General features: G+C 33.0%; 2 protein-coding genes and 2 long non-coding RNA genes across 6 annotated transcripts; all 4 read right to left on the reverse strand.

The window, feature by feature from the left end:
• Positions 1-1,662: 1,662 nt before the first annotated feature.
• LOC122522037 (insulin-like growth factor 2 mRNA-binding protein 1) lies at positions 1,663-56,206 on the reverse strand. 2 transcript variants are annotated; one of them, XM_043642825.1, is made up of 8 exons: positions 56,110-56,206; positions 55,400-55,554; positions 5,123-5,305; positions 4,477-4,854; positions 4,118-4,370; positions 3,659-4,012; positions 2,825-3,076; positions 1,663-2,631 (listed from the first exon to the last, which is right to left on the reverse strand). In XM_043642825.1, the coding sequence occupies exons 2-8, from the start codon at positions 55,483-55,485 to the stop codon at positions 2,317-2,319; spliced, it is 1,821 nt and encodes a 606-aa protein (XP_043498760.1). In that variant the 5' UTR covers positions 55,486-55,554; positions 56,110-56,206; the 3' UTR covers positions 1,663-2,316. The 2 variants fall into 2 exon arrangements, with proteins under 2 accessions (XP_043498760.1, XP_043498761.1); XM_043642826.1 differs by lacking the exons at positions 55,400-55,554; positions 56,110-56,206 and adding an exon at positions 15,425-15,637.
• Positions 20,869-21,774, reverse strand: LOC122522039. Of its 2 annotated transcripts, none has more exons than XR_006304978.1 (2): positions 21,351-21,774; positions 20,869-21,226 (listed from the first exon to the last, which is right to left on the reverse strand). It is a non-coding gene; the product is annotated as an uncharacterized LOC122522039 (long non-coding RNA). The 2 variants fall into 2 exon arrangements; XR_006304977.1 differs by having other exon boundaries at positions 21,346-21,774.
• Positions 56,207-56,912: 706 nt separating the features above from the next.
• Positions 56,913-58,948, reverse strand: LOC122522041. Its single transcript, XR_006304979.1, has 2 exons — positions 58,914-58,948; positions 56,913-56,970 (listed from the first exon to the last, which is right to left on the reverse strand). It is a non-coding gene; the product is annotated as an uncharacterized LOC122522041 (long non-coding RNA).
• Positions 58,949-80,377: 21,429 nt separating this feature from the next.
• LOC122522038 (insulin-like growth factor 2 mRNA-binding protein 2) lies at positions 80,378-99,428 on the reverse strand. The gene is made up of 2 exons (XM_043642827.1): positions 99,254-99,428; positions 80,378-80,497 (listed from the first exon to the last, which is right to left on the reverse strand). Exons 1-2 carry the CDS (start codon positions 99,426-99,428, stop codon positions 80,430-80,432), a joined length of 243 nt encoding a protein of 80 aa, XP_043498762.1. The 3' UTR covers positions 80,378-80,429.
• Between the last annotated feature and the right edge of the window lie 29,313 nt (positions 99,429-128,741).

Below are 128,741 nucleotides of genomic sequence, written 5' to 3' on the forward strand. Positions count from 1 at the left end.
TTATATCATTTAACCCTGATTGATCGATTAGTTGAGTACCACCCCTCCCTCCCCACATCGCTAATTTTTCAAGTAGAATAAACGACCTCCCACTCTTTCTGTCCTATCTCCCTCCCACCCCTTCTCCTTTCTTTCTTTTACTAATTAACAGAGAAGACGGGTAATTATCGTAGTTGCTGTTGCAGTTGCAGTTGCAGTTGCAGTCGTTGCTAGTTGCAGTTGTTCTTTTTTTTTTATCATACTTTTTCTTTTCCATATAACTAATTGATTAATGCGATGCGCAAAGATAAAACAAAGACGGTTACCAACGAATAAGAGGAAAAAAAAAATAAAAATAAAAATAAAAATTACAAACGAAACCAAAACTTTTTTACAATGCGAGCATAATTTTTTTTTTTTTTTTATTTTTTCAACACACAACGGGAGCGCGGCGGCGACGGCAGCAGCGGCGGCGGCAACGGCGGCGTTCGCACGAGTCGTTTTGTTTAGAATTTTGGATTAAATGGAGAGTAGGCATGCAAGAAACTAATAATGTAATTTACATAAATATACTAATAGAGAAAAAAAAATCACTCTTAATGTTCTAACGATATAGACACAAAAATCATCTGTTTTGTAACCCCAATTTCAGTATTTTTTTTTTCTTTTTTTCTCAAAATCGCTTTTTCAATTTTATCTTTAAAGGGTTTTTCTCGAAGAAGAAATTATAGAAACGTGGGGAAACCAAATTAGGAGGATTCGAGGGTGCAGCAGGGAGACGGAGGGGTTGACACTCCCATTATTATGGGAGGAGGGAGGGGGTGTAAATGCAAATGACATTGTCAACAAGAATCCATTAATCTATCTGCACTAACCACGAAACATCGCGCGAAAGAGGGTGCTGCAGCAAAAGCACTCTCCTCATCATCATCATAATTGCAATCATCATCATTATCATCATCATCAAACAAACACTACAAACAATTAAACTCCCATTTTTGTTCCCTTATTTCTATGAATTGTTTCTTTCTTCTATTTCTATCTTTTTCCTTTTATTTTTCTTCTCTTTCTTTCTTACTTTCTCACGATTGCTTTCGCATCATTATCATCATCATGATATCATCATCATCATCGTCATCAATCATTATACATCATTATTACAATTACTATCATCATCTTCTCTCTCTATCTCTTTCCATCTTGTGATCATTCTATTTAAAATTATTCGTTTCTTCATTGACAAAGAAAAAGAGAGAGATATTTTATTAATATAATTATTTTATTATGATTATTATATGATTATTATTATCATCATATGTACACCTAAATATTAATTAATCATCTCGTATTAATATTGTTTCCCTGACACCTGCACGTGTTCGTTTGAGGAAACCAAAAATCAAACAAATAGAGAAAAAAAAAGAGCCAAATGGGGGAAAGGACAAAAAAAAACAATAAAAAAACATTAAGCTACCAAATACACACGGTAATCGGTAGGAGAGTTGGCTGTGATTGGCAGGTGGCGAGAGGGGTTGTTAAAAAAAAAAAAAAAGAAAAAAAAAAGGAGTATAATAATAATATTATTGGCTTCCTGGCATTGGAATGATATTTTTTGTTAATTTTTTTTTTGTGGTTTTTTTTTTAATTCTTTTTTTTTATGTTTTTTGGGTAAAGTTATTATATTTTTGGAAAAGAAAAAAAAAAAATAAATTAAGATAAAATGATAATAATATTCGTTGGTATGCCGGGGGTAAATATCTCTGTGCATCGCGCGAGAACTCATGCTGTCTCCTAACCTTAAATCGCATTTTTCTTAAATCATAATTTTCGCCTAATTAATCATTTTTTTAAATCATCTACTACTCTATATGATTACCCGTCTGTCTCTTTCTTCTCTTACTATCATCTCTTATCTTTCTATCATTAAAAAAAAAATTTAATCATCTCCTTTTTAAGTTTTAAACTATTCCTATTTTCATTAATATGCTTATGCTCTCGAAAAAAAGGGGTAAGCGCAATCTCTCCGCGAGAGGGAGGGTTTGTTTTCTCATTTGTAAACAGCTGCCTCTCTCGATGAGAGACCCACCACCCGGGGGAGGAGGCTACAACACCACCCCCCCCGTCGAGCAAAATTCACTGTTTGTTTGTTGGTTAATTTTTGTAAATTTTATAATTGGCTGCTAGAGCCAGCATTCAATTATTGTTTGTTGTATTTGTAGTTGTTGTTGTTGTTGTTGTTGTTGTTAATTGATGTTGTTGTTGATTGTTGGTTATTGTTGTTGCAGTTAATTCTTTTTCCATTCTATTTTTTTGTTTAAATCCCCCATCACATCGAGGTTACTGATTTTGTGGTGATTGCTGAGGTGATGGAGGTTGTTGCTGCGACAACGATTGTTGCGGTTGTTGTTGCTGTGACTGCTGTTGTTGTTGTTGGCTCGATGACGGAGATGACATGCTAGTTTGTGGTTGAGAAGCTGATTGTGGTTGAGTTTGTGGGGTTGTTCCTCCTTGTTGAGATGTGGCACTGCCATCTCGTCGGGAACGGGAACCCCCTTCTTGACTGCTACCACGACCAGCACGTGCAGCTGCACCACCTGCACCTCCTGGTGCTACGGATTGGAGGACCATCGATCTTATCCTTCTTTGGGCAGACTGAAAAAAAGACAAATTTTATTCGAAAAATGCATTGATTGCAACATTGTCTTCCCTTTGTCAGACAACAATTAAGTTCACAGGACACCGATGATCTTTTTCTTTTTCAAATTCTTCAATCCAACTCTCGTGTTAGGTTTAAAACTTATCGACCCGCCCCTATATATAGGGTGGAATGGTAATAAATCCCTACCTGAACTGAAAAGAATGGTCCAGTAATATGAACGGTGGTTTCTTCATCGGCAGAAGGAGGCGTGGCTTGTTGTTCTGATAACTTGATGACGCTTCCAGTTGCACGCTGCAATTCCCTAACGTTTTGCCCACCTTTGCCAATGATTCGGCCTACCTGAGCGCTTGGTACTAAAATTTCTATGGTCAGTCTCACGTCTTCCGTACCAGCGACAAATCCTTCCTCGCGCATCTTTTCAAAGATCAGGTATTGCGCCTGAAAAATATTACAATAACATTAGTAAAATTACACTTAACAGGATCGCATAGATTTATTCAAGTAAAAAAAAAAAAGTAGATCGTAGAAAATAAAACGGTGTCCACGTTGCAGAACAAATTTCAAAAGATGAAACATACTTTTAAAACTGAACTACGCTTCGATGATTCATTTTAAAAATATCGTACATGTGTGTTGAGTATTAGAAAAAAAAAAAAATGTTAAAGGGTTTATACGGAACCGAATGACACAAGTATTATTACAAATGGTGTTAATCAGTACGGGGCCCTTTATATTTGTTTAATCTACCTACTATGTCTAGACCCAATGCTTACGTAAAACAGCACAGGCCCAAATGAGTAGGATAAAACACGAGAGATAAAATGGTGAGGTGAGAAGAAGAAGAACGTAAGAGAACACAACGCGTCATATTTAAAGAGACATTCTACTATTTCCCGAGAAAATAATATCCGACGGTTGGTTTCGAACCGACGATCATGGCATTACCAGACCAACGCCAGTTACGCGAACCCAACGAATGCAACGAATAAGTGAAAGCAACTTAAAGAGTTTACTACTTACTTTCCATTGCGATTCGGGTGATCCAACAATAGTAACTTTTCTTTCTGTTTGTTGATCAGCAGGTTTGTCTTGTTCCAATGGAGCAATTTTAACACTTGCTCCGGAAAATCTGATGATATTTCTAATATGAGATCCCTTAGTGCCAATAATAGCACCTACGCTGCTATTAGGAATGTAAAGGAACGTCGTTTCCTGAGTTTCACTAGAAGGTACGGACGAGGACGGTAAGCTACTTGTGTAGGAATATGGGGTTGGACCAGAACCATAAAGGGCTGTTCCACGCGAGCTATACCCCATACCAGCTGTTGACATCATAGCCATTGGATGCAATCCAGGGAACATCATGGTTTGAGGCTGCACAATTCAATTGGATTTTTTTCATTCAGTCAAGAAATCGATTCGTTGATATTTTTCTTTTGTATATGAAAAAGATTATCAATAAATAAATAAATAACTTACTGCCATGGCTTGCAAATCGTTCTCATAACTCTGGCGCAATTTGCTCGAGATCATTGACTCGGCTTTGCTCATATTATCGATTGTACCCTTGACTGTAATGATACGTTCTAAATTAAAGCTGTTAATATCATTGATACTGCTAACAGTGATCTTAGATTCAGTATCTTGCATGATTCTTTTAATCGTATTACCGCCCTTGCCGATAATACGTCCGATTAAATTATTGTGCGCCAGGATCTTCAACATGATGTCTCTGCGAAACGAACCGAATGATTTTTTTTTTATGAAGAAAATAACAATTCTATGATTACTACACTAATCAATACTTCAGATTTGTTCAATCATTTCATTGAACTTACCCTTTGTTTGTGTTAGCGGCCTCTTGTTGCATGACCTCGAGGATCTTCTTGCATGCATTGGAGCAGTTCTCTGGATTGCCATAAATTGTTATGGCTTTTTCAACGCATCCAACGTTATCTTTTCGATGAACGTCGACCCTTGCTCTAGACGATTGCGTAATATGACGAATCGTGGTCCCCTGTCGTCCGATGATTGCCCCGACCATATCCGACTGCACTAATATGCGCAGCGGGAAATCCGTCTGTCGTCCGGATCCCGGCGCTCCGGAAAATGCAGCGGTGCGCTGGTTACGGGCTCTTCGTCGGGTTTCCGCCGAAGCCATTTCCACCTTTAATGAGTTACCTTCGTACTCATACCCATTGAACTGTGTCACAGCCCTGCGTTTAAATAAAAAACAGGAGATGATAACGATTTGGAACGAGCCCATTTGTCGTTCGGTTTTTATTTCATTAGATTAATATTACATTAACGATTCGTGTTTTGTTCAAAAACTTAAACGAGGAAAATAAATATTTCGACCGTGGAAGATTATCTACAATTGTTTAACACTTTTCATTCGACCGAATTATCGACTGACACGAGTATAAATGATATATAATTAAATAAAATATTATACAAAAAATATATATGCATAGATATACTCACTGCTGTGCCTGTTCTGGGGTTTCATAGTTGACTATATACGACGATGTACCTGGATCCCGCGGAGACACTTTTTCGAGGAGTTGAACCTGTCCGTAGTTCAATAGAATGCTTTCTAAATCTTCTAATCTGACGTTAACTGGAAGATTGCTAACGAGAATTTTATTCGTACTGACACCGCTGCTGCTGAAAAAAGAAAAGGAAAAGAGGAACTATTAGCGTAAGGTACAATGAAAGAAAATTCATTAATAATATGATCGGTTTTGTTAATTTAACGTAAAAAACAACAACGAGAAAAAATACAAAAAAAAAAGAAAAAAAAAGAAACAGTAAAGTTCAATTATTTCGGTAATTAAGCATGGCTTTCAGGTCTGTTCATTTAAGTGCAGCATTTCTCTGTTAGCTCCGTTAAAATTTAATATTCAATTATTGTCGTAAAAAAAAAAACAAATAGTATGATAAATAATATGAGTACTCTAATGACACAAAAAAAAAACTAAACGGTAGAAACATCTCGACGAATGTTTCGGCTTGAACTTCAAAAGTATAACCCACCCCAAAAGTAAAAAGATCGTTTAAATCCACAAAAGAGAGGCAAACGATTGCGAAAAGAAGAAGGTGAAGTGAGGATGAGGAGGAGGATGAGGAGGAGGAGGAGTGAGTGGTGGTGTTGTCTCTAGTAAAAACGAAACGTTAATAGTAGAAGTAAATGGTGGAAGAGGAGGAGGAGGAGGAGGAGTAGAAGGGGAAAGAAGTACAAGAGGATGAGGTCAAAGAAAAAGAAAAAGAAAAAGAAAAAGAAGAAGAAGAAGACGACGAATTAAGAATAAGAATAACACAAGAGAGGAAGAAGAACGAACGAGGGAGTAAAATGCGCGTCATTATGGCGCCTATGAAAGAGTAAAACGGAACAGATAGAAGGAGAGAGATAAAGAACGCCGCAACACTATGATATCTTTATCTTTATCTTTATCTTTCTCTCTCGGTAGAGTAAAATCGAGAGAAAGAGAATCACATGTAGCATATAAACAGCAGGGACGATGGTGGTGGTGATGGTGGTGGTGTTCATGGTGTTGGTAGTCTTCTCTCTTTGTGCGATATGAATGAACCAAACTGCAGAAATAAGGAGTAAAGAAAGAAAGAAATAAATAGAGAAAGAGAGAGGGCTGAGGACTGAGGGTGAGGGCAAGGGGAAGGGAGGAGGAGGGGAGGGAGGAGGACGCCAAGCGGAAAGAACAAAAAGGAGGGTGAAACGGCCCCGAGACTCTCACTTTCGTAGCTATCGATTTTTCAACGCGCCGACCCACTCAGCACGCCGCGAGGGCTTTTGGCTAACCTTGAAGGAAACGCGCCGACGTTGCCTTTGGATCAATCCCTTGGCCCTCACACACTCACTCACTCACTCGCTCACTCCTCCTTCCTTTCTTTCTTTTTCTCAGATTCCCTCCCTTTTCTTCCTATCTTTTTTTTTTCTACTCCATCTACCACTTTCCCTTTCTCTTATCATCCTTTCCCTCTGCTAAAATTATTTTTATTTCTACGATTGTGTGTTAAGCTTTTTCTCTTTTTCTTTTTATATTTATTAAATAGTTGTTATTAAAAAAAAAATAGACATATTGTTAAACGTGATTTATTATTTGTTCTCATTCTCTCAGTACTAAAATTGTTTCTACTATATTTCAAATTATATTTTAATTATATTTTATATTACAATTATTAAATTCAATAGATAATTTCTTGACTAATTTATTTCTATGATTATTTATCAATTAATACAGCAGGAGATATCTGTTTTAGGATCATAGGTATGCAAAAGAGGATTGATCAGTTTCCACTTGAAAATATCCAACTCAGGAAATTAAAGAGAAAGAGTAGAAGATTATAAAATGTGACTATGCGGAAGAGGGAAAAATAAAAGTCTAAAAAAAAAAAAAGAAAAGAAAGAAAGAAAGTAAGAAAAAAAGATTGAAGTTGTTTGGAACCACTCTCTCTCTCTCTCTCTCCTGGAGATTGGATAGAAGTACACCCCTCTCCCCACCCTCCCACCGAAGAGTGCATCGAGTACATCGAACAAAATTCGCAGAGTTCGCTAAATGCCGGCCAAGAGACTCGCGAGTAAGAGGAGAAAACTCTTAAAGGGTAGACAGATATAATAGATAAAAAGCAAAAAAAAAAAAAGAAGAGACGAGAACCAGACTAGACGCGACTAACGACGATGATATACACTTTAAGATAGTGGGAGGGGGGTAAAAGGGGGGAAAGGGGGGGGCTATAGTAGTGCCAAAATCGTTTCATCGAGAGAGATACCAACACCACGCGTCACCGAAATACCAAAAGCATCATGCGGGGAGGGTGGAGGATTGGTTGATGCACCAGAAGTACTACAAACAACAACAACAACAACAACAACTAGAGAAAAAAATCGTGTCGAGTAACGCAATAGAAAATACAAGAGAAACAACGCAAGATGGACAACGGAGAAAAAATTCGTGTCTACCACACCGTAGAAAAAGAACGGCGGTGATGATGGTGGGCCTTGCCAACCACCACCACCACCACCAACCACCAAGGGTTTGTTCGTCGAAGCGAACTTTGCCGCGCGGACACGTGCTACGAGAGTCGTCTGTAAATTAGAGAGAAAGAGAAGAGAGAAGAGAGAGAGAGAGAGAGAGAGAGAGAGGAGAGGAAGCCTTTGTTTCGCGTGCTTTTGGGAATTTTCGGCGGCATTGCTTGCTTGGTGGGAGCCTAGACTGACTACGAGAGTGAGAGTGAGAGTGAGTGAGTGAGAGAGAGAGAGAGAGGTATGGAAGAAAACGAAGGAGGAGACAGAAGGGAAGCTGAAACGAGTAGGGGTTGCCCTGATATCGTCTCCACCCTCCCCTCTCAACCCTCTTTTCCCTCTTGGTAGGATACACGCGCGCCAACTCGGAGGAGGAGGAGGAGGAGAATTTCCACCTCCACGACGATGAATGTCGTAACCCGCAAGCTCGTCCCAACCCTTTCCTTCTACACCACCACCACTACTACTACTACTACCATTACTATTACTACTACTACTACTATTACAACATCCTTCCTCCTCCTCCTCCTCCTCCTCCTTCGTCTCTTGCTACAGTTGTTCGTTCCTTTTCTAATACCGAAACCTCCACTAATCTTACACGAGACTTAACCAGCCGGTTTCTCGCTTGCACGCACGTGTAAACTTCGCCATCATTTCGTTCGTTCACCTTTAACGAAAGCCGCTATTTTTACCTAAAGCCGAACGAAACGGACCTATCAGTGAGAGAAATTGATGATTGCAAGTGTGTAAGTGCGTGCGTGCGTGCACTGCCCGTGTCTGTCTGTCTCTGCGTTTGCGCACGTGTGTTCAACGTTCTTGGATGTGTACCATGTTTCTTCAGAGTAGTAGAATGTATGTTTCATGTTTGTTGGATACGTGTATCAGTGTGTGTGTGTGTAAAAGATAGAGAAAAAGAGAGGGAGAAGCTTTCCAAGCTATGAATACAGGGGTGGAATAGAACGAGGAGGAACCTGACCACAGCAGCTCACCACCGTGGAAGAGCTTTTGATGTAGTAGCCTAAGACGTATCACCAACTATACTCCCCCCCCTCCTCTGTCCCCCTTCTTTCTCACTTTTTTTGGACACTTTCTCTTTCTTTTATTCTCTCTCTCTCTCACTCAGTCATACACTCGTTCCTATTATTCTTCCTTGTTACTCTTATCGTTGTGTTTCTATTCTCCGCTTAGTTTAACTGTGTCCCTTTTTTCTTTCTTTCTTTCTTTCTTTCTCTTTCATTAGTTCGTTTTGTTTTCGGGGAGACTTCTAACGAAGCACCAACACAGTTGGACGGACGTTGCAGCAGCAGCAGCAATGCTTTTCAAACGTTTGGGGGGGTTGCTGGTGTGCAACGTAAACGAAAATATTCGAGGAGGGTTTATACTACTACTGCTACCGTGCTGCACACCATGCTTAATTGCGATGGGAATTGGGATTCGTTATGTGTGGGCAGAAGAATATGCATGGTGAAAAGGAATGAAAGAATGGAAGGAAGAAAGGATAGATGGGAAGATGGTCGAAAGTGGAACACCATCACCATCACCATTGGTGGAACGTGGGTATCAGATAATTAGTACTACCCTTCTTCCTTCCTGTTTCTTTATTTGGAAGTGGGGGTGGTGGTAGTTGGTGAAGCAACAATTTCTTTTTTACTTTTGTTTTTTTTTTTTCTATTATTTTTCATATTCTTTTTGATTCGATTGGAGAGCAAAGTTTTTAATACGACAAGAAGACGAGACGTTAACGATATATTTTCTAACGTCGGGTGTCTCGAAATAACGCTATGACCCAGTTGTTGACGAGTTTTAGTTATAAAGAGAGAGAGAGAGAGAACACGTTTTATTCAGCTTAACGATTCAATATTTTGTTAGTTCAAATAAATACGAATTATTCAATTCAAATAAATGCTAATTGAACAAATACCGAGTACAGATAGAACAAAAAAATATATATGCGTGGATATATTTTTTATACGTACGCATTATTCGTGCAATTCATTATGAAAATAAAATATACAAAATTATCCAACGACACATTAAACAAGTTTTTAATGATTACAAATGATTGCATTGAATTTTTGGGTAACTCTTAATGACGAATGAGGGGGTAGGGGTACGTAAATCGAGTTCTTACGGCCCTGACCGAAAGACAAGAGTGCCAACATATATTTATCTCTCTCTCTCATTCTCTCATTCTCTTTTTCTTTTTCACTCGTTTGAATTGCGCCGTGACGTGCCGGTGGAGTTTGCCGGCGCCAAAATCGATTTTGAAAAGGGAAAGTGACTCGCGCGTGGTAAAACACACTCAAACACCACCCACCAACAACAAAGTAAAGGATTAAAGACAAAGTGCGACACATGGAAGAAAATAATAATAATAATAATAATAATAATAATGAACAAGATATGAACACGTAGTCATTTATTAAAAAACGTATATAAAATTTCAATGAAAAATAAAGAGGAAGGAAGAAATTCATTTAAACGACGAGGCACGAGGGGGGAGAGGAGAAACATTGAAAACAGTGTTGCGTTGGTAGTTACACCTAAATGAATTCACGAACGAAAGAGTATTACTAACACACGTTCACGAGTGTACCACGTGTATACGATTTCATTCGTTCTACTTCGTTGAGATTCGTAATCCGTGAATGGCGCCAAAATGAATTCCCCGACGTGAATAAATTTTTCTTCGCGATGTTTTTTTATTCTGTAAGATTTTGTAATTATCATTTAATTAATTAATATGTGAATATCATTGTTATAATAGTTACATTTGTAATATTATTTAAAATGAAAAAAGTACTTGGATAATTTGAAGATATTTTTTCGAATACCCACCCCCCCCCCCACCTCGTTTCAAATAATATTTATGTGTAATAGAGAAATGAAAGTAGCGTTGGTGTTAGATATGTTTTGAGAGCAATGGACGAAGACACGCGTGCGCACATTAACGAAAAAATTTATGTCAGTTTATCGCAACCCTGACGCCTGAGATAACGCGAAATATCATTAATATTGACATACATACGTAAAATTCTTGCACTGTGTTGAACAAACTATTTGGAACAAATATTTTTCTTCGACACCTTTTTTTTTTTTTCAAACTTAATTACAGTCATTGAGGAACACGTATGTGTATTAATATTATCGGATTAAGCGTTCGAACAATTAAAATTCCACTTAGAACGAAAAATTCTATTAGAATATTTTCAAAAGTGTTAGTTTCCGTTTTATATTTAATACCAAAATGACACTTACGATTATATTTGTATCATCGATGTATTATTCTTGAAATGAAATAATAATAATAATAAAAATGGGAAACGTTTGTAAGGAACGTTCAAATAGTTGGCAAAAGTACGGATAACCGGATAAAGGAAAATGCGGTTTTGATGCGGTTTCTCGATGCGGTCAGGTCAAGATAATACACACGTTGCTTCTATACACTTACACACAGACACACACACACATAGATTTTACAATTTACTTGCTTCTTTCCCCCTTCTTCTTATAGAGTTCTCCTTCACGTAAATGAGAAGGAAAGAAAGAAAGAAAGAAAAGAAACAAGCTGCTTCTCATTAGGCGTTAACGATGAATGAAACGAACCCGCAGGCCGATCAGTGGGGTCCTTGAAAGAATGCAGGGTGGTGGTGGTGGTGGTTGTTATTTTTACGTTTTACATCGTTACGAGTCAGTTCTCGGTTTGAAATAGGAAGTGCACCATAAAAAATGAAAATGGTTTAGTTACTTGATCGAATAAAAATAAAAAAAAAATAAAACAAATTAAGAAGAATGTTCGGTGTTTTATTATAGGGGATGAGCACGGGGTGGGAGGGGGGTGATGACTCGACCTAATTAAGCTACATGTTAATTTTAAATAAATTATATAGATCGAAAGGGGGATTTGAATTTATCGTCGAGTGCATAATATCAGTTTGCTGAATGCAACAATGAATACTGCATTTATTTGTAGTTGTTTTTTTTTCATTTTATTCTTATTATCGTTAACAAATTCTAAATGTATATAATTTTTGATCGTGCGCAACAAGTTGGTTGATATATATATATATATATGTATCATGCGAATGGTATATCATACTTTTATCATTTGATTTTTGGATTGTTTATTTAAGTGCATTTTTCAAATAAAAAATTCGAATGTATTCACGATGTTCTATGCAATATACTATTAGGAATATATCATTATCTATGCACTATTTTCTAACACCTATAACTGTATTATTACTATACATACTATACATAAATGTTCACACTATCATTGGTTCCGATAACTGTATGAAAATTATTCAACAACTTACTAAAGAATCTAAAAATAATAATAATATTGAATTTCCTAATACATTTACTAATACAATTGGTAAAAATATCTGTCTATCGGTATCTCGTACGTGTTAATTCGCTTATAAATTATTTATAATTATTAAACAAAGAGACGAACAAACAGATAATGACAACGGGCATGGTATGAATATTAAAAAATTATATTTCGAATAAATATTAAGCTTGCAAATGATATTGGCATACGAAAAAAATAATACAGATAAAAATTAATAGTGTTTAAGAATTAGAAATAATTTCGTTGAGAAAATTTAACCGCGTGCCAAGTATTGATATTAAAATTAAAATATAGCGACTAAAAGAAATTAGGTACAAAATAAAATAATAAACAAAAAATTAGAATCCTTGAGAACAGATTTGAAATATCATTTGGAACCTAATTGTTAATCATCTCAATGTACAATATACATCAAAGTTATATCTATAAATATTGTTCGAAGAGGAAGGATTGGAATACAACAGTGAGAAACGGCCGATGGTGTTGAGATATTTTTAAGCAACCTTTACGAGGTCATTGCACCTGCTTAACCTGCGTAAACCTGTTTGCTTAAGCGACTTCACGCACGAGCGAGCGAGTTCTTCATAAATCGCATCGAGTATAAGCCGTTCTTATTGTACACATAGGACACAAACACACACACATAGACACATTCGCAAATTACACAAGTAGCATCAATTGTTTTGTACTAGCAAAGAGTAAATGCTATTCTGTAAACGATAAAGTCATCTGAACACTGGGTAGAAGAAACATCTTCCGGTTTATACTTATCATACTTCGAATATATTCGTTGACGGAACAAGAACAAAAATTAAATCCTAAACAAATACAAAAGTATATATGCTAATGTATTTGTGATACGAATTGGGATTCACTTATGATACCAGAGTAGGATTTTATATCACTTTTATCGAATATCAATTTGTAATAAACGATACAAATACAAATTGGGGTTTTTCTCCTCCCCCTCCCCCTCCCCCCACCGCCAATAATAATCCGTTTAAGTTTGCTCGAACTATTCTACACGCTTAGAAGGATTATTTCTTCAAGATGGAGTTTATGTATCTCTGAAGGCAGTGCACGTGGCGCTTTTAGAAGCGCGGGAAGACGCGCGACAGCGATTTCCGGTCGTTTCTTGGAAGAAGAAGAACAAGAAGAAGAAGAAGAAGAAGAAAACGAAGAAAAAGAAGGAAGAACGGGAAAAGGATGGTGGTGGTGACGATGAATCAACACACCCAAAGGAAACTACCAGAAGGAATAATCGACAATTTTCGTGAACAAACTGTTTAAGTATATACTTAGTATATCATAGGAATGACGTAATCATTTCTTATCTTATCTCGTATCTTTCTATTGGTTGAAATAAACGTTGTAGGCCAAAAATAACGGGAGGAGTCCTCATAGTCCCTCGACAAAAGAACCCCCTTTGGTGAATTGTTGTTTACAATATTCAATTTTTAATTGACATTTTATAATCGCGTTATTTCTCACGTTTCAAAACAATTATTTATTTTATCAGATATCGAAGAATAATCCTGAAATAGTTTTATTGCAGGTTCAATCTTTTAAAGAAGAAGAAAAAGATTAATAAAAAAAGGAAGAAGAGAAAAAATAAAAATGAGAATGGGAAGAAAAAAAAGATGGCGCGTATATACGACCGGCGGAGGGTGGTAAGGGGGTGGGGGGGACGGGGATTTCCGTCACCGAACTCGACTCGTAAACGTCGTCGAGCTCTGGTGGTGCTGCTTGCTTCCGCGTATTCGCTGATAATTCTTTTTCTTCTCTTCTTTCCTACCTACGAGTTTTCGCCCACGTTCTCACGTTCCCCGATGTCAACGGCCATAAAGATACGTCAGAGATTACAACACACGGATGCAACGTTGCCTGCATAATAATGCATTTTCAATGGAATCATATAAATTCGATCGAATGTTACAAAAAAAGAAAGAAGAAACAAAACAAACCAATGAAGAAAACGAACGAATGAACGAAGTCTTTTTTTTTCTTTTTTTTCTGTCCAGACAATTTTTGCGAAAAGAAATGTTGATTTTTGAAGAAAAATGATTTATAAGATTATTGCATCACTGCGAGGAGATTTATTTCTTCGATTAAAAAAAATTTAATAACGACTCAGATGATGATTGGGCCCTGTCATAACTGCGAATCTACACGAAAGGAAATTTCACAATACTACACACGAAACTACTACTACTACTATAAAACATACAATTCTACATACTTCTTCTATTCTATACTGTACTATACTATTTCTATGAATTTATAAGTCTGTTGTTTGCTTTTAATTTTGTTACCAAGCAACACGTAATAATTCCACGTTTAATATTAGTGTTCGAAGAATAAGGGGTGTCTCATTGCGTATTAGGTTAGGAAATAAGTAATGGCCGAATTATTTTCCATACAAGATGGAGGCGAGATTTTGAATGCAAGATGGCGCCGAAAATGAATGGATATCAATTATATTCTGTAACAATTTTGGACAAAAAAAAAGCCTGCGAATTATTATTCGATAAAATATTATTATCTATATAATAATATAATAAAATGTTATTATATATATAAATAATACAAATTACTAAATTACTTATCGATTAACCTAAAATATATTATCAACTTGTTCTCTTTATGATTCATTAATATTTCTACTTTTCTTTAACGAAATAGTTTGTTTTCTAACAAACAAAATGACGAAAGATTTGAAACGAGCGCGCGCCGTTTATCGTATCGCAATGCGCCGCCGATTAAACCATCTTTTTATTTCTTTTTCTTTCTCTCTCTCTCTCTCTCTACAAAGATTATGCTGAATCACTCGACAATAACCGTGCTTAGCTCTCCCACGGAAGTTGGTAGTTGTTCTTCACTTAAAGGAGAAAGAGAAAGAGTGATATTATACAAAGACTTGAGAAATATAATTAAGTCTGAAGAAGAGTATCTTACTTATTTTTTAATACCTTGATACCTTTTTTTTTTTTCATATATTATCCTCGATCAAACATATTACAGTCATCGATGATAAAACTAACGAATAACCTATAATATATAATATTATTTTTAGACAAGAATACAAAAAAATATAATTCAATCTAAACAAAAAAAATAGAAAAAAAGGATTACGTTTGTGTTATTAAAAAATTCTTACGAATTAGATCCCCCTCCCTCCTGCAGTATACGGATTCGTTTTAGTTACGACCCTGGGTTTGCGCTGGTGAACAACACGCGCCTATTCCGCCTTTAGGCCTAGAGAGAAACCCATCGCGAGAAGCAACAAGTGTCTCTTAAAGCCAATTGTTAATGGCGAAGGCGGTACACACATTGAACCGATCATCCACATATGCACTCATCATACACACATATATATATGTATACATACGTGTAACGCAATAGGATAAGAAGAAGAAGAAGAAGAAGGAACATGCGAAAAGAAACTGGTGTGTCAGTACGAGCTGTATATATGTGTGTGTATGTGTGTGGTGTGTGTGTAGAGATTTCTAAACGTTCCTTATATTTTCGACAATCCTACCAACCGACAATAACCGAGGGACGACAACGACGTAGAAGATGATACCAGACAACATGGACTATTCCAAAAATAATTTTAGGCTATACGTGAAGCAGAGAAAGAGAGTGAGTGAGTGAGTGAGTGAGTGAGTGAGTGAGTAGACGACGAAAGAGAAGAAGATAACTAAAATACTTCGAAGAAAACCAAGGGCCCCACCTAAAGATCTGGATGAGATATTTTTATACAATCCATACACATACATAGCATACACACACGCACACGCATATGCGACGGCGGCACTAGCAGCAGCACCAGCAGACAAATTATATATACGTCTAGTAATTATTTAAATGTCATTTTAATTTTCCCCCACAGACACAAAATTGCACAAACAATCTTAAATGCTAATAAATTTACAAAATTAATAAAAACAATGTAATGAAACAGATTTATTATTTAATAGGCATGTCATATATATATATATATGTAAAATAGTATGTGTTCTAATTGTTGTCAGTCAACTAGTTACAAAAATAACGAATAATAATGGCGGAACACAGAGTTCTGTTCTCCTCTATTTTTCTCTCTCTTATCCATTTCATCCGATTATTCGTGTTCAAACGAAACTTTGAAAATACTGACCTAAATAGTGTGTCTACGGTATACGCCGATATCTCTTCTCAGAGAGAGAGAGAAAGAGTGAGAAAGAGAACATTGGGCACGCTACGAAGAGAAAGAGAAAGAGAGAGAGAAAGATTAGCACGGAAATCGTCGTCGAAACGTCACCAGCCGACGCCGGTACGTCGCAAAGAGGAGAAAGAAAGAAAGAAAGAAAGAAAGAAAGAGAAAGAGTATTATATATATGTGTTTATATGTTGTATATGTGTGTGTGTGTTTGTGTGCCGACGAGTATGACGTCGTCGTTATTGCCCAGCTTGTTCGATCGAACACGACACACGATTACAACTACTATTGCAACTACAACTACGACACGATGATGATGTGGAAAGCGTGGAAAAGAGAAGAGAGAGTAAAAAAAAATTGTCGCTTCAAAAAAAACCTTTTAACTCTTCGTTCGCAGCCCTTTTTCCTCGCCCGCAACTTTAACCTCCTCCTGCAACTTTAACCTCCTCCTCCAGACCCATGACATCCTTCAATCCTTCAACCAACCCCTCTTCCTTCCTTCTTTTTCTTTTTCTTTATCTCTCTTATCTAACATAAACCACAATCAGATTTACGATATTTCGTTCCCATCTTAAACGCTTTCGAACTGAACTGATTCAACTGAACTGAACTCTACTACTATTGTACACTGTAATATGCTATACTGATCGTGTGCTTCTACTGCTACTGCTAATAAAAATAATAATAATAATAATAAAAAAGAAATAAGATTATATTCTTCATCGCGATGATAAGGAATATAGTACACGACGATAGATTTTTCTTTATCACACCGAAAGATACGGATAAATGTTGTTATCCGTTTTGAAATCTAGTCATGAAGAAAACTAGGAAAAAATGGTGGGGTGGGGTGGGGGGGGAGGCAGATGGATTATACAGCATGTCGTTGGTGGGAGGAGGACAACGTTACGAGACAACCTGCGCCATTTTCCTATCTCTTTCTTTCTCTCTTTCTTCCTTCCTTTCTTTCTTTTTTTCTCCGTTTCTCTTGGCCAAAGCAAGAAGCCGCCATTCGCGAAGAAGAGGAGAAAAAGTAACGAAAGCGGATGTAAACAAGTCGGTGCTGCTTACGCACATTCAACTATACATTTTTATATACGTATACGCGTTATATATGTTTACATATGTGATATGTGTACGTTGTACAAGAGAGAGAGAGAGAGAAATAGTATTCTTATTCCAAAGAGAAAATTGTATGATGAAAAGAGATAGAGAAAGAAAGAAGATACTAAAAGATACTCAAATATATCCATGTACGGAGAGAAAGAGAGAGATGAAAAAAGAAACTATCTCGTGGAGTTAATCTTGGAAGAAAGAAATAAAGGAAAATAAAGAAAGAGAGAGAGAGAGACGATTGAGTTAGCTAGCAGAAGTGAAACGATTTCTTGTACCGTTCAAGATTACGCACGATTCCAGAAGATCGTTGTTCCTGGTGTGGAAGCCAGAAAAAAAGTCAGATAAAAAATCTAAAAAACAATGGCCGACGAGGGACACACACAGAAATATCGTAGTCCTTTTTCTTCTGCAACCACCACCATTACTACACCACCATAACCATCATCACTACTACTACTAACCATTCCTTCAATTTCTTTCTATCATTTTTTGATTGTGGTATCCTCTTTGGTTTTATTCCGCGTTTCTCCGTACGATTTCGAGAAGACCGTCGTTCGTTCGTTCGTTCGTCATCGTCGTCGGGGATATTTTTGTAGCCTGTCTCTTTCTCTTCCCGTGTCTGTGTTTTATGTGTCGGCATATATCTTCCAATGGAAGCTCACATACTTGTCCGGTGACGGTGGTCAGGAGGTGGGCATGTTACACACGTCTGAGAAGATGATGAAGATGAAGAAGATGAAGAAAAAGAAGAAGAAGAAGAAGAAGAATGGGGATGAGGAAAGAAAGAGACGGTTATATTATGGGGGCTACCGATGAAAATCTTTTTATCGGATCCGTACCAATCGCTTTCATTCGTTCTACCTTGGAAGATTTACCGATCGTAACAGTAAGAAACTGTATATAATACTACTAGTAACTGAAGAAAAAGAAAAAGATCAACAAGAAGAAGAAGAAGAAGGGGAAAAGTCATTTCTTAGCACACCTTTCACAAAGTTACCGAAGCAACAACACTTTCTATATAACGTGATTTTTTTTTTTTTACCATGAAGGATTATTTTGTAATATAAACTATTATTAATTACATTGCCTCTAACGGATTATTATTATTTAATATTTTAAATTTTAAATTATTAAATTATTATTAATAATTTAATTATTAATAATTTTTTTAATAATTATTTATTTATTTTATTTAATAATTATTAATAATTTAATTTAAATTTTCAATTATTAAAATTATTATTAATTTTATATAATTGAAACAATTAAATGCATTATTAAATGGTTTTCCTATAATAATAAAAAGAATAAAAATGTAAATAAAATGTACGAGTCCAGATGGGAACTTGATTTTGAATTACAGTTTGAAATTGTACGACCATGATCTTATTTTCTTCTTCTTCTTCTTCTTCTTTTTAGATTACCGTTATCATAAACGTATTCTCGTTGTCGTAAGCATACGAGGATACCAAGCTAAGAAAGCAAAATCGGGATACGAGACGCCAAGGTGTCGGTCGTCGTCCACTTTGAGAAAGGCGTCGGTCGCGCCGACGCCAAAGTTGTAAATGAAAAGAGAAGAAAACAGAACAGAAGAGAAGAGAGAAGAGAGAAGAGAAAACGTCGTCGTTCCAAATTGCCTTCCTCTTCTTTACTTCAACTTGGTCTTCTTCGTTCCTTCATACTTGAAACTGCGCACGCTTAAATTTCAGCTATTTGCGTCTACAAATACATTTATACACACACACACACACTCTCTTCTATCTTTCCTTCATACATTTATTTTATAGCACGATATAAGAACAATTTAGTACGAGCAAATTGATATTAACACACTCGATAAATAATTACAGCGAGATAATAAGAAAAATTGATTTTATACACGTAAGAGGCATGCATCAGGAGGAGGGGGGGGGCAGCAGCAGTCTACTGTATTATTATTATGATTTATGTCTCATTAAATCAACGTTAATAAAATACTATTCATTATATATTTTAGATGTTTATTTTCGAGATACGAAACAATTTTAAACCAAAGTAAACATCATCGATGGTTTTTAATTATTTTTTCTTTTTTTTGGGGCAAATTACGATAATTTATTCGACTTTCGAAACAATTCGTATTTTTATTCTTTCCTTTTCAAATTATCTGCACGTTAAACATTTTGGCGGGACGATTGAAACGAAACGCTTATAATAAATACACCTGAACTACACCTGAAATACCTGGAGATCAAATAAAATTGGTCACGTGCTCATTCCAAAACATGATCGAACGCGTATTAAAAACTCGAAAGATATCAATGGACGAAAAACCCATCATAATGAATATCCCATTCATTAACTTCGCTCGATCGGTCTCGAAAGAAAGAAAGAAAAAATAAATAAATAAATATATGTGAATGAATGAGAAAAAAACGAAAGGAAGGAGAAGAGAAACTGGAAGGAAAGATGACGTAAAAGAATCGCTTTACTGTTTCAACAAATTATTGTTTTCCTTCCAACCGTGATAATAGAAAAATGAACGAGAATTAGAGTGTGAGAAAGAGATACAGAAACGTATAGACAGAGAAGCATAACTAGAAACTAGAAATAGAAACATCGCATGAACACGCAAAGAAGAAGAATTCTTCGAAGATTTCCGCATTCTATCTCTCTCTCTCTCTCTCTCTCTCGTCGTAAATTTTAATATTTATCATACGTGTTCGCGATATACGTAATAATAATTATAAAACTGTAAAAAAAACTTTGATTTAATTTAAACGACGAAGGAGGCGGATAAGGAGGAGATAATAAAAAAAAAAAAAAATACACGCGATTAACGGCTAGCTCTAACATCATGATTTTGTATACTAAATCATTCGTCATCTTTGACCATCCCCCCTCCCCACCACTTAACCTTCTTTTACAAATTGTCGTTAATTTGGATCACCTCGAGATGTTGATTAAATAAAAATAAAATAAAATAAAATAGAAAAATAAATAATAATTGACAAATCTATCTATAATAAAAGAAGAAATTATGTCATAGTTTCGTGCATATTTTTACTGACTCACCTCCACAATCGTAGATAGCGCTATCGCGAGCTTTCCGCGATAAGCAAACAACAGGAGAGGTGTGCTGGAGGAGGAGGAGGAAGGTTCGGTGCGAAGTGTAGGCGGGGGTGGTTGGGGGAGGAGGTTGGTTATAAGCTAGCTATGTTTGCTAGGCTAGGCGAGGCTAGGCTAGGACTCGAACCACGTGTTGTTAGAATCCAAATCAAGTAATAATGACGCCAAACAACGATGATGATGATGATGATGCTGACGATGATGACGATGAGGAAGATGAAAGACGTCTTCTACACACCGATGAGAGAATCGCAATCCTTGCTTGCGATTATACGATTTGAAGAATTGTGCCGGCGGCCGTCAAAGATTGTTTCGAAATCTTTCGTTACTGCTGGGCTGTTAATGCTTGCTATTACTGCTTCGGAAAGTATGGTAGTTTTTCTCCCTTTTTTTTTTTTTTTTTATATTACGCGTTAAACCCCACCACTGCCAATAATAATTCTAATAACACACATACACATACACACACCACCGCGACGACGACGACGACGTTTGTTTGTGTTTGAAAAAAAAAAAAAAAATCTTTGATTTCTTCGTTTTATATTACACTCGCAATCATCTTCGATATCGGATCGTCAGATTATTCTTTTCTCATTTTCTTGTGTTTGTTGTTTTTTTATATACGAAATCTCCCTGCCGGTGGGTGTGGGTAGTCGGTTTCTGTCTCTCGTTATAAAATCATTTACTTTTCTTAACGTTGCGCGCACACACACATATAGGACACACCACACGCACGAGAATAATAATAACAAGATTATTTTCTAACTGTCAAAATTAGAAAATAAAATGAAAATTGTATTATTGATCGAACGAATATATATGAGCAAAAATTAACAGGGGAAATAATAATTAGAGACAAATTAGAAAAATTTTAGTAGAGATACCATACGGTAGGAAGGGGGGCAGCGGGCTGATAGATAATATATCGGCGTTGTGGTTGTTGATTGGTTGGTTGGTTGCTCGATTGTTTCTTGCCAATGTGCGTTAATTTAAAACAAGATTATTAAATAATAATAATAATAATAATAAGATTTAATACGAGAGAAATTAAAAGAGTTTTATAAAAACACCACGGATGCGACGTGACGCGGTAAATAATATTGTGTAGACTCGTGAAATTTTTTTTTGTGTTTTCTCTCCTTATATATATATATACTTCTTGGTCCTGCTTCTTTCTTTTTATATTAATCAAAAATATAATATAATAGTTTAAAAATACGACGAATTAAATGGACGAGGAGAGAGTGAGAGTGAGAAGAAAGAGAGAGAGTAAGATATAATCGCGTTCTTGTGTATATAATATATATATATGTACATATATATATGTATATATATATATATATATAAATGTGGTGGTGGTAAAACCGAGATAAAAAAATGAAAGCGAGAGGTAACTCGTTTAAAACGCAACGTTCTTCACGTCCCGTCACGTACTGCGAGACTCGCTCGAGCGAACCGCTCGTGCGATCTTAGCGCCACACCTCGTACGGCGCCTTAACGCGAAACCTTTATTCACGAAGATTCACGGAAATGTACGAACCAACGTACGAAGGCCCCATTTCCTACCACCACCCTCCTACCTCCCCCACGACGACTCCTCCTCCCACTTCCATTCTCCTCTCGTGCAACTACTACTACACTACTATTACAGTTCTAATATGTTATATTATATAATATAATATATATATATATGTGTGTGTGTATTTCTATCTTCCTTTAACTATTTCTCTTAACTAGAAACTCTACAATCGAAACGTGAATTTTTGAACGATTGTTTTCCCCTATAAATATTATTTTTTAACAAAGGCGATTCTTTGCCTGGGGAATTTTGTTCTTTTTTATATTTTTCTTCTTTTTCTTTTTTTTTTGTTTTTCTTTTTTTTTTTTTAATATCGATCGTTATTTCGTCGTTTTTTTCGTCAATGCATTCTGTATTCTCTCCACCCTCCTCATTCTTTCTATTTCTTTTATTTTTATTTGCTTTCAATTTCTTTCTATAATCTCATATTCTCTTCCTCTCTCCCTCTCTCTTTCTCACCCTCTTTCTCTCTCTATCTCTCTCTATTTTATTTTAATTTTTAATTTTATTTGCTGTCAATTTTCTTTCTATAATTTCATATTCTCTCTTTTTTTAAATATATTTTTTCTTTCCATTGATTCTCTTTCTATTATTCATTCTTCCTCTCTCTCTCTCTCTCCTTCTTTCTCTTTTTATAACAATTCTATATTCACTCTTTTTCTCAACATTTCTTTTTATTATTCGATAATACGAATTAAATATAATAATAATTCGTATAAAAATATATTAGACGAATACATAAAATAAATATATGTAATAACACAATATATGTATATATATATATTAATAACAATAAATTCGTATTCTCCATAAAAGGGGGAGAGAGAATTCTCTCCCTTTTCATTTTCTTTCATTTTTATTCACATTTTTATTCCCATTTTTATTCCCATTTTTATTCGTCACGTTAGCAACATTTTGAAATAAATGTTTCACGTTTCCCCCCCCCCTCTCTCTCTCTCTCTTATTTTCTATCATTATTGCAACACTCCAATAATTTTACTTTTAACTATGCTCAATCGCAAAGTTTAAGGGAGTCGAATGATTATTAAAATGAATCACCGGAAGAGAACAAGCGAAAAGATCAAGCCAGTTATTGCTTGAGACAACAAAGAAGAAAAATAAAAAAATATAGAAGAGAGAGAGAGACAGTGAAACAGAGAGAGAGAGAGAGAGAAATGGTGGGGGTAGGAGGATTCTGATAAATTTATACTTCGACTCATCCTTTCTCGTCTCTCTCTCTCTCTCTCTCTTCTTAAATATTTTGCCTCCAGTTGGAATGGATCAAGGCTAACCAGAATCTTTATTGACGAAATCAACTTCGATCGAAGGAGAAGATAAACGAGGCCAGGGTAGCTAGTTTATGATCTTTCTTTGGATTCTTTTTTTCCTAAATTTATAGAATAAAAAAAAGGAAAAACAAGTATGAAAGTTAAATTAGTTTCGATTCGAAAATACATATATATAAAAAGATTATCTAACCCGGTTACACGAATTTGTAATCGTAATTAATCGAACGTATGTTCTATCATTAATTAAATAAAATATTTTATTACTATATAGATTAATTTTATTTATATTATATTTTATTTATTTAATATATATTATTATATTATATATTATATATTCTTCTTCTAATATAATAAAAAGATAATAAAATAATAAATAAAAAGAAAAACAAATATTAAAGTTAAATTAGTTTTGATTCGAAAATACATATATGTAAAAAGATTATCTAACCCGGTTACACGAATTTGTAATCGTAATTCGAACGTATGTTCTACATTAATTAAATAAACATTTGATTACTATATAGATTAATTTTATTATATTATATTTATTTATTAATATATATTATTATATTAATATATATAAATAATACTAATATATATATATATATAATATATTACGTCTCGTTATCTAAAATAGATATTCTAATTTTGTCATGTTTAATGCAATTAATTAATATTGCAATTTATCTCTCTCTCTCTCTATCTCCTTTTCGTAACTTCGCATAAAAAAATTTCTTATTAATTAATATATTTATTAATAAGTGTCACAAAGAAAATATATATTTTAACATAACAAAATGTATTTATATCACGACTTTTATTTCTTTCTCTAACAGAAGAACAGTCCTGTGTTTCTAACGATTTTTTAAAGAGTTTCAAATCGTCGAATAAAAAAAAAAAAAGGAAAAAAAGGACGAAGAAGAAGGAGCAAAAAAAAAGAAAAGAAAAAAAAGAATATATGGCCCTTTGGGATGCGTCGAGGTTGGTGTAGGGCAGCTGCCTTGACCAGCTGCCACGCGAACACTGCGTACAACACCTCTCTTCTCTCTATGATAGTCACATTGTTTTCTAACTTAACTAACTTCTAACGAAAATTTACTTTCTATTCGTCGTTCTCCTATTTTGAATTATTCCATTTCGTCTAAAGAGAAAAAATTCTTCTACGCGACGTTTGATTTATTATTTTTTTTTCAAATTACTAACAATATTATTCAACGGAATCTTGAAAATTATTTATCTGCAACGTATAATAATGATCACTCGCATTTGAATATTTAAATAAAATATCACGGGAGTTGTTTTTTTTTTTTAATTTAGATTATCGTTTTCTTTTTCTTCCCCCCTAGTCCGTTACGAATTAAAAAATATTTCACCTCGGATACGACTGAAACGCAAACATACCAAATGAAATATTTCAATATTTCATCGAACGCACACATTTTAATATCTAACGTTGGAACATTTATAAAGAAAAAAAAAAGAAATCCCATCGCACTATGGGTAAAAAGTAAAAAATGTTTTCCTAAGCAAAGAACCAACCAACCAACCAACCAACCACCATCATCAACCGCAAGGGTTTTGCTTCCTTTTTTATTTTACTCAAACATTTTTCTATCAACGACGTTATGTCAATCGAAAAAAAAAAAATTATACGTAAGGTCTGATAGGTCTGAACTTTTCTAAAAAAAAAAAAAGAAAGGAAAATTAAAAATTCAAGCTGCCATATTTTCTTTTCGAATGATAAGGTTGGATTCACAGAAGAGTGTGAATGTATGTGTGTCTGTGTATGTGTGTAGTTTCTTGCATTTCTCTCTCTCTCTCTCTCACTCTTGGTGGTTGTTCACACAGTGTTACGGTCTATCACGTTCGGTTCTTTATCGCTGAGGGAAACTAGCGTAAATATATATATGTGTGTGTATGTATGTATGTGGTGAGACGAGAAAGAGAGAAAGATATGGAAAGATAGAAAGAGAGCCGCAAACAGAAACTCTGCCACGGATCGATACAGGATAAACACGATAAAAAGGAGACAAAAAATCGACCGGTACGGCGCACTCACACACTATCTCGCGAAAAAAAAAAGAAAAAGAAAAAGAAAAAAAAAATTACAGGAACACTGATACACACAGGTAGCAGGTGATATGGTAGTAGTAGTGTTGCATGCATGATCAGGAAATTTACTCATTGATCTCTCTATCATACGCTAACATCCTTTTTTCTATTTATAGATTATTTTTCTTTTTCTTTTTTTTTAAATATGTATGTATAATTTTCTAACTAAATGTCTAGCATTACGATCCTTTAGATTTTTATTATAATAATAATTATTATTATTATTGTAATTGGTAAGTTAAGTCTTGGAGCTGATCACTTGGAAAAAATCATTTCATACAATGGTACTTTTATTTTTTAAATACAATTAAAATTATTAACGTAATTGTGCGTTATTTTTTCAAATTAGATTTTTGTAAACATACATCGTTAGTACCCACCCCCGATTATTTTCATTAATATTTTAAATAAATCAATTTTGTTGGATTTAGATAAAGAAAAAAAAATAGAAAAAACTAATCAATAGGAAATAAAATATTTCAATCTGTACAACCAATACACGTGGGTAGTATATAATAATTTGAATGAAATAACGTAGAAAAGAGATAGAAGAGAGAAGGGGTGGGGTGGGGAAGGAGAGGAAGGAAACGCATAACGATGATTCAGAAGTACGTTTTATATTCCGTTGGAGATTCGGTGGGTTTATCGAACGCAATACAACGAAACTTTGTGATAAGTGAAACGTTGACGCCGCCATACTGACGACGTATACATAATACCTAAATAAATCTATATACTACACCATCATCACCATAACCACCACCAATAAGAAAATATATACGTATAATAATTTCTTATTTATTTAACATACGCGTACACGTATTATACTTGTAAAAAAAAACAACAAAAAATACATTATAAAAATTCCCCTTACCCTCCCCCCTTCTCCCTCCTACCTGGGTGGTTGTTACGTGCTTGCATGCGTGCTGCATGCACGCGTACGTGCTTCTTAGAAATTTATTCGTTTGTTAAGGGAGATCTTTCACAATGCATAATGTTCAAGAGTATGGTTATTCGAGACATCACGTCATAAGATATGTGCATAAACGAGCTAGTTTTTTTTTTCTTTTTTCTTTTTTTTTTTTTTCTCACGTATCAGCTTGGCAGACCTCCCAGAAGTCGAGTCCAACTCCTTAACTCGAATCGAATTGGACTAACGACCGATAAGATTTCGTATACCACTACTACTGCTACAATATTTTATCGTTTAAATGATTTAATTTTAATTTCTTTAATTGATAAATCAATATCAATTTTTTTTTTGTTTTTTGTTTTTTTACAAGATAGTAAATTATTTTATAATTTTTCTTTGAACGCTAATTGAAAAAGAGTAGAAGTAATATAATTTAATTATTATTAAAATGATTTTAATATTATACGTGCAGATAAGAAAAATGCATTCCCCCCACCCCTTTCTCGTATAATGTCGGTTTCCTTCCGGCATGTGTCACAGTGTTGTCAGTGCAAGGAAGAAGAAGAGATGCATTCGCATCGATGTGATGCATAATTCCCGAAGAAAGGAATAGACACACGAACTTTCTTGTCTCGAGGAATTACAGGGTGGTGGTGGTGGTGGTGGTGGTGGTGGTGGTGGATCGAGGGGTGAAGGGTTTGTAGAAGCTTCTTGTCACTATAAATTCTTCCCTTTCTCTAATTTATTTATCATCCTACTGTCTAGCACAAAATCTTCTCTTCTCATGAAAAAAAAAAACTTAAATAAAAGTAATTCAATTATCCGCATATTGAACATAGAAAACGGTGTCGATTAAAAATTCAAGAATATCATTTAAATTCGTTTAAATTCATTGTTTTTAGTAAAGTTAAGTAAAGAATGAAACGACAAATAAATGCCATTGTAAATTATCATATAATTATCTCATTCGTCTATTATTTAAAATGTTTCATTTATAACTGCACCCGGAAATAATAAAAAAAAAGGAAGCAAAAACAAAAGAGAAAAGTAAATGTGAAACATAAGAGCTTATTCTTCATTCGAGTAAATATGTATGGGGGGAGGGAGGTAGTAAGGGTGGCGGAAGGGTGGCGGAAGGGTGCTGGAGGATTTCGGAGTATGAAGGGGGGTAGGAATAAAGGACCTAAAGGAAATTTACTGATATTTATGCGAGGGACAGAATTCGTGAGACGCAAAGATTCCACGAAAAGGCGGTAATATGAAACAGTAGTAGTGGTGTTAGTGTGTTGGTAGTGTGTTGGTAGTGGTAGTCCTGTTTCCCCACCGTGAAATATGAAATAATTTCGGATGTACCAAAGACAGAAAAGCAAGCAGGCAAGCAAGCAAGCAAGGAAGGAAGCAACCTGACTGAGTGAGAGTGAGTTGGGCGAATGAACAACAGGGTGGGATGATGGGGGTGGGGTGGGGTGGAAGGGGGTTCTGAGTGCGCCCGCTTATTGCCTTAAATTGCTAATTGGACTCAGGACTAACGGTGTGCCTTTCCACAGTCTATAGTCTGTCTCTCTCTCGCTCTCTTTCCTTCTGTCTTATTTTCACTTTATATTCCTGTCCTCCACAATATCCAACTTCCACCACACCCAACATCAATACTCATACTAGTATAACACTTGTACATAAACTTGTAGGAATACCAACACCGATATATAACAGTACCAATGCTAACAGTAATGTACCCTTAAACATATACCAATACCAATATTAGTAATAGTACTATGCTTTTACTAATACCTATAGCAATACTAGGCCTTTACTATATCAATAACAAAGCTAACATTACTACTATATCTATACCTATTAACCAACACCAATAACAATACCAATACACCAATAGCAAAGTTAGCAATATTATACTTATACCAATCCCAATAATACTAATACACCAATAGCAATGATATACTCATACTAATAATGTATCTAACCTTTATACGTATATACCAACAATACCAATACCACTTGGAACATCTATACCAATACTACAATACTATGCAAATACAAATACAAATCTAAATCCAAATATGAATCCCAGGAGCAACAGCAGCAGCAGCAACAGCAGCAGCAGCAGCCCATCAGAGAACTCTCCCTACGAGTTCCATAGTCCTTCTATCCTTATTCTTGATCCCTTTTCTCTCTTTCGGGATCCTCCCCCCACCCCTCCCACCACGACTTCGACTTTCTCGAAGGCCATTGTCGATTCCAGACCCTCGTTTCCTCCCCCTTCTGCTAGCTAGTACGTTTCCTAAAAGAAGAGCTTCCGAAGGACGAGACTTATGATGCGTGTTCATGTGTATTTACTTATGTATATACATGTGTCTTTGTATGCGTGCGACTAGAGTACGTAAGAGTAATGCACATTCTGTTAAGAGAGAAAGAGAGAGAGAAAGAGAGAGATTAACGCACCCTGACTCTTTTACCCCTCCCATCGATGAATTTTACCCCCATTGTTTTCTCTTCTCTATGAATTTAACGAGATCGAAACTCTCGAATTCTCGTACGCACATTTATACACATACACAGACACGTGCACATACACATACACATACTCGTTCGTCTTATATATCAACGTTGGTGGAATTTTAGTTTCTTATGGGATTTCTTTTTATCCAATGGTTACTGATTAATTAATTCATTATTTGTACGACGGAATTATTGCTACGTTCTTTCGTATTTTAATGATATTAAAAAAAAAAACTTTAAAAAAAAAATAAAATATTATTTTATTACCGACGTGTTGTAATAGAATGAAAAATTTAACGGAAGGGTTGAAATGGTTGAAATATTTTTTCCTACTGTTCTAGCTAGTTTAAGTAAATATCCAGGATATGTTAACATATGTGTATGTGTTTGTGGGGGGTGTGTGTGTGTATACGTACGTCGAACGTGGACTATTGGCAGTAACGGAAAAGACGCAGAAAATATCGGTCCGTATACGGGAGGATCGATAAAAAGAGTTGCGTCCAAGGCGTATAACGGAGGTAAACGCGCAGGACTACGACGACGACGACGACGACGACGAAGACGTGTGTTTGTATGTGTGTGTGTATGTGTGTGTGTGAGTATGTACGTGTATTCACGATATCGTCCTGAGTCCTTTTCCATCGGATTAATAATTAATAATATCGAAGGAAGAAAGAAAAGTAGTATAAGGATGAAGAAAGCAGAATAATAATAATAATAATAATAATAATAATAAAAAACACACGAGGAGGAGACGGATTATAATATATAATAATAAAAAAGAATATGAAATGATAAAAATCTTTTTTTTTTCAGCATACAATTATTAAAATAATAATAATAATAATAATAATATATAATTTTGTTTAGGGGAAAAGATGAAAAATAATGCATAGTATAAAATGTTTAATTTAATATTGCAAGATAATAATTGAATTATATTTAAACGTGAATCATTTAAACAACGTTAAATCAATCCTTGAATATATATATCATGATTATTATTATTGTCTCATTATATTATATTATTATATTATTGTCTCATCATAAAAAAAATAAGATTTTTATCTGCGTTGAAAATAAAATTGATAATCAAAAATTAACGAAGCAAATCGAAACAAAAAGATCCCATTAATCCCTCCACCCAATTCCTACTTTGAAAAAGACACGTGGGAATTAATCACCTAAGGATGAAGAAGAAAAAAAAAAAATAAAGAAAGAAAAAGAAAAAAAAGTGTGGATATCATTTAATGTAAACCAAACTACCCTTGAAAATATTTGACGAGAAGTCTCAAGAAGAAGAAGAAGAAGAAGAAGAAGAAGAACTCTAGAAGAAGAAGAAGAAGAAAAATAAGAAAAATAAGAAAAATAATAGGAATAAGAAAAAGTGAGTCGAGCTCGAGAAGGGGTAGGGGGGAGAGGATCAATGGCGGTCGTTGGAAGGAGCGTTGGCCGGGGGAAGGTTGGGGGGTAAGTGGGCACGGCGCTCCCGCGAAACCCAGGGGTGAAACCCAGGGGAGGTGGTGGAGCCTCAGGTTCAGCTTGACGAGTGGTGGAGGGACGACGATGGCACGACGAGGGGTGGAGAGGGGAGCGAGGGTAAGGCTGAGCAGCTCGAGGGTGAGGTCCGCTAGAGAGGAGGGTAACCTTGACCCGGGGATGAACGACCCTCTCTCTCTCGGAGCGCGTGGCCCCCTTTCTTCCTTCAACCAACCTTCCTCCACCCCCCCCACACCTCATCCCTACTACCAGGTTACCGTCGTTCGAACAACCGGCGTCGCGGTACTCCCACCTCTATTTTCTACCCACCACTGCCACTACCACCACCAAACTTCTTCCGTCTTTCCTTCTCGACCTGCGCACTGGGAACAGGACACCGTACGTTTCTTCCTTCTATTTCTTCACCACCACCACCACCACCACTACTACTACAACTTTTTCTATCCTTACTCGCGCACCGTGTGTTCTTCTGTTTTTTTTTTTGTAATTTTTCTTCTTCGGGGTATGGGGTTTAAGTTTCTTTTGAAATATATCGTTTTTTTTTCTAATAGATACGTAATATTTAAAATAATATATTAAATTATATTTAATTTATTTATATTAATCCCCCGTTTCTTTTCTTTTCTTCTTTTTCTATGATCATCCTTGTTCTTCCAAACTACGCGCACGTTTTCTCTTTCTTCTCACTTTTACCCTCTTTCTATCTCACACGCACGAACACACGAACACATACACATGATTAAATACTCATACGTTCACTGTTTATACATATATGTATTTCTCTCTTTTCTTTTACACAAACACATACACACACATATACACACACACGTATATACATACATAAATATAAAACTACGTCTAGACATTTATTTCCCTTTAACTTTCACCCTCTTCCGCTAGGAACCATTTTTTACTCTCTTCATCCCCCTTACCCCATCGTTTGCTCTCTTTCCCTGCATAACTCCTCCGTTGCACCCCCTCTTTACTCTTCACTTCACTTCACTTCTCTCTCCTTCCCTTCCCATCCTTCTCATCCCTTAGAACTCCTCTTTCTCGAAGGTTTCCTTGCGCATTTTTTTACAACCGACGCGAGTCGAGTAGCAAGGTACCACCCTCCTAACACACGGGGGTGGAAAAGCGAGAGCGAAATTTCAAGGGCAGCCTTCTGCTGCTGCTGCTGTTGCTGCTGCTGCCTATGCCCGATCTTTCTACCCCCGTTGGCTAATCATCAATCAAGAACCAAGGTTACTACTACTACTCACTCACTCACTCTCTTTCTCTCTCTCTTTTTAACTCACTCATTTCTGTGTTTGTACACGCAATGAACTGCGTTGCATTGCGAATAACCCTTTCCCCCCCATTTTTTCTTTTTATTCTTTTCTCTATTCGCAGTAATCAAAAGTAAACAAATTATTCCAACGAATTAACGCGAATTTTCCGTTCATTCGATTGGCTAAAAAAAATTCGATTGGAGGAAAAAAAATCAACGTTAAATTTATCGAACCCTGGATATTCGGAATGAACTGAACGAAGTTGTGCATAGTTGTGGAAAAAAATATAAAATACATAAAAAAAAGAGAAAAAAAAACTATACGTTTGTTATAAGATTAATTGATTTAGATCTATAGTTTTTTTTTTAGATGTATTATAATTGGTTGAAAATTTAAATCCCTAGTGCTGCACGACGAAATAAATGATTTTCATTTGATTTGAAAGAAAAGAAAAAAATAGAAAACAGTATTATTTAATCGACAACACAAAAAGATAAATATATTATAACGAGAATAATAAAAAAATTGACGTTAGAGAGATAAAATCGTCACTTTAACCGGCAAATTAATTATCCGTTCATCCATTCGATAATGAATTTATCATTTTTCTTTGCTATTTCATTTTTTGTTTTGTTTTTTTTTAATCATAAATTCACGGAAGGGTAAATATATTGTCATAGGATGCAGTGTGTCGCCTTTTTAACAAACCTAACCCCCGTCATACCGTGCACAGTTAAAAAAAAGAGAAGAAAAAAAAAAAACAAAGAAAGAAAGGAAGAAAGAAAGAAAGAATGAGATAGAAAAGGTTCAGAAGAACGACGACGAGTAGAAACAAAAATATGAAGTACTCGGTAAAAAGAAAAGAAATCAAAAAAAATAAAAAAAAAAAAAAGAGAAAGGTTTAACGAGGTGAGATATCCTCTTCTTTTGAACGTGACTGTACTACTACAGAAAGAGAAATAGAAAAAGAGAAAAAGAGTGTGTATATGTATGTGTGTGTGAAAGAGGTACATATACGTACGGAAGGTACTCGAAAAAAAAAAAAAAACAAGAAAAAAAAAAAAGAAAAAGTGAATCGAACTTGCGCGGAGGGTTAAGCTCGAAGGCTACATTTAATCTCAAAGGGAGAATGATAGCGGAAAGGCCACGATTGAAAGAATTTGTTTGCCCTGCCATAATAAAAGAGGGCTTCATTTTGAAAGACACGCCCGATGCTTTTATATATATATATGTATATATATCCTTTTTCTCTTCTATTTCTACTTTTACTTCAACTACCACCCCCACCCACTAACTCGTTCTTTTTACTAACCACCCAACTCTTACTCTCTTACCATCACTTTCGATTTTATATCATTATTATATGATTTTTAAAATATTTTCCCTTTTATTCTCTCTCTCTCTCTCTCTTTGCATTTCATTTTATTCGATAGCATTGACATCTTGGAATTAATTAAGAAATATACACGAAATAAAAATAAAATAAAGTAAAATAATATGACAGACATTGTTTCACCGGAAAAATGTTTGTACTATACTCAGGATTCACGTGTGTTAAGTTAATTTCATGTTTTTACCCTGATTTTTATCACATTATTTTTTTAAAAATATATATATATGTATAATTATATATATAATTCACCGAAAATACAGGTACATTAAAAAGTTACTATTAAAAATCGACAATTAATTTATCACAATTTAACGAGTATTACGATTTCTTTTTTTTGACTATAAACCGACTAGAATTTATCATTACATTCCTAATTGGTATTATCTGGTTAAATTTAGGACTGAGGGTTGGTTGTTGTTCGATGAAAGAAGGAATGAACGGAACGAATGAACCACGTGTTGTATTATTATTATTATTATATATTTAAAAAAAAAAGAAAATACTATTGATGAAACAAGGAATGAACGGAACGAATGAACCACGTGTGTGTGTGTGTAAATGTATATATATAAAATAAGATTAGATTAGATTATACTAGAAAATAATAGACAGTAGAAGAGAATTGAAATTAAAAAAAAAAAATTGCACCGGAAATAGAGATACATTAAAAAATACTATTAAAATCTACAATTAATTTATCACAATTTAACGAGTATTACGATTTCTTTTTTTTTGACTCGAAACCGACTAGAATTTATCATTATATTCCTAATTGGTATTATCTGGTTAAATTTAGGACTGAGGGTTGGTTGTTGTTTGATGAAAGAAGGAATGAACGGAACGAATGAACCACGTGTGTATATATATAAAAAAAAAAAATACTATTGATGAAACAAGGAATGAACAGGACGAATGAACCACGTGTGTGTGTTAATGTATATATATATAAAATAATATTAGATTAGATTAGATTAGAAAAAAAAGCCAGTAGAAGAGAATTAAAATTAAAAAAAAAAATTTCACCGAACATACAGGTACATTAAAAAAATACTATTAAAGCTGGAATTAATTCATCACAGTTTAACGACTATTACGATTTCTTTTTTTTTGGCTATAAATCAACTAGAATTTATCATCACATTCGTAATTGGTACTATTTCAATTGATACTATTGGTCAAATTTAGGACTGAGGGTTGGATGTTGTTCGATGAAACAAGGAATGAACGGAACGATTGAACTACGTGTGTATATATATATTATTATATATATTATTATATATATAAAATATATATAATAATAATAATTATATATATATATACATATAATATATACATAATAATAATGATATTGTTCTATGAAACAAGAAATGAACGGAACGATTGAACTACGTGTGTATATATATATTATTATATATTAATATAATAATATATATATAATAATTATATTTATATATATATATACATATAATATATATATAATAATGATATTGGTCTATGAAACAAGGAATAAACGGAACGATTGAACACTGCGTGTGTATATATATAATAATGATATTGTTCTATGAAACAAGGAATGAACGGAACGATTGAACTGCGTGTGTATATATATAATAATGATAGTGTTCTATGAAACAAGGAATGAACTGAACGATTGAAATGCGTGTGTATATATTTAATAATGATATTGTTTTATGAAACAAGGAATGAACGGAACGATGGAACTACGTGTGTGTATATATATATAATAATAATATATCACAAAATACTCCCGCTTATATACCTAAATATATATACCTAAATATATATATTTCACTGGAAATACAATCACATTAAAAAAAAAAAAAAAAACTATTATTAAAATCTGCAATTAATTTATCACAGTTTAACGATTATCACGATTTATTCTTTTTCGGTTATAAATCGACTAGAATGATCGTTTTTCGATGAACAATATATATATTATTACATATATATGTGTAGATGTATATATACACATATATATACATATAATATATATATAATAATAATAACATTGTTCGATGAAACAAGGAAAGGAATAAATAATAATAATATATTACAAAATATTCTTACACATATTATATATATATACAATAATATATATCACATAATATAATTACATAATATATATACATATATATATCCTCTCCTTTAGCCCGTTCGCGCCCAGTATTAAGCATAGGCTTCCCTTAATGCATGTTAAGGGTTTTTTTTGGCTATAACTCGACACGTTGGAAATACGGGATTGGCGTATATACAATTATAAAAAATAAGGAGAGGAGAATTCGGGGATTTGAAAGGAGAGTCAAGGATAAGACAATGGTTTCACCCATATGATCTTGGGAGATAAACCAAGGCTCGCGTAGGCAGGGGCGCGTCCCTGAAGTGGATATGTCAACTATCGGGTTCATAATTGACTATCCACCCGCTACCTAGATATATATACACTTCACCAGAAATACAGGTACATTAAAAAAAAGAAATAAAAATACTATTAAAACCTACAATTAATTTATCACAGTTTAACGAGTATCACGATTTATTATTTTTTCGGGTAGACTAGAATGGTTGTTGTTCGATGAAACAAGGAATGAACGGAACGAATGAACCACGTGTGTGTGTATGTGTGTGCGTTTTATAAGAGGCTAATATTATATATAGAAAATCGATCGGTGAAAGATCAAAACTCGAAATAGCATGAAAAGGGAGGGGGTGGGAGTGTGGGAAGGGGGTTAAGGGGTAGGGGGGATAGATACGCTATCGAATTATCGATGCGACAGGTGGGAAGCGGCCTGGAGTCCCTATATTTTCTTCTCCTTTTTTTTCTATATTTTTTTTTGTTTGTTTCATCCATCCATCCATCCATCTCTCTCTCTCTCTTTCTTTCTTTCTTGCTGTTTTCTATTTACGTACCCACAAGCCCTATCCATACATAGTATTATCTACACGTATATATCGTTTCTGATCGATCAACGAATAATCCGCGAGTAAGTTCCTCTCATTCTTCATCATCCTATTCTCGGAATCGTTTCGTTTATAAGCGGATGTGGCGATAATCGTGGTTTTTATTTCATAGGACGATTTTTTAAAACCCCCATCGATAATGAAAAGACATTAAGTTTCTATTATTATATAAGAAAGAATAAGAAAAAAATAGAAAAAGTAGAGAAGAATATTCAGGAAAGAAACAAATAAAAAATCGAATTATGTAGATTCGCATATTTGTTAATCTCACTCACCCTAATTTTTTTCTTATGATTATCACCTGAAAACCAGCTTTCGAGGTACCGTTTTCGAATAATTTTCATTCAATCACTATTGCTCTCTTCATTCGTCGTTCGTGTTTTTTTCGTCGATCATGTTTTTTCGTCGATGAAATTATTTTCAATAATTATCGATAAAAAAAACTATGACGACGAGGAAACAATTTGATCGAATGAAGATTGCAAAAGGATTGTTGTCGTTCATTGTACGTCTATCACAAATCTCGAATTTATCGTTTCTCCTTACCTGTAACAAAAAGAAAATCAACGTTTTAGTACGGGATACTTGAATATTATTATCTTTTTTTTTTTTTATTAACAATAATTCTAACCATTAACGAATAATTAAACGATCAATGTTTGTAATAATCAAATATTTCTAAAAGTACATAATATAAATAATCGCGAATAAAATATTTCAATGTTCAATTAAAATAAATAATAATATAATATTTTTGCATAAATCTCTTTATACATAATAAAATTAATTAATATCTGTATAACACATTTTTTTGTTCATACTGTAAAATAATAATAACAAAAAATAATGTACAATATAAACAAAATAATTGTCATAATATAATATTCACGTTGCATTGTATAATTTAATTACTACCCCCCCATACCACCCCAAAAAAGTTACCCTTCTTATCGATAAGACAGAAAAAGACTGTATAACAAAAAACAATGTAAGATACAAAGAAAATAATTGTCATAATATAATATTCACGTTGCATTGAATAATTTAATTACCACCCCCCCATACCACCCCAAAAAAGTTACCCTTTCTTATCGATAAGACAGAAAAAGACTGTATAACAAAAAACAATGTAAAATACAAAGAAAATAATTGTCATAATATAATATTCACGTTGCATTGTATAATTTAATTACCACCCCCCTCATACCACCCCAAAAAAGTTATCCCTTCTTATCGATAAGACAGAAAGATTGACTTTACTTTCTTTTTCTGGCTCATTCTTTTCAACTTCCTGATTCTTTCTAACTTTCCGTTTCTTTCTCTTTCGTTTTCTCTTTCTCCCTCACTCTCCCTCTTTCATTTTAGCGACTTATCGCACTTTAAAGACGTGCCTCGTTAAAGACTCCTGTGTATATAACGCGTAGTAGTGGGATTAACAGCGGCGCGCTTCGTTGGAACACCGAGTTGAAGGCGGATCGATTCGGCGAGACTACGAAAGTTCCTACTACCTAAAGTAATTACATAGCTGCACGATTTCTAGTCTATGAAAAATATATATCCAAGATACACTTTTTAACTTATATATCTCTTATACAATTTTATTTATTTATTTATATTTTGATTTTATTTTATTTCATTTCATTTCATTTTAATAAAGATTCTCTTTAAAACTTGTTTTTCCTACGATAAAATCTGGCAGGGGGTGGGGGTGGGGGCTTATATCTCTTATACAATTTTATTTATTTATTTAATTTATTTTATTTTATTTCATTTCAATAAAGATTCTCTTTAAAACTTGTTTCCTACGATAAGATCTGGCAGGGGTGGGGGCGGGGGGGTGAGGGGTAAAGAAATCCTCCCATTAAATTTTTACGTTCAAAATAAACCAACAATTTATTTTGATCCAAATTTAACGTCTTAAAGGAAGAGCAATTTTTTCTATCTATAGAAGGGTTGAAAAGTTCTGAGCCTATCACGTAGAAAGGGGGTGCAAATGTTTGGTCACGATTTTTGAAAGATTTTTTTTTGATAAGATTTGTTTCTTACTTACAATGAACAGATGGAAGTAATATTTGTATAAAATAGAAATGCGTACTGTGTTTATTACATATAGGAGGGTTGGAAAGTTCAGAGACTGAAAATTGAACTATTTTTCTTTCTAAAATTACTTCACCCTACCCCCCGCTTCTTGTTAATTGTTGCATATATCCTAGATTGACTAAAACCCTTTAGGCATTCTATATAATAACCATTACATATATATATATATATTTTTTATTATTTTGTACACGTGCATTTTAATTACCCAATATTGTTCTACAAATTACCAATAAAAATTTGAATTACATTTAAACATCGAACACTTTTTAAAACATTTATTCTTACATTTTATATATTAATATTAAATATTTAAATATAATATGAATAATATAATATTAAATATAATTTTGATTGTAATGCGTTCGAGTATACACGTAGAAAAAAATTGTATATATCTTTCAAAAATGTTAATGATCTCTTTCTCTTTCTCTTTTTTTCTCTCTCTCTCTCTCTCTGTTGAAAAGAATCTGAACGTTAAGGAAGGCCGATTCTATGAACCGGATAACATATCTATTCGTATCTGGGTCAAAAGTGAACGTCGCTTTTACACAGTTACATAGATATGATGTATAACGTCCTAGAATGGCTGATGATTGGCCCGAATGGTCAAACTTATATCCGGGACGAGTAAATACATATAATTTTGTGTGCATGCAGATTATACCGTAATTCGTTTTATTTAAATAATCCAACTTCTTACTATCTTTTGTTAGTAATATTTAAATCAAAAATATTCTCTTTATGGGAAAGAAATCTAAGCCAAGTATTTTATAGAATGCAAGAAAAGGGTGTTAATCAAAAAATAATATATTTCATATTATAATATATTTATATGTGTGTATGCTTACTTTGAAAATATTAATACGAAATATTAATACCATCAAATTATGTGACAGCCTTAATTTCCCATAGAATAATGACGATTGTTGTCTCGATAATCGTTCCTACGTGTTTTCTTCATATAATTAATAATATTTGAATAATAAAATCCTGATAGGATGGAATTTCACACATATACGATGTTCACGTGTAAATCACTTTCTAACAGTAGACGTACACATACATTAATTCGTTTTATTTAAATAATCCAACTTCTTACTATCTTCTGTTAGTACTATTTAAATCAAAAATATTCTCTTTATGGGAAAGAAATCTAAGCCAAGTATTTTATAGAATGCAAGAAAAGGATATTAATCAAAAAATAATATATTTCATATTATAATATATTTATATGTGTGTGTGCTTACTTTGAAAATATTAATACGAAATATTAATACCATCAAATTATGTGACAGCCTTAATTTCCCATAGAATAATGACGATTGTTGTCTCGATAATCGTTCCTACGTGTTTTCTTCATATAATTAATAATATTTGAATAATAAAATCCTGATAGGATGGAATTTCACACATATACGATGTTCACGTGTAAATCACTTTCTAACAGTAGACGTACACTAACGTACACATACATATGCATATTATTTGTATAGCAACGAAACACACAATACTAATCTAATTAACTTGTTTTTCATTGATATAATTAATAAATATTTCAATGATAAATTGAATTATAGATGTATTTCGTTTTCAATACAAATACACGTACACACATATATGTGTGTATCACATTTCCTAGTAGTACACGAACACACGCGCACATACACGTACGTATGCATGTTACTTGCATATCAATGAAAAAAATAATCCACCCACGCACGCACGCACGCACACGAAAAACGCGTAATAAATTGTAAACTTATCTAATATCGTTCATACTTCTCTCGAAGTTCGAATAAGACTGAGAACAACTACGTAACATGTTATTCCGATAACAACCGAAAGTAAACGAAGGTCAAGGATTTGACAAGTTCGTCTGCGAGAAACAATACTAACGAAACATTGGAATATAGATACAACGAACGAGGGGGGGGGGAGAGGAAATAATGTTTACGTATAAACAAAACATCGAATAATCACCGAGAAACCGTTCTTTCGAATAATTTTTTAATTTTTTTCTCCACCCTTCGCACCTTTCCCCTTACCTATACTCATTCACGTCATTATTTTTACGTGTATTTTTCTATCACATTTGAAAAATTAATTTGAATAATTTATATCAGATAAAAAGATCAAAATTAATTGATCCAATTGTTTCTTTTTAGTTTGTTTTAACTAACACTTTTATTTTACGATATAATTTTTTGTAACTTTTCAATCCATCCTTCTTGTAACAAAATCAAATAAATTATTAACGATTATTATTAACAAAGGTTTAAATATATGTGAATTATTGTATACCATTTATACTTCTCTCATACGAGAATATATTTTCGAACGAAATGAAAACTGGTGGTGGTCGTCGTCGTCTCTCGTGACGATTTAAACGAATAAAAATAAATAAATATAAAAAAAAAATGAGAGAGAGAGAAATAAATAAAAAGTTTACAGATAAAATTACCGTTCGTTTTATGCACAGAGTTGGGAATAATTATACGAAACTTTTAACGCTTTATACGATACAGGACGACAATATTTATAAATAAATATATACGTATATGTTTTTTTTTTTTTTTTTTTAACTACTCTTCTCTATTTAAAAGATACACATAAAATACGCGCGGCTGTGAATAAATAAAAACCACGCAAATTGATAAATCGTTATAAATGTAAAACAAAACTAAACGAAAAAAAAAAAAAATGAAAACTAACGGGGGAGCTAGCTTTGTGAAATCCGTCCCCCGTGCTGTGCTGAAAGCTTTTTATTATGTCAATAATTTGTACGGCAAATCTTTTTATTTTTTCTTTTTAAATGCACGAACTTTAGTATTTTCTTACGACATTATCGATTATTTTCGTTTAACAGTCACCGTTGTCAAATACATTAAAACGAATGGTACCACCACAACACCTAATTTAGTTAGACAAGAGAAACTTTTATTAGTTCATCGCGAAGAAAGTACTATTACTCTCCTCCTAACTCTAATAAGTGACTACGAAACTATGCTAGAAAAGTTTCACCTACTTTTACGTAAGTTTCTTGAACTTTATGAAAAAGAAAAAAAAGAAAAAATGAAAAGATGAATCTAGTTCTCTTGTTACGTGTCAAACTTTTATGAGAATAGGTATGCACATATAATATGGTAACATATTTACTATGATTAAAATGAGCTCATTTTAATGTTAAAATTCAATTTCATTTTACTTTCGCAAAATTATATTTAATTTGCATACAAATTTAAATGTGAAACCAATGTAATACTAAATTATAACTGTATATTAATGAAATGAAATATTTAAAATCCCAATAGTATTACAACCTAATTGCAAATAGTATTCTACAAATCTTAATATTACCAATTGATTGATTACAACCATAATAATCATATTTCCCTAAAATCCTATAATAATTCTATCGAAAATATCAAATACTCAAAATTCTCAAAATGTTCAACATTAGACAATCAAATCATTGTACAAAATCTATCGAAAATATCAGATACTCAAAATTCTCAAAATATTCAACATTAGACAATCAGATCATGATAAAAAATCTATCGAAAATATCAGATACTCAAAATTCTCAAAATATTCAACATTAGACAATCCGATCATTGTACGAAATCTGTCGAAAATATCAGATACTCAAAATTCTCAAAATATTCAACATTAGACAATCAGATCATGATAAAAAATCTATCGAAAATATCAGATACTCAAAATTCTCAAAATATTCAACATTAAACAATCCGATCATTGTACGAAATCTATCGAAAATATCGAATACTCAAAATTCTCAAAATATTCAACATTAGACAATCCGATCATTGTACAAAATCTATCGAAAATATCAAATACTCAAAATTCTCAAAATATTCAACATTAGACAATCCGATCATTGTACAAAATCTATCGAAAATATCAAATACTCAAAATTCTCAAAATATTCAACATTAGACAATCAGATCATTGTACGAAATCTATCGAAAATATCGAATACTCAAAATTCTCAAAATATTCAACATTAGACAATCAGATCATTGTACAAAATCTATCGAAAATATCAGATACTCAAAATTCTCAAAATATTCAACATTAGACAATCCGATCATTGTACAAAATCTATCGAAAATATCAAATACTCAAAATTCTCAAAATATTCAACATTAGACAATCAGATCATTGTACAAAATCTATCGAAAATATCAAATACTCAAAATTCTCAAAATATTCAACATTAGACAATCCGATCATTGTACGAAATCTATCGAAAATATCAAATACTCAAAATTCTCAAAATATTCAACATTAGACAATCAGATCATTGTACAAAATCTATCGAAAATATCAAATACTCAAAATTCTCAAAATATTCAACATTAGACAATCAGATCATTGTACAAAATCTATCGAAAATATCAGATACTCAAAATTCTCAAAATATTCAACATTATACAATCCGATCATTGTACAAAATCATTCTTCCTCTATAAAAAAACCAGAAAAAAAATAGAAAATACGTACAACAAACCCGTAATACTTTATTAAATATACTAACAGGAAATATATACTAAAGTGATTTTAAATTGTGCGTGGAAGGGAACAACACCGTCAAAGCATCTGGATAAAAGAAAGAGGTGAGGAATAGAATGAAGAAGAAGAAGAAGAAGAAGAAGAGTGGCGAGGAGAAAGAGGAGAGTGAAAAGGATCAGAAAACGGGGTCTACGCCTTCCAGGAAACCCAGCCACGGGCTTGCTTGCTTGCTTGCTTGCTTCTCTGCGGTCAAATTATTTATGGCGATGCGAAATTAAAGAGTTTCGTCCTGTTTGAAAAGGAATGCCGCGATCGGCGGGCCCAGTGCGTCGCCGATTTACGTCCTTGGAAACAAGGAATCGGTTGGGCCCGAATAACTCTTCCCCCTACCGACCCCCTCACCCCCAATCCCCCAATCCCTCTTACGTCCACCTACTCTCCCACCTCTCCGTCGTTTCTTTTCTTTTCTCAATCTCTTAAATCTTTATAGTTCAACACACGAAGAAAGATCTCTGGATCTTAAGAGAGATCCCTATTTGTGATCTCTCAGGATTTCTTTTTTAAAAAGCCCATTTTATTTTTTTTCCCACCCCCACAGCCCACACCTCTTTGTACCGAAACCTTATTATAGAATCTTTCGGTTTGCACGTTATTATTGAAGTATTTTGTTTTATTTGAATATTTTGTATACGACAATTGTTGAATACGATTTCACGAAAGATATTACGCAGATACAGGAAGTTATACAAGGCTGTAAAATATTTGTCTAAATATTACGAATTATAATTATATTTGTTATATCAAAATATATAGAACAAATTGTTCGTATATTTGAATAATATTGATAACAACAACGTGACGAATAGAAATGAATATTATTCGTCGGTGTACATAATCGAAAATAAATTTACCCCTATAATTGCGTAATTAAAATAAAAATTGATTATTTAATTGAACGATTAAGAAGATAACGTAAGAAAATAAATAATATTTGTAAAATTTGTAAGTAAATAAGTAAAGAAGGAAGGAAGGAAGGAAGGAAGGAAGGAACGGAATTGTAGAGAGAAAGAGAGGGTTTATATCTTTGGGCAGATCGATAGGAGCATCTCGTGAGATAGGAGAATCACGTTTTCGTTGAAAGTAAGAGAGAGAAAGGGAGATGGAAGATGGAAGATCGGGTCCTGTCGGGTGGCGGTAGCTTCCGTCGAAATGGAAGGACGAACGAAGGCGAAAGCGAGAGAACTCCGGTGGTGGTCCCGCACCTCCCCCGTTTTCGGTGGGTTTGCGTGCGTGGGTGCGTTAAGGTGCGTTAAGGTGCTTCCAGACCAAACCAATTTCAAAACTATATATACATACACTTATAATTCATTCGTTGAAAAATCAAATCTAAGAAAAAACCAATAGAAAAATTCTGTCTTTTTTCTTCTATTCTTCATTTTTTATTTCCACCCCTTTTTACCGCATTAAATCTAACCTAACCCTACAAATAAAATTATATAATAAATATTCAACCGATATATAATATCAATTCTAAACGATTCAAATATTATTAGAGAAAATTATCAAACAGACGATTATTAATAAAATTTCTATAATTTCAACCCTTGTCCAAATCAAACGATAATAAAATTAATATAAATGCAAAATTAATAACATAAACAAACCCTCCCCACCCTCTACATTAAACTAACCAATCAAATTTAGATCATCACTTTTCTTCGTCTTTCAAGATTTTATTTAAAAAAAAAAAGTAAACAATTTATAACATTGTACATATATCCCGTACGGAAACCACCCTCGGCTCTGGACGCACCTTAAGAAACCAGGGATGGGGGATGGAATACCATGAAACCGAGAAAGATAAAGATAGAGAGAAGAGGACCCCACCCTTCGAAAATTCCCTTTCGACCATCCCTCTCACTCCCTCTTCTTCTTCTTCTTCTTCTTCTCCTTCTCCTTCTCCTTTCTCTCTTCCTCTTCCTCATCTCTGTCTCCCTCATTCGTTCCTTCCCACAGGCAGAGAAAGTAATCAATACTTTGGGAAGGTGCGTGGGCGAAGCAGCACACGCCTGCTGCTGCCTGTGGGTCGCGTCGTCGTGGGTCACAATTTCGCGCGGCTTTTTCTACGCAAAATACCGCCAAGAAGGACGAACGGTGGGTGGGGGGAGGGGGACTGGGCCCCTTAATCAAGGACACACTCGTCATTATTTTCAACTTAAAGTAGATGAACGAAAAGAATAGGAAAAAAAAGTGTACAACGATATATAAAAGTTTAGCCTTGACTCTTAATATTACTACCAACCCTTTCCCTTTCTTTTCATTCTTAACTCCTCCCCCACCCCCACCCCCACCCCACCTCACCACTTTTCTCCCTACTTATATCCAACTTTCGATTTTCTTTACACACACACACATATTTTGTTCACTTATCAGTTGAATTCTAAGTAGATTTTATAACTTGACGATGAATTTTATGTTTTGTTAATAATTTCTATACGAAATATCTTTATGCAACAACGATATATTTATTTAATTATTTCGTTAAAGTGTAACACTTTTTAATTGGGAAAATATTTGGATATCTCATCGAGTATTCTGTTCATTTGTAAAACATTTCTAAATGTTATATTAAAGAATTGTGGTTTAAAATCTCGTATATACAAATATCTTGCATATGTATGCATATATTCTTGTCACGGTTGGTTTAGTATTATTAATATAATACTAATTTGAAAACGAATGCAAACAATTTGAATGTAACGCGACCAACTCCTTACAAATATAATGTCACTTATTTACGAATACTTCTCTCCCCCCTACTACTCCACCCTCCCAGATTCATAACACGGAAGTAGCATCATCATCCACCCACCCACTCACTCACCCAGTAGTACGAGAAAACCCGATTTGTAGGCTTTAATCGAATTTGGGGGATATCGTCGTGTTATTTAATCGTAGGGAGAGGAGGAAGAGTATATGCAGAAGATGAGAATGAGTGGGGGGTAGGGGGTGGGGGAGGAAGAGAGAGAAAAAAATAAAAAGTGTCGGTGTCTCGACGTGTTACACCACCGGTAGACGTGTTTGAGACTAGGAATTAATTAAATGCAACCACATGCGATACACACATTCATGTTCATGGTGAAGCATAAGAACCTAAGTGAGTGAGCGAGTAAATGAATGAATGAGTGGGTGGGCGGGTGAGTGAATGAATGAGTTAGGTAACGAGTTAGAAGGAGACGGAAAATCGCATCAACGACATATTCGACGAGAACGAAAAGGAAAACGACGAGTATCGTTGTAACAAAAGCTCATAAGTCCCGGTTTGCGTACAATAAATGAGACAACGTCGTCGTAGTCGTAGTCGTCGTCGTAGTCGTTTCTAGATTATGAAATTTAATTAAAATTTTCGTTAGGGACCCCTCCCCCTTCTCATATTCGATTAGTTTTATTTTTATATGATTATTATTATTTATTTAATTATTAACTTATATTATATTATATATAAATAGTATTTGTTTTATCGATACTTATAGAATATTTGATGAGTGTTGTTTTATTCAATGTTTTTATACAATTAATAATATTTCAATTCGAAATATTCGTTGATTGTATTTGTTTGTAATTTCTAATATATTAATTGTCAACAATATGCATATAAACAAATATTAATAAAAATTAACTAAACGCACTGACACTTGATAGAAAAGAAAAAGAAAATAAAATTACAGAGGAGAGTGCATTGAACTCAGATAAAAAAAAAAAAAGTAAGTGATCTCTATCGTGAACTATCACGAGGTGTGCGTTTAAGGTTATGATTAGTATGCATTTCTGAGAATGCATCTGTGACCACGATGATATCAGTGAAAGATTAGTCGAATAACAACAACGCGTAAATGTTACACGTTTTCTTTCCTTTTTTATTTTTATTTTTTTTCATCCTTTCTGCATCAAGTACGGAAAGAAAAAAATAATAATAATAATCTGTTATTATCTCTTTCTTTCTTTCTTTTTTCTTACGAGTTAAACAAAGAAGGTAAAAGTGCAAGGAACTTTACAATGACCACGACTGATTAACGTTTAGCTGACTACGTGAAATTTCATGATTATCGCAAAGGCTAATGTATTCTCTTTCTTTCTTTCTTTCTTTCTTTCTTTCTTTTTTATTCTGAAGGAATCTTTTTCACCTATACGACTCCTCTCACGTACACTCTTTCTTTCTTTCCTTTTTTTCTTATGGGACAATGACCTGAAAAGAGGACACCACGCGAGAAGAATTTACAATATTTTTTTTCGAATATATATTGGAAATGAAAGAAAAATGTATTTTATTGTTTCTATTTATAGATATGAATTATTATCAATATTAATTATTAATATATACAATGTTATTACACGATAATTCTTTAATTGGTATTCGTTCAATTTTGTTCCTTGTATTTGTAAAATAAAAAAGAAAAAAAAAACAAATAATTCTAATTTTCGAATTTATAAAGCATAATATTAATTGTTATAAACATTTGTTCTTACGTAATTGAACATTGTTCGCATTTACATAATAAATAAAAAAAAAATTTTTTAATATAAAATCTATGATGATAAATTTATTATATAATTGTATAAAAATTAAAAAAAAAAAAAAAAAACAAATTTATTTATTGATTATCGATACTCTCGTACGAATTATAAAATGATGTTGATTTTTTATTGGCATTTCTTCAATAATTATGTATTATTATTAATTGAACGATAATATTGTTTAATATAATTCATAATCGAATAATAAAAATTAAATAAACGAATTGAACAGTCCTTAAAGATAATTAAAAAATAAAAAGAAAAAAGAAAAAACTTAATCGAAGCAAATGCAAATACATGGTAGATTTGCGAGCGTGCGACAAAATGGTCGCCGAACCGGCTGCTCGCATGTTAATGAACGCGTAAGCATCGGAAGCTCGTTTTGCAAATGGCCGCCGCTGACAGCCCCCTGCTGAGCCGCCATTTTTACGGCGATGATCTCATGACGCATTTTAGCAAAGTTTCTTTTTTTCTCTTCCTTTCCCCATCGATCTTTCACACGAATTTACTTCCTGGGGGTACAATGATATATTTTTATTTAATATATTAATAAAATATTGAAAATATTTTTTACCTGCTAATAATATTCGCGAAATGAACTCTAATTCATTTTATATATATTTATATCAATGATAGAATTTAAATATTACAAATTGGCGAGATTAAAATTAAAATGAACGATTTTAAATATATAATTTAAAAAATAAAATATATCACAATAAAAAAAACAAATTACTTGCACGGCACGAATGGCGCGTGTTTATCATTTTTCTCCCCTTTTTTTTTATCTGTAATTGACGCGTTGATAATTAAAATATTATAAAATAAAATTAAACGCGTTCTCGACAAATCGCAATATACAATTGTAATATATTAATAATTGCAATAATTAGATTCGCGCAATAAAAATGTTCATTTCCATTGAAATTATTATACAAATGAGATAATATACTCTTGTGCATTTGCCAAGATCGGTCTATGCTCGTTGAAATACATTGTTTAAAATCGTTTTAATTATTATAATATTATGATAGAATGAAATAAATCTATTCAGTATTATTCATGCCACAGATAACCAATAGAAAATCATTCAACGAAACTAAAACCTACTCCTCCCACCCACCTCGTCCCAACAGCATTCTGACGGGTACAACAGAAATCCAATGATCATTCTCATCGATCAACACAAGAGGGAAAAATTGTATGAGAAACATCTGTCCCAACCCAACTCCCCACCCTCCCCCGCCGCCATTTACCTTTTCCTGAAAACTGTCGATATTTGAAAGCCATTGTATAAAAGCTTATATTCATCTGATGTTGAGTAGAATAAATAACATTCCCGAAACTCATTTAAAGTGCATTTAACGATTCGTCATGCTTGCCCACCCGCCTGCCTGCCTGCCATTTTGTCCTTCTCATATAAATGATGTGTGTAACCGACTAGAGAGAAAAGTAGTATATGTATGATGCCTTTCCCATAGGTCGAACAAAGGGAAATTTAAGGGCAAGAGTGACAGCTGTCATGAAAATTTATACAGTGAAAATGTTAGAAGGAAAAAAGATTAGAAGAACAGATGTGTGCTGCCTTTTTTTCTATTTCTTTTTCTTTTGCCGAAAAATTTGAAGCACCAAGGATGAACTTTTGTTTACCTGCATACCTGAAATCTTTTGTTGAAAATTGCCTATAGGATAAAATTTGGGTTGCTCGGTGGTCTTCTCTCATGGGCCAAAGACGATCGATAAAGGAAAAGCTAAAGGCATCAACCATCACCACCAATACCACCATTATGGAAATCCGATGCTTCTTTTTCTACTACCATCCTTAGCTATGTCAATGTCAAGGTGAATAGAAATAGGAAAAACCTAATGGATCTGACCATCTTTTTTCTACAGGAATTTTTCTTTTCTTTTGTTTACTCAGGTATAAACTCAGGTATACGAATTGGGAAGAGTACATAAGATAGTTTTGTTGAAATAAGAAACGGTAAAGCGATATTATCTTTTTTTCTTCGGCATGGAATTTTGTACATGTCTATGAGTTAAGAATATACCTGGGCCTTTTCGAAGTTTCCGTTTTATTTAAATTATTATTAATATTATTTTTTTCTACCTGACACAGTTATATTTCTCGAATTCTCATAAGAAATGTAGTATAGCTAGATTTCAAATATAATTCTTTAAAAATATTAAATATTAAAAATGAGAAAACAATAAATTAATCTATTTTCTTATCAAATTGTTATTTCATTTCTTGCATATTTATATTAATTAAAATAAAACGAATAACAAATATAGATTTTTATCGTGTCTTGAAAAAAAAAGAAAAAAGAAAAAGAAAATGTAAAATAATTTGGATTACTCGCATTATAGGATATAAAAATCTGTTTTCCATTGTAGTAATAGAATTGAAACTACATTACCGACATTGGAAAAAGACGCGTATCGCGCGTTTTCACCAGAAGGTAGAGCCACATACAACTAACGCACCAATTGCGTGCGTGCGTGCGTGAGTGCGTGCGTCGTGCCTCTACGGTAAAAGAAGATATTCTCTTTCTGTCCTTATTTCGTGTGGAATTTTCCATTATGTTCATACGTTTTCTTACATAACACTTTTTCCCGTTACTTTGTGGACTAACGTCATTGAATATTAAATAAATGAGAAATCGTTAAGGTATATTTCTACCGAAACTATATATCGTTAAGATAATTGTTCAAATCATTTCCGAATAAATGGCGCCCGTCGTGTTAATTAATCACGTTAGTTAACGCGAATCTATTTAAGAAATTTAGCTTTTCTTTTAACATTAACGATAATATATTTTTAACGCGTTTATCGATAAATATTATTAAAAGAATCTAAGAGTTGGACAAAAAATCATGCGGGTCGTGCCGGCCCGCAGTTTTCCCATGGAGAACACAAAATGGCGGAGGATCCGACGTTCGTTTCTCAACTTACGAAATAATTCATTTTAAACGTTGTCGCGTTAATTGGAAAAATTATTACCGCGTAAAGGAACACGTTCGGATGATATAGAAAATATATTTCTTTGAATCAATCTAAATTAATATTTAAAAGCGTACAACAAAGAAAATGGCGATTACGTGATGTGGAGACCGGCAACAATGGCGGCTTGATATATCAAACGATTCAATTATTGAATAGAATCATACAAAAAGAAGTACACATCTAGAGATAAAAAGAATAAGAAAGAAAATGAAATAGAAACCTATAGAAACTTTCTAGTTGAAATTATTCTTTTGAAAAACGTAAGTAAATAAAATAGAAAATTGAAGTTTTCAGATTTTGGGCATTTTTCTTTTTCTTTCTTTGAAAATATCGGTGTTCTTTCGTGTTTCGGGGAAACACGATATTCATTTTATACGAGAATAAAAATTCTTAGAGCATTCTTACATATCCTATTTCGGGTGTTAAATACGCGCTGGGTCCAAGATGACGCACGCGAGAAGAAGAAGAAGAACGAACGAACGTACGAACGAACGTGTTCCTCTTTTTTTCTTTTTCTTTCCCAACGTCAACGTGAAGAGAGAAAAAGATAGTGAATCATACTATGAAACTATGCGTTTAATTTTGCCAAATATATCGGAAGAGTAACAAGAAGATGAAAAAGAAAAAGAAGAAAAAGAAACATGGCGGCCGTATGTGAAAATATTTAAAACAAGTTAAGGAACAGATAAAAAGAATAAAATAATACGTCTCTCGGTGCGAATGTGTATGTGTGTATGTGTATGTGTGTATGTGAGTGTGTGTAATACATATAAAGATAGAAAGAGAAAGAATACGGTACCGATATTCGACCTTGCCTCGTAGTATTAGTCTAACCTAACTTTTGGACGAACGATTAATCATTCCTTGCGTCAACCACCATTCGATTATCAAGAATCATTTATACAGCGCAATAATGATTCAATGATATAGAAAAAGTTTCACGATAAAACGTATCTATTAATACAACATTTTTCAACAAACATCTAAACAACAAATATTAATAATTCAATTGTTATCAATGCATTTTAAGCTCAAACACGTTTCTTTTAATAATCATATTCCCTATACTTGGAATATTATCAAACAAAATAACAAAATACAAGTAGACTAATTTTTATATCACGTGCACTATATAAGTCTTATCCAATGCATCCAAAGTTCGAGTATAAAAATACTCGAATAAACATGTGAAACGTAATTCGAAGTGGCGACTAGAAAATAATATTAGTACTATAAAATAATTATTGTTATTTTAATTCATGTTGTGGGTGCGTTTGAATGAAATATTTAAATAGATAAAAAAAAAAAAATATATTAGAATTACACACGCAGTTGAAAAAAATCTTTTATATGTTTTTTTTTGTTCTCTATAAGAATTTATTATTTATAGTTTCCCGACAGACACACAAACAGACACACACACGCGCATATATATATATATAAATAAATATACATATGTATAATCTAAGAAAAGGAACGTCAATGGAGAGTATCGGGCAACGACCGAAAGAGAACATTGCCATTCGACCACGTAGGATTTTCATTTCCCGCCAGGTCTAAACACAGAGAGTAGCTAGCCTATCATCGTTCCCTGTTTCTACGATCGAGAGTAGGAGGACGAGGAGGAGGAGGAGGTGGTGCTCGAGGTGGTGGAAGAAGAGGAGGAGCTCGACAAGAGGACGGAGGAGAATTTCAGGGACGAGAGTCCGTGCCACGTGCGATACACACCAAGGCCATGGCCGACACCATACAAATAACGTGCACACATACACACACACACACATATATATATAAAAATATATTTTTTATTCCTAAAAACAATTGATTATTTATTGAAAATAATATTTATAATTATTACGAACGACACAAATCGATATATGGCAATTGAAAATATATAATAATCAAAATTATGTAATATTCTATATGCATCGATGTAGATTATTTATTATTTCCTTTTTATTTCACGTGTAAAATCAAAATAGAATTACTTCAATGTATTAAGATTTACCTTACGAGATATTCGAAATAAGGGATGAAAAATAATGATTTTAATATACTTGAGAGAAAAATAAAGATGATATAATTATACTTATAGAAAATATATTTAATCATCGCGGAATCTAAAAAAAATCTGTTTATTCATCTTCTGTTTCTTTCTTTCTTTCTTATCGTCGTCGATGAGTTACAAGGTCGATGACTTTATACTATATTATACTACTACTACTACTACTACTACTACTTCTCTCTTCTCTACCTCCTACATTAATTTTTCTCTTATTTTTTTTATCTGCCTACCGAAAGAATTCATCTATTCGAATCATTGAAGTTATATTTGTTCACGTATAAATATATTCTAATAAAAATCAATCAATTTAATTGAAAAAAACTTGCAAATTTTATTTTAATAATTAAATGATCTGCACAAATACGATCCCATACGTATCGTGTCATTTTTTTTTTTTTTTTTACTATTTCATTCACGGTTCTTCGCAGTCATCGTAAAAAAAAAAGAAAAAGAAACACGGAAATAATATACCTTAATTAATGACGTATTATAAATTTTGTTTGCGTGTGTACGTGTGTGCGTGTTTTTTTTTTCCTTTAATGGGTGGTATACACTTTTAATTGTAAACCTTGAAACGAATTAAAAGTTTTTCCCGTTAAATGGTATATAATTAAAATGATTGCGTTATTATTATTATTATCATGATAGTCGTCGTTGATCAAACAGACATCATTTAATTCCTTCTAAATGATTTTTCATTCACAGTTTTAACGATAAGAATGAAGGTACTCGTGATATCTGTTAGAATTATATTATTTCAACGTCGAACGATAAAAAAAAAAAGTGTATTATAATACACAGTGTACACTAATCTAAGTTATTGAAATTAAACAGAATTGGAAGTGGGAGGTGGTGCGATGGGAGTGGGTGGGGGGAAATAACCAAAGAAGGAAATAATCGTATAAGATAAGAAAAAATACCGGACAATTTTGATAGCAATAACGAAAGAAACGTTCGATAATATCAAATTCTTTTTTTTAATATTATACTATTTCATAAACAACACGATACATACTTTAACGAAAGAATCAAAAGAAGTATTCGAACTCGTGATAATTTTTTTTGAAATAATTTACACAATGAAATAAAACGAAAATAGAAACTTTAGACGATGATAGAAAAAAATCAAAGGACGATACTAATCGGAAAAATAATATTTAATTTTCTTCGGGCATTTTTCGTTCAACGAACGATTTCGGTTTTCGAATCTTGGATAACAACGACACCGTCGTGTTTAATATCTGATAAACAATGGCACGTGATAGGAGAATGATCGAGACGCCGAATCTTTTCTCGAAAATAAAATGATATTACTAATGTTTTATTATCCGAAAATTTCGTTTTATACGCGTTTGTGAAAACAAATCAAAATAACTTTCGAAAAAGAAAAAAAAATATGAACGATAAAAATAATTCAATTCTTTTCTTATTTTTTCTTTCTCTCTCTTTCTTTCTCTCTCTCTCAGGTAAATTCATTTATCTAAAAATAATGATAATCATACGAACAAATATTTCACGAGATCTCACAATACCGATTTCAAATTATTTTTAAAATTAATCGTAATATTCCAATGCTACATATATAATATCAATTTTCGAATGAATCAGCTAGAAACTAGACAAACTAGTAGAACGAAAATTCTTCCTCCACTAAACTGATAAAATTCATGTATTTTCGTTCTCTCTCTCTTTTTTTTCTTTTTTTTTTTATCTAAACCAACGAAATAAAACGATAACGAAAAAACTGATACAAACGACGGGATACTTACAATTCGATAATTCTTAGAAAAACACCCACATACACTTAAACTTAACCACGTACTTAAAACACACACACAAGCATGCATACACACAGACAGACACACAAATACACACACGTAGAACAAAGGGCGAATTTAAGCGAAAGAAAATTCGAGCAACGAATGAACAAATTCGAAGATAACGAAAATTTGTGATAAAAGAAAAAAAAAAATCTAATTTTCCATACTCAAACCCTAATCTCTTCGCTACGAATTCTATCTCTCGTTTGTTTTTCGTATCTTTGATAAATAGCGTTAATATATATATAAAAAAAAGTAATATATTATAAATATTCGAATATATTGCAGAGAGATGATACACAACACGGTTACATCTCACGTATACGCATAAATACAAATTATACTTATACGCGTATAAATAAATAAACGATGGTGGAAAAGATGGAAAGGAAAGTTTAGTAAATGACACGAGGAAGTTCCCAACGAAAGACGACCTCGAATGAGTTCAACGTTCGCTTTGCTTTATGTTTATCGTTTACCGATCGAGCAAGCAAATAGAGAGAAAAAAAAAGAAATGAAAAGAAGAGAAGGAAGGAAGAAAGAAAGAAAAAATCAAACGGTTAAATACTCGTCAAAACCAATTTTCACTCTCGCGGAATATTTTTTCTTTTTACGAATTCAACGGGGGGCGTGAAGGGGCACGGTTGTACCCGGCAGGAAAAATCAACGTAAAAATTATTTAAAATGTAAATAAAAAAAAATAGAAAATATGCGATTATATGTATGAACAAATTTTCGAATATTCACATCCGCCTCTAGTTTCGTCATAATTTAATCAAATTTCTACCGATGACCTTTAACATGAACTTTCCTAGAAATCCGATGTATATATATATATTTATATTTATATATATATATAAATATATATGTGTATCATGTAAGTAAATAAACGCTTAAATGCTTCTAGTAAAATTGTGACAAATTTTCTATGTATTCTCGGTGGCGGGGTGGGGGGTGGGTATGTATGTATAAGATTAAAAAAAAAAAAATAAATAAATAAATAAACATTTGAAATATCAACGTATAACATGGATATGTGATAATTAAAAATATCGATCATAATTACAAAACAAAAAAAAAAAGAAAAAACTACACGAAAATAATTTTCTTATGTACTTTGGAAGATTTGTTACATGAAAAAATCGAAGTATAAAAATAATAATTATCGATAATCGGTTGCGATGATGATTGTAACGGTAAATAAAAGAAGAAGTATCATTTCTTCTATTTGATTTTTTGGTTTGTTTGAAATATATAAAAAAAAAAAAAAAGAAAGAAAACTTACCTTTGCCCTTCTCCATTTTTCTCCTCGGCCTCCATCCGTTCCATCTCTTTTTGTAATTCACTATCTCCGAACCTTTCCATCGACATTTTTGATTTTTCGTCTTTTTTCTTTTTCACTAAGTATAATTAACTTTTCCGCGTAATATAAATTTATTACTATAAAGATATTAATAATAATTAATATCTAATTATCACACTCGAAAAAATTCAATCGGATTTCGATCATATATATATCTATATATTATGTATATATACGTAACAAGAAAAAAAAAAAAAAATTTCGTTCAGATCTAAACGAACTTAAAATTACAAAAATTCTAACCACCGATAATAAATTTTTGACAAAGAAGAAAAAAAAGAAAAAAGTAAAAACAATCTAATCACCGAAATAAAAAAAAAAAAGAAGGAAAAAAAAAAAAAAATAAAAGCAACTAAATCCGGAGTATCCCCTCCTCCTCCTCCTCCTCCTCCGCTCCTCCTGTTGCTGCTGCTTATTCGATTTTTCAGTTGGATATTTTCTTTGAATTTTTCTTCTTATTAATCTTCTTTCAATTCTTCTTCACGATGATATTAATTTCGAAGAAATAAAAAAAAAAAAAAATTATATATATGATCGAAGCACTGTTATAAGTTGCGCGTAACTTGGAGGAATGAAAAATGATGATGATCCGTTCTCGGGAAAGTTGATTTTCTGACTGAGCTTTTCCTCACTTCGTAGTCTTCGTCGTCAGCTTTGGGCTGCCCGGGTCTGTTGATTGTCGGCAAATCCGACTGAGGTAGATTAACGCACCGTGACACTAAACACGACTCTGTGTTCTTCTATCTCTATCCCCCTCTCCCCCGCCCCTCTCTCTCTCTACTCTCTTTTTCTCCTCCCCTAATCTCTCACTCCCTCTCTTTTTCCTTTTTTTTCCTTCTTTTCCACTATTCGTAACCGAACGCGGGAACTAACGAAACTAAACGAAAGGAAACGAAACGAACTTGAATCGAAGAGAAGGAGGGGGGGATCGTTGACGAAGAAAATGATGACCGACACACGAATAAGATGATGATGATGATGATGATGATGATGATGATGATGAACACAACAAAGTCCAATCTATATTCGTCTATTTTTTTTTTCTCTTTTTTTTCCTTCGTCACAATCGGTGAGGGTAGATGAGAAACTTTTGATTCACTGTGTATATATATATATATATTTTTCTTTTTTTTTAATAATCCTTTCTTGATGTTAACGTAAGCGTGTGTATTTATAGGAAACAATGAGCACTATGATCTAACTGACACAGTACAGTAGCGTCCTCTTCCTTTTCCGCACTTTTTATTAATTCTTCTTGCGATAAGTAATTGTTCTTCTTTTTTTTTTCTCCTTTCTTAAAAATGTTTTTCAAGTAAATTATAACGAAAAGGACAAATTGGAAAAATATTTCTATCTCTCCGATTTGTTTTTTTAATTATTTTTACTTTTTTTCCTTTCTTCTTATTTTTAAAATAATTATATTAACAACACACACACTTTCGGCTAAACTTTTCCGTTTAAACGCGGCTGACTAGACGAAGATAGAAAATAATCTAAACGAGCGCACACGCAAGAAAAAAACACGTATAATTTATCTCGTTGTCCTTTAGTATTGCAACGTTGTTGATGTTGCGTTATTATTATTAATTAATATTATAATAATCTTCTTCGTATATATATATGTATATACATATATATTTAAAAAAAAATATATATATATATATAATATATAACAGAAGTAACTGTTATTAAAATGAAAAAGATGAGATAATTGTAGAAATTTGGACTTTACGAGTATAATCAGAATCCCGAAGTGAACTAGGAAGAAGTAACGAAGAAAGGAGCTGAGTTCCCTCGCCTCGTGTGTCATATACACACGCACTCGCTCTCTCTTTTTCTTTCTCCGCCTATCTCTATCTCTCCCTCTCCTTTTCCCTCACCCTTTCCCTTTCCTTCTCTCCCTCTTGAACGAACGGACGAACGAACGAACGGAACGGAATGGAACGAGCGAACGAACGAACGTACGACGGACGAACGAACGAGCGAGTAAGCGAATGAACGCGAACGAACGGAACGAACGGAACGAACGAACGAACCAACGAACGAAGACCGGAGGGAAACTCGTGCGGGTGGAGCAGCTTCGAACTTCCCTCCCCCTATCCCCCACCCCACTTCACCACCTCTTAGTCTCTCTCTCTCACTCTCTTTCGACAGCTTTCTACTAAACTACTACTACTATTATTACTACTACTACGACTACCACCAGTTGTTCTATGAACCAACGTTGTGACGCGGATGAAGACGATTCTAGTGGCTACGACTGAAAGAGAGAGAGAGAGAGAGAGATAGCGAGCAACGTATAGGAGTAACCTCTTCTTCTTCTTCCTCCTCCTCCTCCTTAACCACCTCCTCCTAATCCTCCTCCTCCACCCTTTTACCGTTCACCGCGGCGCCACTGCCGCCTTCCTTTGCTCTGCCTTTTCCACCACCCTCTTCTTTCTTTCTTTCTTTCTTCCTTCCTTGCCCGTATATATTTATCTTTTTATCTATCTATCTAGCTAGCTAGCTATCTATCTGGCTGAGGCTATCTCGTTTTATCTTTCCTCTTTTACTTGTTGGTTCTTCCTATTTTATGCGCGCGTGCAACAACTTCAGAGAGAACAGCATTACCAACCGAGCGAGATGATTTTTTTTAGGATTCACTCAAATGTTATTGGCTAATTGTAAGATATATTTCGGATAATAAAAAAGAGTGAGAGAGAGAGAGTGTTGGATAGTTTTTGATAATTGGTGGAGAACGGGGGATTTGTAATTTTTATTGCTACTACTAATGCTTGGTTTTTTAAGAGAAGTGTTGAAGGACTAGTTGTACGAGTTATCTGATTTAGTTACTTCCTGTTCTATTTTTTTTTCATTTTCTTTTTACTTTACGTACGATCCGACTAATAAATTTCGGTATGTTTTATTTGTTCCGTGTGACTGAGGTTTGTTTGTTTGTTTTTGTTCTCTTCTTTCTTTTCCGTACCAAGTATTTCGGATAAAGTTGTTTTCGCGCGGGCGCGCGAATTCAAGCACGCACGTGGATCAATCTCGGTCGCGTGCCAGGGCGTTTATATTCGTTAACTGCGAAGCGCGGTTTTTAATTTCATCCCTTTTAACGATTTTAATTTGCCGACTAACGACGAATCAAAAGTAACGATACGAGTTTTCAATTGTAAAAAGCGCGGTACTCGAACCCTTTTTCGCACGATCGAAATATCTGTGGGGTTTCGTATTAAGGAATCACAGTTAAATTCTGATCAGATTTAACATGTCTTCCCTCTTCCCTACTATTTATCTATTTATCTATTTAGCTCTATATGCATAGTCTATATATATATATCGGATAATAAAAACTGGGCGCGATCATAACTACTACTGTAGGACGATCAATGGCCCCATGTACGCGGGGCTCTGAAAAAAAAGAGAGAGAGATCCTCCGGGATATCGAGCTCACCTATCCGGAAGCACACAAACCCTTACCACACATCACCATTACCACCACCACCACCACCATGAGCACATAACAACTACCCACTACCCACTAGCAACTACTACCACCACCACCACCACTACACTACCCCACAACTGAGATCACCACCACCACCACCACCACCACACCACTCCGGGGTTACCCCAAATGTTTCCACGAAACGCAAACAAAAATCAGAAGGAAGACGCGCAAACGTGTATTACAACAACACACCATTTAACCTAAAAGACCAGAGAGAGCACCGTGCTGTTGTGCTGTACTGTGCTGTGCTTACAGTGCTTCCTTTCCTTTGCTGTGCTCTGCTGTACCGCGCACCGTCGTACCGTCCTAACTGTGCCCTGTGTGCTTGCTTATATTAATCGGCGAATGATAGCTCCCGAGAAAGCGCGCGGCTTCTCGCGACACTGATATTATATTTTTATATCGAATACACGCGCGCATGTACGAACCCACACATACACCTATTCCAACACATACAGATATATTTCACACATACACTCTCTTTACTTGTATTACGCTTGTGCGCACGGTGTGTTACCCCTGTCCTAGGGCCGCGCCCCATCTACCCCACTACCATTTACCGCCTCCGCTCTTCACCTCCGTTAACAACCCCCTCTTCCTATGCGCCGACCCATACCACCCAACCACACCTCCTCATCATCATTCCTTATCCACCTCTCTCGCTCTTTTCGCTCTCCTCTACCACACTTCTTTAGTTTTCTACCTTTCTTCTTTCTTGTTCTCTCCTACCCCCGCCCATCACTCTCATCTCCCTTATCCCCTGACACCCTACTCACCCCCCCCACACCCCATAAACCCTAACACCGCGACCTTAGACTTTTCCCCCTCTCCGCATCGCACGCGGAAAACGGTGGGATCGCAGGGAAAAGAAAGAAACTCCTGCTACGAGGTGTGTTGTGGTGTGTGCATGTGTGTTGTGTGTTTCACTGTGCGCGAGAAAGAGAAAAAGAGATAGACTCTAATTCATTCGTTCACCATCTCCCTCGTTTCCCGTTAACGCCGTTGCCCTGAGAGTCGTCGTCCACGCTCTTCTTACTTGCTTACTTACACGCACCGGAAGGGCGTTTCTTTATTTCTTTCTCTTTTCATTTCTTTTTTTTTTGTTTCTACCCCCGAGTACACTTTCTTCTCCCTTTTTACGTTCTCACTTATTTATACACTTTCTCCATCTTTCATTCTGGTACCTCGATTTTCTATTTGAGATACTTATAAAACTCTTCTCAAATACCTCCTGAGAAATTCCTAACTGTTCATCGTCTGCTGCAAGTTTACTTTCGATCGGACGGTGGTCGTCCTCTTTTTAGGTTTTTGTTTTTTTTTGTTTTCTTTTTACTGCTTTAAACGAATAATCCTGCTTGAATTCTCTTGTTATTTTCTTTATTATTCATATATTTAACAAGATCGTTATCGACAAATTAATTCTGTTAATCGTTTCGATCAATTAATCGCATTGATTAAACTAATCATTGCTTTTTTGATCTATTTTTTCGTAAAACCCTGCGTGTAAGAAAAACGTTGCCCTAAATATGTCGGCCCACGACAAGTGTCGCCGTCTGGCGAACGTTGATACGAACTAAATCATACACACAAGTCTTAAATAATATTTTTATATTATTTTCTCATATAACTCTTCGTTTCTTGTTTTTTTTTTTCATTCAAACTCGCGAATGAAGAAAAAATGTATGATTTTATACTCGAATAAATTTAATTACAAATTTTCCCTATGTTTCTTGAACATTTTTATTTAGCTAACCTCAAAGATACTCTAGACAGCAATCGAACAAACAAACAAACAAATTAACAAACAAATAATTAAATAAATAAATAGATAAAAAGAGAACGAAACATTGTTTTTATTTTCTTTTTTGGAAATTTTCCGTTAAGGTCGGCCCGAAAGAAAAGCGAACAAGGGTTGGAGGAGGTAAAGGTTTAAATTTAGCTTTGAAGTTTCTCTCTCACGCGTGGGAGTAATGGGGGGATGTATATATGTGTGAGTGTGTTTTTCGAATATCTAACACACAACGACGATTACTATAATACTTGAGGATTCCTATTACGCACACCACCGTTCGTTCCCTCCTTTTCTTCTTCTTCTTCTTCTTCCTCCTCAACCAACGTTGTCGTCCATTCTATCAGTCGAAGGCCGCCGACCCCCCACTACCATACGGAAACGTTTCTTCTCTTTACCCCCACGCGAATGAATTTTTCGTCGAAAGGATGGGGGTAAGGAATTACGTTGCCGCCAAAACCAATCTGCTCACTCTCTCTCTCTCTCTCTCCCTCTCTTTTTCTCTATATGCGCGGGAATTTTTTTTATTTATCCCTTCGGTCAAATTTATTCTACCCTAATTTCTAATTTATATAGAAAAATATCATATTATATAAATAATCAAATTAAATAAATAACATAATATACAGTTGCCTGTGCGTGATGTTCAGTATGATTGAATAATAAAATCCTACGGACAAAAATTTCCTATTTGTCAATGTGGAAAAAAAAAAGATGAAAAAAAGAAAAGTGTCCAGCACGACAAAAAAATAAAAAAGGAAAAAAAGGAAAATAATAAGGATCAGAAAAATGTCAAATGAAACACGAGCGCGTTTTCTCGAGAGGAAAAAAAAAATAGAAAAATGTAGACAATGGGGATTGGAACAGAAACACAATGATGCATCCTGAAAATTTTTCTTAACTTTCCTAAGGTCCTTCCTTCCCTTCCCCCTTCCCTCTTCTATGAGAAGGATTAAAATCATAAAGTGTATGGTGTACGGGTGTTTTTCTTAAAGCAAAGGAAGAAATAGATCATTCGGAGGGTTGTTTCAGTTCTTTTCTATTCGGGTTTCAGAGTGGTCGAGGTTGCAGAAAAAAAGAAAAAAAGGAAAAAAAAAGAAGAAGAAAAGAAAGAAAAGGAACAATTTTATAGGTTCTCTGATACTTGGCAGGTATATACCGCCGAGGTTCCAAGTATTTCTCTTGTGTTCCTTTTAGTCTCGGGTTTCTCTTCGTCATTAGCTTCGCCAATGACGAGGGTGTTATCCTTGGACTAGATTTATCATTCATAGGGCTGCTGGCACAAACCAACAACTATGAGAAAAGTAGCCTCGCCAAATGCATCTCCGAGGTGTTTCCTTTCTCTTCTTATTTTTATTCCCATTCCTCTTGCCGTTTGCCCTTTTCTAACATCTCTTTGGAAAAGGGACAAAGAAAATTTTATTTTATTTTTTCTTTTTTTCGTTCCTGCAGACAGGATGCACGGTGAATGAGGGTAAGATGCATCCGTTTGATTGGTATTTATTTTGTTACAATTTGTGCTCGAAGCATTTTGTTAAATATAAATGGGTCTCGGGAGAGTATTCCTTTGAAATGCATCAGAATTGCATCAGAATTGCATCAGGATTTCAATTAATTAGATATAGGAATACTGAAGTTATCGATTTATTGGGTTGGCAAATAAGCGCGGATTTTTTAGTTGGCAACTAAAAGTGAGTATGGTTACTTTAATAAAAATCTACAGGTCTCTGGGGGACCTCTCTTTCTTTCTCTTTGTATTAATAAGTATTTACGTAAATATATAATAAAGAAATTATTGCAATTATAAAAGAAGTTGGCCACTTTTCAGTAGATTTTTGTTTAATTGAAAACTGAAAAATGGGCTTATTTTAATATCGATTAAAAATTAAAAGAACAATATTTATTTTCCCGATATTTTTCATACTTTATTGATTTGTTTTCGTTTCGTTTCGTTTACCGAAAGAAAAAAAATCCCCTCTTAAATCTTTCTCACTTTCACTCCTACTTTTAAAGAAGAAGGATCATTTAGTTGGCAACCAAAAAAATCTGCAATCACTTAGTTGCCAGCCCAATCTATGAAACAATGCATTAAACACGGAACAATAATACGGAAAATATGTTGAAAAAATCAGTTCCCAAAATTGGAATAACAATAAAATTCTATTCATTGTTTTCGAATAAAAATCGAAAATTGAATCACATATTAAAAATCTAAATACAATGTTCCGATAATTAAAAACAGGGATTATCTGAGAAACAAGACGAGATGCATCGATTACCAACCGCATTTCCTGGCTATAAACTCGTCAATGATAATCCTCACCGGTTCTCGGATTATTCCGGATTGAAATCCCTCAGAACTAATCCACCTCTCAACAGAAATCTCTCGCTCGTTTCTTTTTAAAAACATTTCGTTTCTGATCAAATATAGAAAGAAAATCGATTCTTTTAAATGTGAACAACAAAGAAAAGTAATAAAAGCAAACACGTTAACAAAAAAATACGTGTGACGTGTGCATTCGTCGTGTGAATTGTCAGAAATATTCGAGCCGAATTATCTCAAAAAAATAAAAAAACAGTGTCAACAGTGTGTCCGAGCATATTTAATTTAACCTAACGTAAAATTGATACGAACGTATCAAATAAAATTTTTGAAACAACGCATATATTTAAATAAATGATAAAAAATATATAAATCGAATTTATATTTGAATTAATATAATTAGAAATAATATATTTTATAAATATATATAGTTCGCATTACAGTAATGTTTTTACTGGTGTTGGTAGTAACACCCTTGCATCTTTTCTAACAACCAATTCCGTACTCGAACGGATCAATCGATTATCCTCTTGGTCGAGCGTAAATCTACGTTGTCCCTCTCCCCCATCCTCCCCCCTCCCGCCAGTTCCCTCCGAAAAGTCTCACCCTTTCTTCATCCCCCTTCATCCCCCGTTTATTACCACACCGTCGTCGTTTTCTTTTCATCACATTTCCCATGACTTTCTTTCTCCCATATACTTTTCCTGTAAGTGTATTTAATAAAATACCTAAAGAAAAATTCCCAAGGTGAGATCTCGAGCGTATCCGCTTTTGTGTCGTTCAAAGTATCCGGAAGTTCCGATAGAGAAAAAGAAAGAAGATTAGAGGAGGATCATCATCATCGATTTATTGATAGTATTGGATACTTTTTCTTCGTTTATCGTTCATTTTGTCTCGTAGATAAACTTAACTCGTAGTTATTATTCGTTTTCTATTGATTTCTTTGTTTTTTTTTGCACTAAGATTATTATAAAGAAGTGTAAATTACCATTTTTTTTTTAATATGATGTTTAATATTTTGTTTTAATATTTTTGATTAATTTATTGAAATAAAAAGTTTATAAATTGTTGACAATCGATTTATGATTTATTAAATATGAACAATTATGTTTAATGTATTTATATAATGCATATTAGAAATGTACTATAATTATAAGATATATATTATACATTATACAATAAATTATTATTTTTATGGCGAGTGTGAATTCTTGGAAGGTTTGGAGCAATGGTTTTAAAAAATAAAAATCTTAAGGGTTCTCATCCCAAGCAAAGGAAAATAACCGAATATTCCAGTAGTCTAACTCTTATCGGTCACGTACAATCTGGAGAAACGATAAGGTAGCACGATAGTTTCTCTTCTGCGATATATTGTGTGTCATAAAAAAAAAAAGAAGAAAAAAAAATTCAGAACCTCTCGATGTTACCTCATCTTATTTTTATATTTTTTTATTTTTTTTTCTGATTCGTTGCACAATATCATATATCAATAAGATTATTAAATTTTTCTTACCACTTGCATTCGTTGCATTCGTTGCATTCATTGCATTTATTCGAACGAATATTTTTCTAAATGATTTTTTTTTTTTTTTTTTCACACAAACGATATAGTTGGACGAATATTTTAAATGAATGGAAAGAAGAAAAAAGAAAAAGGAAAAATAAATATTAAAAAAAAAAAATGATACGAATTGGTAATAGATAATGGAGATAATTATCTTATCTCATAGACTTTAAGGTTTAGACTTTATCTCATCTTTGGCGTCAGTTGGACTATTCGTTATTTATTTTATCGTTAGACGCAAGACGCATTTAAAATAATACGCGTGTACCGTAAATGATTTGATATTTAGTTATTTTTTTTTTTTAATTTCTTCGAAACAATTTACGAACTTTGAAATGTCACTAAAAATACGTTTTGATAACGCGTCATGGGAAAAGTAAATGAATGAATGAATGAGAAATGAATAACACATAAAAGAAAAGAAAAAAATGATAATGAATAAAAGTAAATAATTAAATAAAAGAAATAAAATATGAGAAGGAATGAAACATTACGAAACAATAACGAACAAAATAATGTTCATACCGATTATGAATATTTAATTAGAAAGAATTATTAAAAATATTTCGATAAATTACGAAGCAACGAAAGTGATGGAATTAAACGCGAAAGCGAGAAAATCTTCTCGACGAATTGTAAAATTGTAGAAAATATTTCGATGATTCTCGAAGATGTAGATTCCCTTGACAAAAAATAGAAAAAAAAAAACCCTCATCGAAGAAAATCTCACGAAACATGATTGATAACCGCGACGAGAGGTACACATTTCTACTAAAAAGGTTTAGATAAAGAAAAAAAAAAGGAAGAAGAAGAAGAAGAAAGATAAAGAAAGTAAGCTAGATATCAAGATAGAAACAGCAACAGCTGCAGCAAGAGAAAATATTTGAAGAAATAAAGGAGACGAGGGGCAGCCCATGAGCCCATGGTGGATGATTTTATCCCTGGGTGGAAAGATGGACCAACAACGGTTGAAAGTATGAGAACATTCAGAAGAAAGTAAGAAAAGAAAGGAAGACTACCTGCCCTAGTAGGGTTGAAGGTAGGTAGGTAGGTAGGTAGGTAGGTAGGTAGGTAGGTGAGTGGGTGGGTGGTGGTAGGAGTCTTTCGAGAGTAGAAAGAAAGAAAGAAGAAAAAGAACGAACGAACAAACGAAAGGGAAAGGAAAAGGGATGAAAAGAAGGGACTTTGAGGGTCGAGAACGAAGACAGAATTGTAGTACGTGTCCTTTAGTGTAACGGAGACCAAGACAAAAACACAGCAGGAGGATAGAAACATAAAGACAGAGGAGGAGAGAGGGAGAGAGAGAAATGCGAGGGTGCGTAAGGGTGGCAGAACCCTGGAATCAATAGTGGCCACGCACCCTTGGAGAATTTTCGCACCAGGAGCACGGCTATCTCAGGATCCAGGGAGAGAAAGCTTGTCCTTGTACCGAACGTTCTCTCAACACACACACACACACACGTATATAAGTACTCATACATGTAAAGAATGAACTAGGGAGTGTGAGAGGGATAGAAAGAGATAGACTGTATACTACAGTTCTTATCCTTTACAGGGTTCTACAGACACTCTCGCAAACGTTCGACCCTCCAATGGTGTTCGATACGATCCCTTTCGAGATGATCCCAGTTCACGATGAAAACTAAATTCTTATATTAGGACGAATATTCTTTTTCTTTTATTTTGTTTTCTTTTCTTTTGTTTATTTCTATTAATCTTCAATAACAATTACTATTTTTTTCTCTCCCCCCTCTACATCGAACCTCACTTTTGTCTTAGAAAATTGAATAAAATTTCATGAACTTTCTGTTAAACCAGGATCGAAACTTTTGTTAATTTGAATAATTTGTAATAAATGAACTTTTGTTAATTTGTTAAATTGAATAAAATTTAACAATAATTTCATGAACTTTCTGTTGAACCAGGATCGAAACTTTTGTCAATTCTACCATTTTTTATTTCAGATTTCACGCACTCGCATATTTGTAATCTCGTAGATATTTTTTTTCTTAGAATGCACGTTTACTTTTTCTCTTTTGTTTAACACTAATAAACAACGAACGCGTTATTATAGTTCGTATACGCACTATACGTAAAATTAGAAAATAATACAATGGCGCACAGGATAAATGTTAGAAATGAAAATAAGTATGTTGCGTGTGGCCACGACTCACTGGTTTAAATCTAACATAAGCGTAAGCTTAGGCGTTTACAAGATTGGGAAGCCCTGTTTGAAAAGAGTACTGATCGATAACTTATTCGAGAAAGAAGGAAAATAAAAGAAAGATAGAATGAAATAGAGTTACCGAATTGAATGAACTTTTAATACCGATGGTTTTTTTATTTATTTGTCGCAAAATGCCAAAATTACGAATCGGCGGATTGATTTTAATTCGATTTAGTTTTGTTTGAAATTTTGAAATATTCGAATCGTACAATAAAAATTGTACTAAATTTACAAATCAATTTGTATGATAATTAATCGAATAAAAATAATCAATTTAAATAAGCTGGATTGTGTTTGTCGTTTTCTATTTTTTTTCCTTTTTTTTTTTAAATAAAAACGAACGAATTCGAAGGGGTTCGTAATTTTTGATCATAAGACGAAAAAACAAATTTGAATTCTCGTTAACGCGATTGAATGAATTAATTAATCAATCCATATCAATCCATTATTGATATTCGTTAATTAACCCTCAACATTTCAGATTACACGTGTAAGTAATTCTATCGTATTCCGTTAGTAAGGTTTCAACCTTTCGAATTCCCTGCATCGATACAATTCTAAAAGGCTTATCGTTGACTCCTCTTCTTTCGATATTATTTTCCAATTAACGAGAGAAAACAATTATGCGATTAAAATTCGTCCAGTGTTTCCATTCTGTTATATTTAATTAATGAAAATATTAATTTTGTTATTGACGAGCTAGAAAATAGGGTGGATAGGTTGATAAGGAAAAGAGGGGTGGGGGTGGGGGTGGGGGTTTATATAGGAGGAAAAAGAATAAAAATAAAAGGATAAGAAAATGTAGGTTTTGGAATGGAAGGAAAAATCACTCACCGCCATCCAGTGCCGATTTGGTCAAGCGAGGATTCTGGTAGGGCGGTGGTGCCGCTACCCCTGTAACCAGGAAAAAAAAAGACAATTTGTAGGATGCTTAAGGACATTAAAGGGAGTCTTCTAGTTCTAGCTTAACTTTTGATTAATCAAAAAGACTACGATAGGACTCTGATATAAGTTTCGTGTTTATTATTGTCCTCAACTCGTTTCATTTTTTCCCAATTTTGTTCGTTCACTCTCTCTAGGGTGGAAAAAATGAAATGTTGGAGATGAGAGAATTAAGGGATGATGTCAAAGCATGTAGCGAATTAAAAAAAATATTTTCATCAAATAAATCTCGAAATACGTATCCATACGTTTTCAAATTTTTCGCATAGGTGAATGAAAAATAGAATCAAAATTTGTATAAAAATATATAAAAGAAAAAAGATAAAGAAAATAATGAAGAAAAACAGACGGATTGGGAAGAAAGTAAAGAAGAAGAAGAAGAAGAAGAGCAGAGGTTTCGAAGGAAAAGAAAAAAAGAAAAAAGTCCCTGAGGTGTACTTAATTGGGGTCTCTCACAACGTGCATATTAATTACGGTCTGTACCACGTAGACAAGAAAAAGAAAAAAAAAAAATAAAGAAAAAAAAAGAAAAAGAAACGAAAAATAAAAGAGAGAGAGAGAGAGAAAGACCAAAAGAAAAAAAGAAAAAACAAGCAAGAAAAAGAAAAGAATTAATAATAACCGTGTCGAGATGATACGATCGGGGGGCCCCGTGTGTCAGGATTGTGTGTGTGTGTTTGTGTGTGTGTTATAGGGCCCCGTTCTTTCGGTTGCTCTCGTGGCCAGGTGCAACGTGTCGCTTTCGTGATTCGCGTATATTTCCTTGGTTTCTTTTTCACCTTATTTTGCACTGGTCACGCCAATTAAGAGGCATCACCGTTAAAATCACCTTCCTAGCACGAGGACGCATTTGCTACCGCTTACTTCTTCTTCTTCTTTTTCTTCTTCTTTTTCTTCTTTTCTTCTTCTTCTTTTTTCTTTTTATTTTTCGCTTGCATTCGAGAAGGAGGTAAAAAAAAATGCGAGTATTTCTCCAAGGTGGGGTGGAGTGGGATTCAACTTTATCGGATATATTTTATGACCAATAACAACACGTTAAACATACACCATTTTTTTTTTCCTTTTTTTTTCTTATAATTTCTTCATTCAGAAATAATTTTTTCTTTTTCTTTTTGGAAGAAAATAATTTTCAATTATTAATCAAACGTATTTTTCTTTTTGTTCCCCTGCCCTCCTACCCCCCTATTGAATTTTGAATTCTTTCTCGTTTAACTTTATATTATATTCTCTTTGGAATGCATTTATTTTCGTGATAATAATTTAAAATATTAAAATGTAGGATTAAAAAAGAAAAACAGGGATGACATATTCCGATTTAAATGTACGACGTATATGTGTATATATATGTATATATATATATGTGTATACGTGTAAAAAGAAAAGAGAAAGAAAGATCATTAATAACGATTACTTTTAATTAGGCACAGTGCACCGTTGGGTTCGTTAAAATGCTTCGCAAAAATAAATTTGCCTCGTCATCAGGTGGCTGGTTGGTTGGTCGAGTCGAGTAAGATTTGGCGCGAAATTTTGGTTTCGTCAATTTTTCCCCTTGTCAACCCTAACTTTTTGCAAATCAATTTTATGCTATTATGAAAAACGTATTATACCAATGATACATACTAATTCATCATAGAATTGTATACGAATTGTTGATGTTCGCAGTAAGAATAATTGTTAAACAAATAAAAAAATTGACCTCTTTCTATGCACGAAGTATAAAACCGTGGTACGAAAAATAAATAAATAAAATACAAGAAATTGTGAAAGGGGTACAAAGACAAAAAAAAGCAGCAGCACGTAGAAAAGGGACCACCTTGTAAAACACGTGAATAATACTCATGAAAATCAATCTTCGTTTCTGCTCGCACCACTTATGAAGACACACTTTGTAAGAAGTCCCGATGTAAAGTAAGAGATTAAGGATGATACAAAGAGAAGGAAGAAAGATAAGTTAAGGGAATGGGGGTGGGGGGGAGGGAAAAAAATTGGTAAACGGGTTATTGCTTGAAAACACCGTAAAACGGGACCACCTTCCGGAAGTGTATGAATCGAAGATAATAAAAATAAATACAAAAAATAAAAAAGAATAAGAAAGAGTAAAGAGAGCGTGACTGGGCTGCAATGTTACAGCTAAGTCACCACCACCATCATCATCATCATCATCATCATCATCATCAACATCAGCGTATAAACCACTGGCATAACCGCGAAATACGTGACGCGTTACTGACGCGACAGCTGCGAATTTTCAGGACGATGAAGTGTAGAAGAAGAAAGAAAGGAGGAGGAGGAGGAGGGGGAGGAGGAGGGGAGGGGGAGGAGGAAGATGTGGAAAAAAAGGACAACAATTTCTCGTTTCTTTCGTGTAAAAGCGTACGAAAGATTTTACGAACTGCACCACTTGTAATAATTACGATAATAATGATGATGATGGGATGGTTATGGTGGTATCGTGTTTGATGTATCAAATAGAATACATTTATTATTTTTCTTCAAGTGAATCTATCTTTTCTATTTCATTTAGTTAAATGTAAATTATTTTCAACGATATCGGACCGATATTTGTTGTTTTATTTGGTATTTATATACTTTATTTAAATTAATTATTAAAAAAGAAAGAGAGAGAGAGAGAGAGTAGGATACTTGAAAATAACTGTTGCAAACGATTATTGCACGTCAGCGTCCCTTAATTTTCGGATAATTAAGCGAGCCAGTCTCTTACACCTGCGTCTTATAGATTCACCTTAGTTTCCTTACAAACATACATACATACATATTATATATATATATATGTATTTAGTTATGTACATGGGTATAGGGAATATCCGTGCTAATTTTGTTTGCACCGTGACGATCTCTGCGGTTCATCGTTGGTCGCGAGTATGATAAAGAACCGAAACTGATAAAGATCCACCCAACCCCACCCAACCCCACCCTTCCTGGTTCTTACTATATAATTCTTTCTCTTTCTAACTATTACACATACACACTGTGTCACGAGAAAATTGCTAAGGGAGCAATATTTTCAAGCTAATTAAATATCCATTGTTTTCTTCACTTTTTTTTACGTATCATCATAATAATCATAATCATAATCGTCATCATCATCATCATCATCATCGTCCTACTGGTGGTGTGTATCTCGTATATAATAATAATAATAAGAGAATAATGAAAATCCCCTGTTATTAATAAAATGAAACGTGTAACGAGTTAGCGTAGTTAATTAATTCTACCGGTGGAGTGAGGAAATTTTTTTAAAGAAATAAATTAAAATGAAGGATTTTTTTTTCTTTTCTTTTTCTTTTTTTAGTAAGGATTATACTTGTGTGCGTAGAAGAGCTATGGGGTTGGTAAGTTCGTAAATTTAATTTGACACACTCACTCTTTCTCTTTCTTTTATACTTTCTTTTTTTCATAATAAATGAAATTCACACATTCTCTCATTGATTCTCTCTTTTTTTTCATATAAAACGAAATTTTCTATCACTCCCATAAAAATTCACACACACACAGATATACACAGACACAGACAAACTCTCAATTATTTTATTTTTCCTCGTACGAAATGAAATTCATTTTCCGAGTTCTATTTTTTCTTTCCCATAGAAACCAAAATTCGCGATTACCCATAAACACGTTATATAAAATAAGAACAAAAGAAAAATAATCAATTAATCGCATCACCTCAATGTTGTTATTATTTCTCTTTTAATCGCGAAACTTTTCTTTTCCGATACGAAATAAAATCTCTCCTCGCGTATCTCTCTTACTTTCTTTTTCTTTTTCTTTTTGTTTATTTCTGGTAGGAGATGCAGCTCCCTGTGAATGGGATTCCTCGGAGATAATCTACGGTGCAGGGGCGCGTGCTGCGCTCCAGAGATTGTGCGAAACGTGCAGCTGCACGTGAGCTGCTGCTGCTGCTGCTGTTGCTGTTGCTGCTGTTCGTTCCTTCGTTTCATCGTACATCGAGATACACACTCTCTCCCTTTCTTTTTAGCCCTCAAGGTTTCGTAGTAGTAAGGATACTTTGAACAAACATCAGAAGAAGAAGAAGAAGAAGAAAAAAAAAAGAAATCCTACCGGGCAGGTCAACTTCATTCGTTTTGTTTTCACGTTGCACACGAGATGCAAGAGAACAACAAAAAAATATAAATGAAATCGAATAAAATCGAATAAAAGGAGGAAGAAAATAAAAATGAGAATATAAGAGAGAGAGAGAGAAGGATTAACACTGAGAGAATCTAAATTTTAAGATCAAAATTAAATATTCTACCTTTCAATATTTCATTCAAGTTTATAAGTTAAAGGATTCAATTCTTTTTAGTATTACTGTTCCCTATTTAATTGTTAAATTTGGATATCTACGAAACGTTGCGATTACAAATGGTACTCTTATTTTAATATTTATTATTATTTAATAATTTCGTAAATAAATATAATTATTATTTAAATTATTATTATTCTTATAAGAATAACTTACTATTTTATATTTTATAAAATAAAAAAATTATATATAAAGTCAATGAACTTTCAATCTCTCTTTCTCTCTCACTTTTTATCGGTCTCATAATTTTTTTTATTTCCTACATTGAAAAAAGATGGAAAGAGAGATTAACACCGAGAGAATCTAAATTTTAAGATCAAAATTAAATATTCTACCTTTCAATATTTCATTCAAGTTTATAAGTTAAAGGATTCAATTCTTTTTAGTATTACTGTTCCCTATTTAATTGTTAAATTTGGATATTTACGAAACATTGCGACTACAAATGGGACTCTTATTTTAGTATTTATTATAATTATTCAATAATTTCGTAAATAAATATAATTATTATTTAAATTATTATTATTCTTATAAGAATAACTTACTATTTTATATTTTATAAAATAATAAAATTATATATACAAAGTCAATGAACTTTCAATCTTTCTTTCTCTCTCACTTTTTATCGGTCTCATAATTTTTTTTTATTTCCTACATTGAAAAAAGATGGAAAGAGAGATCAACACCGAAAGAATCTAAATTGTAAGATCAAAATTAAATATTCTACCTTTCAATATTTCATTCAAGTTTATAAGTTAAAGGATTCAATTCTTTTTAGTATTACTGTTCCCTATTTAATTGTTAAATTTGGATATTTACGAAACGTTGCGATTACAAATGGGATACTTATTTTAGTATTTATTATAATTATTCAATAATTTCGTAAATAAATATAATTATTATTATTCTTATAAGAATAAGTTACTATTTTATATTTTATAAGTCAATGAACTTTGAATCTCTCTTTCTCTCTCACTTTTTATCGGTCTCATAATTTTTTTTTATTTCCTACATTGAAAAAAGATGGAAAGAGAGATTAACACCGAGAGAATCTAAATTTTAAGATCAAAATTAAATATTCTACCTTTCAATATTTCATTCAAGTTTATAAGTTAAAGGATTCAATTCTTTTTAGTATTATTGTTCCCTATTTAATTGTTAAATTTGGATATCTACAAAACGCAGCGATTACAAATGGTATACTTATTTTTATATTTATTATAATTATTCAATAATTTCGTAAATAAATATAATTATTATTATTCTTATAAGAATAAGTTACTATTTATATTAATAAGTCAATGAACTTTCAATCTCTCTTTCTCTCTCACTTTTTATCGGTCTCATAATTTTTTTTCATTTCCTACATTGAAAAAAGATGGAAAGAGAGATTAACACCGAGAGAATCTAAATTGTAAGATCAAAATTAAATATTCTACATTTCAATATTTCATTCAAGTTTATAAGTTAAGGGATTCAATTCTTTTTAGTATTACTGTTCCCTATTTAATTGTTAAATTTGGATAATATCTACGAAACGTTGCGATTACAAATGGTATACTTATTTTTATATTTATTATTATTTAATAATTTTGTAAATAAATATAATTATTATTTAAACTATTATTATTCTTATAAGAATAAGTTACTATTTTATATTTTATAAAATAATAAAATTATATACAAAGTCAATGAACTTTGAATCTCTCTTTCTCTCTCACTTTTTATCGGTCTCATAATTTTTTTTTATTTCCTACATTGAAGAAAGATGGAAAGAGGAAGGAAGGAAGGAAGGAGGTGAGGAGAGTGAGGGGAGGGTGAGGAGGACCGTTTCGCTTTCGTTCGTGGCTCGATCGGATCAAAGCAACAAGAAGAAATTCGAGTTAGAAGGCGCGTGCGCGGTTCCACCCGACTTGCATGCTTGCATCTAGACGTGCAACAAGTGCACGCAGGATGCACCTCGCTATATATATATACATATACATATACATATAGTTATATAGACGTAGTATATACGCGAGCTCTCGAGAGAAGAAGGAGAGGGTTAAATTCTGTGGGATGGGGTGAAAAGACTGTGCCATGAGTAAGAAAGAGAGAGAGAGAGAAGATGTGGCACGCGCCGAGTGCAACGAATTGTGAGAGGGAGAGAACAGTACAGATGCATCTGTGCATCTTCAAACCCAGCTTCCTTCCCGACAGCTTCTCTCTTTCATTCTGCATTTCTGTTTTTCTCTCCTTGTTTTTATTTTTTTTTTCCCTCCTACCTTCTTCTTACGTATTATCTTTTCCTCTTTTTTTATTTATTTCTTTCTTTCTTCTTAATCTTCTTTACTTTTTCTCTCTTCGCATTTAATTTTACCTTTTGATTTGTCTGACTATTTTTCTATACATTTTTTATCTTTTTTTTTTTTTCTTTCTTTTCATTTAACATTTCAACCCTTATCTCTGTGTATCCTTCTTATATATCTTATATAATATCTTCCTCTCATTCTATCTTTCTATCCGTAATCTCTTTATCACTCACTCACTCACTCATTCATTCATTTTATCTATCACACCGTGTATCTTTTTCATCTCTTATCTTTTTCTTGTTTCAATCAAAATCCTTTTTACTATGTCTTATCTCTCTCTCTCTCTCTTTAAATTTTACTCCTTCCTTTCTTTTCATTCATCCTTTCCTTTATCTTCTTCTTCTTCTTCTTCTTCTTTTATTTTTCTTTAGTTTTTTTTTTCCTCTATTTTATCGAAGAAATAAGCATGCAAGCCACGTACTTAAAACCCACATCTCGATTATAAGTATATACCTTCCGACTCTTGTTAATTGATCACACATGCGTGCATTATGCACAATCCTCGCCCAATTTGCATATCGCATATACCTAATTACTTAACTTACGTTAATGCAAGTCTTGATAAAATTTATATTACGATTTTATTTTTTTTTTTCTTAAATGATTAATAATGAAAACCATTACTATTTCTGTACCGTTCAAGTATTTCAAGTAATCTAACGTTAATATACTTAATCGTATGATAATTATAATAAATTAATAATTAATTAGTTACAAAATTTATTCCCCGTTTTCTAACGCATATATATATATATCTGTGTGTGTATTAAAATAATGTTAAAAAAAAAACTCGCCCATTTTGCATATCGCATATACCTAATTAATTAACTTACGTTAATGCAAGTCTTGATAAAATTTATATTACGATTTTATTTTTTTTTAAATGATTAATAATGAAAACCATTACTATTTCTGTACCGTTCAAGTATTTCAAGTAATCGAACGTTAATATACTTAATCGTATGATAATTATAATAATAATAATTAATTAGTTACAAAATTTATTCCCCGTTTTCTAACGCATATATATATTATTAAAAATAAATAGTATTAAAAATAAAATATATATATATATATTATTAAAAAAAAATATATATATATATATATAGTATTAAAATAAATAGTATTAAAAATATGATATAATGTATGATAATTATATCGTATGATAATTATAATAAATTAATAATTAATCAGTTGACAAATTTATTCCCCGTTTTCTAACGCATATATATATCTGTGTGTGTCTGTGTGTAAGTATATGTATTAAAAATAAATGTTTAAGAAAAAAAGAATAGATTGAAATCTTGACAGAAACAACAAACAAATGTTTGTATAAATAAAAGAATATAACAAAAATTAGATTAAAAATTTAGAATAGAGAATAATGAACCTGTGTGTCATACGCGTTATATAAGTGTGAGAATATCTATGTTAAAGAATAGTAGGGGTTGCACCGGACTTTCAAATGCAAGCGGAAGTTATGTGCAAAGTGCATTCGACTAATAGGGACACCGGTTACCGTAGTAGGGGGAGGGACGGGGGTTTCTCTTTCTCTCTCTCTCTTTTTATCTCGAACTCCCCTTCAGTGGTAAATATCGAGTAACCTGACTGACCTTACATATGCGTTACTAGGTGCAGTGTCCTTGTTATGCAAATGAGAAAAGTGCAGTCCCCAAATACCAAAGTGCATTGTCGATTTTATAAAGGGAAATAAATCCGACGCAAAAACACGCGTACCAACCAGTTACGAATGAACTTCCTGCATTGGTCAACATTTCCTCAACAACAAATCATTATTTATCTTATAATAACGTTAATTAAGTAATCAAAATCACGTGTAAAAAAAAATATATATGCAAACGTGTTTCTAACATTTAATATCAATTAATATATAAAACATAATAAAATTGTATTAAAAATGTTAACCTAACAGCGTTAAATTACGTGTGATATTTCAATTATTACTCGTACTGGAAAATTAACGTAAAATTTATGATAGTAAATTATATTATATAATATTAAGTTGCATACTCGCAAATACATAGAAATAAACACAGACACACGTACACGCGCACACCCTCCCGAACAGAGAAATATAATGCGTTAACGGTGGAGTTAAAAGACGGTGCACTTTGCAAGCCGGTTTACCACGGCGTTGACTTGTATGCAATTCCGAGGATAATGCGCGTTGCACGTGGCACACTGTGCGCATTGTGCACCCGATGCACCGCAAAATGCAGTCCTACAACTCTAACTTGAATTAAGACTCGACTTTTGCGGTTTTAATGTGCGTCGCTAACATATGCGATTCCTGTTTTAGAATATATCGATTCTTTCGAATTTCCTCCACCCCTTTCCACCCTCTATAATTTCAAAATACAGAAAAAATATACAAAAATATTCAATAAAAATTGTATCACGCGTATTAGAGTATAAAACCGTTACAAAAATGAACTGTAACAAAATAAAAACGCGAAAAAGGATCCGTTTTTCTTCTCCTCCTCTCTTATTCTATTTGATTTTTTTTTTCTCGTTCGGTAAGAAAAAGAAGAAGAAGAAGAAGGATGTAAAAAGAGAGTTAGGGGTATGTATTGGAAGGAAGCTAGTTTCTCGATCATTCGGTTCTCACACTCGCTTAGAATCGTTCAGCTTTTGCATCTCGCAAAATAGCCGGCGATCTTTTAGGGCTGTTCAAGAAGACGGAATTAGAAACACGCTGGTGGATCCCATGGTAGAGAAAGCATTGTAAACTGCCAACAGGGGTTAGGCCCCCTTTTGCTATTTTAAACTAGTTTTCACTTGTACCAGTTTGCTGCTTTCCACTACTACACTATCATCTTTTTTTTACTCTTCTTCTTCTTCTTAACTATGTGTGTATGCGTGTGGGTATCTCCTATCTTTATTATTATTATTATTATTTTTTTTTTAAAAATATATATGTGTGTGTGTGTGTGTATTAGTTGTGGTGAATTCTGCACAGCGGAGTCTCCAACGTGCTTTACATTTGAACCATATCGGCTTATATGGAAATGAACGTTTTAGTCATTCATCGTAACGAAATTTAAGAATGAGCTGAAGAATTTGCTTGACACTGTTGGAAGCCTCTCTTCTTCTTCTTCTTCTAACAGTTACAACTTTTTTTTCTATCGTGGTAAAATTCGTACGAAGACAAACTCGAAAGTGATATACAACCAACCAACCAACCAACCAAACCCCCCTCCCTTCTTTTTTTTTTTTTCTAGACAATATTAACACATTCCTACAACGTGGTTTGGCCAACACGACTCGAGAATTTAACTTCGTTTATAAAGTTAAACAAATAAAATGAGAACGAGAAATAAAAATAGAAAATAGAAAATAATAAGAAAAGTGAAAGAATAAAAGAAAAATAAAAGTAAGAGAGAATCCTCATCCGGGGGGTGTTGCGGGGAGTGGGGAGGGGAAGGAGGATAGTGAAATAACAGATTGCAGTTGTGGCACGAGCGAACGAGCGCAGCCTGGGTTTGGGTTTGGGTTTGGTGTTCGTATGGAGAAGGCAGGTGCCACATTTTTTTTCTACACCGCCTGTTTTACCAAGACGAGTAAGAGGCTGCCTACCTTTGGCAGAGGCTCCCAAACAATCTCTGAATTTATCTTCTACTTATTTCTTCCCATTATGTTTTTTATCTTCTTCTTTTTTTTTTTCTTTTTTTTTTATAGCAAATTCTTTAAAAATTTTATCCAAATAAATCGATTATTATATGAAAATATTACGAAAAATTACATATACATTTATACAATCACACGTACATTTATCGTCAAATTTCTACACACATTTATAATAAACGTAACACGATTAAATCTATCTTCAACAAAAATTCATTATTATTTAATTAATATTATTTATAAATAAATACGCACCACCGTCCGTGTCCGAGTTAATCGTAAGCATGGGGCAGAAAATCGAAATGGGTTAATTAATTGTGAAAGTATACTATTTGAATTTATACGAGTACACATATATTTTTAAACCATTCCATGCAAAATAATACGAAAATAAAGAAGAAAGAACATGAGAATACATCAATAGGGAAGAATGTAAAAATACAAATCGTACGTTAGATTCATTAACCTAATCTATATCTCGTATTTATTATCTTATCTTATTGAAATAATCTTCTAAATAATATTTGATTTAGAAATATACGAATAAAATCAAATTCGAGAAATGTAATCAAACTAATTTCGCGAAATGAGTTCCACTGATATTCCACGCGTAATTCTCCATGATTTTCGTTTTAATCTTCTACAATTTTTTCTTTTTCTTTTCTAATAAATTTTTATACCAACTTTTATATATTCCGGCTGAGTTTTTCTTTTATTTCTTATCATTCCACGATGCACATTTGCCGGTGCGCAACACGCGTTTAAATATCTCGCGCATATTTTGCGAGCGAATCGTTCGATCCGAGTTTTAAATTCACGCGTACGTTTTCATTTTACGTTTTTTTTTTTTTCCCTCCCTTTTTTTCCTCTCATTCGGCAATGCACATTTACTCGCGTTCAACCAATTATGCACCTCGTTATGCCTGCATTACGTGCAACATTCACCCTTTCAAAACTGTACAACGCAACTTCTTTTTTCGGACATTTTTTTATTTCATCGAGTTTTCGATGGTAAAAAAGCAAACCGTCTTTCCCTTAAAGCTTATACGAGAGATTACATAAATTTATGGAGAGACCAGATAAATGGAAGATTTGCACGTTAACGTATTTTGCGTATAGGTGTATGTATATTAAATTACACGTGTGTGTTTGTGTGTGTGTGTGTGTAATGTATAATAAGTAAGTATACATGCGTGCCAAGTATTACGGTAAGAAAAAAAATATGATGTTATAATTAATCGATTGAGGATCACAGGAAGTACAACGATCGTGTAATAATATTTATTACATACGTGTACGCATAAGAAAAAAGAAATGAAAAAAAAAAACAAAATCACACTGTCTATCTTATTGCGCACGAGAATTTTAAAAAGCCGGCAAATTTTCTTATCGGATTATGACGTCCGGTTTTATTGACTCATTAACTCTTTACAAACCCCCATAAATACTTTTCACCGTGCACCGAATATCGTCAACCAACGACAGTTATTAAACTAATTAGTATTCATTTTCTTTTTTTTTTTTCTTTCGCCAACCCGAGAAAAGAAAATAAAAAAATAAAAAAGAGAAAAAGAAACAGATCTCATTCAATTTATTACGGCAAATGTTATCGAAACGATTAACTTTTTATACAAGCATATTTTTACGTTTATACATTGACCGTAACTCATAAATAACTAATTAATAAGAGATTGCGAATTGGGATATCAAGTTTGACTTTGCTTATTAAAAAAAAAGATACACGAACGATAACGACACACCGAGTGCTGCAAATACATTTTATTTAATATCTCCGGAAACAAATTATTAAAACGCTCACTTCGGTTGAACCTTTAAGGTACTCGCGTATTTTATTATTTCATAAATTTCATTACTGTGCTACACGTATGACGTGTAATTAACGATAACGCGAACAACCGTTCGGGAAATAAAAATTATCAAGAAAAATAAGAAAAATATATACGCGTATTGAAATTTAAGAATTGTACGCGTGAGAAGTGTAATGAGAGATCATTCGATGCCAAATGATCGTATCGTTTGCATCGTTACAAATTAATGCAAATAAATAAAGAATAAACAGAGGCTTAAGAAACATGGTATTCCTTGTAACCATCTTGATAATTGCATAAATAATAAGATTTTCATTGAATAATGTTCCAATTAATCACATTTAATTATTAACCATACAATATTCTATACGATTTTCGATAGTTTTTTTTTTTTCGATACGTGCATAAAATAATCTAATCATTTCTACAAATTTTCACAATCGTAAAAATTCGATTGGAAACTCACCGTTTCTTCGCACCGCTGGCTACCGATGGTTGCACCACGAGTGACGATCCTAGGAACGCATAACCTACGCAACAAAACGTATATCACGATTAACGTAATCAATAAATTATACATAAATTATAATATAAATAAAATATATATAAAATAAATTATAATAAATTAAATAAATTAATAAATTTAATAAATTTAATAAATTAAATAAATTATAATAATAAAATTATTATATAAAAATATAATAATTATAATAAATTAAAGCAACAAACAAAAATAATAATAATAATAATAAAATAATCAAGCTGAAAATCACACACGCATACGAGTGCATTACATACGTCAAAATAAATGCATCAAAGAAAAGAACAAATTCATTGCAATGTTATAAATGTTATAAATGAAAATCGTTAATACGAATCGTTAAATTATAAATAGAAAATCGTGAGATAGAAGGTCGTTCTCATAGAAAATATTATCATCTATATATTAAATACATATATATGTGTGTGTGTCTATGTGTGTGTGTGTTCGTGTAAATAGAAGTACGTACGAGGGATAGAATTGGTTCATTGGGTCAACGCGAACGTTGATACACAACCTGTTTTTTTTTTTTTATTACGCGCGGTCAATTTGAACTCTGACCCCCAACCTACGGGTTTAAGAAAGAAAGAAAGAAAGAAATAGAAAGGACCATAAGGAGTAAAGGAATAATTTTTCCCATGGAAATTCTCATAGTTCATATCGTTCCTAGATGTTATTTATATAAACTTACACCGGTTTCCCGTATGAATAATAATAAGAATGAGTGAACTATCAAAAGGAAAGGTATTGAAGAAAAGAAAAAAAAATGAGAAAGGCTTCCGGGTTTTACGTTTCTCACAATCCATCAGCGGAGCACGTGCAACACGAAAAATTCTTCCCCCTTGTGGATTTAAATGCATTTCTAACGGTGCTAACGTTCAAAATTCGTCGATGATAATAAAATGAAAATAAATGAAAAGTAAATAAAAGGATTCGTGTATCCCATCAAAGTGACGTACCCACCCCGACCCACCTATTTCGGTATTCTAATCAGGATCAAGAGGTTATGCGAACGTGTTCGAGTAGCATTAGGCTACTCAGCTACAAGCATATCTTTTTTTTTTATTTTTTTTTCTTTGGTTGTCTACGAGAAACTTCGTTGGATGCTTTCCTAAACATCTTACATGTGTGTAAATATTCTTACACACACACACACACACGCACGCGTGCACGTTAAGTTGGTCAATAAATCTGCGCAATGTTTGCCGTTGATTGGATACAAATTTGAACGAATTTTATTTTGATCGATATGATATATGTATATTAATTGTTAAGTTTTATTTTTTAAACAAATCAAATTTTTCTTTAATCAATAATAATTCTGTTAATATAATATTAAATAAGATTATATTTATCAGTTATTAATTCTTACCGCACTGATGATAATTCTTTTGAAAGAAATGATCGTTGCACGTATCAACTTCCGTCATAATTAATTGTTACAATTAATTAATAATGAAAATTTAATACGAAGAAAAAGAAAAATGATCGATTAATAATTGATCAAATCGATCTAACGATAAATGTTGCACAATATTATTGCACGATATTATTGCACAATAATTATTCAACGATTCGCGATTAATAATTATAAAGAAAATACGAATATTTTAACGAAATAATCGAAAAACAATGAACATATTTTCACTTAGACGACTAATCGCGATATGATTCGAAGAACAACAGAACGTTCTATCTATAATACTTTTATAGAATGATTTGATATAAAGGAAAAGGTCGATACGTTAGAGAAATATAAACAAAAATGTTGTTAGTTTCTCGATGGTGATATAAGAAATCATCGATTTGTAAATATTCGATTTGAATTAATGTTTAAGAAATATATATCTACGAATTTAAATTATATATATTATATTCCGAATAATATTCTACGTTGATATTATCATCGATCGATTCAAATCAATTGCCAAATAAATCATTAAATCTATGTTTTGTAATAACACATTACACAATTATCGATTAATTTATTATTTACGATTGAATCTAATTTGTTCCCGTTATATTTGAAATTAGTCGAGGTGTCTCGAGTGGTTAACATTCTCAAATGTTAATAAACAGATTCAATCTATCTCTTTTTTTTTTCTATTCAGGTTATCGATAACGATCAGCACAATTTCACAGCTGAGTGTTTCCATTCCTTTCCACTTTTCGTTGCTGCTGCTGTTGTTGAAACTGCTGTTGTTGTTGTTGTTGTTATTGTTGTTGTTGTATTTAAATATGCAAGATGGTTTCGAAAAAAAAAAAAAAAGAAAACCGGGTGCATCATCACATATTCATATGCGCATAGTAGCATAGTACAATAGTGTCACGAGGAGTGGTACGAATTGTTGGCAAGTAGTCTATTAAATAAGAACGTAAAGAAGTAATGTGTCAGAGTAGGAGAATAAGTGGACCAAGTGAGACCAGATTGGGAATGCGAATGAAATGAATGAATTGAAAATACGAGAGAGAACCTTAACCCAGTATAGGTGAATCCACGTGGCAAACGAGTGAGATGGAAAAATAAAAAGAGAAAGAAAAGGGAAGAAGAAGAAGAAGAAGAAGAAGAAGAAGTAGAAGAAGAAGTAGAGGAAGGAAAGAATGAAAAAAAATGAAAAAAGAAGAAGAAGAAGGTAGCATCTAAATGGCTATTTAGCATGTTCCGTGTCAAGTCCATACAACCCCTTTCGAATTGATCCACCTAGCAACAATAAAATCTTCCTAAATGTTCCTCCTCTCCTGGATAAATGGTAACACACACGTTACATGGATTGATGGTTGGATGGACGACTCGTAGTACTCGAGATACACAACAGGTTTATCATAAGAACGAACGACTATTTGCGACAAGTTGTTAAAAGATATTTTCAGGAAGAGTTTTTAGTATACATTTAACGACACTTTTATGTTATTTCGTATTATTCGTATTAAAATGTTAAACGTATGTCTGTGTCTGTGTCTGTGTTTTTTTTTCCTGTTGTCCTCCTATTACGAGACAATTTTTACTTCGTCCTATTTTATGTTCCCATTGGATTTTGTTTCTTTTTTTTTTTCTTTTGACTTTTTATTCGAGTATTTGATACACGCGTTTTACACCACTTCCGTGTTTTTTTTTTTTATTCATTCTAACGTGCGTTATACTAATCTTTTAGGGTAGGGAGTTAGGGTTCTTTTCTTGATGTCCCAAAGTTTCACGCTTAGTCTTCCGATTGGATACATAGGAACGAATCGATACAGACAGCTGCGAAATTTCTGTTTTTCTATTTTTTTTTCTTTCTTTTCCTTTTCTTTTCTTCTAATTCACCCTCCTCTCGTTTCTATCCGTGTAAATTTCAAAAAAAAAGCCATTTTTACGCGTGATATTCTTCCACTCTAATTCGTTCAGATTTATTGCACCGAATTTCTTTCTTTTTTTTCTTTTTTTTCTCTTCATTTTTATACGACATGCCATTAACCACCATAATCATCCATCTTAATAATTAAAAAACATAATTCGTACGTGAATTCCTGTATCATCCGAGACACTTTTTTATCCGATTACCGAATCGAAAAAGAAAAAAAAAGAAAAGGAAAGAATGAATGAAGAAATGAAAGAAGGAAGGAAGGAAGGAAAGAAGGAAGTAGCATGGGCCTTGTCTAAAGTATATAAACCATTTCGAAAAGGGTCCACCCGTTAGATGCCTAAAATATACCGGCATTTCGTATGGGGCGCGCTGCTAAGAAATGCAGAAACAGCAGTTGCTATGCTAGGTGGTACTCCTCCCTCTGTTAACACAAGCATACAACATTGTGTATGCATATACACATACACGCAAACATACTAAAGTGTGAGGAAGAAAGAAAGAAAGAAAGAAAGGAAGAAAGAAAGGAAGGAAGGAAGAGGGATAGAGAAGCAAGTCTCTCTGGCATCCTTTTTCTAAGCCATCGAAGAAGAAACTCGTGCAAGCCTGACACACACACACACACACACACAGAGAAACATACAGAATACCATTCACGTGATTACGTAGACGAGGGAGTAAAGGTTAGAAAGAGATAGGAAGATGTTGAAGTGTAAGAGAGGGGTTATAAGATTCTGTAGTATTACTGTAGTAATAGTGGTAATGCTAGTGGTAGTACGCTGATGTGATTGTATTAGTGAAGAAGGGGACAAAAAAGAGGGAGTGAAAACGAGATAGGGAAGGTTAGCTGTTAGGTAGGTAGGTAGGTAGGTAGGTAGGTAGGTAGGTAGGTAGGTAGGTTGATAGGTAGGCATTAGGACGGGGTGAGGGGTAAAAGGAAGAGGTTGGATCACCGAGGGATGGGGTAGCGCGCGCGCAAGTGAGAGTGAGAGAGAAAGAGAGAGAAGGGGAAGAGAAAGAAAGAAGGAAAGAGAGAGAGAGAGAGAAGCTGTTTCAAGTAATATGTGTGTGGAAGAAGGAAGAGCGGGTTCCTCGGGGCAAGTCGGTGTACGACCAGGGCAAAAAGAGTAAGAGAGATGGAAAGAGCGAGTAGAGAGTAGGTTAGCAGGCTTTCCCGAGGGAGAGGGTAATAGCGGATTGTCCTGGTGAACGAGGAGGACGGCAAGTGCCTTTATAGTGGGTCAGTACTAGTCGGCACCCGGCTAGCGAGCTTTCAAGGTCTCCCCCTCCCCTCCCCCCCGTTCGGTCCCCCTCCTACCTTCCTTTCTTCCTTTCCTCCCTCACCCTCTAACCGTGGCATCCCCTCCTCAACGCGGTCCCACCAAACCCTCCCCACCCTTTTCTCCTCTCTTCTTTCCTCACCTCTTCTCTTCTCTTCTCTTCTCTTCTTTGGCCTAAACGAAAACCGCCAGGTAGATGAAACCTACTCGCTTTGGTTGAACAAGAGCAAGCTTAGGAGAAAACGAACTATCCCTGTCTTGCTTGCTTGCCTGCCTGCCTGCTTGCTTGCTTGCTTGCTTGCTTGCCATCCATCTCTAATACATATTCCTTCTAGTCATCTTCTTGTCTTTCTACATTTATCCATCTTTCTATCTTTATCATTATCTTTTTTTTCTATCTAATTTTCATGATAGGAAAACTTGATATAAGGTATAAGAAGACTGAGGATCCTTAAACGCGTAACGGTTTGAATTTTGAATTTTATTTTATTTCCAATCGTTCGTTTCTTTTTGTTCTTTTTTTTGGATTCATGTTTGAAAATAATTGTTTCTGTTTTCTTTTTTATTAAAATAATTAATAACAGAGTACGTTAGCACGCAGTTAATATCGCAGAAGAAGCACACATCTGGAAAATAACTACTCTGCGTTTTATTCGACTCCCGAGACGCAGCACTTTTTGGTTTATCTACTCTCTCGCATACTTGATACACGAAGGAAAGGAAGTAGATACACTTGGGAGAGTATACTGAAGTTTATTTAATTTCTTTTTCTCCCCCGTGAGAAATGAAATAAAGTCTTGTTTCTGTTTGACATAAGAACATTTTTCTGTTTCCTCGGTCTTTTAGAATTATTTAATAACATATACCAAAAGAAAACAACTGATTACGAATAATATCAAATATATAATTAATCAATCTATACTCTCAAACTATCTTACGAAATTACTGTATTTCCACACCCCCCCCCCACCCTCGCACAATTCTACAGACTCACAATTATCATTGAATAATTTGCTTTTTTTTTCAATTTATTTTCTACTATCTTTTTATATTTTTGTTCAAGTATGACATAATATTCGGATATATCTTGGAGGAAAGAAGGAAAGCGGTTAGTATAAAAGAACGTGATTGAAGAAGGTAGGGTGAAAGTACGCGCGAAAGGGAGAAAGAGTTAGAAGCCTGCACGTATAAATACACATATGTGTGTGTATGTGTGTGTGTGTATAAAAGAAAGAAAGAATGAGAGAAAGAGAGAGAGAGAGAGAGAACACTAGCTCCACGGGGAAGTAATGAAATATTTGGATAGCGCTGAGCGAGAATGGGAATGGGAATGAGAACAGGTTCCTGTTGCGCATTCCAGGCCGATGCTGAATGCCGATGCCTTGGACACGGCGGTTGCCACGACTAGGTACATAAATTACTATTGGGTTACAACTCGTTGAGCTTAGTGTCCCACGGAAATCCTTCTCTTTGCTTATCCTGACTCACAACTTTTCCAAACCATCAACGAATTAGAAAGAGAATAAGAGAGAGAAAGAGAGAGAAAGATTGAATGTGCAATTTGAAATTAGTTTTACAAGGATTCAAGGATCAAGAATCAAACTGACTCTATGGTAAAGTAACTAGACAGTTTGAACAAAAATCTGACTCAACTTTTCCAAACCATCAACGAATTAGAAAGAGAATAAGAGAGAGAGAACATTGAATGTGCAATTTGAAATTAGTTTTACAAGGATTCAAGGGTCAAGAATCAAACTGACCCTATGGTAAAGTAACTAGACAGTTTGAACAAAAATCTGACTCACAACTTTTCCAAAACATCAACGAATTAGAAAGAGAATAAGAGAGAAAGAGAGAGAGAAAGATTGAATGTACAATTTGAAATTAGTTTGTCAAGAATCAAACTGACTCTATGGTAAAGTAACTAGACAGTTTGAACACAAATCTGACTCACAACTTTTCCAGAGCATCAACGAATTAGAAAGAGAATAAGAGAGAGAGAGAGAGAGAGAACATTGAATGTACAATTTGAAATTAGTTTTACAAGGATTCAAGGGTCAAGAATCAAACTGACTCTATGGTAAAGTAACTAGACAGTTTGAACAAAAATAAAATCACTAACGATATGTTCTCTAACTGAATTCTAATTTAATATTCGAGTTATACCAATTTTTGGTTAAATTTCATAACAAATAAATGATATTTTCTAATCCGGATCGATTAGAATGTAGAACGCGAATGCGAATATTGAAATAAAAATAGAAATAGTCGAAAGTGTGTGTGTGTGTGTGTGTGTGTGTGTAAATGCTGTTAGAGAAAGGAATAGGAATTTAGAAATCGATGTTATATTCTTTTTTCGAATTTGCATTGTAACGAACGAACATTTCTAATCTCGTATGATTAGAATATAGAATAAATATAAATATTAAAATACAAAAGCAAAAAAAAAAAGGAAAGAAAGAAAGAAAGAAAGAAGACGAAATAGAGAATTTAGAAATCGAATTTCTTGTTTGATTAAATTAACGCGTTTTCTTCCCACGAATTCGAATATTTTTCAATCATTAAAATGATAATATTGAAACCAGAAATTAGAAAGAAAAAAACTGAAAAAATGAATTTTTTTTAATGAAACGTAAAAAAAGAGAGAGAGAGAGAGAGAGAAAGAAAAACAAAGTGAAGAAATTCTCGCGTTACACGTGTAAGATTTGATCGTAATTAAAAAAAAAAAAAAAATAGAAAAAGGTAGTAAAAAGTCCCGTAGAAATGGAAAATAAAAATTAGTCCGCGTTGCGCGAGGACTCGCGTGATTTTTTGGCGGGCACGATTTTTTTTTTCTTTTTTTTTTCGGATTCCACGAGTGAGAAGGAGGAGGAGGAGGAGGAGGAGGAGTGAGGAGTCAGGACCTATCTTAACGTGCGTGGACCCACTCGCTTCATTCGGCAAACTAACCTACCCGTCTAAGTAATCCATTGTACTCTTCGTGTTCTCTTTGTGTGGCCGGTCTCTCACGCTGAGAAGAGAGCTCGGCGGAAGGGAAGAAACGAACGAGAAACTAAACGAACCAACGAAAGAACGAGAGAGAAAATCAAAGATGCACGAAGAATATGTGTACGTGTGTGTGTACGTTTGTGTATGTGAGAAAGAGAGAGAGAGAGAAAGAGGAGAAGATGGGAAAGAAAGATGTATGCCACAAGGCCAAATGAGAACGGAAAGATTTTTGCTTTATTCTTTGCCGCGTGAAAAAAACCTGAGAGAGAGAGAGGGAGAGAAATACCGATTCGACTAATTATAAATATTCTAATTTGATTTTCCCTCCGAAAAATCGATCACGGTATCGAAATATCGCAATTTTCTCGTATTCTTATTTTTCTTTTCTATCACTTTACAATTGGAATGAATTCTAAAAACCAGAGAGGGAGAGGGAGAGAGAGAGAGAGAGATAAATACCGATTCGACTAATTATAAATATTCTAATTTGATTTTCCCTCCGAAAATCTATCAATCTATCGATCACGGTATCGAAATATCGCAATTTTCTCGTATTCTTATTTTTCTTTCCTATCATTTAACAATTAAAATGAATTCTAAGCGAGATGATTAATGTTTAAAAAATGTTTTGGATTGAAAGATTAACGATTAGTTTAAATATACTATTTTTTATTTCTGATAAATTTTGCTAATATCATTAACTTAATCATCATAATTGTTAGCATGGAACCAACTTATGGGTTTGTCCTTGGTTTTATTGATCTAGAATTGAATCGTTTCGAGCGAGGTTCTTTGTCGGTTCGAGAGAACGAGAGTGTACGGTACACCTGGATATATATATGGTGGTGCACACCTTTCTACTACCGTCTAATCGACGATAAAACAACGAGGAAACAAATAGAAATAGAATAACGAATCGATCTTATTATAAAAAATCGATCATAAAAAAAATAAGCAGATAAAAAACAAATAAAAAGAAAAAAAAGATTTGAGAAAAAAGATTGACACGAGATAATATGAAAAAAACAGATAAGGTGTCTCTTATGTACATAAATAAATCGAGCTTGAGATTAAATTTATAAATCAGTCGAGCGATCTATCGATCGATCGATTCATCGTATTAACATCGTTATGTATATATATATATATCCATTGAAAGATCGAATTGTTGATTATTGAGTATAGGGTGTAAGAGGATCGATAAAATCGATCGATTCTTCTTTATTTGTCGCGGTCACGTTACTCGCAACGAGTTGCAACGGTTCGCTAAAGACGATTTATTGTTGCTAATTCATTTCATTTACCTTTCCTTTCAGATTCGCACTTCGATTACTTAATAAATGTATCAATGTATATGTTTATGTATATATTATATATATGTGTGTAGATAATTTACGGCTGAGTTGATTGCATTCGCACGTGCAACTGACCCCGTCCTCTGCACAGTCGATAGTTTATCCTTTATATTCTTCCTTCCCCCCTCTCTCTCTCTCTTTCTGTCTCTCCTTTGATCCTTTTTTTTAGAGATAATGTTCAAAGAGAGAGAGAGAGAGAGGTAGGTAGGCTTCCGTAATTCATTTCTTATGCATTACTTCAAGGAACTAACGCATCGCTTGATCACAATTTACGAGCAGGAAGTAGATCCTTATTTCTGCATTTGTAAACACCGTTCAATCTCATCTGTGTGTGTGTGTGTGTATGTGTATGTGTATGAAAGAGAGAGAGAGAGAGAGAAGATACCTCGTAGACGTAAGAGTATTAATAACAAAAAGACAATATTTAATTGACGTTAATTTATATAAAAAAAAAAGAAATATAAAATCATTTTCAACGATAGAAGAAAATAATAGAAAAATATTACCTGGGCAAAAAAGAAAAGAAAGAAAAGAAAAATAGAATATTTTGTCAAATATAAAAGAAAGAGTTAGATAAATAAAATCAAAATGAATGAACATATACGAAAAGGTATCTTTGAATATTTAGTTTTCGAGGAGGGCCAGTACAGGGGAAAAAAGAAATAAGACGAGTAAAAGGAGAATTCGGGTTCGCGGTGCGCGTTCGTTCCTAGATTAAATCACTCGGTCAGTTTTCTTTCGGGTAGCAGCCGGCCCGGACAAAGGACGGCATTTCTCGGAAGAGACTCGGACCGAGACTTGAGAATTAAAATAATATCCGCTCGTTCGGAGATTAATGGCGCCGTGCTGATGCAATTTTTCGTGCGACCTAGCCGTTCGAGAAACGCAGCTCAGCCCACCACCCCGAGGACCACCACCCCACCCCTTTATTCTCAAACTACACCCATCTTCCACGAGCCACCACCCTCCTACCCTTTCTCCCTCCCTTTTTTTTTCTTACATTCATTCCGAACAACTGTTAGACATCAACTTCGTTAGATATCATCGATTACCACCTATGCCAAAATTCATTGTTACGTTTTGTTTTCTACTTTTTTTTTATTATTATTCTTATTTAATTGAATTTGATTTCATTTTTATTATACGCCATGATATTACATCGAATGTTGTTTGATGTACTTTCACCTTACGCGCCATTTGTTCGAACAGCATAAAAAATTAATTATCACATCCTTTTTCTCTAATATATAAAATTGTATTTTAATTGCACCGGTAATTAATCTCCTACCCCATCCCTTGGTCGGTCTAACGCAAAATCAATTGATTTTACGAGTTATTTTCTTCTGCCCCCCCGAATATTATTTTTTCAATTATAAAATTTTCCCTATATAATTTATCTCTTACAGATTTTAATTATTTTAATAATTCAAAATATATGAATTTTTGTAAACATTTCTTTTTATCATCGTCTCAATTGGTCGTCGTTATTACCGGTTACAATTACGCGTGTTTCGAGAATATTATAAACTTTTTGTTTTCTCGTTTCCTGAGGGTAAGAAATCAGAGTTGCCAACGGTGCAACGTAAAAGGTAAAATTAGCATTGCGAGCTTGGTTTCTCCATGTAATGTAAGAGTCGTAATCGGGCAGGTGCGAACGATCTTCATTTTCGATCTATCCATCTCATTCTATTTTATTCTCTCTCTCTCTCTCTCTCTCTCTTTTAAGAGATATATCTTGAACTCATTCACGCTATCTCCGGCTTGTCCATGTTTTATATCCTTCGATGGATAGTTCGTGGACCGGTTCATTGAAACCTGTCGAAAGAGACTCGGCTTTCTTACTCGTACCTGACAATTACGTGCGCACGTGGGGCCTACCAATTCCACCATGCGTTACACTCCTATAATAATAATAATAATAATCACGTATTTATTATATGTACAACCAGAAACATATTTACGTGTACATATATCTCGGATTTTTATTACATCCAATTTACTTATACTTTCGTATTTTTATATTCAACACCCCTTTTTATACCAATTTGTATATATTTTACCCCATCTATATATTTACTTATTATTTTTATTATACGTATTTATTCCTTTCTGTTTTTTTTATAGCTAAACGTAAAATCTATATTTTATATATTATATAAAATAATTATTTTATAAGAATTCTGTGAACAAAATTTTTCGAATCTCACGTATTTATTAAATGTCTTTATCGCGAATACTTTCTCCCTCGTTTTATTTTATTACCTGATTTTTTTATTTTTTTATTTTTTTTTTGCTTTTCTCTCTCTTCCCTTTTATTTTTCTTCGCGAAGAAAAATAAAAATAAAATAAAATAAAAAAGAAAAGGAAAAAAGCCCGTAAAAATGTTCGTATGCAAACGCGAGACGTGCGACATTCGTTCTCGAGTTCTTGGAAAAGGATTGGACGTGGTGCTATCATACAAGCGGATCAATTTTAAACTCAGACATCGGTTATCGGATCTCTGTGAAGGAATTCGTCGCGCGTGTCTTTCATTCTTTTTTTTTTTTTTTTTTTTCCTTTTTTCTTTTCTTTTTTTTTCTTTTTCTTCCGTTTCTTATTCTTTATTTCTTTTTACTCGCAGTTAATTGGATACCTATTACGGGACCACCTTCGATACTCCGCGATCATTTGTCGATATTTTTCTTATCGATTCTTTTTTTCCTTTCCCCCCCCCACCCCTTACGATTATTCGATCGATTTAATTAATACGAGATACATGTTTGCCAATTATTATTATTGCAATCATTAAGCGATTACATTAAAAATGAACAATTTTTAAATATTAAATAAACATTAAAACGGCATTATTTTCAACAATTATTCAACACAATGATTATTCTTTCAATTACTTTTCTTTAATTAATTTAATTACTTTTAGTTTACCAATTAACTGTCATCCCTAATCAAACTATCTCTATTCTTTCATTACCCTAATTCAAATATACGAAAAAATTACAAATAAATCTACAAAAAAATGTAGAACGAGAACATCCCGTGATACTTCAAACGAATCATTTTCAAATAGGATTTCTAACGAAAACAAACGATTGCTCAACTACCATTTTAATTTTTAATAGAAAATCTCCCCCCTCCCCCTTTGATCCTTCCGAAAGGACATCTTGTATTTCGTTGGAACACAGTCATAAACATCCCTTTTCCTGTTTCTGAAGTAGTCAGAGAGTCTCACACCAATTATATTCTAATCGTTATTGTAATAGTAACAAACGTTATGCACGATACAATAGAAAAGAAACTTACGAGAGATGAAAAGAGAAAGAAAGAGAAACCGAACGAGTGTTATATACACGCACATGTACTTATATGTGTGTGTGTACATGTATGGAGAATATTTGGCGGCAAATTTTCGAAGCGGTTTCTCTATGGATCTTCACTATGGTCCTATTGAATTCTACCTCTTCATACCGGTTTCGGAAAGCGTAACGATTTGAAACCGTTATTCCGCGTGTCAGGCTCGTTTCTCGCGTTTGCTGACGAGTTTCCATCTCTCTCTCTCTCTTTTTCTTTCTAATTCTTATACTTTCTTATAGTATCTGTATGCATATGCCCATGTATGTGTATGTATGTGTGTGTGTGTGGTTGGAAGGCAAAATTGACCCGACCGGATGAAGATGTCACGCTTCTCCATCTTATTTTTTCTCTTCTTTTTGCATATTTTTTTTTCTTTTTTCCTTCCCTTTTTATTCTCTCATTTTTTCTTTTTTTTTTAATTGATTTATTTATCTTATAACGCAACAACAAAATGTGTAACATTGAAATGAAGATAATCCCTAAATATATTTCAAAGTACTTTTAAAGATGCATCCTTGAGACAGAAAAAAAAGAAAGGAAGGAAGGAAGGAAGAAGAAAAGAGAAAAAAACAGAGAGAGTGTAACTTTGGTTAACTGCAAGGACCGCAACTCTTTCTTATCAATATTACGATGGAGATCAACGACCATAATTAGCATTTCTTTAAAGTCCCCCCTTAGCAAAGAAAGAGTTCGTAAGATGATTTTAAATATCCAATAATTTCTCGTAAAACAGAAGATACGAATAAAAATTGATAGATGTGGAGAGGGTTAAAAAGAAATCAATTGTCATTTTCTACGTCTTTGATAATAACAATAAGTAGGGGTGGGGTGGGAGGTGGGAGGGGGTGGAGTAAGGGGACAAAAAGTATACTCGAATGTATAATCTATTACTTTTGAAATGAACTCGATTAACTGATGAAGGAGAACGCAAATATTACTCTTACATCGTTATACTTTGTCATTGCTAGAAATAAATGAAAAAGAGAGACTGGAATGAGAATGAGAAAAAGAATCCAGAAGGGTGGTGGTTATGGTGGTTATGGTGGTGGTGGTAGCGACAGTCAGGGGTTTGGGGGAGAAGAAGGAAGGTTGAGTTAACGAACGATAATAAACGAACGCGACGCTAGCAAGATTCCGGCAGCTGTACAACGAAATAATCCATGGTAGAGTACACCATACACGTTTTATTTAAATGCACATATGCATATACGTATATGAGTGAATACGCGTATCAGTTAAATTTCCGTGGTGTTTCGGTTCTCGAAAACTAACATCGAATATCGCGATTATCTCCATCATCTTTTCACACAAATGACAATTTATTTTTATCTATTAATCTATTCGTCGAGTCTGTCCGTTTATCCGTCAATCGGTTTACTTTTTAATTACGTATGATTTTAATTGACGTCGTATTTGAAGAAGGTTGAATCGATCGAACGAGTATTATCGAAAGTTGTTGTTCCTTTAAAAAGAAGAACCGAGGAAAGGAAAAGAAAGAAAGAAAAAAAGAAGAGGAAGGAGAGGGAGAAACACGAGAGAAAGAATTTTTTGGTTGGTGTCGGTGTTACCGGTGCTACACAACCCCACAGCGCCCCGTTTAACGGCTAATTTTCGTTTTATTTTCTTCTTTTTCTTGTTATTTTTCTTTTCTTGTTGCTTTCATCAGGACAGGTGCTTACTTCGAACGAGGCACGCGACAAATCGTGCCGCGACCGTTCGTAGCACGCTCATCATCGTCATCTTACTTATTTTATCACTGCTGCTATCTCTTTTCCTTTTTCCTTCCTTTAATCTTTATCGAAAAAGAAGAAAAAAAGTCGATGTAATATGCGAATCACGAGACGACATGCGAACGATTTTCAAATTGATTTTTTGTTTTACTTTTTTTATTTAACGAGCTCACATCAGTCACGGTAATGTAAGTAAACTTGTATGCATTTTTGTGCATAGTGTATTATAGAAAGACTGTAAATAAATAATATACCTAGTATTTCATAATTTAAGAATATTATTTAATAATTTGAATGATGTGTGTGTGTGTGTGTGTACATTAATAGAAAAACAAACATTTAAATAAAATAATATATATATTTTTTGTTAAGAAGAAGAAGAATGTTTAAAAATTAAATAGATCTAAATACTTGGTTATAAGAAAATAAGAGTATTAGGGTATATAGAAGAGGAGCAATAGAAGAATGCAGCAATTTCCTGTCCTCGACACACGCCTATCTCCCTCTCCTCTCTCTCTCTCTCATCTCTCTCTTTCTTTCTCTAACTCTCTGGTCCCATCACACCAAACCTAAAAGCCGTTTGGGTGAAGAGCAGTGCCTGTTCACGAAGCGAAAGAAAAATGAGAAACGAACGATGAGAAATGAACTAAGTTTCGGTGGGAAAAAAGATAGACTTATAAATCCACATACATTCGCGTTACCCCTACACACACAACGCACAGATATATCTTTCTGCGTATATACATTAAAGAAAAAAAAAAAAAAAGAATAAAAAGATGGGTAGCACGTGGTTACCGCAAAAGATACGAACCGAAATAAAGATTCCGAGTTGGCTACAGTGTAACAGAAATAATAAAAACGTTGGATTTATTAAATCGATGTGTTGGGTGAAATGGTTGGTGAGATGAGTTTGAGAATGAGTTTGTTAGTTTGTTCGTGACTTTGGTGTAAGTAATATTTAAGTAAGTAGTACTAGTCTCGTTTCTGATGCTGTTGCCGGTGCTGTTGCTGGCATTGGTGCCACCACCACCACCACAATTCAAGTTCCACACAGTGCTTGTGTGTATTCTAAACCTCCTAAGACTAGGCCTTAGAGTTCGCGTAACACTCGACCCACCAAACTAGTTCTCTTGGCCTCGGCATATACTGAACAGAGAATTAGAAAGAAAAAGAGAGAGAGAGAGAGAGGATGATGGTGGTAACGCTCTCTCCTCTTATGCGCCATTGTATCCGAGCATCGGCTTCCCTGCGTGTGTGCCCTTGCTTCTTTGCAAGAAGCAAGAACGTAGGAACCCTCCTCTACGTATGCCGAAATAGAAGGAAGATTAGCGTTCGCATATATATATTTATATATATGTGTGTGTGTGTGTGTGTTTAAGTATGTGTGGATATATGTATGCATCTATATACAGTCGGTCAAAGAAATATTCCTACGTTCTCTCTTCTTTTTTTTTTGTCTAGTTAAATATCTTACTTTTTTATTATTATTATTATTATTATTATTATTATTATTATTATTATTATTAATTTAGAATTTTGTTCGAGGATTTTTATATGAATAAATTGTCGAATAATATATCTCCTCCTCAGGTAGTTGTTAATTTAAAACACGCGTCATACAAGAAGAGAATGCAATCGCAAATTGATTGGCATCTCGCGCATCGAAGATCGAAAACCAAAAAGAGAAAAATACAAAATAAAGAGGATGAGAGAGAGAAAGAGAAAGTCACGAACGCTAAGATAATTCGTTTCGCGCACACGTTCGGCACGAAAGGAAGGAGTCGTTCCTCTTCTCTGTAATTATATTGACGATCCTCTCGTTATACCCTGTCGACGTCTTTTAACTACAACGCTTTTTGTTGGTAAATGTATGGTAAAGGAATGAAATTAAATAATAAGAAAAATAAAAAAAATAAAAAAAAGAAATCCAAGCAACCAATGATCGTATTTTGGTGCCAATTGCTAGAGAAAAAAAAACGAGAAAAGAATTATTTATAATTCAAAGTCAGAGGAGTAAAGAGAGATACGCGGATACGCGATCACAGAAAGAGTGACTAACCGATTTCGGCGGTTCGCAACGAACGACCGAACAAACGGCTGGAAGAAGAAGTGGTGTAGAAGGGTAGAGAGGAATAGAATGAAGAGAAGGAGGTGGTGGTGGGTGGGGTGTAGCGGGGTGAGGGGGTGGAAATACGAGGTCGACGGTATCCCACGAAGTAAATTTCGTGCTGCTCGCGGAGGAGGCGGTTGCGGTAGTAAAGAGTAGGGGCTTTTCGAACCCATGCGTCACACCTATACGCGATGCATGACCTTGACCACGTTTTTTTTGGCGGGAATATCGTTGCGCCGCTAAAATACGACTATTCTCGATCTAAATTCCTTACGATATTATTTCCAATCAAATTTAATACTTTAAACTATCTCTTACAATAATATTTTGTATGGAAAATGTAATTTAATTCCTATCGAAAAATTCTTCTTGATTAATATGAACATATTTTTAAATATATTTATTAAATTATTGTCTTCGAGTATGATTGAAAAATTCAAACGAGTTTCATAGATTATTATCAGATAGTTATCTGAAAGATGTGTGATTGGGAAGGAAAAGTTATTGCGATCGATACGAAGAATTATTGGAAAATATTTCTATGAATGCTTGTCTTTTTCTCTATTTCGACTTATTTCAGGTTCTTTCTATCGCTCTTTTTCTCTTTCTCTCTTGTTTTTCCTTCTTACTTTATCGATGAACGAGTGTGCAACGTAAACGATTATCAGGAACTTATCTGCGAACGGTTGGCTACGCGTGATCTTGCCGGTATATTCTACGCCATTTTGAAGATGCGCGCGCAACTCGTCACGTGGATGTTTTTCCATGCTCGACACACGAGGAGGAGAATCGAAATCTCTTGCTCTCTTTTTCTCTTTCTTTATTTATTTCTCTCTTTCTCGTACGATCATTTTAAAAAGATAAAAATAATATCGAAACTATGATTTCAATTTAAAAGATCAATTTAAATTACAAATGAACGATTAATCGAATTATTTGTATTTGGTTTGATTAGTTCGCCAATTGTTCCTGTTCTTCTCCCGAGATAACCCATATATACCATAAAAAAAAAACATTACGTGTAGGATCTAATGTTGAAATATATTTTACTACACAGCATATATCCGGTACCGCGAACAAAGATACATTTTTTTATTTTTTATTTCGACGGAAGCGTCTCGGAAGTCGCGAACAGTGGTTCTCAAATAGAATCATCTAACTCGATCCTCTTATATTGGACGCGTTGTAATCTGATCGATTCCGATGTTACACAACTGTGAAAAGAACCCTGTTCATTCACACAACGATCTTATAAAACATATTTTTTTACTGATAAAGAACAAAAAAGAGAAATTTTCGTCGTGGACATGTACTTAAATCCCAGTTATAAAAAAAACATTCGTAATAAGCCAATGCCGAAACGATAAGATTAAGTCTTAAAATCGTGGAAGTTTGTCCACTCCAATTAGCCGAATGAAAGATAAGCGGGCACACACTTTGAACGTCTTTGATCTTCTTCGATCGTTCTTAAGACGATCGAAAAGTGTCGAGTGGGTTCATCGACCGTGTCTCATCAATCGAGAGATCGTATACGGTACTACACGTGTTTCTACACTCTTATTCATTTTTGTATTGATGTATGCATGTACGTACGTATGTATTATAAAACATTGACTTTTCATTTAATCGTCTAAAAATTATTAACTTCTATTTATTCCCCTCCATGACACGAAGTATGCAACGAAACGTATGCGAAAAATATGGGAAATAAATTATGACAAAATTTACAAAATATAAATAAGAAATATATATGAAAGATATATATTTTTTAAATCTTCACATTTTTTGAAACATAATCAACAATATACCGAAATATTAATCTATAAAAATATTAAAAAACTGATTTTTGTGTTAACAAAGCAAGCATAAGCATGACAAACCCAAAGAAATACATACACACACGTCGTTGTCATAATCGTATTTATAATATAATTAACTAAATAATCAGGAAGGCAAACACGACTCAGTTCGTCAGATAAGAAAATCTTCCCGCGCAGTGAACGAGAGATCGAATTATCGAAATCTCTCGATACAACGACGACGTGTGCTCGTTCAATGAATATATTGAACAATTTTCTTTTTAAATTAAGCAAAAAGCATTAAGCTGTTGGATAATTAAGGGAAGGTGGTAAGGAAAAGCATTTGCGTTATTGGAGAAAGCATGAGGGATTATAAAAGCAATGATTTCAATAGATTTCATTAGATATTTTTTTTCTTTAATATATAAATGATTGAAGCATAGGAAGAAAAAAGCGTGGCAAGATAAAAAAAAAGAAAAGGCAAAATAATGATTGATAAGCACAACAATATTCAATCCAAGTGTTTTTGAATCATCCTCGTCCTTTGGTATCCCAAAAAGCAACACGTGAAATCCTTCGTTGTCGTCGTCTTAGTAGCTGACGTTTATCCTCATCCCTTGTAAATCTTGCGTTGTATACATTGAAAGAGCGAAAGCATAACAGCATTTGCAAAAGCTTTGATTATTATAAATATATAATCAATTAGATTAGTTGTGTTCAAGTCGGCATTAGAAGAAGCAAGCTGTTTATTCTCGACCATCTGATTACGATGATGTCGATGAAGATGAACTCACCATTAAGTTTATCGATGGCACGATCTGCGGTTGATTGGTCTGCGCAATCGACGAAAGCGTAACCACCACGCTTGACCAGGATAGTTGTGCAGGATAAATTGTGATCCTGGAATAGTTGTCTCAATGCGTTCTCGTTGCATTCCGAGGAAAGATTACCGACGTATAGTTTCGACATTTTGTTCTTCTATCAATTATTATTCTTCTTCTTCTTCTTATATATTATAATAATAATTATTATTTAATTGTTATAATATGTTAATCTTTGACTTCAGCGTTGCCGGGGTTAATGGTAGCAGTTGCAGTAGTGGTATTTGTGCTTGTAGAAATCAACAGTTGCGATTAGTCTTTAATCTTCGGAAGGATGAACAGAACGGAACAGAACAGAACAACAGGAGAACTAAGTACGTGAATACGATGATGATGACGACGACGATATACCCGTGTCGTATCGAAGAGATGAGAGGAGAGCACAAATTTCGCGATAGGCGGCGCTTGGACAACAACTAACTTACGTACGTACGTACGTACGAACTTACGAACGAACGAACGAACGAACGAACGACCGAATGAACGAACGAACGAACGAAAGAACGAAAGAACGAACTAACGTTGATGATGACGAGAGGAGACAAGCGTAGGAGGAGTTGTTTGAACACGACGATTTTCACGATCTTTTTTTCAACACGATGATGTTCTTTTATTTCTGTCTTGTTTCCCCTTTCTTTTTCTGTCTCGTTTAACACGTTTAAGAAAAATATGTAATATCACGTATTAATATTATTATTATTATTATTATTATTGTTATTATTATTATGATGATGATGATGTAAGGGATTGATGTAACTCGCGTAGACAAACTGCGAGACTAAAATGTACCCGAAATTATTGCAGGACACCACGATATTCGTATTTCGGCTAAACGGCGAGAAAACCGACGCGAGGGCGCGCTAACTTCGTGCGTCTGCTAAACTCTTATCTATCTATCTCTTTCTCTCTCTAACTCTTTTACTTTTTCTTTCTTTCTTTTACTCCCTTCTCTTTTCTAGTTCCTTCTCTCTCTCTCTCTCTCTCTCCCTCTCTCTCTCTCTGTCTTTATTTTTGTCTCTTTCTTATTCTCTGATACTCGGACACGATCGCGACACGACAACTTTTCTTCGGACGAATCCGCTTCCAAGTTTCACGTTGCTGTTTTTGAATACTTTATGTATATATATATATAGATATATATATGTATATTCTTATATATATGTATAAATATATATATATATATATATTTTGTACACTGAAAAACAGCTAAGGAAGAATGAAAAACTTTAACCAATTTTACCTATATATTAAATATATATATATACATATATATATACATATATATATAAATATATATATTTTGGTGTGTCTCTTGTTTTCTTCTTCTTCTTCTTCTTCTTCTTCTTCTTGCACAGCAATCTGTGTGTCGCTCGGAATTTTCAATGGGAATATAAAATGATGATATGTCCTTTTATAAAATCTTCTTAATCCTTCTTCTTGAATATAATTCTTCTTCCTCTTGAAAAATTCTTCTTTCCGATCACCAAACGCGAATATCAATAAAATGAGGAGACAAATATTCGAACCGCGGTATTTCTTATAACGGAGAGTCGTCTGCTACGTGTCTCTACTATACCGACACATATACGAACATATACATATATGCGTATGTTATAACGTTAGAATGTGAATGCGTATGTGTATGTATGTGTGTGCACATGCGTACAAGATGTAAAATCGAAAGGAACAGAATGGGTATGAAATTCGCGCGTCGAAATAAAACCGTCGAATGTACGAATAAACGAGAAGGAAGAAATGCCGAAAGGAAGAAGACACGGAGGAGCCACGACGTCTCGATTCTCGGTCTTCGCAGAAACAGCTCTCTACCTTTTTTGAGGTTAAGGGACGGCACGCTGACCGTTCTCTCCGCGACTCCACGGTGTGTGTCCAGAAGATTCTCTTTCTTTCTCTTTCTCTCTTCCTTCCTTCCTCTCTATTTCTTCTTCTTCTTTTCTCTTTCTTATTCTTTCTTCCAACTCTTTCTTTCTCTTTCTATCCTATCTCCCTCTTTCTCTTTCTATTCCTCTTTTCTCCCTCCCCTCTGTGTCTCTCTCTCTCTCTCTTTTTCTCTTTCTGCGACACGAAGCACCTTCCTTCCAAGCTCTCCTCTCTTTGACGCTAGAAGAGACCACGACTTCTGCGATTCGATGCAAACTCGTTTTTTCCTACCCTCTCTCTCTCTCTCTTTCTCTCTCTCTCTCTTTCTATTTTAGCAAGCAAGGCTCTCTAATCTCACCTCACATTTTCTCTCTTTCTCTAACCAACGTGCAGATTCTCGTTCGTTCTTTCTTTCCCTCTCTTTCTTTCTCTCTCTCCCCCCTCTCCTCTCATATACAAGACCGTCCTTCTTCTTCTTCTTCTGCTTCTTCCTTCTCCTCTCCCCACTCTCTTACTCCTTCCTTCTCATTCGTTATTTCTTTCTTTCTCTCTTTCTAATTCGCAAAGAAGAAGAGAACTGACAGAAAAGCTAGCAGAAATCCGCGAATCTGAGAGTCCCGATTGGTTGAGTCAAACCCACGTGGCTGCCCCACCGACTCCCGCCTCTGATCCCGATTGGTTCATTTTTGCACGTCGCTTTCTCAGCCGGCGCGCGCGCTACCTTCGTTGTTTCTCACTCGCACATTATTTCTCATTCTCTCTCTTTCCAACCTTTTACTACACATTTGTTCCTTTTTTCTTCTTCTTCTTCTCCTCCTCCTCCTCATTCTTCTTCTTCTTCTTCTTCTACTACTCCTTTCACGTCCTGCGTAAGCATATGTATATGTATATATATATTATATATATATATTCATGCGTACGAATATTTTTGTGCGAACGTGTATACCTGATGTGTGTGTGTGTACGTGCATATGAGCTAGAAGCTGCACGTGATCACGTGTCGTATTCGCGTGCGCGCGCGCACACGCACGCCTTCCCTCTTTCCCTCCCCTTCCAATTCACTCATTCTTTCTCTCTCTTTTTCGTTCTATTCTTTCTTTCTTTCTTTCTTTCTTTTTGCTGGTTGCGCATTGGGCCTTTGCAGGGATATCTACCGGGTGTTTTTGGTGAACGTTTTCTAACGTAACTTCTTTCTCTCTCTCTCTCTCTATCTCTCTTTCTTTCTCTTTTTCTCTTTCTTTCTGTATATGTTACCTATGTCGTTTGCATGTTAGTTGGTTCTATATACTCACACATATATTATTCGAGTGTAACACTTGAGAACTCCCTTTTGCAGAAATACTGTTACTCTTATTTTCCTGTTACTACTGCTTCTGCTGCTACTACTGCGGCTGCTGTTATTGGGTGGTACTAGTAGTGCTGCTGTTTCTGCTGCTGGTGCTGTTGTCCTTTCTTATGAGCCTGACAAGGATCTCAAGAGTCGTTCTACTTTGTTCACTTATTTCTATTCCCATGCCATGGACGACAGCTTTTCCTGAATAGACGAGACACTCATAGGGGAATAGATTTTAGATACTGTATACTACTGTATAACCTTTTTCTTCCTTCCTTTTTTTCTTAAGCTCAGCTACTAAGTATAATAGATCTATTTTAAATATCATATGCATGAATCCTAGGGTTTTCTTTTCTTCATTTTTTCTATTTACAGTTACAATTTGGTTTAACCGGTGCTAGAAAATGCTTCTATACCTGTCCGACTGATTGTATATTTCGTATGAATTATTTATTCATTATCTTTCTCAATTTGGGATAATAATTTAACCGATCAATAGTAGAAATTGTACGAATAATTGTATACTCGTATGTTTCATTTATTTTCATGTTTTTCTAATTCCAATAGAAATTTTTTAATCAAATCGATGCGAAATGGATACAAATGATTAAATAAATAAAAAGATTTATATTTGTGAAGTATATTTCTTGGAATTTTAGGTGTGTTCTTGCGATACCGCTGTACGGTACGCACAAAGGATAGACAAATCCGCGCATAGTATAGGTATGGTACGGTACCTACAAAGGGGTAGAGTGAGACAGCTGCCCACGTACCCATGGTCAGGGTGCTTCTAGTAAAAGAAAGAGTAAGACAGAGAGAGAAAGAAAGAAAGAAAGAAAGAAAGAGAGAGAAAAAAAGGGCAGGCAAAAGGAAGAAACCGCGTCCATCTTGTTTTTATTCACCTGCCTCTTCGTTTATCGATCAAATCGAATTCAACTAATAAATTCTTCCTTAATTAGCCTTGTCTTTGCGAACGAGGGTTGTTTTTTCCTTTTTAATTTATTTTAATTACCAAAATTACTGTATTAGAATAACTATTCGTTTTAGAATTAATATTTGACTACGAAATATTGGAAATATCCATTTCAAATATAATATTAGTATAAAAATTATTGATAAAAAAAAAAGAAAAAAGGAGCCTCGATGTTGTTCTTAAAAAATTAGAAAACTAGGATGAAATAAAAAGAAAAGTAGGTTTAGGTTAGTGGTACGTTCGAAAATGGTAGCAGCGATTCTAAATACATATAGTCGAGTATACTTCAACGTGCCATCCGGTTTTCGCGTTCCCCTACGTACCCCTCCCGAATTTTAGAACGCCTATTCCCCCCGACCCTCGTGTGTAGCTTAGAACTATTCGATTACCCCTGTCCACCGTTTAATGGGGGCGTCCTTAGAAACGTATGGAAAGGAAATTTAGCCATAGGATATTATACACACGCTCTCGAACTCGTCCAAGAAATAGTAGAGAGAAAAAGAGAGAGAAAGAGAGAGACCCTTCCAGAATACATACACATATATATGTATATACATACATACTTCTAGCTCGACTACTTTTATTCTCAAGTCATTGTACGAATTCTTGTGAAAATCAACTTGTCAAAGATGTTGTTCGTTACTCGTCCTACATTTTCCTTCGTTGAACTTATTTTTATGTTCAAAGTAACAGACCGTTGATTTTAAATTACAATCAAATTCATTTTGAGTGTTTGGAATAACAATTATGGGAACATATTAAATATATAAGAAATATAATACAAAATAAAGCTTAACAAACGTAGCATAAATTTTTGAAATTAAATCTAAAGATATCTAATATAATAATATCTACAATTAATATAATATTTCATAAATAATTGTGGTAATTCAAATCTGAATAAGCAGAAGTATTACTTTTGAAAGAATTCGGAATATAAAATGAAACTCATACGTTTTTCCTAATACGTGCTGAAAATAAAAATCAATTGATGATGATGATGATGATGATTAATATTATTATTATAATTATTATAACGGTAGGGACAACGATCATTTTAATGAAATCATATCGATGAAGAGCTCAAAGCTCTTTATTTTATTCTTTTATCTTAAAACACGGATTATCTTTTTAACACTAACATGACAAAACGTGAAAATAGGAAACATAATTCATTGCGATAAGGTACAACGATATTTTTAGTTATGATTATCTCTTTCATTTTGCTTTCGACAGCAGCTTGTTATCTTGAGTTAGGCCCATTTTATTTTTTTTTTCTTCGATTCGTTGATAACGTCATCTTCCGAATTTCATTTTTTTACGTTCGTTCAAATGACTTTTTAGGGATGAACATTTGTTCACTTCTCTAACTTTTGTAATTCTAATGTCATAAATTGTTACTTCGATTCAAGGAAATGACACGTTTTCCTGCTCCCTTTTTCTGTTCTTTCTTTTCTTTTGCTTTGCAAAAATCCTCGTCATATTTTTTCTCCTTTTTTTCTTTTTTCTTTTTACTGTTGGTTCGAATGGCCCTTCCTTCAAAGATGGGACATCGATTCTTTCGATTTACCGCGATACGGTCCCTACGGTCGTTCCTCGAGCGTACGCAAGAGTAAAGAAAGAAAGAAACCGAAAGAAAGAAAGAAAACGTGAAAAGTTCCAGACAACGAGGAGAGAATTGGAAAGATTTTCTTTCGGTCCGTGGAGTAGACGGTTCCGACATTCGCTATTGTCATTCCACGTGGATTGACACGAAAGTACAATATTCTTTCACGATCATTCGGCTGTGGTCGGTCGACGGATGCAAGAAAACGCGTCGTCGTCCATGCCGTAGGACCTTCCAATGCATCTTCCACGAACAAAATATTTATATTTTCTAATAAAACTGAAACAATATTATTTCGATATTGCAAACAAAACTACTTCAATTATCTTTCTAAATTCGTCTAATCATTCGATACGCGCGCACAGATTTTCATGCCCCGATTGAAAACAAAAAGTGACGAATAAAAATGACTTATTAGAATTCGGCGACCAAATTTTGTTCATGGAATATTGAAATTTGTTAAATTACTTATTATTGTCTAATCATTCGATTGAAATTAAAACCAATGTTCAAATAATTGTTCGAAACTTCGAAACCTCGGACTACAGACGTACAAACACAATTTCCTATCCTCAATTTCGTTGGAGATTTGAAAAGTTATGAAAATAATCGATACTTCTGTTTTCGTGGGTCCGTTTAGAATAAAATTACCGGCAAAGAAAGAGTTATGTCAGTCGGTAAGTTAGAATTTAGGAGATCTCTGACTTGCCAACACAGTTATTGCGGTTTCTATAACAGCTTTGGCTAGTCACGAAATTTGTATTTCGCGTCTGTCGCTAGCGTTTCTGTTCCTGTCGGGAGAAGAAGACATTTGGGGTAACCATAATGTGTTCCCTATTAAATTTCATTGCCATTTCTTTGAAACGAAACGTTGAGATCTTCATTCCTTGTTTTTTCATATCCCATTTCTAATCTAACATCATTTTAATCATCATACTCGTGTACCTTATAATTTACTCGTAGGCATCCATTTACTTCTTTTTCGTCTTTCTATTAGCTTATATTAAATGAAATTATTTTCTTTTCATATCTCTTTGACATAAACGTTCGTTTAAATTCGTTCTATAAACATAATTACATATTTTAAACCTTACAATATTTCTTAACAAATAAAACACAATCTGACCACGTTGAATCTATCAGGTGTAGAAATGAATTCGGTGGGTTGATATTAAATTCATTGAATTAAAATCACTATTTTTCTATTTTCGTCAAAAAATTCGTCAATTGTTTGAAAGATAAAAATAAAGTCATAGAAAAAATAATGAAAATTATTTCGAAAAATAACAAATGTATGATTACCAAATTGAATCAATACATATTAAATTAATTTAGAAAAATGTCATTGGAATTAATTACTACACCTAATACCTTAAAAAATGTCCAAAATAAATATTTCTATCACGACCAAATTGATAAAGTAAGTAAAAGCAAGATAGGATTGGAAGGAATGGAAAAAGTTTTCTTATCATTGAGATATTTTTCTCATCAAATGGTATCGATCGGAATAAATAGAAAGTAAGTAAGGCAGCTTTGGAGAAGATATTTTCCCCCTTTCTTTTTCTGTATATCGTCTTGTACACCCTCGCAAACTGTTCTTTCTCGAAGAGACCGTTTGGAACAGCCTGTACCAACAGACTAATGAACAGTTGGCTCCTATTGGTAGTAGGCGCCTGCGTTTAGGCCTTGTTATGTTACGGTAGCGCAGCTGGCATTGCCCGGACCTTTCCTCTCTCTCTCACTCTCTCTCTCTCTTTTTCTTTTTCGAACTTTTTCTTTCTATTTCTATTTCTCTTTCTCTTTCTATCTTTCTCTCACCTCCTGCTTCGTTTAACCATTCGAAACCCTCACTGTGCACGCGGATATATGTGTGCGTGTCTATTTCTCTAGCATTCTCTAGGCCACGTAAGCCTAGAAAAATATTCCCAGTGAGCCCAAGCCACGTTTCTGCCTTCCATCATTGCTTTATTCCTTGACTGCAGGAAATACTGAAAGCTATTTCTAGGCCAATATATTACATGCTTCTCGTATATATTTATTAGCTGGGACAATAAAGTCTATGTAATTTTTGTCATTTGTTTAGTCGTAATTAGAACAAATTACACGAATGTATTGGTTGATCAAATATGTTGGATCTGTTAATAAATGATGATGGGGCCTTCGTAGGAATTTTTTTATATTAGTAAATAATTAAATAGTATTTTTCTCTAGAGTATAGTATTGTGCGTAACTAAGAAATAATTTCAGAAATTTGTAGTATTTTATTTTGAAATAAATAATGATATAATATACCATAAATTATTATTGTTTTAGCCAATAAATAATATCCAAATTTATAGTAATTCATATATAAACAAAATAACACTATACACCATACTATTTAATAGTTTAACTAGTTAAAATTGATATTATTTTACACATATAAATAAAAAGCATCATACCGAACAACAAAATGTTATTTTAATATTAATTCGAGTCTACTAATATTCTAAATAACAATTTGAACCAAACAAAATAATCGGATAAAATAGGAGTCATTTGAAGGAAATTCGTTAGTCATTAGATGAGCCGTCGGCTCGCACGTTTCTATATCTATTACTTCTTCTAATTCTAATCTTAAATTAAGTCTCCCCTGTCCCTATATCCGGAAATTTTTCTAATCGTAAGTTTTGTACACAATTAATTTAATTATTATTATCTATCTTATATGTGATTTTAATGGTTTTTTAATATCGTCTATCATTATGAAAAAAATAACATTTCGTTGTTTAAATATTAATTTACTTCTGGTTTTCAATATATTTATACACAAATAATTTATTAAAACATGTTAGATGATCAAAATAAAAATGTTTTATGATAAAAAAAAAGAAAAAAAGATAGTAGGATGATTAATGAGATTGTAATTAAACATGGAAGAAGAATTTTTATCGAAAAATCAGTTCATCCACCTTGACGACATTGCTTTCCTCCCACTCCATTTTGTTTCTTTTTTTTTTTTTTTTACTCTTTTTATTTCAACTGATGCAAATTTCACTGGTGGATATACGCCCTTTTCGTATTCGCTCGAACAAGTCGCAATGTCTTTTCGTGCGTTTCGACTTCAACTCGCATTTAGGTACGCTGAATAATTTCCCCGAGCATTACTCCTTTCTCTTTTCACATTTACCCTTCTCTACCATTTTATTTTATTTTATTTTTAATATTTTTGCAAGAGCCACCAGCTCTCTCTCTCGAAACTCTTTTCTTTCTCTTATTTTTATTTTTTTATTTTATTTCCTTACAATCGCAGCAATCTGTTCATCTCATGGTTTTGTATTTTAATAATTTTGTTTTAATTTTAATTATAATCACGAAGAGTTTCTCTCTCTCTCTCCCTTTATTTTATCTTTTTTGTTTTTTATAATTAAGAACAAATATATCATCGATCCCAAAATACTCTTACATTTTCCCCACTTCGTATTTTGTTCTCGTTCTTAGATATATTCTTTATTTATTTCGTAATATTCATGAGTTATAAAAAGTTACCAATTTTCTCTCGTTAGTAACTATCGCGGATTAAGGGCATTAGATATATTCTAGTTATACTCCTAGGCTTAAAGGACAGCTGCAGCCGTTACGAATGCCGTGGTAACGAGCGCATCCAAAGGATCGGGGAATCCATTATGTCGCCGTGAAATCGTAAGAAAAAAAGTTAGCGGTTCACAAAAGGAGCGGATCTCACGGATGGATCCTGCGATGACAATATTCAAGGGCTGTTCTCAGTCCCTTTGAGGTCTCTCTCTCTCTCTTTTGCTTTATCTTTATTTCCTTCTCACTTTTCTTCCTTCCTTCTTCTTCTTCTTCTTCTCTTTCCTTTTTTCTTTTTTTTTTTCTATTTATTTCATCCTTTTCTGTGGTCGTACTACCTTTGCCTATTCGCGTAAAGGTTGGTACTTAATACTTACTTGAAGGAGGAAGCCTCTTTTCTACCTGGCAAAGTAGTTTTTCTTTCTTTCTTTTTTTTTCTTTTCTCTCTCTCTCTCTCTTTCTCTCTTGAAAATTTGATTACCAAGCTGTTATTGCACGGATCGTTGCAGTTTCCCAACCCTGTTTTTTGTCTGGCCCTTTCCATGAAAGAAAGTCTGCTAAAGAATCCTAATACTCATCCTACCTCTTTTAGTTTTATTCATTTACTTCAAAGTTTATGAAACAAAAGATACAAAACAGTACGCCACTTATCTTTCTTAACTTTTTATCATTCATTCGGATTCTTTTCTTTTCCCTTTGGTTCGAATTCTCTTGTAATATTTTATTTTCCGATGATTTTTTAAATTATATTTAGTAAATATTTTTTATTTTAATATTATTGATCAATATTTCGTATGAAATTATTTAATCCAAAGTTTGACGAGAATAATTTGCTTATTATATATTTTGAAAATTTGTAATTTTTTGTCTAAAATCTTAATTAATAAATAAAAAATATTTGAATAAGATAATGATAATTAATTGTATTAGAAATAAGGGGGCATGGTTTACAAATGGCGGACACCATAAGTACGGCTTCCTATAGATGGATTCATGCAAGGCAATACGCGTACGTATTATAGTACTGTACATATGCTAACTGGAGGGGCAGCTTCGAGCACCAGTCTTGGCAAAAGGGTCTTGCGTATAAATGGCGACTCCGAATTCGCGATGGCTATCCTCTGACGCTTTCGAAAAATTCATTTATTTTCTTCTACCTAATTGAATAGTCGTATCTATTTTGTTCTACTATCGAAAGATTTTCTTTTGTGCAATGTTTTATTTTGTATTATTCAATATTTCGTTGGATTTTTGGCGAATGGTACGTGCGTATTAATGGCGACTCTAAATTCGCGATAGCCATATTGAGATATTGAAAAAAAAAAATTCATTCAGTTTTTTTTCACTTCTTCTTGTTATAATTAATACAATTTAATTTTAAGTTTGATCTCAATGGTATCATTTTATTTAAAAATGAATTTAATTGAGTATTATATACTTTGATGTTAAATAATTTTATTCAATTTTATTTCGAAGCATCAAAATTAAAATAAAAAAATAAATAGAAGATTGATTGTTCGAATAATTAGTAGTCGAACTAAGGCAGCTTAGCAGCCATGAAACTCAACAAGAGAAACCCCTTGCTTTCCCCATAACCTTTCTCCTTTCTCTTCATCTCCCTTTGTGTATATATGCATTCTTTCTCTCTTTTCTTCTATTTCCTATTCTTTCTTTTTATATAATCTATCATTTGTAAAACTATTCTGATAGTTAATCAAGAAAATTTAGAAAATTTTATATTACGTTTAATAATTATATCATTTTTATTATTTTATATTATATACATCTATTGCACATTTTATTGCATTCATTGGATTAATAACATTTATTTTATATAAGCTCATAAATTTTCTATTAGATTAGAGATTAGAATCGTGTGAATTTGAAAGATCATTCTTATTGATTAATGTTAGATTTCTCTTCCCTACCACAATGAATAACAGAACACGTACCAAACTTTTGAAGCATTCTATTCACCATTTTCCTCAAATAAATCTAACATCGGCAGATGCTAGTAAAACCTTTTCTATAGATTTCCAACATAATTTTACCATTCCAACTGTAAATGTGTCCATTGAAACCCATCAACCGAATCCCAGTTCCGAGAAAATGTGCATCTTTTTTGTAAGATTATTAGTCTCATTGTAAAAATTTATTGTCGGTTAAAACCTTGAATCTTCAAAGTGAATCAGATATTAAAAGAAAAATTAATGCCTTTAACAATACTGTGGATTTATGTAAATGGTTAACCAAATCTCATTTATTTTGTTAACAAAGAAAATTTAAACTACTCCTAAACTTGATAAAAATAAATAAAAATAAATAATAAAATATAAAATATACATCCTAAAATTGCCAAAAATCTATAAAAACTACTTGGACCAATTACAATGATTTTACTTTGTTTTGTACATACGATATACTTAAACAATTCATAAAATTTCTATTAAAAAACGTCCTAAATGCTAAATCTAAAACTAATCTGTGAGAATATAAAACCGAATCGACGTTATTATCAATCCAATGATGCAACAAACAGCAGATATCATTTTTCAAAACTTGTCAAGCAAGAAACGTGCAACACGCGTTCTCTTCCGCGTTCTTTCGAGAACAAAGGATGACCCTCGGAAAAGAAAAAAAAGAAAAGAATGGCAAAGGGGTAAAGAAGGGGAAGCAAGGGGTAGTAGGAAATATTTTTCCTGCATAACCTGACGGACCAATCGTTGCTGAGTTCGAGCCGATCGGTTTTGGGTTCGCGGGAAAGTATAGAGGAAGCTTTTCGGAGGTGGAGAATAGAAATAGGGGGGAAGAATATAAGGGGCAATAAAGGGGGTAGGAAGAGGAAGAAGGATTAGGAAGGAGGAAGTTTCTCTTTGGAAGCCCACTATCTTTTCCTCTCTCTCATTCATTCAGCGTGGAAACGCAGTTTTACGTGCCTACACGAGCTTAACACACACACACATACACACACAAATGTTCGTGGATAATCGAGTGCAACGTATAGTCGTTTGTGATTGGTTGGTTGAGTTGAGAGTAAAGAAAAGAGAGGAAACACAATCTATGCCTATCTCTCTCTTTTTACAGATAGGTATAACATATAAATGTGTGTGTGTGTGTGTGTGTGGGTTAGGTAACCTCTTTTTAAGCCTTAACCAACTTCCATTACTATTTTCATTCTTTCTCTTGCACGTTAATGCACGTGCATCGTATCGTTGCAACGCTGCTGAATCTCCGCATGTATTCCAATTCTCCAAAGGGGAGGAACCAAGTTCCTTTTTTCTTTTCTTTTTCTTTTTGAAATGAAACTTCTTTTAGGAGAGTAACGAAAATTTTGAAGCGAGACGAAAAGTGAAAGGTTTTAAGGGAGCTCGTTATTTGAGTAGCAAGGGAGCAACAAGGAAATATCGATTGAATAAAACTTCCGGGAGAAGACGGCAGAGAGGATACGAGACAACCACGTGCATCGGGCATAAACAATTTAAAACACGACACGAAAATTGCAACAATGTCATTGATAAGAATTATAAAAAAAAATGCTTTTTTACTAGCACAATAATTGAGAGTAAGAGAATAAAATTAATATAAATTAAAACCGTACATTAAATATTCCTAATTAATAATTATCTTACAAATGATTTATTTTATTATAATAATCAAACCTTAAAGAAACGTAGATTCGTTAAAGTCTTAGACCTGAAACAGATATGTTCATTGATTAAACATTTTATTAAAAAACGTATTCAAAATCTTTGATACGTCTCTACAAATATTTGAAGTTATATTTGTTATAGAATTTTAAATAATTATATTTCGTATTTAATATTTATATGTGTGCCTTCAGAAATGCATGTATTACATATATTTTCGAAGCCATTTAAGGCGTACAATTAGAAAAAAATCAAAAAGGTTTGAAGTTCAATCCCAAGATGATCACCTGTAACAAAAAGAAAACTATATTAGTCATACTATCAATCAACAATTGCCTGACATATAAATAGTTCAATTTGCAGATGCACTTTTTAATTTAATTCCCTATTTATTTTATTTTTCAAATCTCTACTTAACGTTGCAATAAAATAAAATTTAAACGCGTGATTTTATATTACAAAATCTAATAATTAAGAAATAAGAAGAGTTCAAATATTAAATTACTAATAAAAATATAAAATCTAGTAATTATTATGAAATAATTTTAAACTAAATTATAAAAAAAAAACAAAAATTGCAAGTTTAACAAAATTCAATGACAATGAAAAATCTTATAGACAAAATAAGAAAAGAGAAATTACTTTAATATTTAACGAACGTTATTTAAACATCAAAATCTAATAATACGAGATTTTTAATAATTTTGACTCTAACTAGCTAAAAACTTGTGCATCTTCACAGGAATTTGGTGTGCCAAGGAGATGGAATGATCCATCATCTCCAATTATAACTAAAAATTAATGACGAGCAAATAAATAATGCAATAAAATATAAAATAACTAAAGGGTCATTCTCAAAAAGTTCGAACATGTTGTTGAACCTTTGAAAATAACTCAATAGTCTATGTAGTTGCCCTCTTCAGCCACAATTAAGTGGGGGCCTCTTCGGCATAAGCCTCTTCGGCATTAGCCTCTTCTTTCTTCATTCCCTGAAAACTGCAATTGGACATTTTTTACGTGATAGCAAAATAAGATCTTTCATTTTGCAAACTAATAATACAAAAATTAATTTACATTTCTCGTAGGCTATATTTTAGCTTGTGATCCATCAATGATTTTAGAATTAATTGACTAAGCATATATACGCGAAAATATTTAAACAAATGTCCAAGCAGATAATTATTATCGATGACCTAATAACACTTCGCACTTTTAATATGCAGCAATAAAAACGAATTGAAATAAAAATAATACTAAAAATGCAATACATTTCTTTGCAATATTTTTATTCAATTTATTATTTATACTGAATTATATCAAATATTTTAAAGACTAAATCGCGATAGTGTGAAGTGTTAGTTATAATACTTAAAACTAAGTATCAAATTCATCAAAGTATTTGCGAATTTGTTCAACTCTATCTCGTTCGAGATAGAATCGAAATAGAAATGAATCTTACAAATGGTTGCAAAATCCCTTTGAATCATGATACATAATAAAAATTACAGAAGAGTCACAAAATAAATTTACAAAACAAGCATAATAGAATGAAATGATATAATTTTGTAACAATTCTGTATAAACCAGGAGGCGGAATTTCCACTCCGGAGTGGAAGTAAGCCTAGTGCCTTTCCTGGATCCTACCTACTTAAAATTAAAGTTTTCACATTCGCTCAAAGAAGTATGCTACCTGCCTGCCAATTACCCATATTTAAAAAGAACAAACAAACATACATACCCACCCACTCACTCCACGATTCTCTCACATACCACCAGGGTGCAAAAAGCCTAAACTAGAGAGCATGCCCCGGGGCACCTCCGACACCCTAGTTCAACCACGTTTTCTAAACTTATATGCTAAAGGGTATACGTACTGATTGCTGTAATCGTCTGCCAAGGCTAGTGATTATTGCATAAAAAACTACAGCAAAAATACAAGTATACACTAGTATATATGCATACTAGTAATATACGAGTATATCAAAGTTTCCACAAATAAATGCGGTAACTCTACTATGCAAAACGATTGTTAAAAAAAATAAAAAAAAGTTCGTATCGTACGTACGTGACTCTACAAGTTATTTTTATTCAATAACTTTAAAAAATAATAAGCGCGGTATTACGTGTCGCGAAACGATGTTCAATGCACACTACCTAACACGCACACACAGGTGCAAAGTACATCGTGCAACCACTAGCACAATAACAGCCGCCAATAGGGGAAAAACTTAAAACTAAACCCACACTAACTGTTTCTCACCCATACGTGTAACACCTGGGCACACGCATAGATGAGAACGCAGAAAGTACAGGGGGGAGAAACGGGAGATTAGTATATTAGAAGCTGAAAATCCTGATCTAAAAAACATAATTAACATATATAAACACATGAAAATATTTTAATAACAATTCATCTAAACGGGCTAAGAATCTACAAGTAATTTGAATTTGACTTTTTGATTGTAAGAATTGTTAAATTTAATTTTTTAATATTTAAGAATTTTAAAAGAGAACAATAAATATATGTAAACAAAACCTCGGACGACTCTTTTCATTAAATGGCTGTTCTTATTAAAGAACTGGGCTTTGAGCCACCACTTAATTGCTGGAATCTATCCGTTCGCGAATTTGGTTTGTCTTCTTGTTCATTTATTGATAATATATATTGAAATTCACGATTGATAAATTAATTCTAGAGCAATGTATGAAAAGCAATTTTTACATGCTTTCTTTCACCACTACTAACTCGAACAAAACACGTAATAGAAAAAAAGTGCATTAATTAATTGCACTATTTATTAAATAAATTTAATCGATGAGACAAGAAGACCCTATCCTGAACTAATATCATAAAACATACAATACAATATACAATATACAATTTTCATGAGTAATTCCAAAAAAAGAATTACTCATGTGCTCGTCAATAATTTATGTAAAAATTACAACCAGTAGCTCGTGCCGATTGGGACCTTTCATCCTCGACATGATTGAGCTCTGGAGGGACTTTAAATTTTAACTCACGACATAAGAAGTTCTACGATGGCTCCAAAACACTCCTACTTCGCAGCAAGTATTGTAGTCTGACAATCGAAGAGTTCCTCCATTTGGTATTGAAGAAGATCCACCAAAAATCCATCGAAGATCCATCGAAGATCCATCGAAGATCCATCGAAGAATCCACTCCATATCATTGAAAAGGAAGAAAATCCATCGTCTTATCTGTAAAATAAAATAGAACATAACGATAAGTTATCTGCAATATAATCCAAAATCATATAAAATAAAACCGAATAAAATGTAAATAAAAATAGATACTTACAATGCATTCCAATGGGATGAAATTCAATTGCACCACGGCGATGCACCTCGCGTGAATCTAAAAACGCGTTATTAACGAAAATAAGAAACTATAGATGAGTTTCTTATCGCGAAACAGAAATTTTATTATACGGCGAACAACACTGATTCTAATTCGCGTTTGATTTTAATTTATTATGCGCCCGATCACTGATTCTACAACTGCTTACAAAGACTGCTTTGCACACAGTCAATGCAAGTAAAAAAATCTTCACTGATGCACTGATTCTAATACGCGAACAGTCTGTGCGACTGTTTAAAGATAAAAATACAACTTTTGTCGAACAAAGTCTAATGCAATTACTGCTTTGGTCGCAGTCAATTTAATATAAAAAAATTCTAATACAATCGCGTAACACGAGCGAATTGAAATGAGCGAACGAACGTGCTTCTAATCCGTGATTTTAATTATATTCAATCGATGCAACACTCCCGTATATTGCTTCGCGCACGATTGCAATCTAAAACAGAAATAAAAAACAATACTATTAATATCATTGCTATTACTGAAAGCAATTAAAATGTTTGTAGAATTATTGAATACAAAAATATACTCACTTTGTATCTCCATCGATGAATGCACGATGGGTCTCCTACCCTTAGGATGACGATGGGCACAAGTTTAAACCGAATAAAAGAAACTTACGGAGTTTCTTTATCCGAAAAAACGAAACTTTTACATACGGCGTACAACACTGATTCTACTTTCCGATTCTTTTATATTTTATTTTATCGATGCAACACACGAGTACCTCATTGCCTACGCGCTCGATTGCAATGATGTTCTGAAACAGAAAAAGAAAAAGAACAATTAATATCATCACTATAATAAAAATCCATTAAAGTTATCATAGAAACGTTTAATAGAAAAATATACTTACTTTTAGTCTTCATTGATGACTGCAGGATGGGTATCCTACCCTTAGGATGACGATGAATAAAATAAAATTAAAGAAAACTCTGAAAAGCTGAAACATACTAAAAAGATTATATTACATACCATTAAATATTACAATATTTCCTGAAATCATTCCTGAAGGCATTGCACATTTTAAAAAATATTCTATCATGAAGAATTAAAATTATTAAAAGTAAAAGTTAAACAATATTTATGGAATTTATCAAAGTATGCAAAAATTTTTGGAATAATGCTTGCTTTGCATTTCAATATGACATTCAATCAATATCAATTACCTAAATCTTACTACTTGTATAAAATTACATACAAAGTATGTAAATTTACTAAAAGTAATAAAATATTGAATTATATTTAATTTATTAAAATATTTAATAAAAATCATTTATAATTGTCTAAATAAAACAATAATTGTAACAGTAAACTTAATGAAGGTTAACCTGAAAAGTTAATCGTTTTTAATATCATTCTATGTAATGCAAAGCAATTTAAAATATTAAATATGATACGATAACGTTAGAAATAAAGTAATGAAACAGTTTAATACGATACTTTCGTTGATCTTAACTTGTCGAAGAACTAAAGAGGATTGGAGATCTCTTTATGTACATCTTTGGTATTGTCGAACGCTCGGCTGTTTTTATTTCGTTTTCATCTCGAGAATCACCTAGAAATATATTACATTTCTAATACACATTCATAATTGCCTGTAGATCGAATGTTTTGTACCATTATTTCTTTTCTTTGTACACAGTCACTCTCTCTCCTTCCCTCTCTCCCACCCTCTCGCTCTCTCTCTCTCTCGCACATACACACTCACACACACACTTTTTCTATTACACTTTTCTCTATTATAAAAAAAAGAGATAAACTTACCTTGCGAATATAAAGAAGATAAAACAATTGACATGATTACAAGGTTAAGTATGTATATCCATGCTGTGTATTCTCCCAATGCTGGTAACCTAAAAAAAGTAAAAGAAAATAAAATTGCATTAGTATAATATATTAAAAATTGAATATATATGAATAAATGTAAGAGAATGTAAGAGAAATTGGAAAAAATGTAACGTAAAACATCGAGATGGGACGTGACGCGAACCGGAGAGATACCAATTTTATTTTTCACACATATCTTTCGAACTTTTTAATATTTCGTTTTGAAAACACTCACGTATAAAAATCTTGCTTGTAACTATCGTTTGATATATAATAGAAGGTTGCACGTTAGAAAATATATTTTAATTACCTGAGATTGACAGGAGGACACAGCTCGCGACTGATCTTCTGCACCGACGCCGTGAAAAGAACGCTGATTGGCTGAGAATCTGCAGTCTTGAACGTTACCATATAAAAATGTATATATTTATATAAATAAAAAAAATATGATAAATAAGATAATTATCAAATTATAGGGTGATATATTTTATAAAACCTTATAATATGAGTTAGAAAAAGTCATTACAAAAACATTGTTAATCGATTGGATGAAATTAAATGAATATTTTCTTACTTGCAAATTCAAATTTTTACTAACGTCTTATACACGCACACAAGCTTGTGTCACACGGATAGTAGCTAGTCTTTCTTCATGACCACGCTAGTCAAACTCGAAATGATAATTTATTTATTTAATAATTTCTAAAAGTATTGAAATCGAAATAGTAATTTCGTACCTAATCGATAATACAGATCAATAAGACGAGATTTTTCATTATCGATACAAATTACGCGAGTTTATCGTTTCATAGATAGCATGCGATGTCAATGACGATTCACTTCTATACGATTGTGTTTTTCTGTGTGATACGACAAAGCTTTTAGTCTATATTGTTTTTATTCTATTTGTTATTTTTAAAGTATTTAAAAGGGACGGTGCACGACATAGAATAATCGAATCGATTTTCGATTTATTTAACAAATAAATTACCATGTGCAATTTGACTAGCGTGGTCGTGAAGAAAGCCGAGCTACTATCCGTGTGACACAAGCTTGTGTGCGTGTACAAGACGTTAGTAAAAATTTGAATTTGCAAGTAAGAAAATATTCATTTAATTTTATCCAATCGATTAACAATGTTTTTGTAATGACTTTTCTAACTCATATTATAAGATTTTCTAAAATATATCACCCTATAATTTGATAATTATCTTATTTATCATATTTTTTATTTATATAAATATATAAATTTTTATATGGTAACGTTCAAAATTCAAGACTGCAGATTCTCAGCCAATCAGCGTTCATTTCACGGCGTCAGTGCAGAAGATCAGTCGCGAGCTGTGTCCTCCTGTCAATTTCAGGTAATTAAAATATATTTTTTATAACGTGCAGCCTTCTATTATATATCAAACGATAATTACAAGCAAGATTTTTATACGTGAGTGTTTTCAAAACGAAATATTAAAAAGTTCGAAAGATATTTGTGAAAATAAAATCGGCGTCCTGGTACCGAGACATCTCCTTACTTCTTAACTTTATTTTCACGATTTCGATACTTGTCTCGATTTTTCCCACTCTATTCAGTTTAATTGCACAATGCACATGCACACACTTTCATATATGCATCACTCGACAGATTAACTTATATACACATGCATATACATGCACTCAGATATACACTTTTTTAAAACATTATATACAATGTCTAAAGGTAGAGATAGCCACATATAACATATGTACATAATAAATTTAATATGTTTCTAATAACAGTTCAATATATTACAGCTTTTCTAATAGCCTTGAAGGAAGATATGAAAACACTCCTTACATTAAGAATGTCAACACATCGGCCACAGTGAGAATAAAAACATCGTAGCATCTAAAACATTCTTTTCCTTGTCTAACGTAAGTAAAACACATCTACAATGAAACAATGGAATAAACGATATAGCAGTTAATCTCGATACCAGCGATATTTCTCTCTTAACCTCAATTTTTATTTACATTACTACATATAATCATTCATCAGCTTTATTTAAATTAATTAAGATTCATTCATCCTATTCTTTATTTCATATTAGATTTTAATAATCATGTATATATAATTAAACAGTCTATTATATATTAATATAATATTTTTTAATTTTTTCAGGTTATATAAATCATCTTATTAGACTTCTCTTTACTCTTGGATGCATTTGATGCAACTAGACACAATGCAACACATGAAGAAAACAGCCAGCCCTAAGGTAAAATAAAATTTATTTCACTACCAGAAATGATATGTCAAGCATTTTTATGCTTGACATATTCTAGATTTTTAGGAATAGTATAGTGTCTTAATGATGTTTCAATATATATGTGCATTGTAATTAGTTAACCAAAAATTTGAGATATATTTAACAATTATTTTTGATAATTTTAATCTAACAATTGATATATATATATATATATATATACTTATTGATTATTTAAATTTCCTAGCAATCTAATACATTTAATATACATATATTTTAATATGCATATTCATTTTTATTAGACTTATAAAGAATTAAAGATTACATTTGATAATTATTTTCTAAAATAATTTCAATCAAAGAATCAATAGAAAGACACATAGTAATAAATAAAAGTCTATCTTTAAAAATACAAAACAATACATCAACAAAAAAGTAACACTCAATACATTCTTATTTTATGTTTTTTATTTGTGAGCGTTTTTTTTCTTACATGCGTACTTACTTTTTATTTTTATGTGTAGTAACGATCTCTATACGGTTGAACGTACGATATGCGAATGAAAGAAGAAGAAGAAGAAGAAGAAAGACATGAGAAGAAGAAGAAGGACAAAGTCAAACGTTAGCTATGTTTATATCCCTCAACGAATTCCGGGAAAGTCCTTGATAGAAGTACACATTGAAAAACATTCTCGAACGACTAGCTATGCTTACTAGGAGGGGAGAGGTGACTCATATAAACAATACATCGTACTTTGTCTTTGAACGCGATACAGGTAAGACGTAACGATTTCGCTTTCCGTGTTAACATTTAATACTGTGTAATTAGATAATATTTTATTAGAAAATTTGATATCTAATTAAATCTCATTTGATTTACAGATTTATGCAGTCATAATCGATGCTGTGAATGCATTAAAATTAGGTAAGAAGATCTATAATCAAAATTACAAGATAACATATTTCTCTATAGTTTCAAAAAGATTTTTATACCATAATCTCCTTTTTTTCTGGTTTCAGAAAGACGTTGGCCATCATCTCATTCTTTTCATCGTTTTAGAAAGATGTTTACCATCATTCCATTGACATTCTACTAATTAGTGGTAAAAAATACAACCACATACATACATTTAAATATTTCTTTTTTTCTTTTCTTTAATTTTAGGAATATATTAATTTTTAAACGGATTTCAACAACCTTCTAGTGGTGAGATCCGGTAACCGATATTGCTTAGGGTGTCCATAGAATTTGTATGGTGCAACGTAAGCACTGTCGAGCCAATGGCTGACGTTCGGTGCATTAGAAAATTTTAACTTCTCTTTTCGTTAATTAATTTTACTATGAATGAAATGATTTATTGAATTAATTATTTAATTACGCGTTGCAATTGTTGTTTAACTTTTATTATTTTAAATTCACTTTATTTATAGTGGTATTAAACTTACATAAATAATTCAAGACACGTTTAATTGATTCTAATTAATTGCTCAAATGATTTTTTATAAATATTGTATCTTGTTTAGTTTTATACTAATGCTATATCTATTCTTTACTATAGGTATTAACGCAATTGGTATACTTCTGTAAAAATAACCCTATCGCGATGAAATTTATTCTTTGAAAGATAGAATGCAACGCGATATTTGTTCGTTTATATTTTATCTTATTTTTCATATAGTTTACAAATTTATGGTTACATCTATTGAATAATTTTCTTTTATTAATAATTAAAGCATATAAAAATAGTAGCACAATTTCAGAATTTTTGGAATACGTAGCTTAAATAATTGAATTATAAAACGATTAATGTATTTTTTATTTGTAACGTAATAAATAAACAGAAGTACGCTACGACTTGCTTTAACTAAACTTTGATTTTCAGAGCTTCAGTTGCGATTGCGGGCAATGCAATCTTAGAGTCTGAATTTGTTTCGAAAAATGTTACATTTCTTGTTATGCAATCATATAGATTGCTTTAAAAGTAATTAAATCGTAATTTAAAATCAGTGCAAGAATTAGTTAAAGTATTCTTGTTAAAAAAACAATTTGCTCGGTACGTGATTAGAATCATTAACACACTTTCGACCAATTCGGTAGAAGAGGATTTGCGTTTCGATAAAAATATTGTCATGGTCGAAAGTGTGAATTAACATCTTTATTTCTTCTGGATCATCTTTATCAACGAATCTGGGGCTTCGTCTGGATAAATCAACGGTTAGTATTATCTTCTAATCTTAATTATTACTTCTCACACATTCATTTTTTAAATCGTGATTGTTTTTATTCATGTTTTTCATTCATGAAAAATCTTTTGAATGATATGAAACATAATTAATTTTATTTTTTATTTTTAATTACAGATTACTCATCGATTCAACGATTCAACGATTCAACGATACATCGATTCAACGATACATCGATTCAACAAATCAACAATTCATCCAATTTAAATCAACTTTACATCTTTATTTCTTCTGGATCATCTTTATCAACGAATCTGGGGCTTCGTCTGGATAAATCAACGGTTAGTATTATTTTGTAATCTTAATTATTACTTCTCACACATTCATTTTTTAAATCATGGTTGTTTTTATTCATGGTTCTCATTCATGAAAAATGTTTGGAATGATGTGAGACAAAATTAATTTTATTTTGTATTTTTAATTACAGATTAATCATCGATTCAACGATTCAACATTCAACAATTCATCCAATTTAAATCAACTTCACGACATCGTTCAACCAACAGCGAGGGGGACGAGTGTTTTGGAGCCATCGCAGAACTTCTACTGCCAATTGTTCAGTTTCATTTTTTATTTTATTTTATGGTAATAATTGGTAACGAGTAAGTGAACAAATTTAAAGTTCCTCCAGTGATCCAATCATGCCGAGGATGAAAGGTCCAATATCGGCACGGGTTCCTGGTTGTATTCGTAGATGTGTTTTGTCCGAAACGAGCATAAGCGACCGTGAGTAAAATCTTTGATTTTGCTCACGAGTGATTCCCAATATATGTGATTTTTATACATGTGATTTATTTAGATTAGGCCAGGGTCTTCTTGTTTCATCGGTTTCAATTCACTTAATTAACACTGCAATTAATTATTATACTTATTTTTTTTTCTTTACGTATTTAATCGTGTTAGTAATGGTGAAATCGAGCATTAATTTACTCGATTTCGTGCCAATAAAAAGCATATAAAAATTGTTTTATATGCATTGCTTCGTAATTATTTTTCAATTGTGATTAGATTTTCAATAATGATCAGTTTTTTAAATCGTGATTAGTTTTTCAAATCGTAATTTACTTCAATATATCGATACTTCGATATTGTTATCAATAAATGAGCAAGAAGACAAACAAAATTCGCGACCGGATAGATTCTGGCAATTAAGTGGTGGTTTAAAACCCAGTTCTTTAATTAGAACAGCCATTTAGTGAAAGAGTCGTTCGAGGTTTTTAAGAAATATCCATCTTTTATCACCGTTAGAATCACTCTACACTGCACTACCTCGAAACAGTATATAATAATATAAAACGTTTCTTATGGGGTATTTTTTTTTTTTTCATTCACTTGCTTAAGTCATTATTCACCAAATGACTTGTAGAGTCCTTAATCCGTTTAGATGAATTTTTACAAAAATGTTTTTTCATGTATATATGTATGTTAATTATGTATTTTTAGATCAGGATTTTCAGCCTAATATACTAATTCCCCTTTTCTCCCCCCTATGCACTCTTCGTTCTCATCGATGCGTGTTACCCAGGTGTTACACGTATGGGTGAGAAAAAGTTTGCATGGGTTATTAGTTATTAAGTTTTCCTTTGGCGGCTGTCATTGTGTTAGTGATTGCACGATGTACTTACACCAGTGTGTGCGTATCAGGTAGTGTGTATTGTACATCGTTTCGCGAAAGTTTTTTATTAATGCATCATTCAATATTTAAATAAATACTTGTACAGTCACGTGTGATATGTACTTGTATTTTTATACTTATATTAAATTTTTCTCATTTTTTTTTTCCGAATCGTTTTGAATAGTAGAGTTTTCACATTTATTTGTGGAAATTTAACAATACTTGTATCATATTAGTATGCAGATATATACTAGTATGTACCAGTATTTTTGCATTAGTTATTATTGCAATAATCACTAGCCTTGGCAGACGATTACAGCATTGGGTACGTAACCTTTTAGAATATAAGTTTAGAAAACGTGGTTGAACTAGGGTGTCGGAGGTGCCCCGGGGCATGCTCTCTAGTTTAGGTTTTTTGCACCCTGGTGGTATGTGAGTACAGTTCCAGCGTGGAATGATTGTGTTGGTGTGTCTGTTTGCACTTTTAAATATAGGTTGATAGGCAGGCAGGTAGCATACTTTTCTGAGTGTATGTGTAAACTTTAATTTTAAGTAGGTAAGGACCGGGTACGGCACTGGGTTTGCTTCCATTCAGGGTGGACATTCCCGCCTCCGGGGTTTTCGGCTAAGTGTCAGCAAATTTTCTACACTTTTCATTATATCTTTCCTCTCCATTTTTTTTGCTGACGCTATGCATTATTAAGTTAAGATTATTGTATCAAACAGTTCAAAAATACTTTGCAACCAATGAGAACATTAGATAGATCACCCAATATCTTTTGAACTTAGCAAAGGATTTTGAATTAGTTTTGATACTTAGTTTTTTAAGTATATTAACACTTGCACCTCGCGATTTTTAGTAATATACTTCTTAATGTTAGAAATAACATACACTTATTCGAATAAAATGAGATTATTACAATTGTTGTAATTTTTTCTTTTTATCGAAACATTGTCACCTTTAATGTGCAACGTGTTAATCCTAGTTTTTAATAGGTTCATCATTCAGAAAAATATATCTGCTGGAGCATTCGATTAAATGTGCTTGTGTAGTTGCGTACGATCGATGAATTCTTTCGAGTTCATTGATCGTCCACAGGCTAGTATAATTACTTTACGGAATTAATTCAATATTTTTTCAATTTATTACACATTTATTTTTTTTTTTTTTTTTTTTACAAATAGATAAATAAGTAAAATTTGTCTTAGAAAAAATCGAGACGCACTCAGGTAGGAACGCAGTTGAGTTTGCGTGTTGGGATTCGTCAGTGGCGTTTGGGATGATGCATTTATGAACTTTGTCATATTTCAGTGGTTATATTATTTAGGATAAATCGATACTGTACGTTGCAAGCTCTTACCTCTCGTTAGGTTTAAGTGAAAATAAAAACAAAAACAAAAACGAAAATAAAAAAAATACCAGCGTAAAAACCTGCGGAAATAAAATTACTAATAACTGTGTTGGTTCCTTCCCAATTTTCTTTCAGCTTAGATCACAAATGCGTCTCGTATAATAAAATGCGTTTTATTAAACACGAGGGTTTGAGTCTTGTCGCGTATGGTGAGAACAGGTCGGGATTAGGTCGGTTTAGCTCAGAGACGATTTCATTCTTTTAATATAATCCACTGAAATGTGCCAATTTTTATGATGTATTGTTTCAAACGGTAGGGCGTTTTTTGACACGTAATTCTTTTCTTGCGTCGCACGTAGGGAATGCTCCATTGCAGTGGTCAGGGCACGAAGCAAAGAAGAGGCAAAATGCCGAAGAGGCCCCCACAAATTGTGGTATCAAGTGGGCAACTATTCGACTACGAGTTATTTTTCAAAGGATATCTTTGATAACCCTTTGATCAATAGTTCGTGGTCATATCAAAATTCCTTTTTCTACCCCTTTATCACGTTGTCACTTATGCTCGTAGTAGTATTAGTTATAAGTTGTTCCTGAATGGAGATGATGGACCATTCCATCTCCCAACGCTGTCCCACACTCGCGTTCGTGAAAAATTAAAAGTCTTTTAAATACTAGAATCTAGATTTTGCTATATTTATTTAATTAATAGAGTCATTGCATTTTTTTCTATTTGATTCAAAGTCGAGTCATTGCAGTTTTCTTATTTAATTAAAAGTCGAGTCATTGCAGTTTTCTTGTTAGATTAAAAGTCGAGTCATTGCAGTTTTCTTGTTAGATTAAAAGTCGAGTCATTGCAGTTTTCTTGTTAGATTAAAAGTCGAGTCATTGCAGTTTTCTTTTTAATATAAATTAATAGTCGAGTCATTTTGCATTTTTTAGGTATATAAATTAGAGTTTTGTCTTTGATATTTTGCATTAAATTAGAGTCACGTTCGTTTAAATTGTGTGGACGTCCATGGATTGCTGCAGCTTGCACAAATAGTGCATTTGGATACAACGATGGAAGAAGAGGACATTCCTGCATTCATGAATGCAAATAAGGATACAAAGTAAATGATTCATCATTCAGAATGATTCAAATTGAATTAATAATCACATTTATCAAAATATATAATGAATAAATATTTTAAATATTTTAATATCATTTCAATTCATTTCAAATTCTTTCTAATATAAAATATAATAATTTATTAAATATATATAATATTTTTTATGTACCATATTTTTTATTGCATTCAAAAAGTTACAAGATTCCTGTTTCCACTTTGCTTCACATAGTATTTTACTCTAATTGCACATTTTTTTTCTTGATAATATGATAGTTGACTTTTATTTTAAATAGTAACAAATTAAAGAAAAAAATTTTGAATCATTCTGATTAAATGCACTGAAGAGTGCATATGAAAATCGCAGTAAGTACATGACAGCACTGAAAAGTGCATATGAAAATCGCAGTAAGTACATGCCTGCACTGAAAAGTGCATATGAAAATCGCAGTAAGTACAAACATACCTGCTAAATGCAGATGGAAATACCTGCTAAATGCAGATGAACATACAGTAAGAATATACATTTCTTATTCAGAATGATAAAAAATGAACGAGTAAATGCACTAATAAAAGTATCTAATAAATAAATATTTCAAATATTTAAATCTTCGTATTATTTTTTTTTAAACACAGAAATTTATCTAACAATAATTAGTAAATTTCATTTCACACATACACACTCTATACATACAATAAATGATTTATATTTAAATAGTGCAAATTAATGAGAAGGTATTTTGAATCATTCCGATTAGAAACGTATATGACTTGCTAAATAAATGAAATAAAACAAATGGCAGTCAGTACTCATAAGTGGATATTAATATGTCCGGAATATACATTTTCATTCCAAAATTATTTATAAATAAATATCAAATGAAAAAGTTAATAAGTATATAAGAGAGTGGGAGAAACTATTTTTACTATACACAAATATTTGAAGAAAGATTTTACAAGAGATGTATGGAGGAGAAATAATGAGTAGTATGAAAACACAATTTTAATATATTTTTTTATTTATTATATATAAAGTAGAGTAATTATTTTTTTGGAATAAAAATGTATAGTTTTGGTACATAAATGAAACAATTTAAAAGGCTTGCCTGCACTTTAAAAGTGCATACGAAAATCGCAGTAAATACAAACACACCTGCTAAATGCAGATAAATATAATTGCTAAATGCAATCGAACATACCAAAAATCGCAGTAAGTACAAACACACCTGCTAAATGCAGATGAATATAATTATGCTGGCTGCCAGCACTCATAAGTGCATATTAATATGTCCGGAATATATATTTTCATTCCAAAATTATTTATAAATAAATATCAAGTGAAAAACTTAATAAGTTCATAAGAGAGAGTGGGAGAAACTATTTTTACTATACACAAATATTTAAAGAAAGATTTTACAAGAGATATATGGAGGAGAAATAACGAGTAATATGAAAACAATTTTTTTAATATATATCTTTTTATTTATTATATATAAAAGTAGGATAATAATTTTTTTGGAATAAAAATATATAGTTTTGGTACATAAATGAAACAATTTAAAAGGCTTGCCTGCACTTAAAAGTGCATACGAAAATCGCAGTAAGTACAAACATATCTGCTAAACACAGATGAACAAAACTGCTAAATGCAGTCGAACGTACCTGCTAAATGCAGATGAAAATACGGTAAGAATATACATTTCTCATTCAGAATGATTAAAAATGAATGAATGAGTGCACTGATGAAAGTATTTAATAAATAAATATTTGTAATATTTCAATCTTCGTATTATTTTTTTTAAACACAGAAATTTATCTAATAATAATTAGAAAATTTCATTTTGTATATAATCTATATAAATAATTAAATAGTGCAAATTAAAATGAAAAGCTATTTTGAATGATTCTGATTAGAAACGTATAAGTCTTGCTAAAGCGAATGAAAATACACGAAAGTACAGCCAGCACATGCGAGTGCATATAAATGTCAAGGGTGTGCATTTTGATTCTAAAATTATTAACAAATAAATATCAACACTTCGCATGAGAAATATTGAAAGAAAGTATTATATATTTACATAAATAAAAGTTTTCTAAGAGAAATGAAACCAGAAGAGAAATGATATAAAAATCATTTAACTATTTTTACACATATTTATAATAGAAGAAATTATTTAATTGGAATAAAAATGCATAAGTCTTGATATATAAATAAATCTAAGTATGAAAGGCTGTCCCACACTCTCGTGAGTGTGGATTATATGAATAAGTTAAGAACAGGGAGCCCAGGCTTGTATACGGGATTGTAAATGCACCTGGGTGATTATCAAGCTTGTAGATTTTAACTTGGAATAATCTATTTTTTTTTTTACTTTTTTTTTACTATTTTATTTTTTTATTTTTTTACAATCATAATGCGATGTAAGATTGCACCACTTATTAATATTAAAAATTACTCACATTATTCCGGTTAACAATCAACGAGACTTGATTAGTTTAGAATCTGTTAAAGCAAGCAGTAGCAATTAATTAATTATCAATATTGTTTCACTATTCAATTAATATTTTTGTATATTGAATTTCAATTTTTTCTTCAATTTTAAATGATTTCATATTGCATTG

The sequence above is a fragment of the Polistes fuscatus genome, unplaced genomic scaffold (assembly GCF_010416935.1).
Source record: "Polistes fuscatus isolate 324 unplaced genomic scaffold, CU_Pfus_HIC Scaffold5, whole genome shotgun sequence".
Lineage (NCBI taxonomy): Eukaryota > Metazoa > Arthropoda > Insecta > Hymenoptera > Vespidae > Polistes > Polistes fuscatus.

What these genes read in the sequence shown, in the direction of transcription:
- LOC122522037 (XM_043642825.1), bottom strand. Translation starts at nt 55,485, where the DNA reads ATGTCGATGGAAAGGTTCGGAGATAGTGAATTACAAAAAGAGATGGAA. An exon ending in AAAAATGGAGAAGGGCAAAG is followed by an intron (nt 5,306 to 55,399) that starts GTAAGTTTTCTT and finishes TTCTTTTTTCAG; the next exon opens with CAGCAGCGGTGTCAGTACGA. An exon ending in GCCGCTAACACAAACAAAGG is followed by an intron (nt 4,371 to 4,476) that starts GTAAGTTCAATG and finishes TTCGTTTCGCAG; the next exon opens with AGACATCATGTTGAAGATCC.
- LOC122522038 (XM_043642827.1), bottom strand. Translation starts at nt 99,428, where the DNA reads ATGTCGAAACTATACGTCGGTAATCTTTCCTCGGAATGCAACGAGAAC. An exon ending in TGCCATCGATAAACTTAATG is followed by an intron (nt 80,498 to 99,253) that starts GTGAGTTCATCT and finishes TTTGTTGCGTAG; the next exon opens with GTTATGCGTTCCTAGGATCG.